We start from the raw sequence: 144,179 nt of genomic DNA on the forward strand, positions 1-144,179 counted from the left end.
TTTCCGGGAAAGGGTACTGAATAAATTGTCAAATTTTTATGCATCCACAGGTTTAAAATGGTATTTGCTGAAAATTGTGAGTTGAAAAAATTTGAGAAGTTTCTTAAATTATCACAATGTATTTGAAAATAACTTAACTGCTACAGTTCACGGAGCTAGTAGTTTTATCAAACCCAAACGTCAGAGGGGTGCTTATAATACTGCTATATTACAGGTTTTAGCATATGGAAATGTAATAAGTGGTCGAAAATAACATACGTTTAGAAATGTTGAGCACATTAATATTTCTTTTTAACATAACAAATACATAACAGAATCATGTAGGCCCTAGGCCTAATAAGTCAAGACCATCAAGAAGCACAGCTGATGTTTTTACATGCATGGCGAAATCGACCCATTGGCAAAACTGGATGAATCAACATTGTTTCCACGTAATTTAAAATCTATGCAATGATGAATCAACGTGAAACTGATTGGATTTGCAAAAAGTCAAGGTAAGGGCATATTTTTTCCCACACCCAACCTAAAACCAATGACATGGTGACATTTTATTTAAAGTTATATTCACATTATTTGACAACTCAACCAAATGTAAATCAAAACTAGACGAACTGACGTCTGTGCAGTGTGGAGGTATTATTTACATAAGCCCATGCATTTTAGCGTTTTACTATTTCATTGCATTTGTTTAGAATTATTCCAAAGCAGTTACATTGAGGCTTGATGATTTTCGGAAAACCATTAAATTATGGTCAATTAGGCATGTCAAATAGCAGAAACAGTGCTGGATGCTGATAAAATGATTTAGGCTAAAGTAGCCGAAAATCAATTAAAGGGAAGCAACAATTCCAAATGTATTTTTATTTATTTAAATGCTACATTTATAGTTGTATCTTTGGGATTGCACTAGTATGCAATATTCATTTCAATTTAAGCAGGCAGGAAAACGTTATAATTTACTATGACAATATAGTAGGACAAAGACAACCCAAATAGTGAAAATGAAAATTGTTTGAATGACACTGAATAAGATGCAAGTGCAACCAGAGACTGAAATAATGGCAAGCGAATAGCCTAGTAAACACAACATACGTTAACATGTGAATGTCATGTACTTTTAAGGCAAAATGCAAATCCTCAATGTTCATGATTCTACTAACAGTGCCTTGCAAAAGTATTCATCCCACTTGGCGTTTTTCCTATTTTGTTGAATTACAACCTGTAATTTAAATGGATTTTTATTTGGATTTCATGTAATGGACATACAGAAAATAGTCCAAATTGGTGAAGTGAAATGAAAAAAATAATTTAATTCAAAAAATTATACTAAATAAATAACGGAGAAGTGGTGCGTGCATATGTATTCACCCCCTTTGCTATGAAGCCCCTAAATAAGATCTGGTGCAACCAATTACCTTCAGAAGTCACATAATTAGTTAGATTGCACACAGGTGGACTTTTTTAAGTGTCACATGATCTCAGTATATATACACCTGTTCTGAAAGGCCCCAGAGTCTGCAACACCACTAAGCAAGCGGCACCATGAAGACCAAGGAGCTCTCCAAACAGGTCAGGGACAAAGTTGTGGAGAAGTAAAGATCAGGGTTGGGTTATAAAAAAATATCAGAAACTTTGAACATCCCATGGAGCACCGTTAAATCCATTAATAAAAAATGGAAAGATTATGGCACCACAACAAACCTGCCAAGAGAGGGCCGCCCACCAAAACTCACGGACCAGGCAAGGTGGGCATTAATCAGAGAGGCAACAAAGATACCAAAGATAACCCTGAATGAGCTGCAAAGCTCTACAGCAGAGATTGGAGTATCTGTCCACTTTAAGCCATACACTCCACAGAGCTGGGCTTTACGGAAGAGTGGCCAGAAAAAAAGCCATTGTTTAAAGAAAGAAATAAGCAAACACGTTTGGTGTTCGCCAAAAGGCATGTGGGAGACTCCCCAAACATATGGAAGAAGGTACTATGGTCAGATGAGACTAAAATTGGCGCAAACCCAACACCTCTCATCACCCCGAGAACACCTTCCCCACAGTGAAGCATGGTGGTGGCAGCGTCATGCTGTGGGGATGTTTTTCATCGGCAGGGACTGGGAAACTGGTCAGAATTGAAGGAATGATGGATGGCGCTAAATACAGGGAAATTCTTGAGAGAAACCTGTTTGTCTTCCAGAGAATTGAGACTGGGACGGAGGTTCACCTTCCAGCAGGACAATGACCCTAAGCATACTGCTAAAGCAGGTTGAAGGGGAAACATTTAAATGTCTTGGAATGGCCTAGTCAAAGCCCAGACCTCAATCCAATTGAGAATCTGTGGTATGACTTAAAGATTGCTGTACACCAGCGGAACCCATCCAACTTGAAGGAGCTGGAGCAGTTTTGCCTTGAAGAATAGGCAAAAATCCCAGTGGCTAGATGTGCCAAGCTTATAGAGACATACCCCAAGAGACTTGCAGCTGTAATTGCTGCAAAAGGTGGCTCTAAAAAGTACTGACTTTGGGGGGGGGTGAATAGTTATGCACTCTCAAGTTGTGCTTTTTTGTCTTATTTCTTGTTTGTTTCACCCCAAAAAATATTTTGCATCTTCAAAGTGGTAGGCATGTTGTGTAAATGAAATGATACAAACCCCCAAAAAATCAATTTTAATTTCAGGTTGTAAGGCAACAAAATAGGAAAAATGCCAAGTGGGATGAATACTTTCGCAAACCACTAAGTTCTGGCCACATTATTTCCACAGGAAAGGATGAATGATTCAGTGTATATTAGTGGTTTAAAGGTAATTTAAGTTTGCATTTCAACATGTTTAATGTCATGTAACAAGCTTGGTTGAAATCTTGTCACCATGTAAAGTACAGAATTAGCCTATTTCTTCCTCCATTCCTTAGCAGTGATTAGGCAAAAGTTGAGAAACGTTCCCAAAGTTCCAGGAATCAGCCAACCAGGATTTCTGGAGAACGTTTTCACTTAAGGACATTTTACGGAATCTTGCAACCCCTGAACATGAAGTGGCACTAATTAATTCCAAAACTTGGTAAAAAACATAAAACAAAATGTTACAAATATTTGAATGGATATGTTAAGGACTATGCCACACCTTACACTGGGAATTACTGATGGGTGACCGTTAAAACCAAATCCATAAGCATGGTTTTAGGTATGAATTAAGCAAACAAATTATTACACAACTGTACAGAAGTCAAACATTTTGTCCTTCAATGAAAATCATTGAAACAATCTAATTCCTGAAAATGTGGCTCACTGACTACAACAATCGATTCACTGACAGTGACATCCTCGTAGATTACTATTACATTAAAACAAGTTAATTATATTAACCAGTTCATTTTTTTCAATCAGTTTCTTCCAGTTTAGATAAATTCAATCACGTTAATACAGTTGTCCTAGAAGCGTAAGAGCACTTACACAATGGTTATTATTATACTGGACATAGGCAAAAATCAGTCTAGAGTCCATAGCACCGAGTAGAAAAATAAATAATGCATATATAAAAGATAAACGTCTATATTCGCTCAAAGAACAAATATGCGTTACAGCAAATCAAACACATAACAATCCAACTGAAATATGGCAACGCCACCTTTTCACTAGTAGTGGTGTATTGTCCATCATAGTGTCTTCAATATACCTTTTGTTTATATACCACTTGCACATTTTGCCAGTTTGTAAAATATACATTAACCAGAAGCCAAGAACACTTTCAAACAGGACCAATGCTTCTAGTAAATCTTTAACATCACCAATACATAACATCTAAGCCAGTCTATTACAAAGATGAGTAAAAAAACTAAAACATGATTTCAAATAAATAAAAAAACAAAGACCTAACCTAATATACATAAACTTTAAAAACTTCAACGGTTTTACGTTTCTCATTAATATACATCATCTCCTCATAACAACCAACGATTGACGACCTTCAGGAACACAACGGTCATTGTCAAGAAAAATACAAGCAAACAAACAACCAAGTTGTTTTTTTTTAAAAGAAAGTGAAAAATCTGTGACTAAGCCACTGACTTTTCCGTTTTCTTCCTTCACCATCGCACACACTCAGTGCAGCGCGGAGGAGGACGGCGTCTCCGATGGGATGCCCACCAGGGTGGGGGGTGGCTGGCTGGAGCCTGGGCACCCTGTGGAGGTGGGGGCTGAGGTCAGGGCAAGCGGCCGGGGATTGAGGCGCGGGGGTGGGGGGTTGGAGGGACGGATGAGTGGGGGGGGCTGGTTGAGCGTGGGCCGGGGCTGGAGGAAGCGGGCCTGCTGCTGGAGAGGGGGTGGCTGCCTGTGGAGGGCCGGGGTGGCCGGCAGAGAGGGCCGTAGGAGCGGGGGCGGCTGGTTGAGCGAAGTTGCCGACGACATCACCAGGGTCTGGGAGGTTGCAGAGGAAGTGGCAGCGGGAGAAGGGCCTGACGAGGGGGTCACCTGGCCCTGGAAGAGAGAGGCGTGAGTTGGGATTTCGGACCAAAACCGATGGGCAATACATTACAGCATATATACGGTTGCCCAACCCTCTTCCCGGAGAGCTACCCTCTTGCAGGCTTTCACTGCAACCCTTACCTAGGACAATCCTAGATTCACAGCTGAATCAGTTGTTACAAAAGAAATGGAGCAAAAGCCTGCATACCCAGTAAAGTAGCTCTCCAGGAGGAAGGATAGCCACTTGACTGGTCTTGACATTGAATGACATGTTGGAATACCAGATTTAAGATCAATTTAACAAATGTCATTAGCAGTCATAACGGATATCAGGTTATGAAAATAAGCCTGGCACCTGTTGTATTTTGTTTCCTACTTAGCTAATTGACAAGGTAGCCATGAAGGCATATACACTATATATACAAAACTATGTGGACACCCCTTCAAATAGGTGGATTTGGCTATTTCAGCCACACCCATTGCTGACAGGTGTATAAAATCCAGCACTCAGCCATGGAGGAGGAATAATGGTCTCTGGCTGTTTTTCATGGTTCGGACTAGGCCCCTTAGTTCCAGTGAAGGGAAATCTTAACACTACAACATACAATGACATTCTAGATGATTCTGTGCTTCCAACTTTGTGGCAACAGTTTGGGGAAGGCCCTTTCCTATTTCAGCATGACAATGCCCCTGTGCACAAAGTGAGGTCTATACAGAAATGGTTTGTCGAGATCGGTGTGGAAGAACTTGACTAGCCTGCACAGAGCCCTGACCTCAACCCCATCGAACACCTTTGGGATGAATTTGAACGCCGACAGCAAGACAGGCCTAATCGCCCAACATCAGTGCCCGGCCTCACTAATGCTCGTGGCTGAATAGAAGCAAGTCCTCGCAGCAATGTTCCAACATCTAATGGAAAGACTTTCCAGAAAAGTGGAGGCTGTTATAGCAGCAAAGGGGAGACCAACTCCATATCCATGCCCATGATTTTGGAATGAGATGTTCGACCAGCAGTTGTCCATACTTTTGGTCATGTAGTGTATTTGTTTGAAATATTAGTATTACATTATTTTCAATACTGTATAGCAAGGTCATCTACCACTGCTTATGATATCTGTTAAATAATACTTAAAGCTACACGTCATGCAAGGAGTAAAATACCATTAGTTGACATCAACCACATTCAGATATTTCTACAAGTTATCAAGTCAATGGGAAATTTGTAGAATAATAAATTACAAGTGTGTATTATACACATGTGAATTGGAAATTGAGTTTTTGCATATCCCCCCCAGGGTTAGAATGTCCACATGCAACTAACATTGTTAGGAACTTTGGCACATAATCATAACTGCTTATGACATCTTATGCCCTGCTTATAATGATGTTAAGACACCTTTATGAAGGAATGTAAATGAAACTGCAGTGTTAGAGATTTGTTGGAGCAAAAACCTGCATGCAGAGGGGGCTTGTGGGAGGCCAACTCCCATAACTAACTATAGCGAAATCACAGAAGGGGTTTCTGGGAAGGTTTAATTTGTTTTGTTTGAGGGGAATAAAGGAACGCTCCACCACCTCCTCCTCTTCTTCATCCGTACTCTTCCCAGAAGGGGTGTTGGAGCTGTTCTTCCCCTCTCGCCAGAGGTGGCAGTGTCACCGTTGGGGCACCAGTTCCCTGCTCCGCCTCCCACTCCTGCAGCACCTCCTCCAGGTTAAACCGGCGGCGGTAGTTCACAAAGAAGTTCTTTACCTGCCCTACCGTCTTATTACCGATAACGTCGGCAATGGCCTGGAAGTCTTTCCCGTACTTCCGGACACCTGGTGAAACAACAAATATTCTGAAATTGCACGAGGTAAACAGACTGCCGGGCCATGGACAAGAACTTGAACCAACTACAAACGCACAAAGAACGTAGGTTTACCTTGAACTGCCAGAAGCTGTTCATCTGTTGTCCAGCGGGCATTCACTTTTTGGTTGCACTAGAACAGACGAAAAATACCTGATATTATACACTGAACAAAAAAATTGTGCAACATGCAACAATTTCAAAGAGTTTACTGAGTTACAGTTCATAAGGAAATCAGTCAATTGAAATAAATAAATTAGGGCCTAATCTATGGATTTCACATGACTGGGAATACAGATATGTATCTGTTGGTCACAGATACCTTAAAAAAAAGGTATGGGCTTGGATCAGAAAACCAGTCAGTATCTGGTGTGACCACCAATTGCCTCATGCAACGCGACATCTCCGCATATAGTTGATCAGGCTATTGAATGTGGCCTGTGGAATGTTGTCCCACTCCTCTTCAATGGATGTGCGAAGTTGCTGGATATTGGCGGGAACTGGAACACGCTGTCGTACACGTCGATCCAGAGCATCCCAAACATGCTCAATGGGTGACGTCTGGTGAGTATGCAGGTTATGGAAGAACTGGGACATTTTCAGCTTCCAGGAATTGTGTAAAGATCTTTGTGACATGGGGCCGTGTATTATCATGCTGAAACATGAAGTGATAGTGGCGGATGAATAGCAAGACAATGGGCCTCAGGATCTCTTCACAGTATCACTGTGCATTCAAATTGCCATAGATAAAATGCAGTTGTCCGTAGCTTATGCCTGCCCATACAATAACCCCACCGCCACCATGGGGAACTGTTCACAACGTTGACATCAGCAAACCGCTCGCCCACATGACATCCATAAATGCTGTCTGCCATCTGCCCGGTACAGTTGAAACTGGGATTCATCCGTGAAGAGCACACTTCTCCAGTGTGCTGGCGGCCATCGAACGTGAGCATTTCCCCACTGAAGTCAGTTACGACGCCGAACTGCAGTCAGGTCAAGACCTTGGTGAGGACGACAAGTTTCATCAGCTGTCCGGGTGACTGGTCTGACATTCCCGCAGGTGAAGAAGCCGGATGTGGAGGTCCTGGCTTGGCGTGGTTACACAAGGTCTGCGGTTGAGGCCGGTTAGATTTACTGCCAAATTCTCTAAAACGACGTTGGAGGCTGCTTATGATAGAGAAATGAACATTAAATTACCTGGCAACAGCTCTGGTTGACATTCTTGCAGTCAGCATGCCAATTGCACACTCCCTCAACTTCAGACATCTGTGGCATTGTTCTGTGTTACAACTGCACATTTTAGAGTGGCCTTTTATTGTCCCCACCTGTGTAATGATCATGCTGTTTAATAAGCTTCTTGATATACCACAGCTGTCAGGTGGATGGATTATCTTGGCAAAGGAGAAATGCTCACTAACAGGGATAAAAATAAACTTGTGCACAACATTTGAGAGAAATATGCTTTTTGTGCGTATGAAACATTTCTGGGATCTTTTATTTCAACTCATGAAACATGGGACCAACACTTTACATGTTGCGTTTATATTTTTGTTCAGTGTAGAAGCTAAGTGGCAATAAATGTCAAGACAACAGGTCACTCACTTCATATAAGCAACCATAATAAAGAAACGTCCATAACTAATGACTTCATCTCTTGGTAGAACTTCATTTGTAAGGTCTTACATGCTGACCGCATCGCGTGCGTGAGCGTTGCAAAATAAATGTACACATACATGTTATTAAATTATTGCACCCACATTGCTCGTGAGCGTCTGCGTGGCCAGGCGCTAAAATAGAACTTGGTTCTATTTGTGACGCTCAACGCGCTGCAAGTCCTGCCAATCCCATCTCCTCATTGGTTTTTAGGAGCATCTACCCACGTGGGTGATTGAAAGATGAACTGATGTCTACGCTCCAGTCCAGTTGGTTGTGATAATGCACCATAAAGTTGGTTGCCAACCGCCATATAAAGTCCAAAGAAGAAGAAGCCTGAAGGAGGAGAGATTACTAGAAAACAAACTTTTACCGTTTTATCTGTGGATTAATTGTTGGAGTAGAGGACCTAGTGCATTTCAAGTAAAATAACAACCCAATGTTTATATCCCAGGGCGAATGAGCTAGCAACAGCAAACCAGCTAGCTAAATTGCCATAAATGCTTAATGCTTTTCGACCTGTCCTGAAATTAATATAATTGGTTCAGAGTTTGTTTTGATATTTCAACCTGCGTGTCCTGATCGCGTCTGGTGTGGGGTGGCAAAATCAACTTGCGCGTGATGGCGGACACACGAGCGTGTGCGGTCTGGGTAGCATGTTAGTGATGTGTATGTTATGACCACTTATGTCACATTGCTAGGTCCCTTTCTCACTGAAATCTAAACATTTGGCACATACCTCCGGCAGCCTGAAGTCATCAATGCCCGCTTCCATCCTGTGTTTCAGACCACTGTTCAGTTGCTTTGCATTTTGAACCTGTGGGATAAATTCCTAGTGCCTTCAGAAAGTACTCACATCCCTTTACTTTTTCCACATTTTGTTGTGTTACAGCCTGAATTTAAAATGGATTAAATTGAGATTTTTTGTCATTGGCCTACGCACAATACCCCATAATGTCAGTGTAATTATGTTTTTAGAAATGTTTACAAATTAATAAAAAATGAAAAGCTGAGGTGTCTTGAGTCTAAGTATTCAACCCCTTTTATGGCAAGCCTAAATAAGTTCAGAAATAAAATTAAGTGGCATAATAAGTTGCATGGACTCACTGTGTGCAATAAGTGTTTAACATGTTTTTTTAATGACTACCTCATCTCTGTACCCCACACATATACAATAATCTGTAAAGTCCCTCAGTCGAGCAGTGAATTTCAAACACAGATTCAACCACAAAGACCAGGGAGGTTTTCCAATGCTTCGCAAAGAAGGGCACCTATTGGTACATACAAAATAAAAATAAATAAAAGCTGTCCTTGAATATCCCTTTGAGCATGGTGAAGTAATTAATTACACTTTGGATGGTGTATCAATACATCCAGTCACTACAAAGATAAATGCGTCCTTCCTAACTCAGTTGCCAGAGAGGAAGAAAACCGCTCAGGGATTTCACCATGAGGCCAATGGTGACTTTAAAACAGTGACAGAGTTGAAGGGCTGTGATAGGAGAAAATTGAGGATGGATCAACAACCTTGTAGTTACTCCACAAAACTAACCTAAATGTCAGAGTAAGAAGGAAGTACAGAAAAAATATTCCAAAACATGCATCCAGTTTGCAATAAGGCACTAAAGTAAAACTGCTTTGTTCTGAATACAAAGCGCTATGCTTGGGGAAAATCCAACACAACACATCCACTGAGTACCACACTTCATATTTTCAAGCATGGTGGTGCCTGTCATCGGCAAGGACTCTTTTTTTTAGGATATAAAGAAACAGAATAGAGCTAAGTACAAGCAATATCCTAGATGAAAACCTGGTTCAGTCGGCTTTCCAACAGACACTGGGAGACAAATTCACCTTTCAGCAGGACAATAACCTAATACACAAAGCCAAATATACACTGGAGTTGCTTACCAAGACGATATTGAATGTTTCTGAGTGGTATAGTTACAGTTTTGACTTAAATCGGCTTGAAAATCTATGGCAAGACTTGAAAATGCCTCTCTAGCAATGTTCAACTACCAACTTGACAGAGCTTGAGGAATTTTAAAAAGAATGTGCAAATATTGTACAATCCAGGTGTGCAAAGGTCTTGGACTAATCCAGAAAGACTCACAGCTTTAATCGCTGCCAAAGGCGATTCGAACATGTATTGACTCAGGGGGTTGAATACATGTATTCAAGATAGAATTTATGAAGAATAAAACACTAACATTTGTAAAAAATTATTCTTTCACCTTGACATGAGTACTTTGTGTAAATCATTGACATAATGACAAATCCATTTTAATCCCACCTTGAAAACACAAAATATGGAAAAAGTCAAGGGGTGTGAATACTTTTTGAAGGCACCGTACATATGCTTAGAACAACACAATGCACTAAGTAGTGCTGATACACTACATTACCAAAAGTATGTGGACACCTTCTCGTCAAACATCTCATTCCAAAATAATGGGCATTAATATGGAGTTGGTCCCGCCTTTGCTGCTATAACAGCCTCCACTCTTCTGGGAAGGCTTTCAACTAGATGTTGGAACATTGCTGCGGGGACTGGCTTCTATTCAGCCACGAGAGCATTAGTGAGGTCGGGCACTGATGTTGGGCGATTAGGCCTGGCTTGCAGTCGGCGTTCCAATTCATCCTAAAGATGTTCGATGGGCTCAGTGCAGGCCAGTCAAGTTCTTCCACACCGATCTCAACAAAGCATTTATGTATGGACCTCGCTTTGTGCAAGGGGGCATTGTCATGCTGAAACAGGAAAGGGCCTTCCCCAAACTGTTGCCACAAAGTTAGAAGCACAGAATCATCTAGAATGTCATTGTATTGTTAAGATTTCCCTTCACTGGAACTAAGGGGCCTAGCCCGAACCATGAAAAACAACCCCAGACCATTACAGTTGGCACTATGCATTAGGGCAGGTAGCGTTCTCCTGGCATCCGCCAAGCCAAGATTCGACCATCGGACTGCCAGATGGTGATGCGTGATTAATCACTCCAGAGAACGCGTTTCCACTGCTCCAGAGACCAATCTTTACACCACTCCAGCCGACGCTTGGCATTGCGCATGGTGATCTTAGGCTTGTGTGTGGCTGCTCGGCCATGGAAACACATTTCTTGAAGGTCACAACGAATAGTTATTGTGCTGACGTTGCTTCCAGAGGCAGTTTGGAAAACAGTAGTGATGTTGCAACCGAGGACAGACGATTTTTACACGCTATGTGCTTCAGCACTCGGTGGTACCATTCTTTGAGCTTGTGTGGCCTACCATTTCGCGGCTGAACCGTTGTTGCTCCTAGACGTTTCCACTTCACAATAACAGCACTTACAGTTGACCGGGGCAGCTCTAGCAGGGCAGAAATTTGACGAACTGACTTGTTGGAAAGGTGGTATCCTATGACGGTGCCATGTTGAAAGTCACTGAGCTCTACGGTAAGGCCATTCTACAGCCAATGTTTGTCTATGGCGATTGCATGGCTGTGTGCTCGATTTTCTGCAGCGGTCAGCAATAGGTGTGGCTGAAATAGCTGAGTCCACTAATTTGAAGGGGTGTCCACATACTTTTGTGTGTATATACACTACTGTTCAAAAGTTTGGGGTCACTTAGAAATGTCCTTGTTTTCCATGAAAATATACATGAAATGAGTTTGAATAGGAAATATAGCAAAATGCATAGGAAATGTAGTCATTGACAAGGTTAGATATAATGATTTTTAATTGAAATAATAATTGTGTCCTTCAAACTTTGCTTTCGTCAAAGAATCCTCCATTTGCAGCAATTACAGCCTTGCAGACCTTTGGCATTCTTGTTGTCAATTTGTTGAGGTAATCTGAAGAGATTTCACCCCATGCTTCCTGAAGCACCTCCCACAAGTTGGGTTGGCTTAATGGGCACTTCTTACGTACCATACGGTCAAGCTGCTCCCACAACAGCTCAATAGGGTTGAGATCCGTTGACTGTGCTGGGCACTCCATTATAGACAGAATACCAGCTGACTGCTTCTTCCCCAAATAGTTCTTACATAGTTTGGAGCTGTGCTTTGGGTCATTGTCCTGTTGTAGGAGGAAATTGGCTCCAATCAAGCGCCGTCCACAGGGTATGGCATGGTGTTACAAAATGGAGTGATAGCCTTCCTTCTTCAAGATCCCTTTTACCCTGTACAAATCTCCCACTTTACCACCACCAAAGCACCCCCAGACCATCACATTGCCTCCACCATGCTTGACAGATGGCATCAACCACTCCTCCAGCATCTTTTCATTTGGTCTACGTCTCACAAATGTTCGTCTTTGTGATCCGAACACCTCAAACTTTGAATCGTCTGTCCATAACACTTTTTCCAATCTTCCTCTGTCCAGTGTCTGTGTTCTTTTGCCCATCTAAATCTTTTATTTTTATTGGCCAGTCTGAGATATGGCTTTTTCTTTGCAACTCCGCCTAGAACGTCAGCATCCCGGCGTCGCCTCTTCACTGTTGACGTTGAGACTGGTGTTTTGCGGGTACTATTTAATGACGCTGCCAGTTGAGGACCTGTGAGGCGCCTGTTTCTCAAACTAGACACAAATGAATTTGTCCTCTTACTCAGTTGTACACAGGAGCCTTCCACTCCTCTTTCTATTCTGGTTAGAGCCAGTTTGCGCTGTTCTGTGAAGGGAGTAGTACACAGCGTTGTACGAGATCTTCAGTTTCTTGGCAATTTCTCGCATGGAATAGCCTTAATTTCTCAGAACAAGAATAGACTGACGAGTTTCAGAAGAAAGTTATTTGTTTCTTGCCATTTTGAGCCTTTAATCGAACCCACAATTTCTGTTGCTCCAGATACTCAACTAGTCTCAAGAAGGCCAGTTTTATTGCTTCTTTAATCAGCACAACTGTCAATCTCCCTTGGCCTGGGGCTCCATGCAATGATCATGAGAACGGTGAGGAATCAGCCCAGAACTACACGGGAGGATCTTGTCAATGATCTCAAGGCAGCTGGGACCATAATCACCAAGAAAACAATTGGTAACACACTACGCCGTGAAGTACTGAAATCCTGCAGAGCCTGCAAGGTCCCCCTGCTCAAGAAAGGACATATCCATGCCCGTCTGAAGTTTGCCAATGAACATCTGAATGATTCAGAGGACAACTGGGTGAAAGTGTTGTGGTCAGATGAGACCAAAATGGAGCTCTTTGGCATCAACTCAACTCGCCGTGTTTGGAGGAGGAGGAATGCTGCCTATGACCCCAAGAACACCATCCCCACCGTCAAACATGGAGGTGGAAAATTATGCTTTTGGGGTGTTTTTCTGCTAAGGGGACAGGACAACTTCACCGCATCAAAGGGATGATGGACGGGGCCATGTACCGTCAAATCTTGGGTGAGAACCTCCTTCCCTCAGCCAGGGCATTGAAAATGGGTTGTGGATGGGAATTCCAGCATGACAATGACCCAAAACACACGGCCAAGGCAACAAAGGAGTGGCTCAAGAAGAAGCACATTAAGGTCCTGGAGTGGCCTAGCCAGTCTCCAGACCTTCATCCCATAGAAAATCTGTGGAGGGAGCTGAAGGTTCGAGTTGCCAAACGTCAGCCTCGAAACCTTAATGACTTGGAGAAGATCTGCAAAGAGGAGTGTGACAAAATCCCTCCTGAGATGTGTGCAAACCTGGTGGCCAACTACAAGAAACGTCTGACCTCTGTGATTGCCAACAAGGGTTTTACCACCAAGTACTAAGTCATGTTTTGCAGAGGGGTCAAATACTTATTTCCCTCATTAAAATGCAAATCAATTTATAACATTTTTGACATGCGTTTTTCTGGATTTTTTTGTTATTCTGTCTCTCACTGTTCAAATAAACCTACCATTAAAATTATAGACTGATCATTTCTTTGTCAGTGGGCAAACGTACAAAATCAGCAGGGGATCAAATACTTTTTTCCCTCACTGTATATATATATATATATATGTATATATACAGTGAAGGAAAAAAGTATTTGATCCCCTGCTGATTTTGTACGTTTGCCCACTGACAAAGAAATGATCAGTCTATAATTTTAATGGTAGGTTTATTTGAACATTTAATCCATTTTAGAATAAGGCTGGAAAGTAACAAAATGTGGAAAAAGGGAAGGGGTCTGAATACTTACCGAAAGCACTGTGTATGTATGTATGTATGTATATATATATATGTATATGTGTGTGTATATATATATATATATATATATATATATATATATATATACACATATATATATATACACATATATATATATATATATACACATATATATATATACACATATATATATATACATACACATATACATATATATATATACATACATACATACATACATACATACATACATACATACATACATACATACATACATACATACATACATACATACATACATACAGTGGGGAAAAAAAGTATTTAGTCAGCCACCAATTGTGCAAGTTCTCCCACTTAAAAAGATGAGAGAGGCCTGTAATTTTCATCATAGGTACACGTCAACTATGACAGACAAAATGAGAAAAAAAAATCCAGAAAATCACATTGTAGGATTTTTAATGAATTTATTTGCAAATTATGGTGGAAAATAAGTATTTGGTCAATAACAAAAGTTTCTCAATACTTTGTTATATACCCTTTGTTGGCAATGACACAGGTCAAACGTTTTCTGTAAGTCTTCACAAGGTTTTCACACACTGTTGCTGGTATTTTGGCCCATTCCTCCATGCAGATCTCCTCTAGAGCAGTGATGTTTTGGGGCTGTCGCTGGGCAACACAGACTTTCAACTCCCCTCCAAAGATTTTCTATGGGGTTGAGATCAGGAGACTGGCTAGGCCACTCCAGGACCTTGAAATGCTTCTTACGAAGCCACTCCTTCATTGCCCGGGCGGTGTGTTTGGGATCATTGTCATGCTGAAAGACCCAGCCACGTTTCATCTTCAATGCCCTTGCTGATGGAAGGAGGTTTTCACTCAAAATCTCACGATACATGGCCCCATTCATTCGTTCCTTTACACGGATCAGTCGTCCTGGTCCCTTTGCAGAAAAACAGCCCCAAAGCATGATGTTTCCACCCCCATGCTTCACAGTAGGTATGGTGTTCTTTGGATGCAACTCAGCATTCTTTGTCCTCCAAACACGACGAGTTGAGTTTTTACCAAAAAGTTCTATTTTGGTTTCATCTGACCATATGACATTCTCCCAATCCTCTTCTGGATCATCCAAATGCACTCTAGCAAACTTCAGACAGGCCTGGACATTTACTGGCTTAAGCAGGCGGACACGTCTTGCACTGCAGGATTTGAGTCCCTGGCGGCGTAGTGTGTTACTGATGGTAGGCTTTGTTACTTTGGTCCCAGCTCTCTGCAGGTCATTCACTAGGTCCCCCCGTGTGGTTCTGGGATTTTTGCTCACCGTTCTTGTGATCATTTTGACCCTCACGGGGTGAGATCTTGCGTGGAGCCCCAGATCGAGGGAGATTATCAGTGGTCTTGTATGTCTTCCATTTCCTAATAATTGCTCCCACAGTTGATTTCTTCAAACCAAGCTGCTTACCTATTGCAGATTCAGTCTTCCCAGCCTGGTGCAGGTCTACAATTTTGTTTCTGGTGTCCTTTGTCAGCTCTTTGGTCTTGGCCATAGTGGAGTTTGGAGTGTGACTGTTTGAGGTTGTGGACAGGTGTCTTTTATACTGATAACAAGTTCAAACAGATGCCATTAATACAGGTAACGAGTGGAGGACAGAGGAGCCTCTTAAAGAAGAAGTTACAGGTCTGTGAGAGCCAGAAATCTTGCTTGTTTGTAGGTGACCAAATACTTATTTTCCACCATAATTTGCAAAGAAATTCATAAAAAATCCTACAATGTGATTTTCTGGAATTTTTTTCCTCAATTTGTCTTTCATAGTTGACGTGTACCTATGATGAATATTACAGGCCTCTCTCATCTTTTTAAGTGGGAGAACTTGCACAAATAGTGGCTGACTAAATACTTTTTTGCCCCACTGTACATACATACATACATACATACACAGTGCATTCGGTAAGTATTCAGACCCCTTTTTCCACATTTTGTTACTTTCCAGCCTTATTCTAAAATGGATTAAATAAAAAAATCCTCATCAATCTACACACAATACCCAATAATGACAAAGCGAAAACAGGTTTAGACATTTTTGTAAATGTATAAAAAAGAAACGGGAATACCTTATTTACATAAGTATTCATACCCTTTGCTATGAGACTCAAAATTGTGCTCAGGTGAATCCTGTTTCCATTGATCATCCTTGAGATGTTTCTACAACTTGATTGGAGTCCACCTGTGGTAAATCCAATTGATTTGACATGATTTGGAAAGGCACACACCAGTCTATAAAAGGTCCCTCAGTTGACAGTGCATGTCAATGTCAGAGCAAAAGCCATGAGGTCGAAGTAATTGTCTGTAGAGCTCCGAGACAGGATTGTGTTGAAGCACAGATCTGGGGAAGGGTACCAAAAAATATCTGCAGCATTGAAGGTCCCCAAGAACACAGTGGCCTCCATCATTCTTAAATGGAAGTAGTTTGGAACCGCTAAGACTCTTCCTAGAGCTGGCCGCCCGGCCAAACTGAGCAATCGGAGGAAAAGGGCCTTGGTCAGGGAGGTGACCAAGAACCCGATGGTCACTCTGACAGAGCTCCAGAGTTCCTCTGGAGATGGGAGAAACTTCCAGAATGACAACCATCTCTGCAGCACTCCACCAATCAGGCCTTTATGGTAGAGTGGCCAGACGGAAGCCACTCCTCAGTAAAAGGCACATGACAGCCCGCTTGGAGTTTGCCAAAAGGCACCTAAAGGATTTTGACCATGAAAAACAAGATCCTCTGTTCTGATGAAACCAAGATTGAACTCTTTGGCCTGAATGCCAAGCTTCACGTCTGGAGGAAACCTGGCACCGTCCCTGCAGTGAAGCATGGTGGTGGCAGCATCATGCTGTAGGGATGTTTTTCAGTGGCAGGGACTGGGAGACTAGTCAGGATCGAGGGAAAGATGAACGGAGCAAAGTACATAGAGATCCTTGATGAAAACCTGCTTCGGGACAAGTCTCTGAATGTCCTTTAGTTGCCCAGCCAGATCCCGGACTTGAACCCGATCGAACATCTCTGGATACTGGTGTGCCAAGCTTGTAGCGTCATACCTAAGAAGACTCGAGACTGTAATCACTGCCAAAGGTGCTTCAACAAAGTACTGAGTAAAGGGTCTGAATACTTATGTAATTGTGATATTTCATTTAATTATTTTTATACATTTGCAAAAATCTCTAAAAATCTGTTTTTGCTTTGTCATTATGGGGTATTGTGTGTAGATTGATGAGGGGAAAAACTATTTAATCAATTTTAGGATAAGGCTGTCACGTAACAAAATGTGGAAAAAGTCAAAGGGTCTGAATACTTTCCGAATGCACTTGTATGTATGTATGTATGTATGTATGTATGTATGTATGTATGTATGTATGTATGTATGTATGTATGTATGTAAATTATATATAGTGTATTTATCTTTTACTTTCAGGATACAAGCAAAGATTCTCAAGCACTAAGGCGAAGGTAGCCTAGCGGATAAGAGTGTTTGGCCAGTTACCGAAAGTTCGCTGGTTCAAATCCCTGTGCAGACTAGGTGAAAATATGTGCCTTGAGCAAGGCACTTAACCTTAATTGCTCCTATAAGTCGCTCTGGATGAGAGCGTCTGCTAAATGACTAAAATGTACTGTGAAAAAGCCTCAACTCAAGCACCTTGAGGACCCAGGTTGCCCTGCTCACCTGTCTTTTGAGGGCCACCAGCTCCATGTCCAGCTGCCGAAGGACAGTGTTGGCAGCACTGGAGCTGCATGACACTGCCACCACATCCTCCTGGGTCAGGTACATGCCCTTGGGCGGCCGACACTTGGAACGCTGCGAGTGGTGCCGGTGCATGAGCGTCAGGTGCTCCCGTCGGCCGAGCCCAATCTTGGAGGAGCTCAGGGGCTGGGGCTCCGTGTGGCCCTGGAGAGGCACGGGTAAACTTTCTATTAGCTGTCATAACTGTTCGTAACATCTATTGTGTCATTGTTAGGACATAACTTTGTTGGACTAATGACAGCTGGAGGTACCAGAAAATAAGCAGAAGGAGAAAAATACAAAGTTTTTGTCAAATTCATCCAAAGTTGACGAGTTGGTCATAACAATGTTTTGAGAGGTATAATAAAACGGTAATGCTGCACACTGCTGTTCATGCTCCCAAGTGATTTTATTGATACGTTTCAACCCTTCATCAGGCATCCATGAAAAATCACCTTGGAGCATGAACAGCAGTGTGACGTTTTCCTTTTAATTGTTCATGAGTTCACCTATAACTCCAGCACCTGCAAAAAAGTACCTGGCTGTGCGTATGTTCTGAAGCTTTTGCACATTATAAGAAGTGTCATATTAAAGTGAGACTCAGCGATATGACGTTGCCACGAGCAGCACCACTGATATTCAGATGAGCACAATGCAAGACTTTGCTCTCACAGTCCCACAGAGTATCTGCACATGTGCATGGTAGAGTCCTGCATGGCTCCATTTTTTGGAGCCGAACTCGCCGGCCACATCAATTCAGAGCACCACCCGATATCAAGACAGATTTTCTCTGCAACCCGACCCACCAGCATAGAATTGTTCCAAGAGCCGATCTGTGACCCGCCAAATAACAATTTATTTAAAAAAAATTATGACCAGAGTATTAGGCTATTTCCCTTCCCTGCATGAAATAATTTGTCTGCATGTCTATTCAACATTTGGATAAAAGGAAACCATGCCATGAATTAAGAATGATAGGCTTATCTTATTTTCATAATGCGATGCGGCACACATTGACAATTCAAATCGCTTTGAAAAAAGCCTTCTAGTTAGCCTTCTTACCTAATGAAAGCCTATAAGCGACATAACAAAACAATACTTTTACATTCCTTATTGTTAAGATTATCAAATAGTTTAATTGAAACTTAAATAAACAACTCCCAGAATCGAATAAGCTATAGGATGCAAAAAGCATACATTTATTTAGTAGGTTTAGACTTTATATAGCCTGCGTATGGTCTAAATTAACAAAAGCTTGAATTCATGTAATAATTCATTGATAATTAACTGAATTATCGTAAACGAATACCTGCTTGCACTTTTGCAGGCTGTGTATCCATATACTGGGTTGTTGTCCTCCTTGTCCCCAATGACTACAAAATCCTTCCAAACCGGGGATTTCACTCACAGAGCACCTGTTTCCACGATGGTGCAATCCACCATCATAACCTTTCTTTCTATTTCTCCTGTTACGTTAGCCATTTTTGCGTGAGCTAGGAGTCAGGGAAAATAAACTTGCCAACGTATTGCCGCGTTGCAGAAGGAAACGTAAGCTCTGCACGTGGACAAATTAGGAACGTTTCAGCACCACACAAATAATGGACAGTTCCCTGCTCCACTCTAGCCTAGGCTATGTATGCCTCACTGCTCACATAATGGAATTTGCAACAATTCAACAATCTCCTGGGTTTGTAAAATAAATCTTGATTTAAAACGTCTGACCTGCAATATAATCGTTCAGAACCGCGATCTGACCCACGGGTTGAAATAATGTTTTCATTCCACCCGCCAGCTGATTCTTTTGCGGGTCAACCGTTGGTATCCAACCCGATGCAGGACTCCAGTGCATGGGTGCGCTTCCCACTGCTACAACGTGATAGCTATGGAACAAAAACTGTGTACAAGTTTAGCCTCGTGCTTCAAACGCTCTTAGTTGTTGCAGAAATCGGCCCTATGTTGCGGTTTACTTAATGCATCGTTTACTGTACCTTTTAAGTGTGACCTTTGTTACTAACCCAATAACTAGCCTACGGATATTGTTGCACTCGCTTTGTCTAGTGGTCCTAGGCCTAGTTACATGGTCTGTAACCTGAATGTGTGCATTTGTGAGAAATCAGCATTTGAGGACCATGTTGGATGTGCCCAAGGACACGGCAATCTTACCTTGGTCCAGGGCCAGCTCTGTCTCTCTTGACCTCTTGGTCATCCAAGTGGATTATTATTTGTTCAGATGGTGACGAAAGTTAATGTATACAAAAAGGAAACCACAAACAGGCATGACTAAACTAAAGATTCAAAACCAAACGAAAGGCCTCATGGCCAACAAACCTACTAGCAGCCTCACAGCTTGCAAGCTGGGACACTGACTGATGATCACCCTAATTGGCAGCACCTGATTTGCTTATCAAGCAGGCTCAACACCTGGATAAGGCTGCTGTCACCTGGGGATGGAGTGTGGAGGTGTATCCTGGGTAATGTGTTTTGTCTACTGTATGTCCTAACATTAACCTTCCCCCCACATCATAACTCTACTGCTCATTGTAAGTGAATGCTGGTCACCTGATTAAAAGTGTATCCGCTATTACTTTTTGATCTATCCCAACTGACATTCCATCAGTTTAAATTCTAAAGTTTAGATAACGTACCTCTTTTTTCGTCTCCTTGGTGGGGTCATAATCGCTATCGTTTGCTTCGATGGGGTTGGCCTCCTCCATTTCTTCATCACTAATGTCAAGAAAAGCCAATCATTATTGGAATCCGACCACTTGGAATTCACAGACAGTAATAAAAGCTGAGCTACAACTCTTACCTTTCATCTTGGGCGTTTCGGTTTGCTAGCTTTCTGGCCTGGCGGTCCATCAGGCTGGTTCTGGACCGGGTCTTCTTCCAAGAGTAGTAATACTTCACAAGACTGGATATGGATTTGTCTGGTAACTACAACAGATGAGAAAATGGTACCAAATGACAGTTTATACTTACATTAAAGCTGGGATTCAATCAAAGGAGCGTTGTCGACAAGTGCACTGCACTGTCGACAATGTGCCTTTTAAAGGCAATCACCCCAACGTTCGCAGAGATTGCATTCAAGGTGAATGCGGATGTTGGCTCAAGTGTAAATTACCTTAAAGACAACTGCAATATTCATCCAGACTGCTTGTGTACACTACTGGGCAAAAGTTTTAGAACACCTACTCATTCAAGGGTTTTTCTTTATTTTTACTATTTTCTACATTGTAGAATAATAGTGAAGACATCAAAACTATGAAATAACACATATGGAATCATGTAGTAACCAAAAAAGTGTTAAACAAATCAAAATATATTTTATATTTGAGATTCTTCAAATAGCCACCCTTTGCCTTGATGACGGCTTTGTACACTCTTTGCATTCTCTCAACCAGCTTCACCTGGAATGCTTTTCCAACAGTCTTGAAGGAGTTCCCACATGCTGCCGTCCGACTCATCCCAAACCATCTCAATTTGGTTGAGGTCGGGGGATTGTGGAGGCCAGGTCATCTGATGCAGCACTTCATCACTCTCCTTCTTGGTAAAATAGCCCTTACACAGCCTGTAGGTGTGTTGGGTCATTGACCTGTTGAAAAACAAATGATAGTCCCACTAAGCCCAAACCAGATGGGATGGCATATCGCTGCAGAATGCTGTTGTAGCCATGCTGGTTAAATGTGCCTTGAATTCTAAATAAATCACAGACAGTGTTGCAAGCAAAGCACCCCCACACCATAACACCTCCTCCTCCATGCTTTATAGTGGGAAATACACATGCAGAGATCATCCGTTCACCCACACCGCGTCTCACAAAGACACGGCAGTTGGAACCAAAAATCTCAAATTTGGACTCCAGACCAAAGGACAAATTTCCACCGGTCTAATGTCCATTGCTCGTGTTTCTTGGCCCAAGCAAGTCTCTTCTTCTTATTGGTGTCCTTTAGTAGTGGTTTCTTTGCAGCAATTCGACCATGAAGGCCTGATTCACACAGTCTCTTCTGAACAGTTGATGTTGAGATGTGTCTTTTACTTGAACTCTGTGAAGCATTTATTTGGGCTGCAATTTCTGAGGCTGGTAACTCTAATAAACTTATCCATTGCAGCAGAGATAACTCTGGGTCTTTCATTCCTGTGGCAGTCCTCATGAGAGCCAGTTTCATCATAGCGCTTGATGGTTTTTGCGACTGCACTTGAAGAAACTTTCAAAGTTCTTGAAATGTTCCGTATTGACTGACCTTCATGTCTTCAAGTAATAATGGGCTGTTGTTTCTCTTTGCTTATTTGAGCTGTTCTTGCCATAATATGGACTTGGTCTTTTACCAAATAGGGCTATCTTCTATATATCCCCCCCACCTTGTCACAACACAACTGATTGGCTCAAACACATTAAGAAGGAAAGAAATTCCACAAATTAACTTTTAAGAAGGCAAACCTGTTAATTGAAATGCATTCAAGGTGACTACCCCATGAAGCTGGTTGAGAGAATGCCAAGGCTGTGCAAAGCTGTCATCAAGGCAAAGGGTGGCTATTTGAAGAATCTCAAATATAAAATATATTTTGATTTGTTTATCACTTTTCTGGTTACTACATGATTCCATATGTGTTATTTCATAGTTTTGATGTCTTCACTATTATTCTACAATGTAGAAAATAGTAAAAAGAAAAGAAAAACCCTTGAATGAGTAGGTGTTCTAAAACTTTTGACCGGTAGTGTATGTTTGTATGAACAGTACACAGACACACATTAAAGTAAAAGATACTGTATATTAATGTATGTTACCATTTGTTGAATCCTGTGGAAGCTTTTTCCGTGGAAGCTGAAGGCTTGTTCGAACAGCACCTTATCCTCCACGGTCCACTCGTCGGGGAAGGGGGTAAAGTTGGGCAGGTCTGCCAGGGACTTCTCAATGTTGTGCTTGTGCCAGAACAGCATGCCCAATGCCTGTGGGGGACAACAACGAGTGGAGTCCACTGAGAATGGACACCAGGCAGGTCTATGGGGCTTCACTGAGCCAGTAATGCTTGAGCAACAGAACTAGAATAGGTAGAGTAGGTATTCCCCTAAATAACATTTGAATATGTTATTTTTAAGTATGTTGTGGTAGTTTATTAATACATTGTGGGTCAAATTTACTGAGCTTTCACACCGGGGTAAATTTTAGGCCTGTCCGGGGGGCATTGGAAAATGTAATATGAATGTTAAAATTGGGAATATGCTTCAATAGGGTTAAAACAATGGAAATTCTGTTTAAAGTTTTTCATATGATTTTGAAAAATAAGGTGGATTCTCTGCATTGGTGAAAAAGCTTAGTAAATGTGGCCCTATGTACCTGCCTAATAATCCTAAAAAGCAGACATACCTGCTCAACATTATATCCATGCTTCTCTTTTGCAATGGCAATATATTCATCCACTGTGGAGAAAAATCATAGTTTAATTAAACTACTTAAGAAATAGTTAAAAAATATTATAAATATTTTTGTAAAATCAACTGTTGGTTGCCTTTAGAAATAAGATGCTTGTGAAAACCAAACTGACTTACATTTTGGGTCGACAATGGTGTGGTATGGAGACCACACCAACATACCCCCACTATCTTTATCACTGTACTTGGTAGAACCTACAGAAAAATATATAAAAAATATATATATACTACATAATTAGAAAAAACACATAATTTTCATATAGTGTTATTTCATGTCATTTTAACAGCCTAATTAAAGCAATACATGCAGGACTAAAGAGACTGCTTTATTGTTGTTAAAATATTGTTTAGAAAGCAACAAAAAGCCAATTCAGTTGAAGGAAACCAATAGTAGCCTACGGTGGGCAAGTACAGCCTCGGAATAGAAATGTGTTTCAAAACGCTTCTATAAACCAAACATCGACAACATCTTTCAATGGGCCATAATTCTCTACACATCTGGCTCAATTGTCGAATAAAAGCCTGCTGACTATGGGTTGTAAAGTAAAAAGGTTAATGTAAATGTACTGTCATAACCTATACCGAGGCTACCACCAGAATACAGTCAGGTAGATCAAGCATAACCTTACCAGGATCAAATTCTGGTATATTGGCTTGATAATCGGATCCCACACGCATTCCGACATCTGCAATAAGGAAAAATGTGTATAACACATTAATAGACACATTTCTTTCTGTTTTTCGCGTTCAAAATAATACATACAGTGTGACATGCAAAACGGGTGTTCGAGGCTATACCGTGCTCGTCGTCACTGCCGCTCTCATCAGAAAAATGTCCATTCGATGCATTTGAAGGGCTTTTTGTTCCGTTTGAGCGTCCCTTTCCTAGATACTCCGACCCTTTATCCATCATTCCAGGCATTTTTACGTATCTTTGTGGGTTCTCCTTGGGAGAATACCTAATAAAACCATGCAATGTATATTTTTTCACAGCCTGTCTTTTTCAATAACTCCCACAGCTACGCAGCTGTGACACTGTGCCATAGTCCAGTATTAATCCACCATTTTTTGTATATTACGGTTTTACGCAGATGTATTAAAAATGATTTCCCCAAGCCTGTTCCTTAATCTGATATTGGTTGTTTTTAGTGTAATTCATGACTTGTATCTGTTCAGACATGCAGTAATTGAATATTCAAAATAAGAAGGAACTAATTCGTCTAGCGGAAGGACCTTTACGCACTTGGTTATATGAAGCCAAACTGCGGCTCTGCGTGCGCGGGTGAAAATGGAGTTGTTTACAGTCACGCTCGGTAGACGAATAGGCTACAACAAGAATATAATTTGTTACAATTTCTTACACATAATATATGCTACGTCTGTTTTGGATACATTGGATGCGTTTTGTAAATCCAATATAGAGCCTGAGGCTCTTTTTTAAAGCCTTTATTCACAGAAGCGTCAACACAGCATTTTTTACATTTCAACGTAGGCTATTTTTGACTTGAATGTTTTTCAAATATAAACAACTCTACCTTTGCAATTATGGCCCCATAGTAGGCTAATGAGAAGTAGAGGAATATAGCCCAACTGTACGAAATAAAAAGCGAAATAAAATAACCAGTCGTTTGGGTAGCCTCTCTTTATTCTGAATATTGTCCTTGGTTTGCCAGCAGATGGAGACAAAAGACAGCTAGCCTATTTCGAGAGATCCCACAATTAATTGTTCATTTGGTTTTCGAATGTAACTTATTGATTTTTAAGTATAGGCCTATTAACTGTTTACTAGGCCTATGTAACCTACTTATGTCCGTGTGAGTGATGAGCTGTGACTTTGAGAGAGTTTGGAGATGGTTTTGACCATTTAGGTGTCCAAAATGGGTATAAGGGCCTAATTAACTGAAAATGTCAGTAGGCTATCCCTCCCAATCCACATTGGTAGACCTCATTCCGTTATCCCTTGCCCAGTCTATGAACTAAACTATATATAAAACTATATATAAAAAACGAAGACCTTTAGATGGTCTAAAGGAGGCAAACTGGATATGAATAAAGATACGAATATGGATAAATAATTAAGAAATGTCAATTTTTTTCAACTTATTAGGCAGGCCACTGTAGTGTACCAAATATGAGCTGCATTTCGGTACAAAACGGTCTCGCTTACATATCAATTACTGTAATGTAGGCTTACATCTATTCAATGGCAAAAACATAATATTTTCTTCCAGGGGGATAAGTGCGCTATACCACCCTTGCCATAAGGGTGCAGACCTCTTGGCAGAGGTCTTAGTACAATCACATACAGAGAAACTGTTTACCCAAGATCAGGGGTCTTTTGTCACGTAACATAATATTTTATGTAATTTCGTCACGATACCTACGCTACAACTCTCTTCAATCTGAATAAGCCCTATAGAATGAGATAATCGATGGTGCCATATCGAACTTGGGGTAACCACTAGGACTATCTGCAACTATCCTCTCGCTCACTCTCTCTCTCTGTCTCTCTCGGAGTAACTGATTACATGTTACCAGCAAAACATATTGTAATCAGATTACAGATAAAAACTAGATGATTACTTTTAAATTCATAAAGGATGTTTGTGAGGTAAAAAAACACTGACACCTTTGTTGTCTCAATGACATTCAAGTCAGTATTGAAAAAAGTTTAAGTTTGTTCCACAAGTCAGAGACCACTATGATGACACACCAAATGCGTTTGATGGATCCTTTTAGTCTTCTTCTAAAACTCTTTCGGTATTTGTTTCATTAGTCCATTGTTGATATAGTCCCAAAATGTTTTGCATGTCAGCGATCAAGTTTTCAAGATATCTAACTTTCAAAATACAGAAATGCAGCCAGTATGATGCATTTTGCATGATGCAATTCATTTTGGGACTATATCAACAATGGACTAATAAAACAAATACCAAAATAGTTTTGGGGTGGCGTTTTCCTTTAAAGGGAAAGTAATCCAAGAGTAACTGAAAGTAATCAGATTATGTTAGAGTTTTGGTCATCCAAAAGTTACGTCACTGATTACAATTTTGGACAGGTAACTAGTAACTAACACATTACATTTAGAAAGTAGCCTAACCTACCCAACCCTGGTCTCTCTGTCTCTCTCTCTGTCTGTCTATATATGTGTGTGTGTGTGTGTGTGTGTTGCGTCCTTCTAATGTGTGGCGTCCTTGGGATGTCAGTCCTTGCACTTCTGAAGGCGGGCTACCTCCTCGAATTCCCCACAGTGACCTATTAGCTTTGTTCATGCATCATAAAAAAGGCGATGAGTACGCACAACCAACCAGTGTGAAGTGCAAGCTATAGCTGTGTTCTTTTCCCGGAATCCACTGCGCAAAAAAATCTAATTTCCAGTCAGTTTTCCATTTTTGTAATTCCTATTTCGTTTTTTTGGGTTTCAGTAGAAGGCCTAACGTGTGCTTCATTGCCTAAACGCAGGGCTGTTAGTAGCCTACTCCGTATTCGTTCACGCGATTGTGGGGGTGGGGGTACCCGTGTGGGGTACCCATGTGCAAAGATGCGAGACGAGAGACAGGTGATGCGCTCTCTGCATGCATCCCGTCTACAACAGGGGGAGCACAGCCACGGAACGAGCGGTCGAACAGCATGAGGTGAGAGATTCTTCCGCTCATCATATCTAAGCAGAAATGGGACCATGAAAGCAGAAGACAGGAGATTTGAGCAGCTGTATCATCCTACGGATACTTCAGGCATTCGTTCACTCTAAAAGCGTTCACTTCTTACCGACGTTGAATGACGAGGCGGAATGGCAGGTGGACGTCGAGGACTTGTGGCCCCACAAAACACTTTTCTCGAGAACATCGTCCGACGATCCAATGGTAGGAATGTGTTCGTTTTTATTTTGTAGGAAGAAACACTGTGGATGATAGCCTATAGGCCAATCATTGAACAACAATTATTGAATTAAAACCAAAACACTCAGGACAACTAACCGACTAATGACACTATTTGTATTTATTTTGATTAGCCTATTTGATTTATTTTGATTAGCCTATTTGATTTATACATTTATACAGCCAGCATGCTATGCAAAGAATGATTCAACAATTCAAACAAGAATGGTATTTAATGGATGTTGTCTTTACAACAAACAACTCGAATACATAGCTGTGTCTACCATTGGTATTCCTTACCAGGCAACTAACTATACTGCACCTAAAAATAAACCAAATCATCCACTGTATTCCACATGATTGGTGCATAACTAAATGAATAGATTAACATTTTCCTCTTGACATACTTATTTGATTCATGTTTTAAACCCAAATTAAAAGTGTTTTTCTGATAGTCTGGATTATATAATTAGTTGGTTTGTGGAGGCACCCAGACATGTTGGGCAAAAGGAATCCGTTGACTTATTCGGAAAGTGACATGCTTTTGTTTTGGTTAATTAATTTATATGTTTTTAACACTGTTTTTTGCCTCTTGCTTTAACCACTTTCCTTTTCAACTTTTCAGTTTGGACATTATCACATAGACAGACAGGTATAAACAATGTTTTGAAGTGGTGTCATGTCCCCTTTATGTTCCTCCCCCAATCATCCACCATAGACTTGTTTGTGTTCCTCTAGACCAATTTTTCTAATCCACTTTGTATCACATTGACCTCACATATAGTGAATAGCTTCACCCTCAAATATTCCATGCACTTGCATCCCCTGTTTTCATTCCTGATACTATCCTATGTGGGATATAGTTTATAAATAAGTTGATTAAGAATGATTACAGAAGCCATTTATTTGTAAGGTATATTATAGGTGAGAACTCTTAAAAATGTGAGAACTCTTAAATTGTGCACTTCAACCACAAAAATGTTAACCTTTGCTTCTGTAGTTGAAGTTGGATAGGTCACACGTCTTTGTTTTGGTTTAAAGGTAACGATGGATCGCCAGACTTGATGCAACTCTAGTAGATAAACTCCCTCCAGTTTCCCTACAACTCCCCATGTTTTCAAGGCGTTGTGTCAGTCTTGTGAAACATTATGTTTTGACATACCCAATGCCTGTGATGGTCTTGTGACGGTCTCATGTCGGTCTGTGTTGTCAAAATCTTTCCCATTGCAGTTAAACAACATAAATGTGTCAACTGTGAAGTTGATGAAGAATACATATTTTCTTAAGAGTAAGACTATACTGTAAATACAAAATAAATCAGTGTAGAATCAGCGTTTATTGCCTTTTAGATTACAATGAATAAGCTGACAGGGGGGACCTGATCCTAGATCAGCACTCCTGATCTGAAACGCTTGATACATACTAAGCGTGCAAGACGAGAGGAAAACATCTTATGCTCTCTCTCCCCCCAGGTATTGTATTAGTCATATCGGTTGGGCTGTAGCCATAATATAACTATCATTTTTAAGACAACAGTGAAAGTGTTGGATTTTGTGTCAGCATATTGATTTCACTGTTACGTTTTCCCTCTCCTCAACCTTGTTGCAGTAGCCTCGGATTCAATGTACACAACAAGTAAAACATCTTTGCCAATTTAATGTATCATCATGGAAAAATGTCAGATGCTTTCGTTCAACTGTTTCTATTGTGGAGTTCGACATGTACAGTGGGGAGAACAAGTATTTGATACACTGCCGATTTTGCAGGTTTTCCTACTTACAAAGCATGCAGAGGTCTGTAATTTCTTGAAATCAAAAATCAAGAAAATCACATTGTATGATTTTTAAGTAATTAATTTGCATTTTATTGCATGACATAAGTATTTGATCACCTACCAACCAGTAAGAATTCTGGCTCTCACAGACCAGTTAGTTGTTCTTTAAGAAGCCCTCCTGTTCTCCACTCATTACCTGTATTAACTGCACCTGTTTGAACTCGTTACCTGTATAAAAGACACCTGTCCACACACTCAATCAAACAGACTCCAACCTCTCCACAATGGCCAAGACCAGAGAGCTGTGTAAGGACATGTGTGCAAACCTGGTCAAGACCTACAGGAAACATATGATCTCTGTAATTGCAAACAAAGGTTTCTGTACCAAATATTAAGTTCTGCTTTTCTGATGTATCAAATACTTATGTCATGCAATAAAATGCAAATTAATTACTTAAAAATCATACAATGTGATTTTCTGGATTTTTGTTTTAGATTCCGTCTCTCACAGTTGAAGTGTACCTATGATAAAAATGACAGACCTCTACATGCTTTGTAAGTAGGAAAACCTGCAAAATCGGCAGTGTATCAAATACTTGTTCTCCCCACTGTATTTCATGTCCAATAAATTATACATTCACATACTGTAGTTGGCAGTACATATTTAGAAATATGGTAGTATATTAAGTATGCTTCAAACCTACTAAAATACCTCACAATTGTAATAGCTGTGTCCTCAACCATGTTTTCGGTTGCACTTTATTTTACAATGCGCTAATTAGGCTGCCTGATATTTATATTTATATTTATTAGATGGTAACAGTTAGTACTCAACAATATGCCGTAATGCTCAGTATTACAGTAATACTTGGTTTTACCTAACTATAACTTGTTAGCTGACTACACATTTTGATAATTTTTTTATTTTTATTTTAATTTATAGGGTACAATGTACATTAATCAACATCAATATTACAATAATGCAACATCCATGTAAATGTGCCGAGGTTAGCAAAAGCTAATTTGCACCCGTAGTCTCAGGGAAGGTAAGGGCAGTTACACAGCCACAATACAAATACTCACTAAAACAATACAAAATACAAATACATTACATCCAATATATAATTCTAACAACAACAACTTATTCGTAATAAAAACACTATCATCAACTGTCATCTTATATACGAGGAACCACAGATAACTTATGTGTACAGGTTTGGATATATTTGAGCCATGTTTAATCATTAATGAAATAAAGACAAGTAGGCCTACATCCAGTTACCTTATAACTTCCAAGTAAAAATAATGAGTTACAGACAGTTAATAGTGCTGTAGTAGTTTCTATCAGTTCTTTCTGAACCAGGTTTCATGTTGTTTTCCCTCCCTGGGCAGATACCAACTTTGTTCTGGGCAATGCCCAGATTGTGGACTGGCCCATTGTGTACAGCAACGACGGCTTCTGCAAGCTCTCCGGTTACCACCGTGCTGAGGTCATGCAGAAGAGTAGCACCTGCAGGTACTTACGTTGCTACTTATGACTGCATTATGGTGCCACTGATTTTGTGGGTCAGCATTTTGTTTCATTGACAGCAATACTATACAGTAGAGTATAAATACAGTATATCTACATTAACATATAAAGATATCGGGCTGGTTTCCTGGACCCAGATTTAAAGGGGCAATCTGCGTTTGCTACATCCATTTTTTGATTTAAATTATTATAATATATACCCATTGATTCTTAAAGAATATAACTTAAAGATGCCTCATTAGCTGTTCAACTGTCATACCGCATCAGAACCCAAAATAAAAGCTTGTTTTACTCCTTTGTTTGTAAAGATTGTAAACAAACACTGTATAGCCTCAAAACATGGTTAAAACTATCATTTTGATATCGCGGATGGTCAATCCTTGTATGCATAGCGCTGTCCATGAATTTGAGAGTGGTAACATTTCTCCAGCCCCACCCCACAGCTTGTTTACCAAAAACAGTGGCAGGGTAAAAGCTTTGTTATGGTTTGAACTGCAGATTGCCCGATTTAAAGGTATACTCAATGGAAAATATCTAATAAAAGTGGTTTTTAGTCCAGGAATAGGCTTAATCTGGGTTCGGGAGACAAAATTTATAAACATACAGTATAATCTATACATTAGTAATCCTATTATTACTCCAATACAAATAAGACATAAGTTGACAATGTTTGTTCCATGCAAATTTGGGTTATTTCAGTCTACAGCAGTCAAGTGTTTTGGAATGGGAGAAAACAATATAGGTACTAAGGAATTCAAATGTGCCTCTGAAGTAGCACACATACTTTGTATTTATGTCAATTCAACATGACATTCGCTGTGACCAGTGCTTATACAGATGGCTTAACTATGTTATTTGTGAGCCGGCAGTGTTTTTAGTGAGGCCTTTGTAGCTGGGATAATTAGTTTCAAGAACAGTGTCATATCTGCCTAAATTCTGGTAGAATCTGAATGTATTATCCAGTTTTATTTGTTTTGTATGTAAATTAGCACCAACAATGCAATTTTCAGTTTCATGTATGGGGAGCTTACAGACAAGGAGACGGGTGAGAAAGTGCAACAGACCTTTGAGAATTATGAGATGAATTCGTTCGAAATTCTCATGTATAAGAAGAATCGTAAGTGTTTCTTTGATCTCTGTTGATTGAATCATATCAAATTCAATTGTTAAATCAATTACTTATGCGATACATTAGAATATGAAGAGATATCATAACATCATTTTGTGTTTCCTGCAGGGATGCCGGTGTGGTTCTTTGTGAAGATCGCTCCTATCAGGAATGAGCAGGACAAGGTGGTGTTGTTTCTGTGCACCTTCAGTGACATCACTGCATTCAAACAGCCCATTGAGGATGACTCTGTGAAAGGTTGGCGTGACACTGAATTTCAGATAATCTAAAGAAGATTCTGTTTTAATGAGGACAGGATCAAGCTGAGGATAGTAGATACAATTGATTTTGGACAGCTACAAATATGGGTTGCTGACATTATTGAGAGAAATACCACAGTGCAGCATTTCACATTACAACTTACATTTTTGTCTGATCATTTGAACCAGTAATGTTGGACTTTCTCAGAATTCCAAATCCAAGCACTTGTCTTTAGGCAGTTCATGTAGATCTGAAAGGAATGGATAGGTATAAGCATATGGTAATAGTTCCATTTGCCATCTAATAAGCTATGAAGAATTTCCGCAATATTAAATACACCTATCAAATATTTTCAGTTCTACAGAGTAGGGAGTAGGAGCCTGAAAATTCAGACTGAATTTAGCTCAGTATCACATTTGTTTAAATGCAGCATGATTCAGTCTTGATTTCAAGGCTAAAGGGAGTGGATATGGGTTGATTTGGTATTCCACATTTCTTTGACTCTGTCATTCAGGATGGGGTAAATTTGCTCGGCTCACCCGGGCCCTGACGAGCAGTCGGGGAGTGTTGCAGCAGCTGGCGCCCACCGTCCAGAAGGGCGAGAACGTCCACAAGCACTCTCGTCTGGCTGAGGTAGAGTGTGTGCGTCTGTCCCTGTTGATACGCACTCATCTGCCTAAGAGTGTCTGGAAGGAGCAACCCTCTTGTGTTTCCAAGCCCACTTCTGTTTAGCTTCAGATGAAAAGCCTAATCCTGTCCCCATACTCACTCGCTACTTCTGTGCTAAATGAAGTGTGTCTTTCCGTTCCCAAAGCAGTAGACTGCAAACCCTTGGCCACCTGGGCAGCTGTAACTCTGCAGACAGACACAACTCTAATATGAATGATCACTCTATATATAGTCCTGACCATAAACCCTTATGGCAGAAGTCCCCAATTACATTCAGCCGTGGGCCAGTTCTTTCTTGAGCGCATTGTCGGGGGGCAGGAACATAATTATAAATAATTTGTACACTGCAAATTGACCGCAAGAAGCCAAAACAGATCTAGTATTTGACAAATAATTTGGCCCGTGGGCCGCCCATTGGGGAACCCTGCCCTATGACCTGTGCTGTGGAGTAGTGTAACCTAAATGCACATTTACATTACTCATTTAGCAGACTCTCTCATCTAGAGTGACTTATAATCAGTGAACTCACTTATAATCAGTGCGTAAAAGGACCGAGGACTTGTTTATGGACTTGATTACACTTTTTTTACTCTGAATAATGGAGCCGTCTATGCTACAGTCTACAGTGTATATACCATGCTGTAATGCTGGTTTGATTGAATAGTCCTTAGGCCTCTGAAATCCCAAGGGGACTGACTGTTTGGGTAGATATCTCCTCTGACATCTTCTGGGACTAGTCCAAGATGTCTTACCACCACCATCTTCTAGCAACATCCTGTTTCTTGAAAAATGGTGGAAAAGCTAATTGTGTTTAGATGGTCAGATAAGGTGCTCTGTTTACTAATGGGAAGATGTGCTTGATAGCTTAGGTAAAATAAAACAAAATGGCTACCGTTTGTTTATTTGTTGATCCTGGAAAGTTCCATCAATTTATACAAAAAATATATAAAGGGAGAGAGGAATTCCACTCTTATTTTATATTTTGTATTGATTGGGATAAAGAGATACTGAGCGATGAAATCAAGGCAACACTGAACTGTCTTTGTGTGGTCCAAAAGACTACAGAATGCAGTCATTAGATTGTCATTACTTACAATTTTATATTATGAGTGTTATGTCAAAGTTATTGCTCTCATACAATAAGATACACTGTCATAACAAACTAAAATGGTGTCATTTTTGTGTAAACTAAGTAAAAACGCACACCTGAAATGGTGAATAGCAGGAGAAACAAGTGACACACTGGTCCAATTCAAGGTTAGCCTTGTGGAACCAGCCTGATCGCGGTTACCATTCTACGCAGCGATCAGGCTGGTTCCACAAGGCTAACCTTGAATTGGACCAGTGTGTCTAATTCAAGGTAGCTAGCTGCCAAAACACGGACTCATTCATGACTCGTTGCCAACCATTTCTTAACCAAACTTAGGTCCTCCAGTTGGGCTCAGACATCCTCCCACAGTACAAGCAGGAGACGCCTAAAACTCCTCCCCACATCATCCTCCACTACTGCGCCTTCAAGACCACCTGGGACTGGGTCATCCTCATCCTGACCTTCTACACAGCCATCATGGTGCCCTACAACGTCTCATTCAAGGTCTAAATTCTATTCAACTACCCACTAACCCTAACCTTAACCCTTACTCTAAACCCCAAACCGAACCTTAGCAAGCTGTTTTTTTTGTATTTTTACTCTGTTTGTGTGTACTTTTATTGACTATGTAACAGCTGTAAAGTAAATTGCCACTCAGGGATAACTTATATTCATTCTCTACTCTACTACTTAAGTAATAAAGATTCTCTACTCTACTCCTCCAGACCAAGCAGAACAACGTCACCTGGCTGGTGGTGGACAGCATCGTGGATGTCATCTTTCTGGTGGACATCGTGCTCAACTTCCATACCACATTTGTGGGGCCAGCCGGAGAGGTCATCTCGGACCCCAAGCTGATCCGGATGAACTACGTCAAGACGTGGTTCGTCATCGACCTGCTCTCCTGCCTGCCGTATGACGTCATCAACGCCTTCGAGAACGTTGACGAGGTCAGTGGTTTGTTTGTTAACTGGGGTCTGTGTGTTTGTGGATGGATGGATATTGATGAAGACAGACACATAGACACACAGACCGACACAGACACACACACACACACACACACACACACACATTGTTTAATGGATCTGGAAAGCTTACCACATCGTTGTAGCATAATAGACACTGACTGTGGAATTGACTATGACCGCTATTCACAACTAGTTTTGGTTTTGGTTCAACAACCCAACCCCAGTCATTTAACCAATCCCCCCCATTTCACTTCAAATGTGTCTCCTCAGCTTACTGAAGCGAACCGCCTCTCCTCAGATAAATCAACTGAAGCGTAAATCTTAATTTACAGCAGACTTCAAGAGTGGTTTCAGCAGAGGGAATCTTCATCTGCACTGATGAAAACTCACATAGGAAGAGTCACTTTGAGTCAGTTTGAATTACTTGTGACTTGAAATGTCTCTAGAGATTTCACATCCATCCATAGGGACTGCGGGCGTTTTCGGCCAAGCTTTCTAGTGATAGTGGGACTAAATGCTCTGTCACGCTACCAGATTCTTTACAAATGGCTTCTTGGCTATAGAGCCTGGATTCAAATAATCCCAGATAAATCCACATTGTTTTCAGAGGCTTTTTTTTTTACACATTGTCAGTTGAAATCCCAGACTGGTTTTGGGTACTGTCAAAACATACTATTACTTTGAATTATGTTGTTAATCTCTGTAAGCAGGAAGTCGCCTCACTGTGTATGATGAAATCATATTGCTGATTATACCTTTAACCTCTGTTCACCATTAAGCACTCTACAATACAGTCCTACCCACAGCCAGCTGAGTCATATCAAATTGAAACAGAAAATAGATATGGCTGAATAACACTACAAATGTGCATGTGATTTGGATGACTCTGCTTTCTGTTGGTTATTCTAACACAAATTCTCAGCAGTAGAAATGCCATCCCCTGCAGTTGCCTAATGGTTGCCTTAGAGTTGCCAGATAGTCAAATATTTAAACACCATCAGACAACAGGGTTGCTGGGGAATACTGTGAATAGAGGCTAAAAAGTCAGAGAAGATCCCTCTAACATATTAAAAAGAACACAGGAATTGGAGGCTGGTAAAACAGCACATTTTTCTGATGCCTCTTCGAGACATTCTGTTGTAAAACACACTGGATGCAAACTTGGCACAATGCCATTGTAGGATGGTCCAGATCATCTTGATTCATGCGCTAGTCTTGATAACCTTAAAGTAATTAATAGATGCTGCAAGTGATACCATTCTAACCTACGCACAAGTACAGTATTATCAGCATTAAAATAACTCTGTACTACAGAAAGCACAGATAAAGGTCAATATTACATTTAAATAATGAATAAACCAGAGCTTCAAAGGTCAAACAACAAACATTGTTAGCCAGTAATAGCTTAATTAACAAGTCAAAACACTGCTCTTGGCCTTAAACTTTGGGCATTGTAACTTAGAACCAAAACAAGTCCAGACATCACCATATTTCCTCTCCACATCTCCAGTGTTATGTACTGTTCTGTTGTCTGCCTGTTGTTGTATGAAGGGTGGTGTGACGAAAGATTATAGCACCCCCACAGTGAGCTCACACAAAGCCTGTGGGCACTGCCTGTGCCTTTGCTGAACTTGTCAACGGCAGTTATCCTGCCTTTTCATTCGGTGCTGTGCCTCTCAGATTCAAGCAATGTGCAGCTAGCATCCATTCTGCTCCTCTGAAGCGAAGGCTTTCAGCACAGTGACCTTGTTTGTATTCATGACAATGACAATTGTAATGAGACATTCAAGTTGCCGTAGGGACACATTTGAGCTTTTTGTTTTTCCTTGGCTTAGACCGAAGCAGAGCTTCTTCTCTCCCTTTGATTGAGGAGATTTGTTTATTGTAGTTGAATGTAATTGCATTATGAATGTGTCCCTGGTGAACTGAAAATTGCTTGATGCAGTAGGTTCGCACACGTCGTGGAGGCAGATGCGAGCAGAGGCTAGTGGGATTACATAAACCACACTGCATTATGTGTTTGCCTTAAGTACTGAATGTAGATTTGACCTTTCGGGAAGCGCCAGGCCCATGCATTTTGCATCTCAGCCTCTCTGTACAGTATGCCACACTAATAAGTCTTAAATGTTTTAGGGAATCTAAATTCGATGAGCAGTTGATTTCACATCACATTGAAAAGTGAACACATTTTGGCATTTGAAGACACTAAGAGCTTGATTCAAATTGAATATTCAAAAGAGGGTAATGGGATTTTTGATAAAGCCACATACGAGTGACTCATTCAAATGCTGGAATTAAATGTGTAATCTCCAAATGGATCAGAAACCCGTCCTCCCTAGTACTCATTCACATACCATTATCGGAGTAAGATCCTGGAACATTAATTTTGGATGCCTGCTCCGTGCCCATCTATGAAAACAAAAGTAATACTGGGCTAAATTAATTCTGAAACTGTACTTTCCAGTGGTTGGTCCAGGAGCCAAATAACCGTTATTCTGTCACACGGCAGTGTGGAGTTCTTCAGTAAACAAGCTACTGTAGCAAAGTGATGTTTTGTAGAAGTAGCATACCCTCCAGCTATTATATTATTTTATAGCTAATGGCATTGTATTCATTATCATTAACACAACAGGGAACTGCACTATGGTACCAAATCCATATGCAGGATAATAATAATGATAATAATATGCCATTTAGCTGACACTTTTATCCAAAGCGACTTACAGTCATGCGTGCATACATTTTTGTGTATGGGTGGTCCCGGGGATCGAACCCACTACCCTGGCATTACAAGCGCCGTGCTCTACCAGCTGAGCTACAGAGGACCACAGAATATACTGTACAGTGCTTTAGGGAGTGGAGTTCCACAGGGTTCACTGTTGGGACCCTTCCAGTTTATCTTTAATCAATGCATGAACGGTTAGTAAAATAGTTAGAACCATGAACAATGGATAATTGGCTTGTTAGTAAAATGACCTCAATGAGCCATCTTATCGAGGCTCTACTTTTCATTCTCTCTCTAAACATACCCTTCTTCTTTTCTTTTCTACCCATCAGGGCATCAGCAGTCTCTTCAGCTCCCTCAAAGTAGTCCGTCTGCTCCGCTTGGGCCGGGTGGCCCGTAAACTGGACCACTACATTGAGTACGGTGCCGCTGTCCTGGTCTTGCTGGTGTGCGTCTTTGGCCTGGCCGCCCACTGGTTGGCCTGCATCTGGTACAGTATCGGCGACTACGAGGTCATCGACGAGAACACCAACAGCGTGAGGATGGACAGCTGGCTCTACATATTGAGCGAATCGGTGGGGACGCCATACCGCTTCAACGCCAGTGGCTCCGGGAGGTGGGAGGGCGGGCCTAGCAAGGACTCGGTCTACATCACTTCCCTCTACTTCACCATGACCAGCCTGACCAGCATCGGCTTCGGCAACATCGCCCCCACCACCGATGGAGAAAAGCTCTTCGCCGTGGCAATGATGATGATCGGATGTGAGTGAGAACCCTACCCATGAAATTTCACACTGCCATCAAAGGAGACTGGTAGGTCGGAGACATAGGAGGATGGGTTCATTGTAACGGCTGGAATGGAATAAATTGAACCTTATCAAAACCATGTTTGATACCTTGTCACCGATTCCATTCCAGCCATTACGATTATATCTCCTCCGCCCACCAGCCTCCTCTGACTGCCGTATTATCTTTATGAAAAACACAATCTACGTTTCATTAAGAAATACCATGCCAGATGTGTCCCTTGTTTCTTCAAGGAGAAGTACTGTTAACAGGCCAGTATGTCTCTGAATCCTTGATGAATTGCTTCAGTAGAAGATAGCATGCTGTTTAATGTACTTACTATCAAACTCAATCACAGCTAAATTTACCATTAAGTTATTACAGATAAATGCTTGATTTAAGCATTTATGAACATTGTGACGGTTCTAATCAGTTTAGAAAAGTCACAGGTGGCGAATTTCACATGGTGCTTAAGATTTATTATGAATATGCCCATTTGTTTAATTTTGTGCTGTGAAGATTGTACATATCTAAAGAGGATTTTCAAATGCTTTCATCCATTTTGAGCTGGCAACTGAGCGATTCATCAAGTGCCCATGGTTACAGGATTACTCCTTCTACTGGAGATGTGATTGACACAGTTTTGTCCCGGTCCTATTGTGGGACATTGCATTGGGTTTTTATAGAACTCTGTTGTGATTTTAAATTGCATTCCCAATTGCAACGCAGGCCTCAAGATTGGGGAATATGATGGATTGCATAAAGAGTTCTGTTTTATCTTTTTAGGTCAAGTTGAGACCTTCATTATCTACCTGGAAATAGACATAAAATGTGATAGGACTGGGCCAACTGTGGCAGGCATCATCAGTTTGCATGCTAGTGTCATGCATGAACTTTGCCAGTATAAAAAAGTTTGGTTCACATGACTATGGATAGACCAGTTTTATTTTTTAATTTTTTTATTTCACCTTTATTTAACCAGGTAAGCCAGTTGAGAACAGGTTCTCATTTACAACTGCGACCTGGCCAAGATAAAGCAAAGCAGTACAATAAAAACAACACAGAGTTACATATGGGGTAAAAAACATAAAGTCAAAAATACAACAGAAAATATATATACAGTGTGTGCAAATGTAGCAAGTTATGGAGGTAAGGCAATAAATAGGCTATAGTGCAAAATAATTACAATAGTATTAACACTGGAATGCTAGATGTGCAAGAGATTATGTGCAAATAGAGATACTGGGGTGCAAAAGAGCAAAATAAATAACAATATAGGGATGAGGTAGTTGGGTGGGCTAATTTCAGATGGGCTGTGTACAGGTGCAGTGATCGGTAAGGTGCTCTGACAACTGATGCTTAAAGTTATTGAGGGAGATAAGAGTCTCCAGCTTCAGGGATTTTTGGATAGACCAGTACACTTCAACATCCCTGTGACATATTACATTTTACATTTACATTTACGTCATTTAGCAGACGCTCTTATCCAGAGCGACTTACAGTTAATGCATACATTATTCTTTTTTATTTTCATACTGGCCCCCCTGTGGGAATCGAACCCACAACCCTGGCGTTGCAAACACCATGCTCTACCAACTGAGCTACCTCCCTGCCAGCCATTCCCTCCCCTACCCTGGACGACGCTGGGCCAATTGTGCGCCGCCCCATTGGTCTCCCGGTTGCGGCCGGCTACAGCAGTTGCTGAATAATGAAGCAAGAGTGATCTGCACCTTTCAACTACTATTCCATCCCAGAATGCATTGCTGACCATCCAGGGCTGAGCCGATGCCAGTGCCCAGAGAGGAAAAGTCATTTAGCATACATTATGATCCATACTGACTTGGTACCAATTTCTGAGTGTGAATCAAAACCACAAGCCTGGTGTTCGAAGCATCACACCCCAACCAACAAAACCTCATCTTATTATCTTCAATCTTTTAATACATACTGTACACTGTAAGGGGGGGAAGTTATCCAGCTTAGGAACTCAGGAAATCAATTTGAGTAAAAACAACGCAATGTTATGAAGTTAAATTATAAGATACATGGTACAACTTGAATAAATCACACGTGAAGAAGTAAAAAATATATATATATTCACATCACACATATGCAGCATTGTTGTGTTGGTGTTGCAGCAGCAGATGAGGGGGAGTATAAAGAGGTTTGCTCAGCACCTCGGGGAGAGACTGGCACTGCCCAGGGGTGACAGTGATGCAGGGTGGCAGGTGATAGGGGAAGTGAGAGTGACAGGGGGGCGTGGGGGGGGGGGTGGGAAGACAGTCTGCCACCCACAGCCTGGAAGCTGGACAGAAGCTTAGTCATGCAATATGTTGGCAGTTGAGTCATCTGCCATGTGTGTGTGTGTGTGTGTGTGTGTGTGTGTGTGTGTGTCCTGGGATGGATTTTGTTTGTGTCTTGGTCTGTTTGTGAGGGAGTATGTAGTATATGTGTGTTTGAATATGTGTGCTTGTTTAGGTCTTGATAAATACATTAGTCACTATTCTGCAGATCTTATTCCCAACAAGAGCGGTCATAATTGTGTAAACTGTAGCCGTAAAACATGGAGCTCACCCCGTTGCATTTTGGTGGTGTCCAGAGCTTATTACACCACAGTCTCTGTGGTGGTGTGACAAGTTGTTCCTGGCTGTCACGGTGGTCTTGTCTCAGTGCAGCCAGCCGTATCATACCCTTCTGTGTCCCCATACGCACACCAACCCTACTCTCCCGCTCCTCTCTCTCTCCCACAAGGCTTGTTAACTGTTTATATACACTGAGTATACAAAACATTAAGAACACCTGCGCTTTCCATGACAGACTGACCAGGTGATCCAGGTGAAAGCTATGATCCCTTATTGATGTAATTTGTTAAATCCACTTCAATCAGTGTAGATGAAGAAGAGGAGACAGGTTAAAGGAGGATTTTTAAGCCAAGAGACAATTGCGACATGGATTGTGTATGTGTGCCATTCAGAGTGTGAATGGGCAAGACAAAATATTGAAAGAAAAATGCATCATACAGGGATGATTTCTGTATTTTGAAAGTTACATATCTTGAAAACCTGACTAACAGTGGACTAATGAAACAAATACCAAAATATAGTTTTGGGGTGGAATTTGAACAGGGTATCGTAGTAGGTGCCAGGCGTACCGGTTTGTGTCAAGAACTGCAACGCAGCTGAGTTTTTCACACTCAACAGTTTCCCGTGTGTATCAAGAATGGTCCACCACCCAAAGGACATCCAGCCAACTTGACACAACTGTTGGCGGCATTGGCATCAAGATGGGCCAGCATCCCTGTGGAACGAGTCCATGCCCCGACGAATTGAGGCTGTTCTGAGGGCAAAAGGGGGGGGAAGGTGTTCCTAATGTTTGGTATACTCAGTGTATTTATAAAGCCTGTCACCCCGTAACTGCCAACAGGCAGAGGGTCATCTGCCATGATTTACAATCCAAAGCACACTGATGGAGAGGGGTGTTCTTTTCTACAGGTGGATGTACTGGACTGTACGTTGACGCAATACGCTTCTTTGTTGAAATATAGTAGCAGTGGTAGTCTTTTTGTGAATTTGAACTGCTTTAGTAACTCTGGTTCTAGGATGTCTTTAAAAGGAAATGGCTCTGTCATTTCACGTAAGCCGAGAGTTAGCTAATACTAATAATTTCTCCTTTTCGAGTTGATAAAGTCATGTTCTCTTTTGGGCCAGTAATGATGACTTGCTTGAACACAAACTAGAAATAGCAGTTGTCATCCTCAGTGTTGTGCCAAATACATTATGGAAATGTTCTCAAAAGAGGAATTGACTAAAATGAGCAAAGTCACTTCATATACATTTGAAGTATCATGCTTTCAAACGGTTCCCTATTGTATATGCAGATGCTGCCAGGTATTTGTCTTTTCAAAATGTCAACCAATTGCTTTGCATGCGAATAGTAAACTGCCTATTTTGTCATAGTACACATTTTCCCTTCTTTGACTCATTGCTCGCTCAGTGGGAGCTGTCACTTCTGTGATGCGCCCAAGGGGGGAGTACAGGACTCAACCCATTCTGAAAAGAAATATGAGCTGAATCAGGTAGACTTGGCTAAAGACCATGGGTAGTATGCATCAGCATAATGATGCCAATGTAGTGCATTGAAAGACATGTTATGAGCCCATATGATCCCCTGATAAAATTATAGTGCCAGTTTATACTGATCCTGAGTTGTCAGCAATTTTGAGTCAGTTGAGAAATTGGCAAGTAGAAAGTTTGTTCTGGCGCTTGGCACCCAGGGCCGGTACAGGATGACATGGGACCACTTAGGTAGGTTGAGTGACATCCTGCCTACCCCTAAAAAGAAGATTCAATGGAGATTCTGGTTCATGCAACTGCCAAAATAGGCACTAGTGACCTTGTCAAGAGGTTTGGACCTCTTGGTGTAAGTCGCAAGGTAGCTGGTTCAAGCCTAACACAGGATCCTGGTGAATATACGATCACAGGGGGTGTTTTGGACTCGTATTGTCTCACGCAACCAGCAGACACATTCGGTGTCAATGATCTGGAACAAAAGCTCTGGGCAACAGATCTGCAGCTAAAGCCCAGCTTGCTGTCTTATCCAAGTGTCACCAAAGAGAGACCCTGTGCTTGATGGCAAGCCCTAATGGTGATCACTCCCCATGAGGCAACATTTGGAGTTGAGAGGTAGTGAGAGTTTGTGCCTTTAGGGCTCGGCGATTACATTCTGAGGAATGACTGTGTGCGAGCCAGCCTGGACAAAGCCCCAGACATGAGCTAAGTGGCTTGTCAGCTAGCTCTGGGTTTAATTTAGATTTAGGAGTCACACTTAGTGTTAGGGTCACTGCATGGCACTAGATTTGTGGGAACTCATTGCCATGGCAACCGACGTCCAGGTAGACCATTTTTAGCTCATTAGCGTAGTAATTTGTGAATGTCTTAACAATCTAAAATTACTCTAATCTGCTGTGCCTTATTACTTGGACTGATCTTTTTATTGCTGCACTGAGTACCTGAGACTACTTCTTCTCGAGTCGGCTCAAGAATCCAATGGTAAAAATAGATGATCCAGTTCCCTATGAAAGCACCTGGTTCGGCAGACCACACACAGCATAGTTTCACTACCCCCATTCTCCTAGCCCCAAAACCTGGATACATTTCCACTCATTAACGTGACGAATGTCACATGTAGAGGGTTCCACTACTATAAAATAAGAACTCGAATCGACCTCAGAATCTCAGATCCTCAGTCAGACCAATGCCTGCTTTAATTTTCCAATATAGGTTCACACGAGGACAGCCAAATGGGGGTAACATGTCATGTGAAGAATCCTATCAGCTCTATATACATACACTGGAGACCCCCACCGGAGACTGGGGTTCAATCCCCGTATCCAACCCATGTGATAGAAAATGAAAGACTTTCAAAGACTTAAAATGCCTACTTCTTCATTGACAAGTTAACACACTTCTTTTTTTCCTGAGGGATAGATAGAGAGTGTGAGGGTGGACCACACTATTCTTTAACGCACAGAGTAAAGGATTGGTAGAATCATTGAATCAAGGCAATTTGGTCATTATTGAAGTTCTCAAGTGGACCTATCCTCACATACAGCCGCTTAATTTCTAAAACACCTTCTAAAGCTTATCCCTTACAATGGGAGAATATTGGATTATGTACAGTTTACCTATTCTAAACTGACTCAAGTCTGGTAAGACATCTGCATTCTGCATACCAGTAATCAGACTTCCACACAAAAGACAGATTGGTGTTGGAGAGAGAAAACAAGGGGTTGAATCAGGATTGCTTCAGTTGGACGTGGTGTGAAGACAAACCGAGTCCATTTCAGAGGATTGCTCTCCGCAATTACATTTCCACCTCAAACCAATCACCCAAGTCCCAAAATGAGGTTATAGCGTAACGATTTCTATCCCCAGGACAAGAACAATGATTTGAAATGGATAGTCAAAAGTTTGGACACACCTACTCATTCAAGGGTTTTTCTTTATTTTAACTATTTTCTACATTGTAGAATTATAGTGAAGACATCAAAACTATGAAATAATACATATGAAATCATGTAGTAAGTAAAAAAGTGTTAAACAAATCTAAATATATTTTATATTTGAGATTCTTCAAATAGCCACCCATTGCCTTGATGACAGCTTTGCACACGCTTGGCATTCTCTAAAGCAGCTTCATGAGGTAGTCACCTGGAATGCATTTCAATTAACAGGTGTGCCCTCTTAAAAGTTAATTTGTGGAATTTATTTCCTTCTTAATGCGTTTGAGACAATCAGTTGTGGCAAGGTGGGGGGGTTTACAGAAGATGGCTCTATTTGGTAAAAGACAAAGGCCATATAATGGCAAGAACAGCTGAAATAAGCAAAGAGAAACGACATTCCATCATGACTTGAAGACATGAAGGTCAGTCAATACGGAAAATTTCAAGAACTTTGAACGTTTCTTCAAGTGCAGTCGCAAAAACTATCAAGCGCTATGATGAAACTGGCTCTCATGAGGACCACCGCAGGAATGGAAGACCCAGAGTTACCTCAGCTGCAGAGGATAAGTTCATTAGAGTTACCAGCCTCAGAAATTGCAGCCCAAATAAATGCTTCACAGAGTTCAAGACACAGACACATCTCAACATCAACTGTTCAGAGGGGACTGTGTGAATCAGGCCTTCATGGTCGAATTGCTGCAAAGAAACCACTACTAAAGGACACCAATAAGAAGAAGAGACCTGCTTGGGCGAAGAAACATGAGCAATGGATATTAGACTGGTGGAAATGTGTCCTTTGGTCTGGAGTCCAAATTGGAGATTTTTGATTCCAACAGCTATGTCTTTGTGAGACGCGGTGTGGGTGAACGGATGATCTCCGCATGTGTAGTTCCCACCGTAAAGCATGGAGGAGGAGGTGTTATGGTGTGGGGGTGCTTTGCTGGTGACACTGTCTGTGATTTATTTAGAATTCAAGGCGCACTTAACCAGCATGGCTACAACAGCATTCTGAAGCGATACGCCATCCCATCTGGTTTGGGCTTAGTGGGACTATAATTTGTTTTTCAACAGGACAATGACCCAACACACCTCCAGGCTGTGTAAGGGCTATTTTACCAAAAAGGATAGTGATGGAGTGCTGCATCAGATGACCTACCCTCCACAATCCCCCGACCTCAAACCTCAACCAAATTGAGAGGGTTTGGGATGAGTCGGACGGCAGAGTGAAGGAAAAGCAGCCAACAAGTGCTAAGCATATGTGGGAACTCCTTCAAGACTGTTGGAAAAGCATTCCAGGTGAAGCTGGTTGAGATATGATTACTTTATCCTATCCCAAGTATTCCTTAAAGAGGTGGGGTTTCAAATGTCTCCGGAAGGTGGTGAGTGACTCCGCTGTCCTGGCGTCGTGAGGGAGCTTGTTCCACCATTGGGGTGCCAGAGCTGCGAACAGTTTTGACTGGGCTGAGCGGGAACTATGCTTCCGCAGAGGTAGGGGAGCCAGCAGGCCAGAGGTGGATGAACGCAGTGCCCTCGTTTGGGTGTAGGGACTGATCAGAGCCTGAAGGTACGGAGGTGCCGTTCCCCTCACAGCTCCGTAGGCAAGCACCATGGTCTTGTAGCAGATGCAAGCTTCAACTGGGAGCCAGTGGAGTGTGCGGAGGAGCGGGGTGACGTGAGAGAACTTGGGAAGGTTGAACACCAGACGGGCTGCGGCATTCTGGATGAGTTGTAGGGGTTTAATGGCACAGGCAGGGAGCCCAGCCAACAGCGAGTTGCAGTAATCCAGACGGGAGATGACAAGTGCCTGGATTAGGACCTGTGCCGCTTCCTGTGTAAGGCAGGGTCGTACTCTCCGAATGTTGTAGAGCAGGGTTCTTCAATTCCGGTCCTGGAGGGCCGAAACACTTCTGTTTTTTATTTCTACCTGGCAGTTAATTGCACTCACCTGGTGTCCCAGGTCTGAATTAGCCCCTGATTAGAAGGAGAGGATGAAAAACAGAGGTGTTTCGGCCCTCCGGGACCGGAATTGAAGAACCCTGTTGTAGAGCATGAACCTACAGGATCGGGTCACCGCCTTGATGTTAGCGGAGAACGACAGGGTGTTGTCCAGGGTCACGCCAAGGCTCTTCGCACTCTGGGAGGAGGACACAACGGAGTTGTCAATCGTGATGGCGAGATCATGGAACGGGCAGTCCTTCCCCGGGAGGAAGAGCAGCTCCGTCTTGCCGAGGTTCAGCTTGAGGTGGTGATCCGTCATCCATACTGATATGTCTGCCAGACATGCAGAGATGCGATTCGCCACCTGGTTATCAGAAGGGGGAAAGGGAGAAGATTAGTTGTGTGTCGTCAGCGTAGCAATGATAGGAGAGGCCATGTGAGGATATGACAGTGCCAAGTGACTTGGTGTATAGCGAGAATAGGAGAGGGCCTAGAACTGAGCCCTGGGGGACACCAGTGGTGAGAGCACGTGGTGCGGAGACAGCTTCTCGCCACGCCACTTGGTAGGAGCGACCGGTCAGGTAGGACGCAATCCAAGAGTGAGCCGCGCCGGAGATGCCCAGCTCGGAGAGGGTGGAGAGGAGGATCTGATGGTTCACAGTATCAAAGGCAGCAGACAGGTCTAGAAGGACAAGAGCAGAGGAGAGAGAGTTAGCTTTAGCAGTGCGGAGAGCCTCCGTGACACAGAGAAGAGCAGTCTGTTGAATGACCAGTCTTGAAACCTGACTGGTTTGGATCAAGAAGTTCATTCTGAGAGAGATAGCAAGAGAGTTGGCTAAAGACGGCACGCTCAATAGTTTTGGAGAGAAAAGAAAGAAGGGATACTGGTCTGTAGTTGTTGACATCAGAGGGATCGAGTGTTGGTTTTTTGAGAAGGGGTGCAACTCTCGCTCTCTTGAAGACGGAAGGGACATAGCCAGCGGTCAAGGATGAGTTGATCAGCGAGGTGAGGTAAGGGAGAAGGTCACCGGAGATGGTCTGGAGAAGAGAGGAGGGGATAGGGTCAAGCGGGCAGGTTGTTGGGCGGCCTGCCGTCACAAGTCGCAAGATTTTATCTGGAGAGAGAGGGAGAAAGAAGTCAAAGCATAGGGTAGGGCAGTGTGAGCAGGACCAGCAGTGTCATTTGACTTAACAAATGAGGATCGGATGTCGTCAACCTTCTTTTCAAAATGGTTGACGAAGTCATCCACAGAGAGGGAGGAGGGGGGGGGGATACTGTATGTATACTGTACATACATACAGTGCATTCGGAAAGTATTCAGACCCCTTCCCTTTTACCACATTCTGTTACGTTACAGCTTTTTTCTAAAATTGATTAAATTATTATTTTTTCTCATCAATCTACACACAATACCCCATAATGACAAAGCGAAAACAGGTTTTTCGATTTTTTAAATTTTTTATTAAAAATAAAAAACAGATACCTTAGTTACATAAGTATTCAGACCCTTTGCTATGAGACTCGAAATTGGGCTCAGGTGCATCCTGTTTCCATTGATCATCCTTGAGATGTTTCTACAACTTGATTGGAGTCCACCTGTGGTAAATTCAATGTACTGGACATACAGTGAGGGGAAAAAGTATTTGATCCCCTGCTGAGTTTGTACGTTTGCTCACTGACAAAGAAATGATCAGTCTATAATTTTAATGGTAAGTTTATTTGAACAGTGAAAGACAGAATAACAACAAAAAAAATCCAGAAAAACGCATGTCAAAAATTTTATAAATTGATTTGAATTTTAATGAGGGAAATAAGTATTTGACCCCTCTGCAAAACATGACTAAGTACTTGGTGGCAAAACTCTTGTTGGCAATCACAGAGGTCAGACGTTTCTTTTAGTTGGCCACCAGGTTTGCACACATCTCAGGAGGGATTTTGTCCCACTCCTCTTTGCAGATCTTCTCCAAATCATTAAAGTTTTGAGCTGACGTTTGGCAACTCAAACCTTCAGCTCCCTCCACAGATGTTCTATGGGATTAAGGGCTGGAGACTGGCTAGGCCACTCCAGGACCTTAATGTGCTTCTTCTTGAGCCACTCCTTTGTTGCCTTGGCCGTGTGTTTTGGGTCATTGTCATGCTGGAATACCCATCCACAACCCATTTTCAATGCCCTGGCTGAGGGAAGGAGGTTCTCTCCCAAGATTTGACGGTACATGGCCCCGTCCATCGTCCCTTTGATGCGGTGAAGTTGCCCTGTCCCCTTAGCAGAAAAATACCCCCAAAGCATAATGTTTCCACCTCCTCCAAACACGGCGGGTTGAGTTGATGCCAAATAGCTCAATTTTGGTCTCATCTGACCAAAACACTTTCACCCAGTTCTCCTCTGAATCATTCAGATGTTCATTGGCAAACTTCAGACGGGCATGTATATGTGCTTTCTTGAGCAGGGGGACCTTGCGGGCGCTGCAGGATTTCAGTCCTTCATGGCGTAGTGTGTTACCAATTGTTTTCTTGGTGACTATGGTCCCAGCTGCCTTGAGTTCATTGATAAGATCCTCCCGTGCAGTTCTGGGCTGATTCCTCACCGTTCTCATGATCATTGCAACTCCACGAGGTGAGATCTTGCATGGAGCCCCAGGCCGAGGGAGATTGACAGTTCTTTTGTGTTTCTTCCATTTGCGAATAATCGCACTAACTGTTGTCACCTTCTCACCAAGCTGCTTGGCGATGGTCTTGTAGCCCATTCCAGTCTTGCTTAGGTCTACAATCTTGTCCCTGACATCCTTGGACAGCTCTTTGGTCTTGGCCATGGTGGAGAGTTTGGAATATGATTGATTGATTGCTTCTGTGGACAGGTGTCTTTTATACAGGTAACAAACTGAGATTAGGAGCACTCCCTTTAAGAGTGTGCCCCTAATCTCAGCTCGTTACCTGTATAAAAGACACCTGGGAGCCAGAAATCTTTCTGATTGAGAGGGGGTCAAATACTTATTTCCCTCATTAAAATGCAAATCAATTTATAACATTTTTGACATGCGTTTTTCTGGATTTTTTTGTTGTTATTCTGTCTCTCACTGTTCAAATAAACCTACCATTAAAATTATAGACTGATCATTTCTTTGTCAGTGGGCAAACGTACAAAATCAGCAGGGGATCAAATACTTTTTTCCCTCACTGTAATTTGGAAAGGCACACACCTGTTTATATAAGGTCCCACAGTTGACAGTGCATGTCAGAGCAAAAACCAAGCCATGAGGTCGAAGGAATTGTCCGTAGAGCTCAGAGACAGGATTGTGTCGATGCACAGATACTGTGAAGGGTACCAAAAAATATCTGCAGCATTGAAGGTCCCCAAGAACACAGTGGCCTCCATCATCCTTAAATGGAAGAAGTTTGGAACCACCATGACTCTTCCTAGAGCTGGCCGCCCGGCCAAACTGAGCAATCGGGGGAGAAGGGCCTTGGTCAGGGAGGTGACCAAGATCCCGATTGTCACTCTGACAGAGCTCCAGAGATCCTCTGTGGAGATGGGAGAAACTTCCAGAAGGACAACCATCTCTGCAGCACTCCACCAATCAGGCCTTTCTGGGAGAGTTGCCAGATGGAAGCCCCTCCTCAGTAAAAGGCACATGACAGCCCGCTTGGCGTTTGCCAAAAGGCACCTAAAGGACTCTCAGACCACGAGAAAGCATCACGTCTGGATGAAACCAGGCACTGCTCATCACCTGGCCAATACCATCCCTACGGTGAAGCATGGTGGTGGCAGCATCATGCTGTGGGGATGTTTTTCAGCGGCAGGGACTGGGAGAATAGTCAGGATTGAGGGAAAGATAAACAGAGCAAAGTACAGAGAGATCCTTGATGAAAACCTGCTCCAGAGCGCTCAGGCCCTCAGACTGGTGCGAAGGTTCACCTTCCAACAGGACAACGACCCTAAGCACACAGCCAAGACAACGCAGGAGTGCCTTCGGGACAAGTCTCTGATGAATCCAGTTACAATTAAATTACTTTAATAACACCCTTAAATTGCTTCTGATAACTGAATGATCCAGCTTAGTGTACGTTGTCAAGACCGTCCCAAGCTGTTGCATTTAACAGGAGTCAACAGTATACTGTTGCATTTTTATCCTAGGCGGCTACCCATAATTCAGTTGTGTGGCTTGATCAGGCAGGCCTATTTGGCCGGTCACTCATCACTGCTGCGGTGGAAAAATTACATAGACATTTTTAGCCCAGCCTAATGCCTCTGAGTGTCACCCCATTGTGTATCTGACAGGCCCTCTCTCGTCTCCCTTACTGTTTACCTGTTGTGCTCGCTCGTCCGCCTCTGCAAGGATTGATTGCGTCAACAACAACACCGCAGTTTCAATCATATAGTCAAATCATCCACTTTCTAAAACGTAATTTGGCAAGGTTGCACAATATCTCCTATAACGATTATGATGACCCCTTGGTTATAATAAAGCCAGCGATTTCAGCTTATGGCGTGCCACCTGAACGAATGAAAACGAGCACTATGATTCACTTCCCTTGAAAATGGATGCCACCAGTGTCATTACTAATGGTTGACAGGACCTCTATCGATTTCTCTGACCCTGCTGTGGAGGAGTGGGACACTTGAAGGGGAATAGGGGTGACACATTCTCAGGCAAAGTGCTGACTTGGGTATGAATTGTGAGAGCCGATATTGATTTGCTAGCCGTGGGATTGAGAGACAGAATGAGCGATGGCTGATTGGTTAGCAGTCAGTGGGAAGTGAGAGAGAGCGTGACATCATTTGTCTTTACAGACCATCTCCCAAAGCCCATTATGACCAATGAAGGGAGATTGTCCATGGAGAACAAGATATGATACATGCCACTATTGTTTTGCTACACACATCGCTGCATTTGCAAGGGCGCATAATGATGTTTCCAAGTTATGACTGTGAATATGGGGATTTTACATTTTACATTTAAGTCATTTAGCAGACGCTCTTATCCAGAGCGACTTACAGGAACAATTAGGGTTAAGTGCCTTGCTCAAGGTCACATCGACAGATTTTTCACCTAGTCGGCTCGGGGATTAAAACCAGCGACCTTTCGGTTACTGGCACAACGCTCTCAACCACTAAGATACCTGCCGGCCCAGATTTACAGACTGTTGTCTGCCAAGAGAAAACATCAAGAATGGTTCCTTTGGGTCTCTAGTGTTCTGTTCTTTCGCTATTTATAATACACTGAACAGTCTTGTCAGTGGAGAAATGCTAATAAACTCAAAACTATTATTCTCATTAGCTCATAATTTTAAGGGTCCCTTGGAGCGTTTACTAGAATCCTTTAGTTGACACATCTACAGTATGCCATATTTGCCAGCAGATTGACCACACTCTTTCTTTGTCTTTTCCAGCGCTCCTGTATGCCACCATCTTCGGTAATGTGACCACCATCTTTCAGCAGATGTACGCCAACACTAACCGCTACCACGAGATGCTTAACAGCGTCCGCGACTTTCTCAAGCTTTACCAGGTGCCCAAGGGCCTCAGCGAACGCGTCATGGACTACATTGTCTCCACATGGTCCATGTCTAGAGGCATCGATACAGACAAGGTAACACAAACGTTGCTCAAACCTTCTATACCATTTTGTTACCATCTCACAGTATGCATCTTTATTTCATGGCTAAATTGGTCTGTGAGAGGAAGCAAAAATGACACATCACCATGGATATTACTGGTATGTGTTGGTGGTATTATGTTATCATTGTTATACCATTATTATTAATTTATGATCATAATTATTATATTGATACAATTTATTAGGGATGTAACGATTTACCGATACTCATCGGCCCCGATTCAAATGTTTAAGATATGACTGCATTAGTCCTCGGACCCCAAACCGATCCAAATGTAACATGCATTGGTCAGAAAATCGATTCAAACTTTACAAATCACCGATTCACAAAACAGAAATCTGATATTACTTTCTTTCTGCCTTCCAAAAATACCTAATATTTTGTGACAACTGATGTGTTCTCTCCTTCAGTGTCAAACTAAAAGCATGTAACTGTTGACAGTCATTGATCTACAAGTCATTTTTCATGCCGAACAACCCTAGGGAATATCAGTAGTGTAGTCAAACTGAACACTGTGCCCAGCTTCGCGCGCTGACCGAAGCGAGGTAGGTGGCCTGTTCCTGATCTTGCACATCTGTGTTCAAATGCTAAAATGGCTTGCGCGATATTAGGGTTTATTAGTTGTGACAACCTATGTAATTCGCTAGGTTATTGTTATCAATGCGCTGTTGAAAATTGTGTTTTACCGGAATAAATGTAAGCTACCGGAAACACAACACTCATCTAGATATACCCGCTGAACGGGGTTTACAATATATTTTATTTAGATTGTTCGGCAATAGTTTTGCTGAGAAAAACCCATCAGCAATAGTTTGGGTAGTTTTACTTTAAACAATCAGTGTATATGGTCATTTTTAGACATATAGGCAGTGGCGGCTCCTGAAAAAATTCTCAGGGGGGGCAATTTTTCTGATGATTTAGGTCACCTACACACATTTTAAAAAAGATATGTCCAGCAACAACATGAAGACAGGGGCAGCATATAAGTCAATACTGATATACACATTACTTGCTTCAAAAAGGCCTCATGGTTGAATTGGAAATATGTGCACCTGAGCATAATTCACAACAAGCAAGCAGGAGCTTTTGATAGAGGCTACTGAAAACATTGATGCAAGTTATTGGTAATAAGACATTTTTATAGACTTCCATATTCTGCCCTCTTGTATAGATTTGTGAAAATGAACAGTGATAGACATTTTGCCTGAAAACAGAATTTGAAAATAATTTCTAGAAAAGGTAAACACAGCTATCTGTATGGCTTTGTAAAAATGAACAACCATATTCTGGCCAATTGTATAGATTTGTAAATATGAACAACCATATTCTGGCCAATTGTATAGATTTGTAAAAATGAACATGAACAGATTTTTTATTTTTTTAAACTTTTTTTAAAATGAAAAATAACTATTTTAAACAACATCAACTGTGAACTGATTTGGGCGTGTGTGTGTTAAAGAGACAGACAGGGAGGGACAAAGAGAGAGAGAGGCTACATTACTTGTACTGAAACTGTTCTAGCTTGCTGCATGATCAAATTCAGCTGATGCGCATAGCAATGCACGTAATGGGCATTCTTGAAATGCTTACGCACCTTTTGCTGCACACCAGCCTTCTCTCCCCTCACACTGGCTCCATCGTAAGCTTGCGCAATGAGTTTGACTTTCTCGTCGTCGGCAAAAAGACCGTTCAGTCTCTCCAAAAGCACACTGGCGATTGAGACTGAGGTTGATTCCGAGATGGGAAGGAACTCAAAAAGCGCTCCTGCACTTTGTGGTTGCTATCTATGTACCTCAGCACAAGCACCAGCTGTGTCTGTGTAGAAACGTCCGTGGTCTCGTCAGCTTGGATAGCTACGAAGTTCGCCGACTTCACCTCCTCCACAATATGTTCCCTCATGACCGCTAGCATACACTCCAGTAGCTCGTTTTGAATGGTCTTTGATGTGCCCTTGAAAACTTTTGCATTTTTAAGATGGTCATCAAACACCTCATCTAATTGTGCCACAAAGTTGACAAGTCCAAGAAAAATACCAGGGTTGGTGGAGCCCTCAGTTTCATCTTTGCCTCGCAAAGCTAGCCATCTTGACAGTTGTACGTGAATTGATTGACGCTGCTACCCGCTCTTTTCTTAGTTATGTTCATGGTTACTTATGTTACGTATGACGAAAGCGCGTAAGTGCAAGCCCTCCGGAACCCATAGAGATTGTTTTGAAAGCTCTGATATTTGAAAAAAAAAAATATTTTACATGATAGTCTATGAGAGACTCCTGGGCGATTTTCAACCTGACTGAAATCGCCCCAAAAGGGGTGGGGCCATTTGAAGCACGACTTTAGCCTGATTGGACATTTAGTGGCAGATCAGACGTCTAGATTAGAACACTGAAAACTACTGTTGCCGTGATATAATTGATTAGAAAAAAAATCCCTTCCTTTTCCCGTTTGGCAGTGCGTCGCCCATATCGCCCTAATGAACACACCGCCCCTGCATATAGGGTAAAGTTAATCATTTCAAAACGAGGAATCACTTTTGCGAGGCGCACTGCATGGCTAAAGCAAGAGGAGAAAATAAACTCACTACACTTCCAAACGGTCAAAACCATTTGATTTTGAGATGGGTGTCAAATACAAAATTGTGCTATATATTTATTGGCTGTGTCATAGCTAATTTGTTAACGATAAATATCGATACATGTACATTACTAGGTCAAACACTTAATCTGCAATCTGATAGTGGGGTGGTAGATGCCTAGTCTCCTTTATGGCTCAGATTAGGTGCCAACATAGTATACACCATAGACATGCATAATTTACACACACACGTACACATCAACTCAGACAGATCCAGCTCAGAGAGGCCCAGCTCATGAGCTCCATCAGCAGCAGTTTTTAATGTAGAATGGAAAATGAATATGTTTATGCAACAAATGTTAGTGCATCGAATCGTATCGCATCGATTAATTCTCTAATTCAACCGAATCGCACTAAATCGTTTCAAACTAAAACGTCTCATTCCTGTATCGTATCGGAGCCCATGTCCCTAGATACGCATAGAATCGTCTTGAAAGGGAATGATGCACATCCCTACAATTTATTATTATTATGGTATTATTCTATTATGTCAAAAGGGAATAGATTCATACTGAACTACAAATACAATCTGATGTGCTGTCATCTACTGTCATTTTTCAACATTACAGGTCCTATTTGTATTCTGGCTCATACTAAATTAGAATGATTCATAAATTAGTGGTCCTCTGTAGCTCAGCTGGTAGAGCACGGCGCTTGTAACGCCAAGGTAGTGGGTTCGAACCCCGGGACCACCCATACACCAAAAAATGTATGCACGCATGACTGTAAGTCGCTTTGGATAAAAGCATAATGGCATATTATTATTTATTATTATTACTTACCTGGTCCTGCAAAATCCTGTTGGGTATGACCTTTTAACATTTAACACAATAGGAGGTGCAGAGGTAATCATGTGCAATAGGCCCTCTATTCCCAGAACAGGGAGAGACTGACATTTGCAAAGATTCACCTTTTTGAAGTTGATGTTAAAGGGATAATTATTTTGGGGGGAGGTTTTAGCTTATTTTCAACTTGTTGTCATTTCATTCAAGCCTTTTCTAAACGCCCACACCAGTAGAAATCAACTTTTTCGAGCTAAAAGACTATAGCCAGAGCTTACCCATGATGTTGCACAACAATTTAAGTTAATAAGTCATCGTTTTAGTCGAAGTATGATATATTTGGGCTTGAAGTGACAAATCCGAACTGCCCACTTCATGCAAATCCGTGTGAATGCGGTGTCTTTTCCCATGATATGACATACAAATTCTTTTCAGCCTACATTTCAGGGCTGTTTTTAAAAAAATGTTACCACCCATCAGGATGGCATTGTTTATTAATCAGAAACCAAAGTTATTACTCTTCTCTACTGCGATGAGCCAAACAGCCTTGTGGCCACTTGGCTGCCTGAGCCATGCAGCAAATTAAAATAGGGGGTGCAAACTTGTGTTATTTGCACCGCCACTTTGTCACATTTCACTTATTTTCTTTATTAAAAATATATACATGTGACCATTTTATAAAACGGTATAATTGAATGATACTGTATGATAGTATTTTGCAAACTCGCTCCCCCCGTCGCCCCAAGATGAATGGTTTTGACCGCTAAAGTTTTGCTTCACTACACGCTCCACTGCTTTGATTGGTGTAACGTTAGCTAGAAACCACAAGTGTCTATCCAGATAATGAAAAGGCACCCGCGAAAGAAAATTCAAGGAACTTAAAGTTACATGTCGTTGCGGCGTGCATGATCATGAGCAAAGTCATTGTAGGCTATCATTTCACATCCTCTGTGAGCACAGGCTGACTTTACTGTACCGCAGGCGAAACCTGCTAGCAACCTACCTACTAATGGTTTACCGTGTCCATTACAATGTAGAAAAACTCATATTACCTATCTTTCAATAGTTACTGTATGTAGCTTTCGTCTCCCGCAGGTGTTGCAGATCTGCCCCAAGGACATGCGGGCGGACATTTGTGTCCATCTTAACAGAAAGGTGTTCAAGGAGCACCCAGCCTTCCGACTGGCGAGCGATGGGTGCCTACGGGCCCTGGCCATGGAGTTCCAGACCACCCACAGCGCCCCCGGGGACCTCATCTACCACGCGGGCGAAAGCGTAGACAGCCTCTGCTTCGTGGTATCCGGATCCTTGGAGGTCATCCAGGACGATGAGGTTGTGGCCATATTAGGTGAGGGTTTATTTTTTCTTAATCCTTAAACCTTCATTTATCCAGGAAGTGCCATTGAGGGCAAAAGACCAGTGGGAGACATGGCCAAGAGGCCATCTTTGGTATCTGTATGTATAGTCAATAACATCTGACATTCGAAAACATTTGTATACTAAAATTGTGTGTTTTCGTGTCGATATTAGGCATAGTGACCTTTAAATGTATAGAGCATTGATGGACCTGGCTTATTGCTCATTTGATGAAGTTGAGTTTGGAGTGAAGTGGATTGCGCTGAAAAACACATGTTTCCTGTTTGTGTAAGGTATTGCATCACATTAGTATTCAAGGAGACACTAGAGACTCTGATTGCTGAGATCCACCCCTTGATGTGGGTTCAGGTCTGCTGCTTTAAAGCGTAAGCCAGCCTCAAAATAGCAAATGACATCTGTGCTTCTTTTTAATGAAAAGTGAATAAAAGCGTCTCTATTCCCTATACAATCTGTTCAAGAAGTATGCTCAAGGGTCAACATTGAGCAAACTCTATTTTTATGCATAAAGTAGTTTTTTTTATAGTCAGGTGCTTTTTACTTTCATAAGCGCTGTGACAATATCTGTGCAACCCCTTAGAGCGATTCTCATGAAGCCATTATTCTTCAGAAATGAATGTTGTGAAAACAGTAGTAGTCTTAACTGTAATAAACAAAATCAGCTTTGTGTGAATCTCTGTGGAGTTGACTTACAGATGTAGGATCTTAATTTGAGCCAGTTTGCTACAGAAGGAAAATAATACTGCAGCAACAGGAAATGTGAATTATTTTGTATTTGTATTTATTATGGATCCCCCTTATTTTCCTGGGGTCCAGCAAAATTAAGGCAGTTATACATTATAATACATTCACAACAGATTTCACAACATATTAAGTGTGTGCCCTCAGGCCCATACTCTACTACCACATATCCACAACACAAAATCCATGTGTACGTGTGTGTATAGTGCATATGTTATCGTGTGTTTGTATGCATGTGTCTGTGCTTATATTTGTGTTGCTTCACAGTCCCCGCTGTTCCATAAGGTGTAGATGGATTTTGTTTTTGTAGGGGTTGATACAAATCCAGTCTGAAAATCGAGTCTGTAATTTCAAAGTGGAAATTACAAACTTCAGAAGCCTTTTTTAAACCTCATACACTACAAGTTTAAAATGTCCGCATTGCAGGAAAGTTTTCCTGCAACAGGGTGGTCAAACAGGGCGGCAGGTAGCCTAGTGTAGATCGTTGGGCCAGTAACCAAAAAGTAAAAAAAAACTGTTGATGTGCCCTTGAGCAATGCACTTAACCATAATTTGCTCCAGGGGCGCCGTACTACTATGGCTGACCCTGTAAAAACAACTCATTTCACTGCACCTATCCGGTGTACAGTATGTGACAATAAAAAAATCATACAAATTAAGATCCTACATCTGTTGTGTTCAACCACATGAGAAGAGGACACTTTCTGAAATGCTACTTTGAGAGTATTACTGAAGCTCTGTTATCTGTGACCTGATGTGAAGAGAACTTGGTCACACTTTTATTTAAAAGGCATTGTAGGTCTACAGCAGGCGTCTCCAACCTTTTCTAGCACGAGAGCTACTTTAAAAAAATGAAACATACAACATTTACAGTGGGGGAAAAAAAGTATTTAGTCAGTGCAAGTTCTCCCACTTAAAAAGATGAGAGAGGCCTGTAATTTTCATCATAGGTACACGTCAACTATGACAGACAAAATGAGTAGAGAAATTCCAGAAAATCACATTGTAGGATTTTTAATGAATTTATTTGCAAATTATGGTGGAAAATAAGTATTTGGTCAATAACAAAAGTTTCTCAATACTTTGTTATATACCCTTTGTTGGCAATGACACAGGTCAAACGTTTTCTGTAAGTCTTCACAAGGTTTTCACACACTGTTGCTGGTATTTTGGCCCATTCCTCCATGCAGATCTCCTCTAGAGCAGTGATGTTTTGGGGCTGTCGCTGAGCAACACGGACTTTCAACTCCCTCCAAAGATTTTCTATGGGGTTGAGATCTGGAGACTGGCTAGGCCACTCCAGGACCTTGAAATGCTTCTTACGAAGCCACTCCTTCGTTGCCCGGGCAGTGTGTTTGGGATCATTGTCATGCTGAAAGACCCAGCCACGTTTCATCTTCAATGCCCTTGCTGATGGAAGGAGGTTTTCACTCAAAATCTCACGATACATGGCCCCATTCATTCTTTCCTTTACACGGATCAGTCGTCCTGGTCCCTTTGCAGAAAAACAGCCCCAAAGCATGATGTTTCCACCCCCATGCTTCACAGTAGGTATGGTGTTCTTTGGATGCAACTCAGCATTCTTTGTCCTCCAAACACGACGAGTTGAGTTTTTACCAAAAAGTTATATTTTGGTTTCATCTGACCATATGACATTCTCCCATTCCTCTTCTGGATCATCCAAATGCACTCTAACAAACATCAGACGGGTCTGGACATGTACTGGCTTAAGCAGGGGGACACGTCTGGCACTGCAGGATTTGAGTCCCTGGCGGCCTAGTGTGTTACTGATGGTAGGCTTTGTTACTTTGGTCCCAGCTCTCTGCAGCTCATTCACTAGGTCCTCCCGTGTGGTTCTGGGATTTTTGCTCACCGTTCTTGTGATCATTTTGACCCCACGGGGTGAGATCTTGCGTGGAGCCCCAGATCGAGGGAGATTATCAGTGGTCTTGTATGTCTTCCATTTCCTAATAATTGCTCCCACAGTTGATTTCTTCATACCAAGCTGCTTACCTATTGCAGATTCAGTCTTCCCAGCCTGGTGCAGGTCTACAATTTTGTTTCTGGTGTCCTTTGACAGCTCTTTGGTCTTGGCCATAGTGGAGTTTGGAATGTGACTGTTTGAGGTTGTGGACAGGTGTCTTTTATACTGATAACAAGTTCAAACAGGTGCCATTAATACAGGTAACGAGTGGAGGACAGAGGAGCCTCTTAAAGAAGAAGTTACAGGTCTGTGAGAGCCAGAAATCTTGCTTGTTTGTAGGTGACCAAATACTTATTTTCCACCATAATTTGCAAATAAATTCATAAAAAATCCTACAATGTGATTTTCTGGATTTTTTTCCTCAATTTGTCTGTCATAGTTGATGTGTACCTATGATGAAAATTACAGGCATCTCTCATCTTTTTAAGTGGGAGAACTTGCACAATTGGTGGCTGACTAAATACTTTGTTTCCCCACTGTATATAAATGTAAAATCAACATCGTAATGTTGCGCCACCTTAATATTTTGCCTTACAATATTACATTGGACAAAAATGGATTACATAATAGCTATATTAACCATCATTTTCTCATCTGAATTTAATAGGAATGTTTTTCACAATTTTCACAATTGTTTAAAAATGTTTATACCTACCAATCAGGTGCGCTCCAGCAATCCTTGTCATGCGCGCTCCTTGTGTCTTGATAGAATAAACATATTTATTCTCTTCACAAACCGCAAATCCATCATGCTTATCACATTTCCATGGCTTGACATAAGGTAATTGATCACCAGAATCATAAAGATATTTTTAACCACTATTGAGAAAAGCTTATGTGAGAAGCTGATCCATCAAGTCAATTGATTAAGGCATAATTCTAATTGAGTCACTAGATGGGTTAAGAAAATGACATATGTTTGAACCTTAAACAACTAAACACAACTCTACAACTGAAAAACACTTCCAGGTTTGTTTTTTAAACTTTTAACTTACATCGCTCAAAACCACTTTTTGTTGATAACTCGGCAAAACAATCATATCTTTCTGTCAGGTAAGTCTACTTTGCAGTAAACATTTAATTGAGAAGGTTTTTGTGGAAAATCTTTCTGCTCCCCACAAGACAGTTATCAATACTAGCATCACTAACTGGCTACAAAGCCTATGGAGTGATAGACAAATGCGCGCACCAAACAGACACGGGCAATATTGCTGGAAATTAATTGGCAGATATTGTGCTACATTTGGTCTTTTAAGTAATAGTGGCTAACCAGGGGTGGGATAATGTCAATGTGGCTTTGATTGGATAGTAGCTGGAAGCTTTATGTTTATGATAGTTTGCGATGGAACTCATTGCACTCATAACGGGCAGCTTTGTCTCAGTAATCTCTCTTCTGCTAGATCTACCTGTTGGAGACGCCTGGTCTAAAGTAAGCACCTCCATAGGCTATGCCTAATACCTTCAGAAGCAATGCACAGGCACTCGTAACAGGCAGCTTTGTCTCAGTAACCTCTCTTCCTATAAAACGTGGGCTTTCAATTCAGCTACTGGGGCCATCCCAGACTGGCTACACAGGTTTTGTTCTAGGCCAACACTATTGCACCAAATCCCAACCACAAGGGCTTGATGATTAGTTGATTAGGTAAATCAGGTGTTATAGTGTTGGGCTAGGAAAAATACTTTCAGTTTAGGGAGGTTCCGGGACCAGAATTGAAACACCTGCTCTATTACAAGTGAGTCAAAGTTTTTCTCCTTAGCCGCCCCACTGTATTGGAACAAACATGCCATATTTGTGTCAACCTGTAGTGGTTGATATTATTTTCAAATGCTTGTGTGATATAAGCATTTGAAAAATAGAAATTGCTTTTGCAGGTATTATGCTGTGTTCATGTAGTGTCTTCCAAATAGATTTACAACACAGAGAACCTTTTTCTTGGTTCCTTCAGACGAATTGGGGGAGGAGAAGGGGCACTCTTGAGTCAGCCCTCTGCCACATGCATGATGGTCTGATAACTCATCCTCACAGAGATTAGCTGTGTCACTGTGACAAAAAAACGCTGGTAGGAAGTGGGATGATGAATTTACAATACTCTAGGGCTGCTCTCTGCATCCTTTCGGGGATTGTTTTTTCCTTCAAATCGTCAAGCGAAAAGACTGGTTATCACGATGGAGCGTGTATTTACACGAGGGATAAATATTTGGATTGCGCTCTCCCTCTAGCAGGGACTTAACCTTTAAGAAATGAGCAGGGGACTATCCCGCACTAAGAGGGTCTTCACACTTACTAGACTTTTTGCAGTAATACCCTCGGTTACACATATACTGGGACGTAAACTTGCGAGCTTGTCACGTTTCGACTGCTACCTCCGGCAGTAGCACATGACACTCTCCCAACAGTTGCCCCCCTGTAAGCAGTGTAATGTAAACAGAATTATCATTTTCAGTCGCAATTTGCTTTTACCTCATATAGGTGGTGGGCTGCAGCAAGCTATGCTTTAGTTTTCGAGATGATCGATCTCTGTCGAAGGAGGAGCTGGTTTTTACATATTGTGTATATATATTTATTCTGAACACATTTCCGTTGGTTGGTAATGTCAATTCTTGCACATGTTTTTTGTAAATACTAACTTTTTATGTTCACTAGCTGGACAGGCAAACATCGGCGAGTACTAAACAGTGAACAAATCAAAACTTGTGTACTATCCATGGTACTATCTCTGCTGATCACGTCTGCCAATCACGTTGTCCATATCTAAAGGTAGTAAACAGCTGGTGAAACCTCGACAGAGATCGCAGTCTGACACACTGCTATCAGGTAAAGTGTTTTTTGTATTTTTTGTAATCTAACTATTGAGTTATAGAAACATGATACCATCAATGCAAGCTGTAAAATTACCCCCAATTTAGAACACAGCAACATTGGTAATGTAGCTAGCTTGCTAGTTAGCTAGCTAGTTACAACAAGTAGATATGTTGCTAGCTAGCAGAAGCAGATAGCTTTATCATTAGCTAGCATGTCATTCTGAGCCAAGGAGCGTTTAGCTATCAGTTTATTTCAAGTAATAATTTAAGACTACAAAAATCTATAGGACAGTAGTGTAAATCTAATACAGTCATCAAGGCAGGACCAACTCATTTCATTCATACTGACTAATAAGAAATGCCACATTATCCCTGTCAATAGTTGGAGTAGGACGATTGCAGAGCACCCTGCCTCAGACTGTCAGGATGTTCATTTTCTAGCTCACAAACTACATTCCTTTGCTATGATTTGTTTGATCAATTCTTGTCTATCACTTTTGTCTCACATGATCTATTCAGCTCTCCTGTGTCCTGCTCCAAGAGATCAACCAAGTGCCATTCACCATGCATGGGCTGATTCACTCACCTGTGAGGAGAACTATCTTACTGCAGTTTGAACTAGCCCTGCCGTCACTATTTAGACATTGAGACCACATATGCATTTGTCTGTTGTCTTTTCTTTGTGGGTTTTGTCTTACACAGTGTAGTGCATTTCAGAGTTAAAGAACACCAACTACAGATACACATGCTTGTTTGAGTATCTCAGTTTAGATTCAGTTTAACAGGTGACAAATAGATTATTATTGTAACATGCAGTAGGGAGAATTCTATTGCCTCCGTCAGGAGCCCAGGCTTTCACCATAGATGGTAGAGTTCTCGTCTCTGGACTACACAAGCTTTAGATTGCATTCTGCTAAGGCACTTGTCCTGCTCTACATCGGTCAGCTATATTGGTGACCACGGTGGGATCCTTTCGATATGCCTATGGGGCCTGGGCACACAAATGCTCCTAGAGAGAAGGGGGAATACTGAAGCATGCCATGATGACAGTTGTACAGTCTCCATCAGAGGCCCAGGCTTTTGGCATAGATGCTAAAGCTTTCATTTCTGGACTGCAACATTGTAAGATTGTTCCCTCCACGGCACTTGATATACATTGATTGGTAGGTTACACTATATTACTTCAAATACTGCCCGAGACACCTTTGCTATTTGTCTCCGTACTCAATAAATGGTGAAACACTATTTGTAATGGTGGTCTTTGTTCATATGTACAGTATATGCATGAAACTTAGATTATGGAAAACATGTCTCACACTCAGTCATAGTTAGTAGAATAATGAATGGATTGGCATGTTTTGGCACCGTCAACTTTTAGAAGGTGTGTAGGAAAGTGAATCATTTAAACCACCTAAATATACTCGCATTCACTGAACATTTTAGTATTTTAAACAAATATTAATTTCCCAACTGCTTTTTCTATAAGCCTACAGGATCTTTATCATTGTTCATACCTTATATTACAATGCATCCAACATTATGCATGCCCACCATGGTATTGGGCAGCTGCTATTTGAGAACTCGTCTGGTTTAGAAATCTTATTGCAGAGCACATTGTACAACTGTTTTTTAGAGAAGATTGTATTGCAAGGTATGCTATATGTGTAGGCTATGCTATATGTAGCTGTCCTTAAAAAAAAAACATTCTAGCATACATGACACACATCTTTCTATCTACATGCTTTTATTTGGGTTTCTACGCACAGTATATGATTGAATGTTTCTTTAAGCCTGCAGCTAGTTACATGAAATTATACATATAATCAGGCCAAAACATGATTCAAAAATTGAATATACTGACAGAGATATCTAATGAAACACAAATTGACATTTACAGTAGCTGGATAGGCTAGTCAAACTAACATTGGCTAGCTTTCAATAAATTGGCTAAATGGTCAACGGAGTTACCTCTTCATACGATCAAGACAATTCGTATTGCATTTTGCATATTTGAAGTGCACTTAAACAGATATTTTTCTTATTTCGGTCTTTGGGAGCTAGCTATATTCCTATTCATCAGACAGCAGCTCGTGTTTTCACCAGAGGCTCTGTTTACATCGTAGATAGATGCAGGCCATTGGCTGCGGTCATCACAAGGGGTATGTACGGGAGTTCTGATTTGGTTCCAAGTTGAGCATTTGGGCAAATTTGCATGAGCAGACAGAGTGGTGAAATATACTTCTTAAGAGAACATGTGCAAGAATTGAAGGTGCCAACAAATGTTATAGCAACAAATGTTATAGTCATCATAAGAATGTGTTATAGTCATAATAATAATGTTTTACGGTCATATACAAAAAATCAGATCCTCCCTCGACGTCTTTCGGCTTCGGCCAACCACCTAAAATAATGACTTCCATGATATTGATCAAATTAAGCCTGGATTGTTCTAAGGTAACTTTAATATGGTAGCTAGTGTTGGGTTCTATTTTCTAATAATTGGATTGATGGGATGACTAACTTAGAAAGAATGCATTCTTGACTGGGCTAATGTAGGTTGTGACACCTGGCAAGCTGTGATTGATGTGAAGAGCTGTTTTAGGGGGTAAAGTGAGATAGGGATTTGTGTCTCCAGATGCTGGAATATACTGGTTCTTTGTGATCTGTGAACCTTCCTTGGACGTAGGAATGGTGTCTAAGGGAGCTGGCTCTTCTCACTATGACAGGTTGTTATGATATGGACTTATGCCTGGCAACAGGAGTGCATCAACGGATTGACTGAGTAAGTCTAAACCACGCTCAAGTCTCTACTCTAATTGGTCAGCAGAGAGGTGGGAAATTCTCTCTGTCAGAGTATTTGAGCAAGAACCCAGAACAATGGGTTAGTTCTCTGGGGTGCCCTGCGAGGTATCTCAGAGAGCCCGTATACGAAACATCATATTTACCATTGAAGGTTTTTGCATTAATTAAAATAACTAGTATATCTTAGAAGTCGTGTTGACCCCTTTTGTTCCTAATACCAGATTTGAATTGACGCGACTTTGACAATAGTGTAAGCCTAAGAGCTTCTATCTAGCTATGGTTCAGCTAAACGTCAGCATTCCGCTACAGCCAGCACGGTTGTAAGAATGCAGAAATTATTTTGTTTACCTAGCTAATGTTACCTAGCTGTGTAGCCTATATTATAATATGAATGACACGTATGATAACGTTACTTTACATTTATATTCGTATGGGAGGGGTAAACTTTCATTATTTATATGCTAACGTTACTTGTTCATGATGCATATTAATGTTAGCTAGCAGGAGTTAGCTGTGTGTTGTCAGCTAATTTAATGTGTACGGATGAGAAAATAAGTCCTTTGTCTGCATATGCTTGTGGATTGTTGCATTATTCAAGAGTGTAATATGGTTTGGTTTCATTATTCAATATTGTAGTATGTTTTAGAAGAAAAGTTGCTTGGATTGTTAAATAGTTTGTGCTTACTGGCTAATGGCTACTGTGATATTTATGGTAAATTTGAGCTGCGGACCAAGAATGTCACATTGCCAGCCACAACGAAAGGTAAGGCAAGGATGTAATGTGAATTGAAAAGTGTATATCTTTCGCCAATCTGCTCCTCAGACTCTCCATCTCTCGTAGTGGGAATAGGGCCTAAGCCTGTGTTAATATTCACAGTGTCAATAAGACTATGTAAATATCCTCTTCCCATTGGGTTAGTATGGGTAACATGTCATTAAAGCAATTTGTGCCAGATGTGGCTTGAGTCCATTCAATTTGACTTGTCATACCCATTTTTCACATATCATCTCAAGTATCATCCAAGGGCAGAAAGAGTCTCCCAAAAAGCAAGCCATGGTGACACAATGACAAGCTGTTTGTCTGTTAATTAATCTAAAAGGGACATTAATTTCACTTTCAAATCCAAGGTTGTCAAATGTTTTCAGACCTCTAAAGTCCATATGTCAAGATGAAACCACGTGACAACGTCGGGTGTGTAGGTCCAGCTGTATTCCTCCACCCCAAATGAATGAAAAGTCAAGCACTGAAAGAAACCAGGAAATTAGACATTGCTTATCTTTTCCATTAGTTTGGGAGGTATCTACACAACCGATGTTGTGGGAGGTTATTTCATCTTGACATTACTCTACTTTCTAGGCCTGAAAACAGCTGACAACTTTCATTTCTGAGTGAAATGTCCCTTTAATGGGACAATCAGCAGCTGCTACATCCAGTTTTTGACTTATAAATCAATTATATGTACCCATTTATTCTTGAACAATATAACTTTTATAAATGCCTCATGAGCTTAGTTCAACTGTCGTACCCCATCAGATCCCAAAATATAAGCTTGTTTAAGTTCAATGTTTGTAAAATAAGTAAATCCAAACAAACACTATATAGCCTCAAAACATGGTTAAAACTATAATTGTTATATCATGGATGGTCAGTCCTTGCATCCATAGCTTGTCTATGAATTTGAGAGCGGTAACATTTCTCCAGCCCCATCCCTCAGCTTTTTACCGAAACAGGGGCGGGGAATAACTTTGTTATTTTTTCTACTGCTGATTGACGCTTTAACTCTTGGATGTAAACTCCCCTAAAGTTGGGAGTAGCGTGGTTCTGGTTCTGCATTCCGACTGTCATTTTCAATAATAAATGTGTCTGTAGACACCGTACACTCGGCTAAAGCCCTGCTTCTTACGGTTGCGGGAGTATAAGTGCCGTGCCAATGTAAAATTTGACACCACTTGAAGCTGTGAAGTCCCACTACACCTTCATTCGCTGGTTGGACTGTCCATCAATTGTGGTGGAAGGACACGTTGCACTCTGACATGCCTTATACCACTGGAGAGCTAAGAAGCTTCTGTGCTGAAAGAAAGTATTCCCATTGCTCTACGATAAACACAAATTGTTTTATTACGAGTTTAATTTTAAAAAACGAACATTATTTGTAGATGTGAAACATAACTGCTTTGTGTTCATCACAGACAGACTCAATCTTAAAGCTGAAGTTGTAACGATTCGGCTGATGTGTGAATGGCGTCTCTGCGTCACTCAGAGGACGCAGGGCAGAACATTTTCTGTCGCCAGTTCTATGAAACGGTGCCAAATGGTGTCACTAAATATCATATCTATTTTACAGTTATAAGGTGAACTCTTCTTAGTCGTTTTCTAAATTGGTTGTTACTATATTAAGAAAGCATGTAAGTCATTTCAAGCCCTATTCATTAAGTTTTGTTGAATAGGAACTAAATCATATATTTCATATTTCATATAATTGAGCTTGTGTCTTCAAAAGTGAGTACAGCTCAGCAATACATTTTTACTAGAAAAGGTGAGATTTTTTATATTTCTTGGAGTATGTAGCGTTCTACTTATTGCTTATGGCCGTCTCATGATGGACGTACCCAAAAGTAATTATTTATTTAGGTGGATATCTACATACATCTAACAGTCATTATGCAACATTTCCACATGCAAATAACCCTTAATGCTGTATACAGTTGTTTGTTTGTGGTGAGGGACTGGTTGATCCAAAACAGTAAACTTCAATCATAAATGTCATGTTTTTAAAATAAAGAGTACTCCCCCATCTATACTGAATATAAATGCAACATGCAACAATTTCAATGATTTTTACTGAGTTAGTTACTATAAAGAAATCAGTCAATTGAAATAAATAAATTAGGCCCAAATCTATGGATTTCACATGACTGGGCAGGGGCACAGCCATGGGTGAGCCTGGGAGTGCATAGGCCCACCCACTTGGGAGCCAGGCCCAGCCTTTTTCCCCACAAAAGGGCTTTATTACAGACAGAAATACTCCTCAGTTTCATCAGCTGTCCGGTTTGCTAGTCTCAGATGATCCCGCAGGTGAAGAAGCCGGATGTGGAGGTCCTGGGCTGGCGTGGTTACATGTGGTCTGCAGTTGTGAGGCTAGTTGAATGTACTGCCAAATTCTCTAAAACGATGTTGGAGGCAGCTTATGGTAGAGAAATTAACATTCAATTATCTGGCAACAGCTCTGGTGGACATCCCTGCAGTCAGCATGCAAATTGCACACTCCCTCAAAACTTGAGACATTTGTGGCATTGTGTTGTGTGACAAAACTGCACATTTTATAGTGGCCTTTTATTGTCCCCAACACAAGCTGCACCTGTGTAATGATCATGCTGTTTAATTAGCTTCTTGATATGCCACACCTGTTTGGTGGATGGAGTATTTTGGCAAAGGAGAAATGCTCACTAACAGAGATGAAAACAAATTTGTGCACAATATTTGAGAGAAATAAGCTTTTTGTGTGTATGGAACATTTCTGGGATCTTTTATTTCAGCTTATGATTTACATGTTGCATTTATATTTTTGATCAGTATATTTTTTTCCTCCAGTATATTTAATTCACAAAGCTATATTTATCCAGTCACTCAAAGCTGTACTGTACTGTACTGTAATGCCAAACGCTCCCCTAAGCTGTCTGATGCATTTCATCAATCCAATTTGGACACTGGAAAGGGACAGATTTGCATTTTCATGTGTGAAAACCAAAAAGTCTGCATATGTGTTAATAACCATGGCTTATGGAGTCTGTTTCCAGAAAAGTAGGAGCTCGGTGAAGTGAGGGATGCAGCTTTTCATTAGTAAGCGCTGCAATATGTTGTTTACAATTCAGTACATTGTCTGTTTGCCTTGTAGGCGACAAGGCTTCTACAATTGGTATCACAAATGCACTGTGTATCATTTTCCCCCGTTGGTCTCAAACTAGATATTTTTTAAATACCAGTTACGTAACCCACTCTTTTTTTTAATGGTCTGTTTTTCTGTGTGTTCACATTGTACAGGCAGTTTGCGTTGAAGAACATTTCAGCATAGAAGTATGACCTTGGGCTTTTGCCTTTCTATTACCATGAAAGGCTGCAAGATTAGCTTCATGGCAGTTAGATTCATATCACTGTGGATGGATGGGGATTCCCTTGTTGTCATTCACCTCACTATTTATCTCTCTCCTTTATATCCCCCGTTTTTTCTCTTCACAGGAAAGGGGGACGTGTTTGGGGACATCTTCTGGAAGGAGGTGACCCTAGCCCAGGCTTGCGCCAACGTTCGGGCCTTGACCTACTGCGACCTCCACGTCATCAAGCGTGACGCTCTGCAGAAAGTTCTGGAGTTCTACATGGCCTTCTCCAACCACTTCTCCCGCAACCTGCTGCTCACCTATAACCTCAGAAAGAGGGTAAGCTGCCCGGGGGCATTGCTCTCTCTCTGACTGTGTCTGAATAGTCTCCAATAACTTATTGATTGGCAAAATGATTGGATAGACTCCGAAGTTATTCCTTTCCAAACAGTGGTCTGGAGGGAAACGAGAACTGATGTCATTGCTGAGTCTACCTTCATCATGCCGAGTCAGTGTCTCACACTTAATTTGTGACTGGCCTTGCTGTTTCACCATAGTTAATCTTGTTCCCAGACACAGCCGCCCAATGCTCTCAATAGCTGGGGACGGGGTTACACCATAATTGATTCTCTGTGAAATGTGTCTTAAAAATACTTTCCCGGTCTTTGTATTGCGTAGTGCAATATTTCCTTTCAGGGGACATGTAATTGCACAAAGTGATATTTGACAAATGCTGAATAATTACTCAATAATGGATTCACCTTGTCCTCCATTTTTATCAAAATGTCCTTGTTTCTCTTTTGTTTGTCTGTAATTTTGACCTGTTACTGGCTTGTTCCTTACCTGTAAAAAGATAAGGTCTGTAAACAAAATATAAACTCCACTATGCACCCTCAGCCTTTGTCAAAATATTATAGAACCCAGGTCGCTTGTGTTAAAGACACTCTACGCATTGCTCCAACAGGGTTAACTCACTTGGGGGGAATGGTAAGGTGGGCTCATTAGCGAGGATCGTTACATTTTACATTACATTTTAGTCATTTAGCAGACGCTCTTATCCAGAGCGACTTACAGTTAGTGAGTGCATACATAATTTCTTATACTGGCCCCCCATGGGAATTGAACCCACAACCCTGGCGTTGCAAACGCCATGCTCTACCAACTGAGCTACATCCCCCAATATGACAATCATCATGGTCTTTGAATAGTATATTATAAATGCATAATTGGACAGATTATTATTAATGATGCAGTTTTATTGATGGTTTTATGATTTTATAAATGTTCCATTTTTTAACAATCGGCCCGCAACGTCTTATTGATCTGAATATCAGTGCTGTAAACTTCTAGCCATTAACCATGGTTGTGATGAGCGCGTTTCTTCATTGACTCTTTAAACCCACTCAAACACTCAGAGCCTTAATACAGACAAGAAATTGATAACTTGTAAACCGAGAACATCACTGAAAACCCACAGCATTTTCCATAAAACATCAAGTACTGAAATTGATTAAATTTTGCTGAAGAAAACACAGCGTCATCAGGAGGACATAGCTTATTCATCAGAAGGTGCTGTTGCTTCATCAAGATGCAATCCTCTGTCCTTGTCGTCATCATGCAATTCAACTTGAGTATATGTTAGTCAATAGAGGTCATGTTGACTAATACGATGACTCACTTTTACCGCATATCCTATTATGGTTAGTCACGATCTGCAACGTTTCTCGCTGTCATCAAGGTTATTGCTTTGTTTAGTCTACAAAAGCTTTCAGGTGCATAAGCCTCTTTAGGCAGCCACTGATCCACCGTACATTTTAGGTTAGGTAAGCAGAGGGGTTGATTTGGCTAATGCTAGAACCTGCTGTGAGGTATGATACAGGTCCGTGATCATTAGGCACCAAATTGAAGAAAACTAACTGACACAGGGAGGGACTACCTGGACCTGTCCAATTAGAAACGCTCATTGTTGTTTTCTATCGTGTGCCCTAATGAACACGACCCTGGTTCATTCATAGGGTCGTGGTGCCCCTTTCTGTAGGTTATGCCCATGGAAATCAGTAACACACCAGTTGATGGGCCAATTCTGGAGGCCCATCATAATAGCTTTTGATGTCTGTCGACAACCACCATCTTTCATAGACCTTTGCATTAACACGAGCTGATTAGGCATTTAGACAGTGAATGTCGATAAGGTCAAATATTGATGAGTATAATAAGTCATATTGATTTCAGAAATAAATGTATTGCATAATTGACACAGTAGCTAGGTCCACCAAACTGACTTGTGCGTGATGACGTAGTGCACACAATGTACATCTTCGCTTAAGTTTTCATGTAACGAATACAAATATTTAAGTCGTAGTGGGAGGTCCACACACCATGTCATCGCGACTCCAAGTTTACTGCATAAAGGCATTTCCACTGCCATTTCGCGCATAATTAATTTTATTGACACAAAAAGATCCCACCATGTCAAACGAACAAATGATCTGTCAGCAATTATAAAATTGTATTGAAACTTCCTGTTTCCATCACAGCTGTCGCGATTTTTTTTATACGGTATGACTTTACTCGCATAAAAACTATGGTTGGAAACGTGGTTTATGTTACGTAAGTTTAATGAATGAACCATACACTCTGGAGAGACGGGACCAGATTCACCAACAAGGATTGAAGTAGCTTCCTATTTGTGTAGTTTATTTTTGTTGGGTGGTTTACTCAGATCGGTTGTGAAAAGGGAATAATTAGGGACACATCCATTGTGGATCTATCTTTACAAAATGAAATTAGCTATTAGCAGAGATACTGGGATATGCAGACTGGATTTATTTTGGAAACTTAATTTCATGCCAGTTGATAAACCAAATTAATGACACATGATCAAAAGTCTCCAAAGCTGTCGATTACTAGTTTAAATAAGTAAATTTCAATGCAACTATTGACATTGCAGCATAATCTGAGGTGAGAGAAGTGAAAATGCATAATATATATAAATATGCCACTTAGCAGACGCTTTTATCCAAAGCGCCTTACAGTGGCTTGCGAAAGTATTCACATCCCTTGGCATTTTTCCTATTTTGTTGCCTTACAACCTGGAATTAAAATGGATTTTTTGGGGGAGGTTGTATCATTTCATTTACTCAACATGCCTACCACTTTGAAGATGCAAAATATTTTTTTTGTGTGAAACAAACAAGAAATTAGACCAAAAAAAAAAGAAAACTTGAGTGTGCATAACTATTCACCCCCCCACCCAAGTCAATACTTTGTAGAGCCACCTTTTGCAGCAATTACAGCTGCAAGTCTCTTGGGGTATGTCTCTATAAGCTTGGCACATTTAGCCACTGGGATTTTTGCCCATTCTTCAAGGCAAAACTGCTCCAGCTCCTTCAAGTTGGATGGGTTCCGTTGGTGTACAGCAATCGTTAAGTCATACCACAGATTCTCAATTGGATTGAGGTCTGGGCTTTGACTAGGCCATTCCAATACATTTAAATGTTTCCCCTTAAACCAGTCGAGTGTTGCTTTAGCAGGATGCTTAGGGTCATTGTCCTGCTGGAAGGTGAACCTCCGACCCAGATTTCCCCTCAAGAATTTCCCTGTATTTAGCGCCATTCATCATTCCTTCAATTCTGACCAGTTTCCCAGTCCCTGCCGATTTAAAAACATCCCTACAGCATGATGCTGCCACCACCATGCTTCACTGTGGGGATGGTGTTCTCGGGGTGATGAGAGGTGTTGGGTTTGCGCCAGACATAGCATTTTCCTTGATGGCCAAAAAGCTCAATTTTAGTCTCATCTGACCAGAGTACCTTCTTCCATATGTTTGGGGAGTCTCCCACATGGCTTTTGGCGAACACCAAACGTGTTTGCTTATTTTTTTCTTTAAGCAATGGCTTTTTTCTGGCCACTCTTCCGTAAAGCCCAGCTCTGTGGAGTGTACGGCTTAAAGTGGTCCTATGGACAGATACTCCAATCTCCGCTGTGGAGCTTTGCAGCTCCTTCAGGGTTATCTTTGGTCTCTTTGTTGCCTCTCTGATTAATGACCTCCTTTCCTTGTCCGTGAGTTTTGGTGGGCGGCCCTCTCTTGGCAGGTTTGTTGTGGTGCCACATTCTTTCAATTTTTTAAATAATGGATTTAAAGGTGCTCCTTGGGATGTTCAAAGTTTCGGATATTATTTTATAACCCAACCCTGATCTGTACTTCTCCACAACTTTGTCCCTGACCTGTTTGGAGAGCTCCTTGGTCTTCATGGTGTCGCTTGCTTGGTGGTGCCCCTTGCTTAGTGGTAATGCAGACTCTGGGGCCTTTCAGAACAGGTGTATATATACTGAGATAATGTGACAGATCATGTGACACTTAGATTGCACACAGGTGGACTTTATTTAACTTATTATGTGACTTCTGAAGGTAATTGGTTGCACCAGATCTTATTTAGGGGCTTCATAGCAAAGGGGGTGAATACATATGCACGCACCACTTTTCCGTGATGTATTTTTTAGAATTTTTTGAAACAAGTTATTTTTTTATTTCACTTCACCAATTTTGACTATTTTGTGTATGTTCATTACATGGAATCCCAAAAACAATCCATTAAATTACAGGTTGTAATGCAACAAAATAGGAAAAACGCCAAGGGGGATGAATACTTTTGCAAGGCACTGTCCAGTACAGCGAGTGCATACATTTGCTACATTATAATATAAACATTTGAAGAGAGAGCTGCTTTCAACTTCTTGTCTTATAGTGCCTGCAAGATGGATGTCAAATATGCATGAATCTTTAATATCACATTTATTTAACTGTTACATCATATGAATTAAATAGTTATGCATGACTCATTCAACCTCACTCCTCACCCCTGTAACTTTACGCAGTTCTATCAATTGACCTAGTAAAAGAAGGTTTACAATTCATAAATGCTTTATCTAGATAGTTGGGGCCCCATTCCAAGTTGAGAAAAGCATGCATTACTTTCACGTGAATCATTCATTGATGTCAATGGGAGACTTGCATGAAAATGTTTGTCAAACCCACAGATCTAAAGTTAGAAATACTGCCCCTTAGTGCTGTTAATTGTGTCCAAATCATGTTGCACAAACCAAGGCCCTTGAGATTTGCATAAAGTAAAAAAAAAAAAACATGACATTTCAGAAGGGGAAGTAACCTAGGTGGTGAGTGGGGGAACTCCTTCAGGGCTATGGTCAGATCCTCTTCTCGGTTCTGCTTTACCATGAAACAGATTTTTTTTTTTTATCCCTTCTGTACCAGAAATCAAAAGGTCAAGGTGAGAAACAGGAAGTGTGAAAGACCTCCAGTATTGCAGTTTTGAGTGCAGCAGCAAGGGGCTTTGCACAAAAAGTGTTTAATAGATTAACACACGAGCTCTGGGAATATATTGTTACAACAGAGAGACATTAGTCACTCGTTCGATCACTGTCCATGCGCCAAGAATTTCAATTCGTAATCAGTCATTCAATCAATACATTTTCATGTGTATATCACTTTTTACAAATGAAGTGGTCGAAAAAAAAGCATGGGCCTCAAATCCACAAAGAGCAAAGGCGACTGGAGTAAAGAAAAACCTTGAGAAGAACTAGACCCTAGAGAGGTAAACCCATACTTCTCTGACTGGCTGATCAGATAGTTCAGGGTTCATAATATTGACCACCAATGCCAGACAGTTGTCCTTTAAAGGCAAAGTCAAAGCAGAGCCTGGCAATGTTGCCACCACATCATGGTGGAAGCCAGCCAACAGAGATAAAACACACTACAATCATATTCCCTCACAATCATATTGGGCAATACTTGACTTCTACAATACAGTACCTACTACCACATACTTACTACCACTTCCATGTTGTGCTACGATGACTACTACTGCTTCTACAGCTACAGAGTACATAACTATTAACAAGATAAGTAACACCAACTTTTTGATCAAAAGACAAATCCTATCACAGGAGGTTGGTGGCACCTTATTTTGGGAGGACGGGCTCGTGGTAATCGCTGGAGCGGAATCAGTGGAATAGTATCAAACACATGGTTTGATGCCATTCCATTCACTCCATTCCAGCCAATAATATGAGCCGTCCTCCCCTCAGCAGCCTCCACTGAATCCCTAGGCTGATTAAACACCAGGTGGGTATTGTCTACCATCACCAGTCTCTCTCTCCATCTTCTTCCCATTCTCTTTTTCTCCTCTTTATTTCCCTTTCGTTGTCTCTCCACCCCTCTCACGGCCTCTCCCTTCCCCTGATCGATCTGAAACCCAGCCCTGCTGCATGGGACCCGTTCTGCCACACTGTGCAATAATTATCTCCTGTGTGAGAAATGACCCTGACTCGCTTGAGTAGGCACAGCGCTGGTCTTCCACCTGCAATACTCCATACTGCATCCTCTGCTGTCGCTTCACAGGACAGATCTTTTTACATTACACATCAGGATTTAAAAAATAAATCCCCCTGCTCTATAAGGTTTGTATGTATTTTTCACCAATCAAAGATCTAAATCTAATACAATAATCTGATGAACTACAGTATTTGTGCTGTATTTCCTAATAACACAGTGATCTACATGATTTCTACTTAAGGCACCAGCTGTTTCATATAACATTAAACAACAAGCAACAATAATCCACTCTACAAAGCATGATGTACTAACTACTCTCTTGTTCTTCATCTCTGTTTTATTATAAGACTACCAAGACCTTTTAAATTCCCCTGACCCATACATTATTCCATTGTCACGATTCAATTTGACTCAAGAATAGAACGTTTGAAGCGTAGCATAAAGTAACCAGTCCATCCAGTATGCATAATAATACAGTCCACACTCAAAGGCAATTACTGTTATTTGTTTAATTTTGGAGTATAGGTTAGACCAATTATGCACCAAAGACATCTTAAAATCTGTTTTTATGTTGTTGTGCGTAATATGCGGTAGGCTATGTATTGTGTAACGGCACAGTCATTATTTTAATTCAGGTTTTTTTTTTTCGGTCTTGGGCTCATACTGTACATACTGTAGGCCTATGCATATACATAGGCTCTAATATGCATATGGGTGTTTTCAATTAATCATCATAGAAAGCGCTGTCCATTTCATTGTTAGGCTTTGAAACAACATCCATAATAACCACTCAGTTTCAACCTGTTGTTGAACTTCCTTCTTCAAATTGATCTATCACGGTGAGGTGAATTTTAAAAGCACGATACTGTTTTGATGATGTTGAAGTGTTCGATGTGATTTTGATGTGGTTAGAGGGACAATAGAGCACTGAGTACCAGGGCCAGGTTGCATAAAATGTCTCAAGTTAATTTCCCCCTTATCTTTTCCCTTAAAGTTTCCTTTAATTTAAGTCTGTTGCACAAAACATTTTAAGGTGAATTTCCCCCTTAAAATAAGTGAAAAAGTTAAGTGCCCATGAGGTCCCTTAACTGATCATTCAGTATGGATATCAATGTAAACAGCATTTGTGGAGGTGAATGTTGCTTTCATCTGCTCTGGTTACAAAATGAAAACATTAAGCAGCTAGCTACTTAGCTAAACAATGGAAGGTGCACAATCCATGGCTACAAAGCTAGCTGGCTAGTTAGCTATAGCTACTCTGTAAGCTAGCTTGACCTACTAGAAAGTAATATAAACAAGTTGAGAAAAAAGTAACTAGAAGAAATGTGGTTTATTATCTGCTGAAGAATTTGGTTATCCTGTCTTGATTGTAGAACTTCTATTTTGCTATCTCATAAAATGGAGACTTCAGTGAATCAGGAAGTCTCCATGGTAACCAGATACTCTTTCTGTCATACATGCCTTCAAACTACCGTAAAACCCCTTAAGTATGCCCTTACCCAAGGAAATATTTGAGCGGCTCTATGCAACGCCCTTAAACAATTCACTTAGGTAAGGGAAAAGTATTCCTTAAGGGAAACACTTAAGATGTTTTATGCAACCGGGCCCACGCCATTAGCGACCTGATGGTCCCCTTATGAAAAAAAGATTGCAGTCAGAGTGCATTATAACTGCAGTATGCTGAAAATACTGCGTCCAAAATAACAGGGTTTTTTTCTGCAGTACTTTTGCAGTGTACCTGCAGTGAGAGTGCATTATAACTGTAGTTCAACTGCAATACACCACAGTTATTCTGCAATTACTGCATCCAAAATACCACAGTTGACTGCAGTTACTGCACTTTTACTGCAGTTTCAAAACTGTAATCTTTTTTTTTAAGGGTCGTTAGCGAGTTGGTACACTCACAATGGCTGCCTGGTATTGTGATGCAATAATTTCCGTGGTAATGTAGAATGTTCATTCAAATTATGTTAACTGATGTGGCTCATGCAATGGAATGTTTTTATTTAATTTTTTATGTCAGTTGAGTCAACAAATCACAGCACATATTGATGGGTGCACTTCCTGCTTTTACTTCCTGCTTTGCTCCTATGGATACACTCGCAATGGCCGCCAGTCCACCCAGCATGCCATCGTTGACTTGAATGGAGATTCTAATCATTCTATTTCTATAGCAGCATATGCATTGAGAAGCAGAGAGGAGAAAATTCACCCTCGTTCCATTTTTAGGCACCCACCACTTGCATTCGTTTTTTAGTAGTTCTGAGCGATTAGTGCTTTTTGAGGTCGGTTTTGTTTCGGTTCAATTATTTAAAATAATCACGGTTTTTGGTTTCGATTATTTGGGTTGAATGCTGTAACAGAATAAAACGATTTAATAAAAGTCTCATGATGGTAGTGACTGCCCAATACTGCTTCTCACTTATTAACCATCATTTATTCATATTACTTGACTTTACACTAAAAATATTTTATTATATTACATTTGTTTTATTTGATGACTATTTAATTCCAAGTCATCATCTCTATAGAGCTTCTGCATATGCTGTCTGACAAAATCACTATTTTCTAGTTCTTCTAAGTAAATAAGGCATACTTTTATGACTACGAATACCAACTGTCAATCACTTAGAACATGTATTTTAGGTACAGACACCTCGCGAAGCAACAGCTGTTCTCTATATCCCCTCATGACCATGCATTCTTCTGCCGCTTCCTTAGAAGGCATAAAAGAAACACAGACCGGACAAGTAGATGCACAATGGATTACTGTCATTGTAGTTAAATACCACGTTTTATGCACTAAACTATGTAGAATATTGGCCTGTTGGAAACTTCAACTCCCTACTACATCACACAGTTCAGGCTGGATATGATTTTATCTCTAGAGAAACTGTGCAATGTGCGCATTGAGCTCACAGAAAAAAACTGAACAAAATGGAATTAAAATAATTGTACCGACATTGGTTAATCACTCAGCACTACTTTTTAGCCCTTCCTCAGGTCAAGGAGTTATCATCACAGCTCTCTGCTCTGCCAAAAATACAAGATATCTGATTGGCTGTTCAGGGGATTGTGCTTCATGAATACACAAATGTAATTTGCACTGTGGGATAGTCTATGCCTTTTGGAGAAGCCTCTGGAGAAGAGTCTGAATGTGTATTAGTCATAGACGGCCTCTGTTTGACCGGACAGCTAAAACTGCATTTGCAGTTTGAAATATCTGAAATATCTGATGTGACGAGATAACCAATTAATTTAAGTTACTTGTTTAGACTAATACAATTTCAAGGTTTCAAATAAATGCTTCCAAAACCATACTTGTGCTCATAGCTGCAGGAATTAAGCTTCTCTTTAAAAATATGATAACCTGAATGTATCTTAGGTTAAAGAGATGGTATGAAAACAGTATGTACCAGATGTATGCAAAGGTACTTAATTAATCTCCAAGAGAGCAAAGTATTTTGGTTCTTTGCACAAATAGCATTCGGAAAGTATTCAGACCCCTTGACTTTTTCCACATTTTGTTACGTTACAGCCTTATTCTAAATGGATTAAATTGCTTTTTTCCCCTCATCAATCTACACACTATACCCATTTTACATTTTAGTCATTTAGCAGATGCTCTGATCCAGAGCGACTTACAGTTAGTGAGTGCATACATTTTTGATACTGCCCCCCCGTGGGAATCGAACCCACAACCCTGGCGTTGCAAGCGCCATGCTCTACCAACTGAGCTACAGGAGGCTGTAGCTCATAATGACGAAGCAAAATCAGGTTTTGATAAAGTTTAGCATATTTACATAAGGATTCAGACCCTTTATTTAATACTTTGTTGAAGCACCTTTGGCAGCGATTATAGCCTCGAGTCTTCTTGGGTATGACGCTACAAGCTTGACACACCTGTATTTGGGGAGCGTCGCTGCACAGCTATTTTCAGGTCTCTCCAGAGATGTTCGATCAGGTTCAAGTCTGGGATCTGGCTGGGCCACTCAAGGACATTCAGAGACTTGTCCCGAAGCCACTCCTGTGTTGTCTTGGCTGTGTGCTTAGGGTTGTTGTCCTGTTGGAAGGTGAACCTTCACCCTAGTCTGAGGTCCTGAGCGCTCTGGAGCAGGTTTTTATCAAGGATCTTCCTGTACTTTGCTCCGTTCATCTTTGCCTCGATCCTGACTAGTCTCACAGTCCCTGCCGCTGAAAGACATCCCCACAGCATGATGCTGCCACCACCATGATTCACCGTAGGGATGTTGCCAGGTTTCCTCCAGACGTGACACTTGGCATTCAGGCCAAAGACTTCAATCTTGGTTTCATCAGATCAGAGAATCTTGTTTCTCATGATCTGTGAGTCTTTAGGTGCCTTTCGGCAAACTCCAAGCGGGCTGAGGAGTGGCTTCCGTCTGGCCACTCTACCATAAAGGCCTGATTGGTGGAGTGCTGCAGAGATGGTTGTCCTTCTGGAAGGTTCTCCCATCTCCACAGAGGAACTCTGGAGCTCTATCAGAGTGACCATCGGGTTCTTGGTCACCTCCCTCACCAAGGCCTTTCTCCCCTGATTGCTCAGTTTGGCCGGGCAGCCAGCTCTAGGAAGAGTCTCTGTAGTTTCAAACCTCTTCCGTTTAAGAATGATGGAGGCCACTGTGTTCTAGGTGACCTTCAATGCTGCAGAAATGTTTTGGTACCCTTCCCCAGATCTGTGCCTTGACACAATCCTGTCTCAGAGCTCTACGGACAATTCCTTCAACCTCATGGCTTGGTTTTTGCTCTAACATGCACTGTCAACTGTGGGACCTTATATAGAAAGGTGAACTCCAATCAAGTTGTAGAAACATCTCCAGGATCATCAATGGAAACAGGATGAACCTGAGCTCAATTTCGAGTCTCATAGCAAAGGGTCTGAATACTTATGTAAATAAGGTATTTCTGTTTTTTATTTTTTATAAATTTGCAAAACATTCTAAAAACCTGTTTTCACTTAGTCATTATGGGGTATTGTGTGTAGACTGATGAGAAGAAAAAAAAATCATTTGTAGAATAAGGCTGTAATGTAACAAAATGTGGAAAAAGTCAACAGGTCTGAATACTTTCCGAATGCAATGCATAAGGGAATTTGAAGCTGGGGGATTCATATGCCTTTAAGGAATTCATTCAATTAAAGTTAACCAAGTGCATTCGTATGTCTTTACACAATTAGCTCATTGTATATTCGCCAACTGAGTGTGTGGTCTGAAAAATTATAAATATTAGCTGTGCAAGTGTAAAATCCCTTTATTGATATAGTACCGTAGCCAACAATGGTCTTTTGATTACGTTTCCTATCCCCATACATTACTTATTTATTTGTGTATTGTTTTGTGTCACCTGCCATGATTTCAATGTGGTTCAATACATTTATCCATTTTAAAAGGGGCCACACTTTGCATTTCCACTGCCTCAATAAATAACTATGGTGAGCGGAAGCTGCTTTACTTTTTGCCACTACTGCTTTGTGTTTGTGTAGCTAAATAAAGACCACTGTGTTACTAAATAAAGACCACTGTGTTACATAAACACAATGCAGACTTCTTGTTCCCGTGAGCTTCCAGCTGGCCATTCAAAATGAAATAAATAAATAAATGAAATGAATGAGACAAACAAAAACCACACTGATATGTTTAGGGCATTAAGCGTTTGTGTCCTCATAGTAGTAGCCTACTAGTCGATGCTAACGTGCCAGTTCCACATGTTTATAGTAATGATGTTGCACAATATTACCTTTACATTTTATCTAATTAAACATTACCACTTCCAAACTCTCTACGATTGAGCTTTGAATTACAGTCAAACCTGGTTAGTCAGTGCCAACTTCCCCTATGAGGCATGAACTACAGTGAGGGAAAAAAGTATTTGATCCCCTGCTGATTTTGTACGTTTGCCCACTGACAAAGAAATGATCAGTCTATAATTTTAATGGTAGGTTTATTTGAACAGTGAGAGAAAGAATAACAACAAAAAAATCCAGAAAAACCCATGTCAAAAATGTTATGAATTGATTTGCATTTTAATGAGGGAAATAAGTATTTGACCCCTCTGCAAAACATGACTTAGTACTTGGTGGCAAAACCCTTGTTGGCAATCACAGAGGTCAGACATTTCTTGTAGTTGGCCACCAGGTTTGCACACATCTCAGGAGGGATTTTGTCCCACTCCTCTTTGCAGATCTTCTCCAAGTCATTAAGGTTTCGAGGCTGATGTTTGGCAACTCGAACCTTCAGCTCCCTCCACAGATTTTCTATGGGATTAAGGTCTGGAGACTGGCTAGGCCACTCCAGGACCTTAATGTGCTTCTTCTTGAGCCACTCCTTTGTTGCCTTGGCCGTGTGTTTTGGGTCATTGTCATGCTGGAATACCAATTTTCAATGCCCTGGCTGAGGGAAGGAAGTTCTCACCCAAGATTTGACGGTACATGGCCCTGTCCATCATCCCTTTGATGCGGTGAAGTTGGCCTGTCCCCTTAGCAGAAAAACACCCCCAAAGCATAATGTTTCCACCTCCATGTTTGACGGTGGGGATGGTGTTCTTGGGGTCATAGGCAGCATTCCTCCTCCTCCAAACACGGCGAGTTGAGTTGATGCCAAAGAACTCAATTTTGGTCTCATCTGACCACAACACTTTCACCCAGTTCTCCTCTGAATCATTCAGATGTTCATTGGCAAACTTCGGACGGGCATGTATATGTGCTTTCTTGAGCAGGGGGACCTTGCAGGCGCTGCAGGATTTCAGTCCTTCACGGCGTAGTGTATTACCAATTGTTTTCTTGGTGACTATGGTCCCAGCTGTCTTGAGATCATTGACAAGATCCTCCCGTGTAGTTCTGGGTTGATTCCTCACCGTTCTCATGATCATTTCAACTCCACGAGGTGAGATCTTGCATGGAGCCCCAGGCCGAGGGAGATTGACAGTTCTTTTGTGTTTCTTACATTTGCAAATAATCGCACCAACTGTTGTCACCTTCTCACCAAGCCCATTCCAGCCTTTTGTAGGTCTACAATCTTGTCCCTGACATCCTTGGAGAGCTCTTTGGTCTTGGCCATGGTGGAGAGTTTGGAATCTGATTGATTGATTGCTTCTGTGGACAGGTGTCTTTTATACAGGTAACAAGCTGAGATTAGGAGAACTCCCTTTAAGAGTATGCTTCTAATCTCAGCTCGGTACCTGTATAAAAGACACCTGGGAGCCAGAAATCTTTCTGATTGAGAGGGGGTCAAATACTTATTTCCCTCATTAAAATGCAAATCAATTTATAACATTTTTGACATACGTTTTTCTGGAATTATTTTTTTGTTATTCTGTCTCTCACTGTTCAAATAAACCTACCATCATTTCTTTGTCAGTGGGCAAACGTACAAAATCAGCAGGGGATCAAATACTTTTTTCCCTCACTGTATTCCCAAATGCCAACACTTTATTGTTCCCACGCTTTTGCTTCATGAAAGAATTACAGTACCTCTTTCTTAGGACATCACCACCATCTGACCTTCCATGTCGAAAAACATCATAGAAAAATGGGGGCTGTTTTTCATGGTTCGGGGTAGGCCCTTTAGTTTCAGTGAAGGGAAATCTTAACACTACAGCATACAATGACATTCTAGACGATTCTGTGCTTCCAACTTTGTGGCAACAGTTTGGGGAAGGCCCTTTCCTGTTTCAGCATGACAATGCCCCTGTTTACAAAGCGAGGTGCATACAGAAATGGTTTGTTTAGATCGGTGTGGAAGAACTTGACTGGCCTGCACAGAGCCCTGACCTCAACCCCATCGAACACCTTTGCAATTAATTGGACCGCCAACTACGAGCCAGGCCTAATCGTCCAACAGCAGTGCCCGACCTCACTAATGCTCTTGTGGCTGAATGGAAGCAAGTCCCCGCTGCAATGTTCCAACATCTAGCGGAAAGCCTTCCCAGAAGAGTGGATGCTGTTGTAGCAGCAAAGGAGGGACCAACTCCATAATAATGCCCATGATTTTGGAATGAGATGTTTGACGAACAGGTCTCCACATACTTTTGGTCATGTAGTGTATGTTTGGAGGCTGAGGGACATTATGCTCTTATCCTTCAGTTTAGAAACGTTTAAGTGTCCAAATTAATACTTCAAGTTAAAGTTAAAATACTTCAAGGGTAACCCATTGAGTAGATGTAATGCAGCAAATGTCATTTTGGACCCAATAGATTTAAGATGGGCTTGATCCCAACCTGATGTTCTGTTTTCTTGTTACAGATAGTGTTCCGGAAGATCAGTGATGTGAAACGCGAGGAAGAGGAGATGCTCAAGAGGAATAACGAGGCCCCTCTGAACCTTCCTCCGGACCACCCCGTCCGTCGCCTCTTCCATCGCTTCCGGCAGCAGAGGGAGGCGCGACTGGCAGCGGAGCGAGCCAGTCAGGGGGAGCCACCGGACGTGGAGAAGGGCATCGTCCAACTAGAGCAAACCAAGGTCCAGGAGGTCCTCGCCTCTACCAGCATCATCATGGTGACCGAGAGCCCTGCCACTCCCACAGCTTCGTCCACATCGTCGTCTTTGTCCTCCAGGCCTTCTAGCCGAGTCATGCTTCATGCCCCTGCCGTCCAAAACGGCAACCTTGTAGGCTGCAAGTCCGCAGAGCCTCCGCCAAAGTACAAAAAGGGCTGGGGTCGTTTCAAGGAGTCTGTTGTGAAAGCAGAGTCGTGGAGCAGCGTTTCAAAGGCCGAGTCCATGGAGACCTTGCCGGACAGGACAAAGTCCCATAACGAGATGTCTCTCAAGAAGACAGACTCTTGTGACAGCGGTATTACTAAGAGCGACCTGCGCTTAGATAACGTGGGTGACGCCCGCACTCCACAGGACCAGAGCCCTGTGCAGTCAGAAGGGAAGCTGGTTGTTTGTCCTATACCCGTACAGACCATGCACGCCTCTTTCCTGGAGCTGAAGCAGCAACTTAGGGGAGACATCAGGTCTCTTAATGGCCGCATGGCGGTGGTGGAGGCACAGCTGGCCGAGATGCTTCAACTGCTCAAATCGAAAAAGACCTCTGGTTCGAGAAAGGCCTCTCGCTCATCCAGTTTCTTTGAGATGTCACGACCGGCATCCCCCGATTCCGATAAGGACAACAGCTTCTCACAATCTTGACACTGCATGTTTTGTCAGTCTATGCAGTGTTTCCCAACTCCAGTCCCCGAGTAACCCCAACAGTACACATTTTTGTTGTAGCCCCAGACAAGCACACCTGATTCAACTAATTATCAAGCCCTCAATGAGTTGAATCAAGTGAGTTTGTCCAGTGCTACACCAAAAATGTGTGCTGTTGGGGGTACTCTACTGGAGTTGGGAAACATTGGTCTATGGGACATGAAGTGAATACATCCTAGAGTTCATCCAGGAGCTGGCTGCGGTGTCTCAAAAATGTGAGAAAGGTTTTGTGAAGACTTGGGCAGTAAGATGTTCCCAGATTAGTATAGATGAATATGAGGGATTTTCTTACCCTTCTTTTATTATTATTAGATATAGGGGTAATCTGGATAAAAAATGCACATCTGGATTATCTCTGCACCTTGAGGTACATACTGTGCGATATTCCATGGATCTACTTTTGTAGGGGTTGTTTTAGTTTTAAGAATAACCTGGTCACATATTTCTCGTGGTAAAATGACTAACCCCTTATGGAGGTTTGTGCACTCATAATTGAAATTAGGAATAATATTTTATTGCGTTTATATAGAGTTTTTCACCGGGTCTCAAAGCACTTCACTTTGCAGGGGGTGATGTGACCATGATAACATGAGCAGTGTGGAGCAACAGCGAAGACTCACATATCTAAAATGGCATTGTCCATGAATGGATTTGCTTTCATTATAGTTTGTCAAAGGTTAATGCATTATTGGGATAAAATACAATCTTGTAAATAATGATGGATTGTTATGTTGGATATCCATCACTGCCCAATGGCAGCGGGTACATGTACGTGAGCACAGTTGCACAATATATGAAAGCATACCATGTGTGGTAGAATTTCAGGGGGAAAGCTGGATATTTTGGATTTTGTTGTGTGTTAAATGTCCTCACATGATAACGGGATTGGTCATTATAATACTGTATGTTGCTAAATTAAAGTTACACCAAAAATACATGTTAGAGCCATTTTTAAAGTACACGTTTTCACCCCATCCAACCGTTATGTTATTTGGTTTTGTCCAGTCAACAACCAAACAAATGTTGCTATGCTAGTTAACTGTAAACTTGTGTAGTAAAGCAACTTTTGCACAAAAATACCTTGAAAGCATTGTGGCTTGTTATTTACACCATTGCTCTCTCCTTGTGGTATTAAAATGAAAGAAAAATCATGATTGTGAACTTTCAATGTATGGTGGAAACCATGGCATCTTTTCAACCATATTTTGTGAGTTTCTAGTAAACATCCATCTTAAATTGTCATGGGAAGAAATCAATATGAATGTCTCGAATATGAAACCTTTGTGCATTTCTGGTCATCACTGTTGATATAATATGCAAAGTATTGCCATCTACAGTATATTGTGTCTAGCATTTGTATTGCAATGTTAAAGGAGTAAAAGGAGATACAGGTACATAATTATTGGAACCCTTGATAAAGATTAGCAAATAAGACTGTGTATAAAATAAATAATACAAATACTGAGCTATATTGTATGCCAAATAAATTGGGGAAATTATATTTTATACTAATACAATTGCTCAGAGAAAGAGATTTTGTTTAACAAGTAATAATTGTTTTCTCAAAAAAAAGATAGGGGTCAATTATTGGTACCCCTGTTTTTAATAATCCGGCACCCTCCCCCTTGCGAGAATAACAGGCACTGAGCCTTTTTCTGAAATGTTTTCTGAGATTGGAGAACACATTGGGAGGGATCTTAGACTATTCCTCCATACAGAATCTTTCCAGATCCTTGATATCCTTTGTCTGCGCTATATGGACTGCCCTCTTTAATTCAAACCACAGGTTTTCAATGGGGTTCAAGTCCGTAGACAGATGGCCATTGCAAAATGTTGATTTTGTGGTCAATTAGCGATTTCTTTGTGGATTTTGATTTGTACTTGGGATTATTGTCTTGCTGGAAGAGCCACTTGCGGCCAAGTTTCATCCTCCTGACAGAGGCAACCAGGTTTTTGGCTAAAATGCTCTGGTACTTGCTAAAGTTCATGATGCCGTTGACCTTAGCAAGGGCCCCAGGACCGGTGGAAGCAAAATAGGCCATAATATAAAAGATCCACCACCATAATTTACAGTAGGTATGAGGTTTTCTGCATATGCATTCTTCTTTTGACGCCAAACCCACCACTGCTGTGCGTGGCCAAAGAGCTCTATTTTCATGCCATCTGACCATAGCACAGGTTCCAATCCAAGTGCCAATGCAAACTCCAGACGTTTCCATTGTGGGTTGCTCTCAAATAGTGTTTTTTTTCTGGCTACCCTTCCAAAGAGCCTATTGGCATGGAGGTGGCGTTTAATTATAGATTTAAAGACTCGGTGACCTGAAGACGCCACCAAGTTCTGTAATTCTCCAACTTTGGCCCTTTGATGTTTCTTTACATCCCGAACCATCTTCCTTACTGTGGGTGGGGACAAGATACACATGCGTCCAATACCAGGCAAGTTTACCACTATTCCAGTGGTTTTAAACCTCTTAATTGTTGCCCTAATAGTGGTAAGTGGTATATTTGTTTTTTAAAGCAATTTTTTGTACCCGTTGCCTGATTTATGAAGGTCAACAAACATTTGTCTCTTTTCGTTTTTGAGTTCTTTGCCTTTTCCCGTGGTGATGGATGTCAAAGGGATTTTACATGAGTGTTACCTCATTTTTATACCCCAGTGAAACAGGAAGCCATGGAAGACCACAATACAGTTATTTAAACTGAGATTAATTTAAAAAAAGTAGAATGTTAATGCAGATTTAATTGTTTTTATTTATAAGAATCTTTAGGGGTGGCAATAATTTTGACCACTATCTTTTTGAGATACATTTGTTCTCTGAGCAATTGTATTAATTTTAAATAATATAATAAAACAAAAAATTGGAGCATACAATATAGCTCAGTATTTATATTAATTTCATACAGTCTTTTTTGATTATCTTTATCAAGGGTGCCAATAGTTTTGGACCTGAGTGTATGTGTCATTTACAGATAATGTACAAGGAAATTCTCACAGTTGCACTTTTGTAATTTAAAGAAACGTAGTCAATGCATGAGAACTGCATCTGCATTTGTATTTTCTTTGACCAATTATAAAAGACATTGAAAAGGAATCAGTATCTCCCAAAGCTGGCCCTTGACACTTTCCCTTTCTATTCTTTTTATTAACTGACCAACTTTACCTTGGGTCGCCTTGCGTACCTTGAGTACACTTTTCTTATTCATGGAATAACGCCAAGAATTACAATTAGTGAACAAATTATTGGATTCAACCCCGTCTTTGCATCTTCTATGTCTCTCCTGCAGCCTTGTTTGTTGTGCGCATGATTGCACCACAATGTTTGTACTTGACCTTAAAACTGTTAGATTATCATGTATGCACTGTTCTGGAATTTCAGATTTTGAGGAATACTAATAATGAATTGTAAGGACTAATAATGAATAGTAAGGAAAGTATTCACACCCCTTGCCTTTTTCCACATTTGTTGTGTTACAGCCTGAATTTAAAATGGATTAAATGTAGATTTGTTGGTCACTGGCCTAAACACAATACCCCATAATGTCAAAGTGGAATTATGTTTCTATAAATGTTTACAAAAATGAAAAGCTGAAATGTCTTAAGTCAATAAGTATTCAACCCCTTTGTTATGGCAAGGCTAAATAAGTTCAGGAGTAAAAATGTCACTGTGTTCAATAATAGTTTTTAACATGATTTTTGAAGGACTGCCTCCTCTCTGTACCCCACACATACAATTATCTGTAAGGTCCTTCAGTCGAAGCAGTGAATTTCAAACACAGATTCAACCACAAAAACAGGGAGGTTTTCCAATGCCTCACAAAGAAGGGCACCTATTGGTAGATGGGTAAAAAAACAAAAAAAAAAACAGACATGGAATATCCCTTTGAGCATGGTGAAGTTATTAATTACATTTTGTTTGGTGTATCAATACACCCAGTCACCACAAAGATACAGGCGTCCTTCCTAGCTCAGTTGCCAGAGAGGAAGGAAACCACTCAGGGATTTCACCATGAGGCCAATGGTGACTTTAAAACAGTTAGAGTTTAATAGCTGTGATAGGAGAAAACAACTAAGGATGGATCAACAACATTGTCGATTAGGTTATTACTGTGGAATAACTACAGAGTGAAAAGACGAAAGCCTGTACAGTGTTATATTTGGGGCAAATCCAATACAACCGCAGGTAGCCTAGAGATTAAGAGAGTTGGGCCATTAACTGAAAGTTCACTGGTTCGATTTTCCCGAGCCGACTAGGTGAAAAATCTGTCAATGTGCCCTTGAGCAAGGCACTTAACCCTAATTGCTCCTGTAAGTCGCTCCAGAGCGTCTGCTAAATGAATATTATTTTTTTTAAACATTACTGAGTACCACTCTCCATATTTTCAAGCATAGTGGTGGCTGCATCATGTTATGGGTATGCTTGTAATCGGTAAGGACTGGGGAGTTTTTCAGAACAAAAAATAAATGGAATGGAGCTAAGCACAGGCAAAATCCTAGAGGAAAACCTAGTTTAGTCTGCTTTCCACCAGACACTGGGAGATGAATTCACCTTTCAGCAGGACAATAACCTAAAACACAGTTTTGACTTAAATCTGCTTTAAAATCTATGGCAAGACCTGAAAATGGTTGTCTAGCAATGATCAACAACCAATTTGACAGAGCTTGAAGAATTTTGAAAATAATAATGGGAAATTGTTGCACAATCCAGATGTGGACAGCTCTGAGAGATTTACCCAGAAAGACTCACAGCTGTAATCTCTGCCAAAATTGTGATTCTAACATGTATTGAATCAGGGGGTTGAATACTTATCTAATGAAGATATATTAGTGTTTCATTTTTATTTACAAATGTTAGAATTTTTCTTATACTAGTATTTTCTGAATATCGTTGACAATGAAATCCACTTTGTAACAACAAAATGTGGAAGAATTATAGGGGTAGGAATACTTTCTGAAGGCACTGTACATGCTATTCTTGTCACAAAGATGCATATTTGTAAAATGTGTAAAACGTTCACATTAAATTATTTTGTACTTTGGATTAATTTTTGAATTTGGTAGGACTTGTAAATACATTCAACCACAAGTAGAAAATGATTTCCCTTTACAGTAACTTCCCTAGATAACCTTGTAAACACTAGATTATCATTTATTTCAAGTCTTGTTCATTACTGTGAGCACCAAGGAGGTCTTGCAAAAGGTTTGCTACTGAAATTAGCTCTTATAAGGCCTATAGCTCTTATATAGCACCAGAAATAACCAGGCAAATATTTGGTCACTTACAAGTACTTGTAAATTACCAAATATTTACCTGGTTATTTCTGGTACTTTATAGTGCTATAGGCCAAATCTTGATCTGTACCCATAAATGTTGACTTTTGCCCAAATATGCATTGATATCAATGGGAGATAAAAAATTATAAAAATAAAGTATTAGATTACATTATTTCAAATGGAAGTACTACGTTTTAGCAATTATTAACGGAAAGGGAAATTCTATTTTTTTCATGTAAGTGTAAGCAACTTCATGTAAGTGCTATAGTAATCTATATTTAATTCTAAATTTGCCATGTACTATAGATAATCTTTACTGAACAGTTGCCTAATATACACAGTGTACAAAAACTGTGTATAAAACATCAGGAACACCTGCTTCCATAAGACTGACCAAGTGAAATCTATGATCCCTTATTGATGTCACTTGTTAAATCCACTTCAATCTGTGTAGATGAAGGGGGAGGAGACAAGTTAACTAAGGATGTTTAACCCTTGAGACAATTGAGACATGGATTGTGTATGTGTGCCATTCAGAGGGTGAGGTAAGTGCCTTTGAAAGGGGTATGATAGTAGGTGCCAGGCACACCGATTTGAGTGTGTCAAGATCTGCAATGCTGCTGGGTTTTTCACGCTCAACAGTTTCCCGTGTGTATCAAGAATGGTCCATCACCCAAAGGACATCCAGCCAACTTGACACAACTGTGAAAAGCATTGGAGTCAACATGGGCCAGCATCCCTGTGGAACGCTTGACACCTTTTAGAGTCCATGCCCTGACAAATTGAGGCTATTCTGAGGGCAAAAGGGGGTGCAACTCAATATTAGGAAGGTGTTCCTGTTTTGTACACAGTGTATAATATACTGTATATAGCTATAGTAAGTTATATGTAACTATAGGCTAGATCCACTCTAAATATCCACCCAAACAAGTCTTAGGGCTCAGACACACCAAAAGCATTTGCTGGCACCTCTGAACGTAATTTGCGAACCGAGTGCGCACCGGTTTTACATGTAGAATCGGCAGTCTGAGGTCTACTGCAGATGATCCCTAAAACAGCGCGCTGAACGATCTGCAGATCAATACTAGATCCACATTCGGTGCGATGTGTGCAAGCCTTTAGTTGAAAAGTGACACAGCAAAGATTGTGGTTTGTGAATCTGCTACCTGTGTGGACCGAACCAACTATGAATACCAGGAAAGCCAGGTGCCACAGCACACTCAGTATGGTGCAAGGGGGGCTTCGAGTCGCCTTGAACCATGGTCATTAGATTGGTTTGTTTTCTCTGATAGCCTCTCTAATCTGATTAGATCTGTAGAGATATTATGGTCCTTTGGGCACTCTACATCAGATACTTGATTAGTCTGAGTCATTCAACTACAACAGCAGAGCAAAAGTAACAAACCTACACTATACAGTACATTCGGAAAGTATTTAGACCCCTTGACTTTTTCCACATTTTGTTACGTTACAGCCTTATTCTAAAATGGATTTAAAAATACATTTTCCTCATCAATCTACACACAATACCCCATAATGACAAAGCAAAAACAGTTATTAGAAATTTTTGAAATAACACATTTACATAAGTATTCAGACCCTTTACTCATTACTTTGATGAATACATTTGGCAGCGATTACAACCATGAGTCTTCTTGCGTATGACGCTACAAGCTTGGCACACGTGTATTTGGGGAGTTTCTCCCATTCTTCTCTGCAGATCCTCTCAAGCTCTGTCAGGTTGGATGGCGACTGTCTCTGCACAGCTATTTTCAGGTCTCTCCAGAGATGTTCGATCGGGTTCAAGTCCGGGCTCTGGCTGGGCCACTCAAGGACATACAGAGACTTGTCCCGAAGTCTCTCTTGCGTTGTCTTCACTGTGTGCTTAGGGTCATTGTCCTGTTGGAAGGTGAACATTCGCTCCAGTCTGAGGTCTTGAATGCTCTAGAGCAGGTTTTCATCAAGGATCTGTCTGTACTTTGCTCCGTTCATTTTTCCCTAGATCTTGACTAGTCTCCCAGTCCCTGCCACTGAAAAACATCCCCACAGCATGATGCTGCCACCACCATGTTTCACTGTAGGGATGGTGCCAGGTTTCCTCCAGACGAGACGCTTGGCATTCAGGCCAAAGAGTTCAATCTTGGTTTCATCAGACCTCTTGTTTCTCATGGTCTGAGAGTCTTTAGGTGTCTTTTGGCAAACTTCAAGCGGGCTGTCATGTGCCTTTTACTGAGGAGTGGCTTCTGTCTGGCCACTCTACCATAAAGGCCTGATTGGTGGAGTGCTGCAGAGATGGTTGTCCTTCTGGTTGTTCTTCTCCACAGAGGAACTCTGTCAAAGTGACCATGGGGTTCTTGGTCACCTCCCTGACCAAGGCCCTTCTCCCCCGATTGCTCAGTTTGGCCGGGCAGCCAGCTATAGGAAGAGTCAACTGTGGGACCTAATATAGACAGGTGTGTGCCTTTCCAAATCATGTCCAATCAATTGAATTTACCACAGGTGGACTCCAATGAAGTTGTAGAAACATCTCAAGGATGATTAATGGAAAGAAGATGCACCTGAGCTCAATTGTGAGTCTCATAACAAAGGGTCTGAATAATTATGTAAATAAGGTATTTGTTTTTTATTTTTAATACATTTGCACACAAAAAAACTGTTTTGGCTTTGTTATTATGGGGTATTGTGTGTAGATTGAGGATTTTTATTTATTTAATCCATTTTAGAATAAGGCTGTAATGTAACAAAATGTGGAAAAAGTCAAGAGGTCTGAATATTTTCCGAATGCACTGAATAAAGGCGTCACATTTTACTTAACCAGGTGTGAAGTGTATAATAATCAGAATGCATGGTTCTCAAGCAACCAAGCAGTCAAGGTTCCATTATAATCAAGGTAATTTCACTGGATAATTGTGGGGAAATTATTCAATCAAAGATCACTACAAATAATAAGATTCAATTAATTGTAATATTAAAACAAATTGAAATGCATACCCTAACACACTAAACTGCAGTGAGTAAGAGGAGCCATTAGACTGGCATATTTGATATTCTGCAGACTTTCAACAGGGAATCCCACAGCATCCCTCTGGAAATCCCAGCTCTCCCTCCCTACCTCCCTCTCATTTGACCATCTGCAATGCAGTGCCTTCCAACCTCCTCCTCCCCTTTTTTCCTCATGGGCAATATCTGCAGTGCCCAAACAGGCTATCTTGAGCTGTGCATACTGGCAACTAAGCATGCCATTACAATCCTACTCCTCCCACTCCTGCCTGGGCTGAGGACACATTTCCTGCAACCTTAAGTATTGGCTGAAGCCACAGCTCCCTCTAGAGAGCATTATGTAGCCACTACAATTACAGTGGTTTCTATTACAAAATGCACAAGGTCTACTACCAAGGTGTCATCACTGATAGTGAGTGTATGATTGGAAAAGGATACATTTCTGAGCATGATGGGTTCTAAATATGCTGTGTCTGTTCAAGTTTTTGTGTCGCTTCTGAGCCAGTAGAGAACATTTTAGTCAAATATTTCCCCCGGGTAAAAGAATGTAGTGAAATTGCAAGGCACAGCATAATAAAGGTATTGGACATTAATGGGCAGATATTCTTCCACCAGAAAAGCAAAGATTGGGGATATAAGTGAACTTAAGTTAGAGGATCCAACTATGTGCCCACTTATTGTGGGGATATGACAGTTTGGCTGACCTCTTTCTACATTGTCCAAAAGGTTGTGCTTTTTATATTGGTCAAGTACCTGATGTCATGGCAACGGGGCAAGTCGACCCCCTGATTGGCTGGCTGGCCGGGATCATCCGTTGCTGTTTGCAGTGAGAAGTGCTGAGTGGACCCTCCTTTTTAAAGCCCCCTCCATGCCTCCCACATGGAGTTCATGGCCTCCTATTATTTAGCAGATTTGTTTTTGCATCCTGGTTGAACCTTCTAGTGTCAGGGGAAAAAACTCTATCAGGATCATATATGTGCCTTTGCAGGGACGTGGGGGGCATAACCTAACAAATGTGTGGGGTCAATTGGTAAGGACTGCTTTCCGTTTGTTATTCCTCCAGAGGTAGGGACTTTAGACGAGTACTGTAAGTCCTGTGCCGAAAGAAGAGTGGAAGTTGACTGTGTGGCTTTAAAGAGGGGTAGCTTGGGTGTGGATATACTAATGGCAGCAATTGGAGTTCCTCACCTCCATTTTGATAGTTGAACTCAACTATTGGTTAGGAGTAAGACCCTTTCAACTCCTGATGTATTTAAGGCAAGTGCTAATAACTTGTAAGAAAGTAATTGTGGAATATTGGTAGGTTTCATGCCAAACACAGACTATGGTATTTTCTGAGGATGTAGTTCTACTTTGAAAACGTATTCTCAATGGATATTTTAGGGCAACTATTTGGCTTTAACTGTATTTGAACTCTTATCAGTGTTTGGAATTGAAAAATTAAGCCACTTGTTGATAATCATTTTTGGATGAATGGTTCTTTAGCTACCATTGAGGAACATTTTTAATGCTATTGAATAATATTTGCTAAGCGTGACAGTGTATGCCTGGTTGGTGATTAGGTAAATGCCTTAAGATTTGCACAGATACTAAGAGTAAGCTCTTCTTGCTAGTTGCTACAGGGCGGACAGGAGAAAATAATGTATGTTATCTGGCTCACCTGACTCAAGGGACATTGGCAACTGGTCAGTAACAAAATGGCAAGGTTTCAGCTCTCAGGTTGGGGGGTGGAATTGTAAACTGCATAATAGCAATCTCCTCACACTTGCAAGTTGAGAGAGGGCACTATCAGAGCAGAAAAGGACAACCTGGATGTATAATGTGGAAATACAACGGTGTGGAAATATCCATTATCAACAAGGAATGTTCTAAGTGAAGAAATTCATGGAAGAGGAATATATTTGTCACACTTTTTGGTGAAATGTTTTGGATCTCCAACACTTTGAGCAAGGACTATGACATATATTTATTGGGCAACTACTTGAAACGAACAGGGACACTTACTTTAACCAGAAAATCAAAATGAAGCAATATGGATGATCTAGAGGTCATGAAGAGGTTAACAAGAGGTCAAGAAGAATTCAGAGGGTTCACGCTTAGGCTTCAATCAAACAATGATATTTGAAGAGGCTCATAAAGCTTTAGGATGCGGATTTAGGTATAAAATTAAACAACTAATTGTTTGTTGAAGACACCCCATCTCCTGACCTTGTACCACTTGACAGGACAGAGAAAGGGGAAATCTATCCTGACCTCTTTCTATAAAGCTAATGAAAAGTGATGGCGAGGGGGAAGAGGGAGCGGGGATGGTGCACTGAACAAACAATGTTGCCCTTGGTACATTTAACATCAAGCCCACAGAGGGACAACAATGGCTTCAGCAAGGCCGTACCACATCTAAACATTGCTAGATTTCTCTCTGGCCAGTTTAGCCCCGCTCAACCAGCAAAAGTCGAACAATTGAAGGTTTTATATTTTCCATCGTGCTCAGCAGTCAGAACTCGGTGGGGCTGCGAGAGGTCGGACATATATAAGGGCTAAAAATGCACGCCCATGGTGCAGACTGTGCTAACATCTGCCGCTGTGCAATAGCAAAGATTGTGAGCTCAGTGTAAGGTTGCTATGGTGCTTCGGTGAGGAGTGTTACTGGTTGAGGTACTGTTCTGGTTTCTTTTTCAGGCTTACTTTATGGAAGAGGGCCACAAGTGAATGCAATTTAGATGCCATTTGATTAGGTGTGATTTGAAAGCTATTTCTGTTTAGTGTAATCCACTGTCTTGGACTAGTTGTTGTTTGAGATATCCTCATGCAACAGAGTGTGCGGCAATGTGGATGAAGTTTATTCAGTAGTTTGACGCATATAGGTTAGGGTGGAAATTGCAGCCATAAATTTTTAAGATACATGCAGAATGTGTACAAAATGTACTTGTGTCTCTAAGTAGCGTGTGGCTGTTTGCCCTTGTCAGCAACCATAGTAACAAATTATGTTTCCTCCAAGTATTCAGGTGTTTAAACTGTGCATTTTTTAAGGATAAGCAAGGAAATAATATTGTATTAGTCTAAAATTCATACAGATAAAAGGCTGGTGATATAGGTTTCAGAGGAGATGAGATTGATGTGTGTGCATAGGCAGTCCATAACTTTATGGTAAACCCAAGAGTGTTGGTCACATATAAAGGTCAATAGTTCAGGTTACGGCAGCCACATTGTGTATAGTATGTTCTTTGCATATACACATGCACAGACAAGTTCATTGGGGGCAATTAAACAAGTACAACACAGAATTGGGCAAGGGACACCCAAACTTTGCAGCCTAGCAAATGCCTTTTGTGGTTATGTAATATTATATATATATATATATATATATATATATATATATATATATATATATATATATATATATATATATATATACACACACACACAGTGGGGGAAAAAAGTATTTAGTCAGCCACCAATTGTGCAAGTTCTCCCACTTAAAAAGATGAGAGAGGCCTGTAATTTTCATCATAGGTACACGTCAACTATGACAGACAAATTGAGAGAAAAAAATCCATAAAATCACATTGTAGGATTTTTAATGAATTTATTTGCAAATTATGGTGGAAAATAAGTATTTGGTCACCTACAAACAAGCAAGATTTCTGGTTCTCACAGACCTGTAACTTCTTCTTTAAGAGGCTCCTCTGTCCTCCACTCGTTACCTGTATTAATGGCACCTGTTTGAACTTGTTATCAGTATAAAAGACACCTGTCCACAACCTCAAACAGTCACACTCCAAACTCCACTATGGCCAAGACCAAAGAGCTGTCAAAGGACACCAGAAACAAAATTGTAGACCTGCACCAGGCTGGGAAGACTGAATCTGCAATAGGTAAGCAGCTTGGTTTGAAGAAATCAACTGTGGGAGCAATTATTAGGAAATGGAAGACATACAAGACCACTGATAATCTCCCTCTATCTGGGGCTCCACACAAGATCTCACCCCGTGGGGTCAAAATGATCACAAGAACGGTGAGCAAAAATCCCAGAACCACACGGGGGGACCTAGTGAATGACCTGCAGAGAGCTGGGACCAAAGTAACAAAGCCTACCATCAGTAACACACTATGCCGCCAGGGACTCAAATCCTGCAGTGCCAGACGTGTCCCCCTGCTTAAGCCAGTACATGTCCAGGCTCGTCTGAAGTTTGCTAGAGTGCATTTGGATTATCCAGAAGAGGATTGGGAGAATGTCATATGGTCAGATGAAACCAAAATATAACTTTTTGGTAAAAACTCAACTCGTCGTGTTTGGAGGACAAAGAATGCTGAGTTGCATCCAAAGAACACCATACCTACTGTGAAGCATGGGGGTGGAAACATCATGCTTTGGGGCTGTTTTTCTGCAAAGGGACCAGGACGACTGATCCGTGTAAAGGAAAGAATGAATGGGGCCATGTATCGTGAGATTTTGAGTGAAAACCTCCTTCCATCAGCAAGGGCATTGAAGATGAAACGTGGCTGGGTCTTTCAGCATGACAATGATGTGGCTTCGTAAGAAGCATTTCAAGGTCCTGGAGTGGCCTAGCCAGTCTCCAGATCTCAACCCCATAGAAAATCTTTGGAGGGAGTTGAAAGTCTGTGTTGCCCAGCGACATCCCCAAAACATCACTGCTCTAGAGGAGATCTGCATGGAGGAATGGGCCAAAACACCAGCAACAGTGTGTGAAAACCTTGTGAAGACTTACAGAAAACGTTTGACCTGTGTCATTGCCAACAAAGGGTATATAACAAAGTATTGAGAAACTTTTGTTATTGACCAAATAGTTATTTTCCACCATAATTTGCAAATAAATTCATTAAAAATCCTACAATGTAATTTTCTGGATTTTTTTTCCTCATTTTGTCTGTCATAGTTGACGTGTACCTATGATGAAAATTACAGGCCTCTCTCATCTTTTTAAGTGGGAGAACTTACACAATTGGTGGCTGACTAAATACTTTTTTCCCCCACTGTATATATATATATATATATATATATATATATATATATATATATATACAGTACCAGTCAAAAGTTTGGACACACCTACTCATTCCAGGGTTTTTCTATATTTTTACTATTTTCTACATTGTAGAATAATAGTGAAGACATCAAAACTATGAAATAACACATATGGAATCATGTAGTAACCAAAAAACTGTTAAACAAATCAAAATATATTTTATATTTGAGATTCTTCAAATAGCCACCCTTTGCCTTGATGACAGCTTTGCACACTCTTGGCATTCTCTCAACCAGCTTCATGAGGTAGTCACCTGGGATGCATTTCAATTAACAGGTGTGCCTTCTTAAAAGTTAATTTGTGGAATTTGTTTCCTTCTTAATGCGTTTGAGACAATCAGTTGTGTTGTGACAAGGTAGAGAGGGTATACAGAAAATGGACGTTAGACCGGTGGAAATGTGTCCTTTGGTCTGGAGTCCAAATTTCAGATTTTTGGTTCCAACCGACGTGTCTTTGTGAGACGCGGTGTGGGTGAACGGATGATCTCCGCATGTTTATTTCCCACCGTAAAGCATGGAGGAGGAGGTGTTATGGTTTGGGGGTGCTTTGCTGGGGACACTGTCTGTGATTTATTTAGAATTCAAGGCACACTTAACCAGCATGGCTACAACAGCATTCTACAGCAATACGCCATCCCATCTGGTTTGGGCTTAGTGGGACTATAATTTGTTTTTCAACAGGAAAATGACCCAACACACATCCAGGCTGTGTAAGGGCTATTTTACCAAGAAGGAGAGTGATGGAGTGCTGCATCAGATGACCTGGCCTCCACAATTCCCCGACCTCAACCAAATTGACATGGTTTGGGATGAGTCGGACCGCAGAGTGAAGGAAAAGCAGCCAACAAGTGCTCAGCATATGTGGGAACTCCTTTAAGACTGTTGGAAAAGCATTCCAGGTGAAGCTGGTTGAGAGAATGCCAAGAGTGTGTAACGCTGTCATCAAGGCAAAGGGTGGCTGTTTGAAGAATCTCAAATATTAAATATATTTTGATTTGTTTAACACTTTATTTTTACTACATGATTCCATATGTGTTATTTCATAGTTTTGATGTCTTCACTGTTATTCTACAATGTAAAAAATAGTAAAAATAAAGAAAAGCCCTTGAATGAGTAGGTGTGTCCAAACTTTTGACCAGTAGTGTGTATATATATATATATATATATATATATATATATATATATATATATATATACACTACGGTCAAAAGAAGATAGCCCTATTTGGTAAAAGACCAAGTACATATTATGGCAAGAACAGCTCAAATAAGCAAAGAGAAACGACAGTCCATCATTAATTTAACACATGAAGGTCAGTCAATACGGAACATTTCAAGAACTTTGAAAGTTTCTTCAAGTGCAGTCGCAAAAACCATCAAGCGCTATGATGAAACTGGCTCTCATGAGGACCGCCACAGGAAAGGACGACCCAGAGTTACCTCTGCTGCAGAGGATAAGTTCATTCGAGTTACCAGCCGCAGAAACTACTACTAAAGGACACCAATAAGAAGAAGATACCTGCTTGGGCCAAGAAACATGAGCAATGGACATTAGACCGGTGGAAATTTGTCCTTTGGTCTGGAGTCCAAATTGGAGATTTTTGGTTCCAACAGCCATGTCTTTGTGAGACGCGTGTTGGTGAACGGATGATCTCCGCGTGTGTATTTCCCACCGTAAAGCATGGAGGAGAAGGTGTTTTGGTGTGGGGTGTTTTGCTGTTGACACTGTCTGTGATTTATTTAGAATTCAAGGCACACTTAACCAGCATGGCAAAGGGTGGCTATTTGAAAAATCTCAAATATATTTTGATTTGTTTAACACTTTTTTGGTTACTACATGATTCCATATGTGTTATTTCATAGTTTTGATGTCTTCACTATTATTCTACAATGTAGAAAATAGTACAAATAAATAAAAACCCTTGAATGAGTAGGTGTTCTAAAACTTTTGGCCGGTAGTGTATATAGTTAAATCACACTAACAGTATATTTGGCTTGAGATCAGAGCTTGTTGATCAAAATACAAGTTAGCTGCTTGCTGTACAGTCTCACCTGAAGGGCTTCAGGTAATTGACAAAGTGGTGTTACATATCCTCAACATTAGTGAGTTTTCAGGACAGCAATATGATTGTGAAAGCCGATCCAATAGTGGTAATTTCAAATCCATTAACTGGCAGCAGGGCCTTTACTCAGGATGAATGATTACGTAAATATCGTATTTGATTGCAAAATTGGGTCCAATTTATTATTGACATCTGTACTTATGAATGATTGCGCATTTCATCTGTGCAATTATCTAGGTCGATACTGCCTAAAAGAAAGAAAACAAGTATTTCACCTTCAAGCCTAAAAGAGTATTGACCATCTCTTTCCATGTATTGACCTGATGTTAAATTTGGAACCAGTAATAGTTGATGAGATATGAGTTAACATGGTGAGACACAAGCTTCCAAGATAAATCCTCAACTGAGAGAAATTACATGCATGACTGTATGAGATTATTTTTTCTCTTCTTTATATGGCATTACTAAAACAATTGACAACCTGTAGTGCAGATAGTCAGTCATGCAGTCAGTAACACTCAAGAAGTTAGCGGTCATATCATGTACACCATGCTTATATAATGGTGCTGTATGAACTAGTGGATTAAGCTGTTGCCATTCTCCCAGGTTTCCCAAGGGGACGCTACTGAGAAGCTGGCTCACCAAGTCCCGGCCGAGACTGCTGCTGCTCATCGCGGGGTTGAAAAGGCCTCAGGTGACCCTCATGCGGAGGAAAAGGATGAAGCGCACAAAAGTAGCAAAGGCCACGTAAGCGGTAAATATGGCTAGTGTTGCATGTAAGAATAAACTCCCTTCCCTCCCATCAACACTGATTATTCTTAATAATTATACCCGTCACACAAGATACCCAACCCCAACAGTTGAGGTTGAGGAAATGAGAGTGTGTTGTGTGTGGTCTTCCAACACTTAATAGAAACCGTAAATACTAATCATAAATGAATAATGTCTAAAGGGATAAACAGTAACACTTTATTTCAAGCTGACAGTGAAAATGATTTATAACTTGTTATAAGCATGTAGGAGCCTTTGAGATGTCTTATGATAAGGCTTGTAATATGTCTAATTATGTATCAGATCTTCAAGTGACAACATTTTGTCAGGATCATTACTAGATTATATAAGACATAAGGAGGCCAAACATGCTTCTGAGAAGTTTTGCATAATGTGTTATACCTGTTGATGCAAAGTGTAACTGGATAAAACATTTTTTTAACTGTACACTAAAGTAGATAGTTAATATTCAGCTTAATAATTAGAGTTCTGTGATGCCTACCTGTCAGGTTTCAAAGCCAGTCAAGGAGAAGAGGAAGAACTCAAGAGCAATTGCGCACAGCACACTTTCCTGTCCTCGAAATTCAGTACAATGATTACCCAGCAGAGGTTCCAATCTTACCCCAACGACAGACCACAGTTTACTGTAATTAACTAATATGCCATTAGCTCAGTCAACTGGTGTACCACAGGGGTCAGTCTTGGGGCCAACCCTGTTTTCTATTTATCAGATCATGCATCGGCCACTTGGACACTGAAAAACTGGTCCATGCTATCATTTTATGTAGGCTGGACTACTGTAAAGTTATCCTCACTGGCTATCATGATGAAACCATCAACAAACTAAGGTCAGTCCAGAATGCAGCAGATCATGTCAATTAACTAATGGCACTCAACATGACCATAGGCTATGTTCGGAATGGGATACTACATGCTAAATACTTGCATACTACATGAGCATGCACATTGTACTAAACATACTACATACCGTAGTGAATATGGGGATGTAGTCCGGCTGGGAATTCCAAATGCTACTGTTAGTCCAACACCTAGAGGTCTGAAACTCTTGACAAGGTTGCTGTTGTTCTAAAATCACTAGAGTATTATTTTGAATATTGTCGTTTTACTGTAGAGTTATCTTGAGTTAGTACCTTGCTAGTAGGCTAGCTTGGGCTACAGCTAGCTTCCCATTCTCATGACAGTTTGATTTCAAACATCAGAATACTATTGCATCACTCATTAAGGATAAGTGTTGGCTGCTAAATATGTCAATCAGATCTGAGACAAATAGGGGCATATCTTTGGTGTTAGCTACAACCCCTTCCTCCAGTAATGCCTTCTGGGATATAAATAAACACTCATGTGATAGTGTACAGTGTTCTCATACAATAAATAGCCACTTTGATTTAGCCATAACATGAGAAACTTGGTTTTGCTCCATTGTACCCCATTCAGTTTTCCACTCGTTTGATGTGTGTCCCCCCAGTGGCAAGTTTTACAACATACAATGTGAATAGACAGATACATGGCTAAATCTAAACATTGTTACAGTGTTATATCTACATTTGAGGCCTGGTTGCCATAAACATTTTTACTTAACTTTGTAAGCTCTTCCAAAAACTTTAATTGGAGAATCCATTGATCCCCATATTCATCCTGTACTCTTGATGTGCGCCCTCTGCTGCTAGTCTCTGGTACTGCACTCATCTCTGCAACCTCAGTGGTAGAAAATATATCTAATTTTGAGAGCTGCAATTCTTACATAATCAGATATCCCTTGCTCTTATTCAATTTTGGGGCGATTGTTGTATGACATCGTGGTCTGTCAACCCTACTTAAATAAACATACTATCCTGCATACTTCGTACACTGCAGCCACACATACTTTCACACTATGTTGTAGGCATAGCGAGTATGTCATTCTGAATACAGCCATAGTCTCTAGGATAGGATAACACTACATCCACTTGTATAGTGATGATAAGATGGGGTGAAGTAAATCAATTTGAAGGCTTCAAAAGGTCAGCACCAATTATGATCCAATTGAAAACACATGTTCTTTGTCTTACAGAACCTGCAATCGAATGCCGCATTTCACTTGAGGCCTTGGCAAAGAGGATCTCCCCACCTGAGTTAGATATGAAAGACGAAGACATGGAAGAACTACGTTTTGAATCTTTGTCAAAGCAACGAACTAAAAGCCAAAGCAAACAGAAATGGGGTTTAGCGTCTTTTGTGAAAACAAGAGATCTGCAACAGAGATCTAGACCCCCTGATTAATCGAGATCTTCTCCTACATTTGTACATCTCTTCAAATACACATTTGTTATGGTTCATTATAGTACAATGAGTGTGACTTGTACATTATTTACATCCAGTGGCATACATTTAGTTGAACAGAACTGACTATCGCTGTGTTCTTAGGATATCTATTTTCCAGTCAGAGAATGATTTGTTTCACATATCAAATTTGTGTTTGAGTGGGTGAATAAGAAAATAGTGCCTCTCCATGGCTAGCAGGTGTAAATATCTAAACCACAGTTGGCACACACGATTAATGCAACTCTGGGCCAATGACAGAGTCACCATTAACAATCTGACCCATCAATTTTCCTTATTCTACATAAACCATCCAAGTTACTTGAAAGGAAAATTAGGTAAAACCTTGAGGTAAATATTCAAAAATCTAATTTAATTGGTCACATACACGTATTTAGCAGATGTTATTGCGGGTGTAGCGAAATGCTTGTATTCCTTTACAAATAGGTAACAACAATTCGAGGCAACACTTTATTACACTCAAATCATAAAGCCTACTTTACAATGCCATGGACAGGTCATAGAAAATATGTTTGGCAATTAACATTTATTTTGTTAACTACATTATCTGATAATGCCTATTGTATTTAAGTGAATGGCAAGCTTTCACAAATCATGTATCATGAAATAACATAAACCGCTTTAAAAAAAATCAGATGCCCTGCTCATGACACTGCAATGTAGTCTTTACTGGTAAGATTTCAAGTAAAGCAAGTTAATATTTTGGTAAAGTTTATTTTACCAACCCAAGTAATACACTTTTTAAAATCAGAAATCATTTATTACATAAACATTACAATTACTTAACCTGGCTAGGAAAAAAAAGTTTGCACCATTTGAAAGTTATAGTTAACACAATTTGTAGATTTGTTTGTCTTCATTTTGTAATCATATTGTCATTTTTGCTACCATGAGATGGGAAGCACAATGTCTCATCATACAAAAATGTAAGTATCCGTTTTTGACATTGATAGCAATCTTTTAATATTTTACATTATTGTATTAATTTATCATCTTTATACTAAGTTGTCACATTTCACATGTAAATACATTAACTTTCGTTCCACAATCTTCACAAAGGACAAAATTGGAATAGTCAAAATTATAGTAGAGAATTACTAAACTCTGATTCAAGCTCAACTTTGGTTTGAACCATACACATTTAAAATTCATTCAACAATGTGTCACTCAGAGGAACATCAGCTTTGTTACTCATATTTACTCATGCTGTAACAAATGATTTCTTAAAACAATAAACTGCCAACTTAATATAAAGTGTGACCGGATACATTCTCATGGATTGATGCGGTAGCTTTGTTTCAATGTGTATTTGTTCTAAACTGTACTTAAGTGATTCATATTTTTACAATTTTTCATAATTGATTTTATGCAAATGATCTACAGGGTGAAAGAAGGGGAAACTCTGCACCAACCAGTGTTACCCAAAACAGTCTACAACTTCTTATTATGCTGGTTTTCCATCAAACCATTGTTTTCATTTGAACTGTTGATGGCTTGGCTGGGTCTATTGTTGCTCAAACAAGTCTCTGAAAGGATGGCTTGTAAAAGAAACCAGCATTCAAAATAGTTCAGGTTGGGGAAGCATTGGAATAATAAACCACTCAGATCTGGAACATTCTGCTGAAATGCAAGACTCAGTAAGAGACAACTTTGCAATTAATGGGCTTAATTGGACAACATATGGCTAGTAACTAACAGCAGCTAGTAAGGAACAGCAGCAGTGTCACTTTGAGGATATAGAAAAGTGATGTCCCAACTTTACTCCTAGAGGGCCATGGACATACTTGTTTTCATTTGAACAACTTACATATGCATTTGCTGCTGCCATTAACACTGCCAAATTCTGATGCTTAAGCTCAATTCAGAAACTAGTGATTGCAATTTGAACAGTCAACGTAAGGTTTGTGCTGCATATTTGTAAACTGTACAAATGTGGTCCACATCCAATATTGTGCATTAATTAGGTTGAGAGCTAGTTTGGTCCCTTGGACTTAATGACACCACTCATTAGTGCAGAGAAAAAAGTAGCAGCCCTCGAGGAAGAGAATTTCACACCCCAGTTTTTGCAGAGCCTACACTCTTGAGGAATACACCCTTGTGGTAGAGGATTGTGGGTAACGTAGTGCATGCAGAAGAGAATAGCTTAGCCCCATGCTTGGGCGGCACTAGTCTTGAGTGGCTTGGTTATTTTGTGGTGAGTTTCTGCTGAATTAGTTTATATTTGAGCAGCTCTTGTTCGGAGACGGACGGTTTGAGGCAATCCAATGCTTGGTTAAAGTCTTCGGCAGACAGCATGAGAGGAGTATCCTCTGTGTCCAGACCTGAGAGGGAGTGAGAGAAATGGAGGGGCAGAGGAAACATTCAAAAGAGAGAATATATGAGTAGAAGGGGGTTGGGAGAGAAAGGAGAGTGTGAAAGAGATAAATAAGTCCCTATTGCGCTTGTTACTGATGCTTGAGGTTGTCATAGGGCTCTAGGAACTGAGACGGTCATCTCTTAAAATGCTATTAACAGTACATATGACATGTGTATGACATGGGTATTTAGAAAGGATGATATGAAAGAATGGTATTTTATATATTTTCCAGTACATCATTTATAATGGTTTAAGTTTTTGTGGAATGAAAAATTCATAGAGAAACATAATTGCCACAAATTTTGCGCTGCAGTAAAAAATTCTGAAAATGACTGAATTATCTCTTAATTTGTGTCCATGTGTTGCTAAAATAAGATACATTCATGTTATGGTTTGTTTCTACATGATATGAGGGGTTGTAGGGAAAGGACAAATGCAAGAATGCAGTAGATTCTGGGTTTATAGCAATGAGACTATAGATTTGATAGGCACATTATTTGGGTACAGTATATTGTCCACATAGATTTTCTTTTAAAAAGTATGTTTTTCAATAAATGGACAAGATAAAGATAGCATTGTAGAGCATGACGGTTGACCATTCTATTTAAATGTAAATATCAAAAGAGGAACTGTTGTATTTTCAATTGATTAGACCGTTTGTATAGCCCACTAATGTGAACTGAGGTATTGAGACAATCGTACATCACAGTTTTCCATGCTTCGGTTTCAGGCAGGCTTTCAAATTTCTGTGTTTAAGCCAACAATTATAGTTTTTACATCTTAAGGAGGATTTTTAACAGACCTTTACAAGGAAAACATACACGTCTCAATTTGTGAGGGCCAAACGTACCGTCAGTGACACATGCAATCTTCCTCTTAATGGCAGACATCATGGCGTCGGAGCAGAGAGCATACATGTCCGCCCCTGTGAGCTGAGGAGGGCAGCGCTCCACCACATCCTGGAGACTGACACTGGGGTCTACCTTGAACCTGACAGCACAGAAACACATTGCAATTAACATATAGCACAAATATCATACAGTGCATTCGGAAAGTATTCAGACCCCTTGACTTTTTCCACATTTTGTTACGTTACAGCCTTATTCTAAAATTGATTCAACTGTTGTTTTTTTTCTCTTCCTCAATCTACACTCAATAACCCATCATGATCAAGTAAAAACTGGTTTTTAGAAATGTTTGCAAATGTATAAAAAAAAAAAAACGGTAATATCACATTAACAGTGGGGAGAACAAGTATTTGATACACTGCCGATTTTGCAGGTTTTCCTACTTACAAAGCATGTAGAGGTCTGTAATTTTTATTATAGGTACACTTCAACTGTGAGAGACGGAATCTAAAACAAAAATCCAGAAAATCACATTGTATGATTTTTAAGTAATTAATTTGCATTTTATTGCATGACATAAGTATTTGATACATCAGAAAAGCATAACTTAATATTTGGTACAGAAACCTGTGTTTGCAATTACAGAGATCATACGTTTCCTGTAGGTCTTGACCAGGTTTGCACACACTGCAGTAGGGATTTTGGCCCACTCCTCCATACAGACCTTCTCCAGATCCTTCAGGTTTCGGGGCTGTCGCTGGGCAATACGGACTTTCAGCTCCCCCCAAAGATGTTCTATTGGGTTCAGGTCTGGAGACTGGCTAGGCCACTCCAGGACCTTGAGATGCTTCTTACGGAGCCACTCCTTAGTTGCCCTGGCTGTGTGTTTCGGGTCGTTGTCATGCTGGAAGACCCAGCCACGACCCATCTTCAATGCTCTTACTGAGGGAAGGAGGTTGTTGGCCAAGATCTCACGATACATGGCCCCATCCATCCTCCCCTCAATACGGTGCAGTCGTCCTGTCCCCTTTGCAGAAAAGCATCCCCAAAGAATGATGTTTCCACCTCCACGCTTCACGGTTGGGATGGTGTTCTTGGGGTTGTACTCCTCCTTCTTCTTCCTCCAAACACGGCGAGTGGAGTTTAGACCAAAAAGCTCTATTTTTGTCTCATCAGACCACATGACCTTCTCCCATTCCTCCTCTGGATCATCCAGATAGTCATTGGCAAACTTCAGACGGGCCTGGACATGCGCTGGCTTGAGCAGGGGGACCTTGCGTGCGCTGCAGCATTTTAATCCATGACGGCGTAGTGTGTTACTAATGGTTTTCTTTGAGACTGTGGTCCCAGCTCTCTTCAGGTCATTGACCAGGTCCTGCCGTGTAGTTCTGGGCTGATCCCTCACCTTCCTCATGATCATTGATGCCCCACGAGGTGAGATCTTGCATGGAGCCCCAGACCGAGGTTGATTGACCGTCATCTTGAACTTCTTCCATTTTATAATAATTGCGCCAACAGTTGTTGCCTTCTCACCAAGCTGCTTGCCTATTGTCCTGTAGCCCATCCCAGGCTTGTGCAGGTCTACAATTTTATCCCTGATGTCCTTACACAGCTCTCTGGTCTTGGCCATTGTGGAGAGGTTGGAGTCTGTTTGATTGAGTGTGCGGACAGGTGTCTTTTATACAGGTAACAAGTTCAAACAGGTGCAGTTAATACAGGTAATGAGTGGAGAACAGGAGGGCTTCTTAAAGAAAAACTAACAGGTCTGTGAGAACCGGAATTCTTACTGGTTGGTAGGTGATCAAATACTTATGTCATGCAATAAAATGCAAATTAATTACTTAAAAATCATACAATGTGATTTTCTGGATTTTTGTTTTAGATTCCGTCTCTCACAGTTGAAGTGTACCTATGATAAAAATTACAGACCTCTACATGCTTTGTAAGTAGGAAAACCTGCAAAATCGGCAGTGTATCAAATACTTGTTCTCCCCACTGTACATAAGTATTCAGACCCTTTACTCAGTACTTTATTGAAGCACCTTTGGCAGCGATTACAGCCTCGAATCTTCTTGGGTATGACCCTAAAATCTTGGCACACCTGTATTTGGGGAGTTTCTCACTTCTCTGCAGATCCTCTCAAGCTCTGTCAGGTTGGATGGGGAGAGTCGCTTCACAGCTATTTTCAGGTCTCTCCAGAGATGTTCGATCGGGTTCAAGTCCAGGCCCTGGCTGGGCCACTCAAGGACATTCACAGACTTGTCCCGAAGCCACTCCTGCATTGTCTTAGCTGTGTGCTTAGGGTCGTTGTCCTGTTGGAAGGTGAACCTTAACCCCAGTCTGAGGTCCTGAGCGCTCTGGAGCAGGTTTTCATAAAGTATCTCTCTGTACTTTGCTCCATTAATCTTTCCCTCAATCCTGACTAGTCTCCCAATCCCTGCCGCTGAAAAACATCCCCACAGCATGATGCTGCCACCACCATGCTTCACCGTAGGGATGGTATTGGCAAGGTGATGAGCGGTGCCTGGTTTCCTCCAGACGTGATGCTTGACATTCAGGCCAAAGAGTTCAATCTTGGTTTCATCAGATCAGAGAATCTTGTTTCTCATGGTCAGAGTCCTTTAGGTGCCTTTTGGCAAACTCCAAGCGGCCTGTCATGTACATTTTACTGAGGAGTGGCTTCCGTCTGGCCACTTTACCATAAAAGGTATCTCCCATCTCCACAGAGGAACTCTGTCAGAGTGACCATCGGGTTCTTGGTCACCTCCCTGACCAAGGCCCTTTTTCCCCCGATTGCTCAGTTTGGCCGGGCGGCCAGTTCTAGGAAGAGTCTTGGTGGTTTCAAACTTCTTCCATTTAAGAATGATGGAGGCCACTGTTCTTGGGACCTTCAATGCTGCTGAAAATGTTTTGTACCCTTCCCCAGATCTGTGCCTCGACACAATCCTGTCTCGGAGCTCTACGGACAATTCCGTCAACCTCATGGCTTGGTTTTTGTGCTGACATGCACTGTCAACTGTGGGACCTTATATAGACAAGTGTGTGCCTTTCCAAACCATGTCCAATCAATTTAATTTACCACAGGTGGAATCCAATCAAGTTGTAGAAATATCTCAAGGATGATCAATGGAAACAGGATGCACCTGAGCTCAATTTCGAGTCTCATAACAAATGGTCTGAATACTTATGTAAATAAGGTATCTGTTTATATTTAATACATTTGCAAAATATTCTAAAAACCTTTGTCATTATGGGTTATCGTGTGTAGATTGATGGGGGGGGAAATGTATTTAATCCATTTTAGAATAAGGCTGTAACGTAACAAAATGTGGAAAAAGTCAAGGGGTCTGAATACTTTCCGAATGCACTGTATGTTTGCAGCACATTTCTGCACTTTAACCTTGATTCTGTGAGGATAACGATTGAAAAAAACACCTGTAGTGTTACCAGCTTTTTGTTGTTCATGTTTGACAATAAATTATAATCAGGCAGGACACACTTACTTTCTGACTATGGCCTTCAAAACTTGCAGCTGAGACTCTTTGTCTTCATTGATCCCAACATACACCAATTTGTCAAACCTGAAAGAGCAGCAGAGGAAACCATAAGGTCAAAAACATTATGGAAAATACAAAAAAAAGTATTTTAGAACAATAAAGTATAGCCATTTGGTGGCTTGTCCAACATCTAAATGTTGACCTTTTCAAAAGGTACATGTCTGTAGGAGTTTACTGCATAAACATCTGCTTTGTGAGGAGACTCACACTGATTGGCTCTACAAACCGCCATTTGAATCTCACCTGCCAGGTCTGAGCAATGATTGATCGAGCAGGTCTGGCCGGTTGGTGGCTCCAATCACAAACACGTCCCCAGAGGAGTGAAGTCCGTCGAGCTCAGCCAGGAGCTGAGAGACCACCCTACAGTTAACAGAGATCAGGTTCAAACAAGGAAGAAGATGAAGTTGTACTTAGCCACTGATCTATGGTCAGTTTTCTGTTTCCCCCAATGGTTAAGGTCAGAATTTGGGGAGGATAAACTGATCCTATACAAATGAGAGAAGCAGGGATTTACAAGAAAAGACAGTTGCTGGCAAGCACTGAAAATCTTCAGAATACGCAAAACACCTTCATAATATTTTAATGCTCCACAAAATAACATTGTGTCAGTACTAAGACTATTCAATATCCACACACTTTCATTGGCCTCATTGAGAGAATAGGAATGTAAAAGGCCCAGTTTCCACTATTAAAAATGTTTGTCAAACAAGGGTGACTCTAGACCTGTGTTTAGTTAACCTGTGTTTAGTTGCATTATATTTTACATGACGTGATCTAACTGCTTTGATAATGATAATTTTCAGTGGTGAATCCTCCAAAGATCAATCCCACCCACCTGTCCATGACTCCACCTGAGTCTCCACTGCGCCCTCTGTTGGGCGCTAGAGAGTCCAGCTCGTCAAAGAAGATGATACAGGGGGCCGCCGCTCGAGCTTTGGAGAACACTGAATAACAGAGAGGAAGACCCATTTTATTGGATATCATACGTACAGGACAGTCACATCATAGGCCATTGGCTCTCACAAAATGTAAAAATGTATATGTAGACCTCTGGTCTTCACTAGGATGTTTTCAGACAATGCAACAGGAGCATGAAGAACAAGAAGCACAAGGCAGTACAAAATAAGTAGTGAGCTTGGATGCTCCGCAAACAATTTGTTGGATATCACACCGACGTGTCGGTCAATAGACCTTCATCTGGGTTTTACAGAGAGGTGTAAACTGCTCTGCTTTTGAAATGCACAACGCATACAGTTGATTGCATCTATTCAACTAGGGCCCGATTTAGAGTTGAGATAAGCGCGTGCAACGCAGGAAGGTCACTTTGACTAAAGCTTACTGGCAAGCCATGCGCCCAGCCCAGGGGAGTTGAACAAACAGCCATATTCAGGTCAAACAGTAATCTAATCCCACTACTACACTCACCCTCTCTTACGTTCTCCTCGCTTTGACCCACGTACATGTTGATGAGTTCCGGGCCTTTGACACTAAACGAAGGGGAAGACAAAGCCATCAGGATTCAAGCACAATCATTCAGCTGAATGTGTGAAACAAATATGGATGATATGCTTATTCACCACAAGACGCTCATTACCCGGTGTCGGGCTCGAGGGGGGTGCAACATTACAGAACAATCGGATATACATATATTATGTAGAACAGACACACTTCTCCGTCACTTAGAATAGGGAATGTTGGCTCTATATAAAAAATATCTATCTGCAACATTCCATGACATTTCTCCAGCTTTCTCATCTCTTTTACCTGACACCAGGGACGTGTCCATTCGGGAGAAAACTTTTGAGGGAAACAGGGAGGTGCTATCTGAACACTTTTTTCCGTTGCAACTGTTTCGCTACAGTGTGCCCTACTGAACTTGACCCAGTCTTCCAGTCTCCTCTGCTTGTCTCCTACCTGAGGAAGGTCATGGAGCACTCGGTAGCCACGGCCTTGGCCAGCAGGGTTTTGCCCGTGCCGGGGGGCCCGTAGAGGAGCAGCCCGGCGCGGCGCAGGCCCAGGGACAGCAGTTCGGGCCTCTCCAGGGGCAGCTGCACCGTGTCCAGGATCTCCCGCTTCACCTGCTGCAGGCCGCCAACGTCCTGCCAGCGCACACTGGGGATCTGACCACACACACAGGAATGTTACACTTTCCCTCCATAAGCAGTTGATCAGTGTCCGTCTCCTCTGAGCCAGTGAAACATGGGCTACAGTCCAATTCTCTTCCCATCTCGTGAAGTGTGCACTCGTACACTTCCCCTCATTTAAAAAGGAATGGACTGGTGTGAAGAATATGGTGGAACCTCCCTCCAGCCATGCTTGCACCAATCCAATGCTTTTTAAATGCATGAGGGGGAGTGAACGAGTGCACACTTCTGGAGAAGGGTAGGGAATCGTACCAGAGCCATGGGTTTCATCCAAAATGCTAAAAAAAATCTATTCTCTCCTCGTCTCTCCTTTATCTGCACTGACAGGAAAACAATATGGTGGAAGGTCATCATTAGGCTGGCTTTCACCTGGTCAGTTCTTTCAGACCAATGCAATGTAGGAGAGGAAAGGGACGATTATTTAGATGATTGAGAAATAGCCACGCGCCCCATTTTCAGGGTGTACCTTTGGGGCTCCGATGGCCTGAGAGTGGGCATCTTGGAGGGTCTCCAATGCATTGGTGAAGTCCTGGGCCAGGACGGTTACCCCACAGGCACAGAGGTCCTCTTCCTCCTGCACACTGGCCCCCTCTGGGAAACTGAACACAAATGCCTGCTTCAGTCATTCTGTAGTGGTATGATGTCCTTTTGATATAATTCCTCTAGCAGTAGTCGTAGTAGCAGTAGAAAACTTGGTTATGAAATTGGCTTTGCAGCAGAATTATATTCATAAAATCAACAGAGAATCACAAGGAATAGGACACAATATACAACATAACAAGAAGAACACATTGCGTATAGTTGCTAGAGTTCAGCGGATATTCAGTGGGGAAGAGCAATTGCGGGAGGAAAACTCACCAGGATTGGAGTATCCTTCTGTGGGCGGCTTTACCAGCCTGAGTCAGCAGTGCACTGAGGTCCCCCAATAGAAAGCCCTGGGAGTCGAGAGAGGGAGGTAGAGAGAGAAATATAAAAAGAGGACAGAGGTGGAGGTGTTAGAAGGATCATCAAAAGTCACTGTCCTTCTGAATCAAATGTGTCTCTTCCACAAAAATAAACTCACTCTCAATTGGTCTCTAAACCAATCTGGTGCCTTTTAAATCCTTGAAGGGAGATGTGAACAAGTGAACACATCAGAAATACTGGGGAGAATCAGAATTGGGCTGGTGTCTATGAAGTATGAATCTAATGGCTAAACCCGTGCTAAGGATCTCACCGCAGTGTGCTTGGCCAGCCTGGACAGGTTGACGTCCCTCCCCAGGGGCAAGCCCTCGCTGAGGCTGGCCAGCATAGCTTGGCGCTGCTCCTCACTGGGGCTCTCTATCGACACCTGGTGGATAAAGGCTGCCATCACGTCAGACGACAGCTCCCGGGGCTTACTCACCGCCGCCACCACGACCACGCTAAGAGGGAGAGAGAGAGGACAGTGACGGAGGTTACACACGTAGCCGTTCCTTCTGTATGTGCGTGCAGGCAGTAGCTTACAGTAGTAGTAACAAAGGCACCGCATACATCGATTGAATTCTAGCCTTGGTTAAGATGGATGGGCTACCTGGAAGGGGTGTGGGCAATGAACTGGCACAGTGCGGCCATGACCCTGGCATCCTCCTCGGTGCCATCCCTGGGCTGGCCCAGCAGCTGCAGGTTCCTGAGCAGCAGGATGCACGGCCGGTGGGCCTCAGCTCGCTGGAAGACAGACTTCATCTTGGCCTCACAGGCGGCGGCCGCGTCAGCGCAGAGGGTCACGCAGTCCACCTGCACAGGGGGCAGAGAGTGAGAGGGAAAATTTGAACATTTCCAAACATTTGACATAAGCAACTTGAAGAGCCACTGAACACGCCGATTGGCACGTGAGTTTTCCTGTGGCTCATTAGAAAAACGAGATTTCAGTCGGAGTGTTTCCTGACCAGTTCTGCATTTAATTATGTTTGTCCCCCATGAGACACTGTAGCCTATTTCACTTCCTCAAAATCTCCAGAATGAATCTAAGATAACTCAAGAAATCTGTAATTATTTTGACGTTTTTGCAGATTATGTTTTAGTTGTGCAATTTTACATCTAACTAAGGTTTTTAGTGCAGTATTTCTCAAGTCCAAAAAATGTGCAAGCTGTTGTCTTATGTAAACAAAGTCGGAGCTGCTGTGCAGTCTGTCTCACTGTCTATGCTATTGGATAGAGAGCAATCACCGCAGCGGTTCACCCCATGTTAGTGGGCAAATGGACATCTTCAAATCAAAACCCAACCTTAATTATCCGTTGTGACGCATTGATGTGCCAAACTCAGTTTAAGACGAGAGTGACTTAATTACCAAAATTATCCTATTTACACTTTGTAGTCAATTTTGACACTAGAATAAATGTTTCTAAATCCTATCAATGCCACATAGGCCATTTTCAAAGGGATTAGTTGCTTTTTAAAGGTAGTCACTCTTTAAGACTAAAGTAAAGTCCCATAACGACAGATCTCCGTCTCAGTGCTGGAACTGACTCAATGTAAGCTTTGTTTTCGTCACATATCTATTAGGAGCCTTGGGAGAAAAAGTGTGTACTTTGTGTATTGACTTACAAAGAAAAGTGGGTGGATAGCCTTAGAGATTTGATCCGCTCACAGACTGTATTTGACACTAAATTAAATCTGACTAAAAATAAAAACTACTACTTTAATGTCCCAAACTTGTAGCGCGTGCCTCAATTCGAATGGCTATAGAGCCAGTAACCCCAGAAAAACAAATACATGTACATTTGTATTTGAATTCAAATCTTGTAATAAGCCAGTTGTGTGATCCTGAAGGATACCTTCACTAAGTGTAGATGGAGTCTACGGCATGCAGCTCTGACTGAGGTGAATTTGCCACTTCCACTCAGTCCCAGGAGGAGGATGGTGCATCCGCTCGTCAGAGCAGCAGAGCTTTAGAAAAAGATATATATATATACAGATAAGTCAGCATAGACATCCAAAGGAGTGTGGATAACAGTTCTTCTACATACAGTATCCTGTTATTTGGCTCGGACTAAATCTTGTTCACTTACACTTTACATATTGTTTACCGTGTTGCCCTGGGTCTGCGGTATCAGCTGACATATACAAGCCAATCATGGTAAACGTGATGATTTGAATTGCATTTATGTCCGTGTCCGTTTTCAGGAAGATGCCCAGGGTCGTATTTACTAGACACCAAACAGAAAACTAACGAAAACGGGGAAGAACTACCTGAACTTCCAATAAGATGTCAGATAAGAAACTCTTGTTTCTGTTGCAAAGCATTTTCCATTGCAAAACTTTTTGCTACGGTTTGCACTAATGAATACGGCCCAGTTGTGTAAAATGATGTAATCCTGCTGAGTTAACACTGACCTGTCATTCATGTGAGGCTGGATGATAGTGGAGAATTGGTCTACAGTGCTGGAGAGCCCAGGAGGAGACAGGCTAGTCCAGAGGGAAGGCTCCTCGCCAACAAGGGAACAGGGAGCCAGGCTATTGGTGGAGCCACCCTAAAAGGACAAGTAATATGCATGGAAGGTGTCACAATTGCAAAAAGTAAACAACTGCAGAAACCTCGTCATTTTTGGAGACAGGTGTTTGAAGCAGCAGCGGATCATCTTGGCCAACTGTGGGGTGAAACAATTCTCTTATTTATCGTTAATTAGCCACCACAAATGGCTTTGCTAGCAATTTTGGAGACGGCATCACATTTGCAAGGGGTTTCCCGTCATGTTTACTTTGACATCTCTACTTTTAGGCTAGTAGCCAATCCTCAAAAAGGGCTTTAGTTTTTGAGATACCCCAACCCAGGTAGAACATGTTTTTCCATATCTCTAAGGTCTCCCATATATTAAATGGATGGTTGTATAACATTTTTGTACTGCAAAAGTGGTTAAATTGATAGATATTGTGGCACACCCCCTTAACGCAAACAGTGCAGAATAATGCCTGGCTGGAGGAGGGGGCGTGGTCCACATAAGCACATGTCAGTTGTATGCCCTACAAACACAAAGAAACAACAGTAGGATATCTTAATGCATCTGGGAAATATAGAACTGTAAACACACAGATACAATAGTCGGAAATATCAACTATGAATATTTATGATTAATGTAAACGTAATCTTTTGGTAGCTGTTCAATAGACGACTTTCCAAGTTAAATTCTCTCTCATTCAGTGCTGTATGGTCCTGCCTGACAAAAATGCACAGTGACACGTTTTGGGGCTCAGACACCGAAAACTGTCATTTCTTTTTCCAGTCAAAGGTTCCTGGGTGGATTGGATATGTTTAGCCCCTACTCTTGCAACTACATTAGGGGGCCCCCTAGATTTGACTCCAAATTAAATATGGTGTCCAAAATCCAATATGGCTGCCACATTACCATTAAATGGTGTTTAAATCACCTGTATATGTTCACATTTTAAGAGATACATTTTTCAGATTTGTGTACTGTACTTCATCTATGTTAGAAATCCAATATGCCCACCATATACACTCAAACACCTTTGTCTGGATATATAAAAAGGCAGCAAACTGCATGGCATGGCAGCACCAAGTATTCCAAGTCACAAGCCTCTTTGACAGTCAATGAGGCAACTGGGAGGCTCCAACAAAAGGAAAGAGAATCCAACCCTGGGCTCTGACACCCTCTCCCTAGCTCTACAACTTTCCCCCACTGTGGTATAACTTGCCCCTCCAGGATTGGGCTCTTAAGTCACCTCCTTATAATTTAGAAGTGAGCTTTGATTCATTGCTAGTCCAATTCGTCTGCCTGAATCAAACATGACCTTCCACTGGCTCACTGCATTTGTGATGCACATTGGGATGTTCCGTTGCACTTTTATCCTGTTCGGGTTGAGCTGGCACATTACTTATTCCAGACAAACATGCCCACCATCCTGGCTGTCTGCCCTGGTGTTAACTTGGTGACAGTTATGGTGTATGGGGAGAATGCAACTACACATCACAAGCGCATAAGGCAGGTATTCACTAGAATGAACCAACACAACCTGACACTCATTGACAAGAAATGCCATCAACTTCGTGGGCCTTCACATGACATAGGAATTGCACCTCTCCAATGTCAATACCATCCTGAATCTCCCAGAACAGTCCTTGATAAGCCCACTCCATCAGTCCTTCCCTCAGGCACTACTAGAGACACCATGGAACTGGACTGCCACATGTCAGGCCATTCACAGCCAAAACGCCATCTGGAAAATGCTGGTGTGCATTGCCCTCATACGTACCCCATTTTGCTACCAACCTGAACTGGACTCGCATGTGAAGAATTCGCTTTCACACTCCTCTGCAACCCTTTTACTGTCCATCAAAGCCCAGGGATCATCTTCAAATGTTTGTGTGTGGAGCTGTGCTACCTCCCTTACAGCCAACGCTTCTTAGTCTATGACCTAGCTACACTAGCTAACCTCAGGTCACCCTCACAGGTTCTATCACGTTCCACATCTTCTGCTGGGCGTGCCCCAGTCCGTTATCAATGCCAACCACCCACAGTTAACATCAGACAAATTATCATCCTAACTGACTTCCAAAGGAATATAAAAAGATATGTAGAAAAGTATGTTTGTGACTGCCCTTTCACAGACTCTCCTTACAACCAACCAGTATCCCCAGCATCATTCAGGCTGGGATAACATTCCAGTTAGTCAATGGGTCTCTTTGGTATGCAAGCTGCATCTGATGACTGACTATATCAAACTGTAGCAATGGAATCACCCCACAGCCCCAATACCCCGTCAGTCATACAGGAAGGATACTGCCCTTGTCGCTGCAGCTTGCCAAGAATGATCAGTTAACGGTACAAGCACATCAGGCCCCAGAACTACAACCACCACTGGCTAATTTGTCTTCTCACCCTGTTAGGACACACTCATGTCCTGGTCACCTCAAAGACTTTGAATCAACCTTGCACACTTCGTTTTAGTGGGGAAAAGAGGGCTGTACATATACACTACTAGAGTAGCTGACTGTTGTATTACGGTTGCGGTGTGCTTGCTGTTACGCTACTGTGTGCTTATGTCGTGAAAGAGAAAGGGGGGATACCTAGTCAGTTGCACAACTGAATGCATTCAACCGAAATGTGTCTTCCGTATTTAACCCAACCCGTCTGAATCAGAGAGGTGCGGGGGGCTGCCTTAATCGACATCCACGTCATCAGCGTCCGGGAGCAGTTGTTGTTGGGGGTTAATAGCCACATCATCAAAAGACATGTAACTGTATGCATTTCTGTCAGGCAGGACCATACAGCACTGAATGAGAGAAAATGTAACTTGGAAAGTTGTCTATTGAACAGCTACCAAAAAGTGAAGTTTACATTCATCATAAATATTCATAGTTGATATTTCCCGACTATTGTATCTGTGTGTTTACAGGTCTATATTTCCAAGATGCATTAAGATATCCTAATGCTGTTTGTTTGTGTATGTAGGGCAGACAGCTGACTACTTGTATTTAACATTTTCGCAATATCAGAGCTTGCAATATTGGGTTACATGAGCTTATGTGGCCCACCCCCTCCAGCCAGGCATGATTCTGCACTTTCTGAGTTAAGGGGGTGTGTCACAATATCTATCAATTTAACCACTTTTGCAGTAATATATTTTTACACAACCATCCATTTCATATATGGGAGACCTTAAAGATATGTGAAAACATGGTTGTGTTTTGTTATACCTCAGGTAGGGGTATCTCAACATTTTGGGGGCCTTGCCACTAGCCTATTTCCAAGCGTAGTCCTATGGAAATACATACTTCACCACTCAAAAGAGCATGACATAACTAGCATTGAACGTTCACTTATGCATGCAGTCTTAAAACCGTCTGGATCTGGCTACCGATGTGACATTTTATGTCAAAAGTTCAAACGTACCATGTATAGAGATGTGTGGACAGTGTCTGCCAGGTAAGGACCTTGGTCTTCCTCCTCCTCTGTAGAGCCACAAACCTTTTTCACTTTGAAATACACGACCGGCCACCTAACGAAAGTTCAGAGTTCCAAGTAAGAAGAGTGTAATTGAATACCCAATCATGTGCTCATGTAGATTTGACGTAAAGAAGCAAGATATGGTGGCACGTCATATTATCTGACCACACACACACACTAGTATAGGAGAAACATTTGTTAAAACATTTGTTAAATCATTATGGTCAACCTCCCTCTGTTGTTCTGAGTGTAAATGTATAAATAAGTTAGTCTGCTTGACGCGTGGACCTTGTGATTCCCTCAGAGTTGCTCTCCAAGACTTCAGGATGCCCTTCAGATGGGATTCCCAAAACATCCCCCAGCCGCACAAGTCTGGGAGAGAAGGAACAAAGGTCAAAGATAAAAGGTCAAGTACAGCATGGTGCGTGCAAAACAAATCCTACAGGGAAGATGCAACAAACCAATAACAGTGGGGAAACAGTATGAAGCACAAACCAAGGCCAGGGTCATATTCATTAGTGCACACAATAGCAAAATGTTTTGCAACAAACGGAAAACGGGAGTTTCTTATAGGCCAAATTCAGGTAGTCCCTCCCCAATTTCGGTCCATTCGATTCCGTTTGGTTACTAATGAATACAATCTTTTAAAATAATTAGTACAGATAGAACGGAATAGTATTTCACTAACCTTGGTATGGTAAAGTGCCCACAGAGGATACTGTCAAAGGGACCATGAGAACTGTATTCTGGGGAGATGACAGCATCAAGGTGGAGTTCTTTGGCAAATAGCGGTGATGCTGTTCGAGAGAGGCTCTCAGAAAGCTGAGGACCTGACTGAGAAAGGACCCGGTTCCATCTCTGAGAGAATTCAAAGAAATACAGCAAAGAATTCAGCATAATTATCATTATTATATCTAGACAAATCTGTGTCCCACATTGTCAGTTGCTTGGATGTTCCAGAATTTGAGAATGGGTGTATATGGGCATGCAGATCCCTTTCATATTAAACTTTCCCTTGAACCTATTCAAATTGATTTAGGAGAAAATAGTTGCAATGACAACCTGCATGCAAATGAGAATGGAGGACTTCGCACAACACTTAACTTTCAACTAAAATGTAAGAACAAATATGTACAAATATTTACTCACCTTTATCTTCACAGCTCTGCTACTGACTGGCACTGGCTCTCCATTTGACAAGTTGAACCAATGAGTCGCCGATATGAAGCCAACGTTGTCTTGAAGATCCAACTCGGCACACTTGCTGAAATCTGCCACAACAACCGAGCCGAGGTGGACCCTTTCGGCTCCCTTGGATGGCTCTTTGTCAGGTGCGTTCTCATCGGCTTGCCCGGGAATTCGCAGGTATTCGCCTCTGTAGGACGTCTTTGTCATTTCAGATGAGCAGTTAAAAGTAGACACCACTACCCACTCACGGTTGAATAACCCGAGTTTGAGCAGCAACTGTTTGCTTACGACAACAGCACTGTCGAAATCGATTTCAGCCTCGCGCTTGTCCACTAGTACAATTCTCCCTTGACGGTACAAGCGAGGCATATCCACGATTCTGACATCCAGCCTACACTCCAGCGCTTGCAAAAAAGCGGAGAAACTCGAGTCCCATACTTGCCTGTTGTCAAGTAATGAGCTTCCCCCGCCAAGACTATTCGCGTAGTGTGCAAAATCAGAGACAAATAGCGAGGTCAAAGTTCTAGTTGCTAAAGCATTAGAGGTTTCCAGTGCGCCACGTTGCGCGATGTCTCTGCAGTCGGTGACCACCACTGTTGTGTTGCTTGTTATCATCCCCTGCGTTATAGGTGTACACTCCAACACAACTAAGTCGAACAGATATTGTTGAACTTGAGATATATCATCTCCAAGTAGAGGGTGATAGGGAAGTGATAGCGAGTCCCCTTGTCGTGCCAATAGTAGTTGCCCTTGGCACGAAGCCAGTATGAGAAGTCCATTGGAAAACGTATCCGAGCTTGCCCACTTGAAACTCTGTCTTGTTCGTGCCCCTATAACAACCTTTCTAAGGGCAAACGGTGACAGTGAGCGTACAACCCCCCTTATATCATCCTGAAGACCATAGTGTTTGAGAAAGAGCTTACTTGTGTACAGTTTTAAAGTTGTGTTGTTTCCATCCGCCGTACAGTCTGGCGTCTCCTCCTCTGTCGAGTGCGCGCAGAGCAAAACACCAGTTTTCCCGAGTGTTTGACGTATCCGTGAGGTAAATAAAAGGGTCGAAGTAGGCTCATTGCAACTTGGAAACGCATATCTAAATTGTGACTTGAAAACAAGCACGTGCAAAGGATTTAAGTGCGTTGGAAATGTATCTAAACATGACAGTTCTACCTGAGCTGCCATGTTCGAAAAAAATTATTGCGCAATATTTTGTCCGGAAGTGAAAGCAGCTCGGGTGAAACAAGTCTTTCCCAAACGTTCCTTTGAAGGCTGAATAAAACATTCACTTTTGCAATTTATAGATAGACCTACAAAAAGTATCTGTAAATAAGAAAAATGCACTCTCTGAATAATGAAATAAGAAAAATGCACGCTCACAGCATATTGCATAGGGCTTACTCAGTACAAAATGCACAGCATGTTTACGCCTCGATCACACCGACAGTGCAATGCATTTTGGTACACCAGAAGTAAATTCATTTACAATGGAAAGCTGCGTTTGTCTTACAGCATTGAGTTGCAGAGGCAGTTAAGCCTCGATCCCACCGACAGTGTTTATGCGCAAAATAGTTCGCAGCGTCATCTGGATATGTGTGCAACAAAAGTTCAACATTGACCTTCTGCTAGCATTTCTGTCAAGCCCTCTACGCATACAGTTAGATAAATTCAACGCTTGCACCACACAGAACGCACTGCAACTGCCTCTGCAACACAATGCTGCAAGGCAAACACAGCGTTCCATTGGAAATGTACTTCTGGTGTACCAAAATGCAATGACACTGTCCTGTGATCGAGGCATTACTGTACGTTCTGTGTGGTTCATACATTGGATTGATTTATCGAATGTAGCCTATGCATCAAACATGGTTGCCATGTTCTCCGAATATGTAAGGGATGGGCTAATCAACGAGGGTCTATGCGTTCTATGGAAAATAATGAACAACCTGGATAGTGTGTTCCACCATGTGCTAGTGGAGTGGGACTAACCTTCCACAGAGTTGCATTATTTTCCAGAGAATGCATAGAGCCCCGAGTTGATTATCCATTTTATACCATGACTTTAACATGTTGGCGCTAGACATTTTCTCATTTGCTGGTAGAAATGTGTTCAACATCCACTGAAGTAGCTAGCAAGTTTACTAAATTGCTACAGTAGTTGCCTTGCTAACCAAACCATCAGTCCTAGCTTGCTATTATGAAAATCGAATTCAACAATTACAACAATGTTTTCAATTCGACTTTTGCTTTCAAAAGCAGCTCAAACATAGAACATGTAAGAATGAACTATAGCCATTGAATTCTACCGTGCTGATATACCGTGCATTATAGGGAATTATAAACGGTGGTTCAAGCCCTGAATGCTGATTGGCTGACTGGCGTGGTATATCAGAACGTATACCACGGGTATGACAAAACATTTATTTTTACTGCTCTAATTACGTTGGTAACCAGTTTATAATAGCAATAAGGCACCTCGGGCCAGTCGAAATCATGAATCAGCTGGCATCATTTTATGGATATATAAAAATAAATGTAAATTGAAAAAAGGTAAAACGAAACGAAGTGCAGCTAGGTTGCAGTCTTTCCAGCTTCAGTTTGAAGTTATTGTGTTAGCTGTGTTGTTGGTTGTTGGCTGTGTTGTCAGTGTCCTGACAAGAGAGCACATTTTCTATGCCAGGCGAAATCGCGCCTCATTAGCTCATTGTTATGGATGTGTCCAAATAAATGTCACTAGAAAACAGCTTAAACAAATGCAAATGCAGCTACTTTGTTGTTATACTGACTGCACTGTTTGACGTGACTGTAAGTTAGCCGTAGTTGGCTAGCTAGCAAGCAAGGGATAAGAACGTTGCCAGCTAGGGCCTTCCGAGTGGGGCAGCGGTCTAAGGCACTGCATCGCAGTGCTAGAGGCGTCACTACAGACCCGGGTTTGATCCCGGGCTGTATCACAACCCGCCGTGATCGGGAGTTCCATAAGCGGCGAACAATTGGCCCAGCGTCGTCCGGGTTAGGGGAGGGTTTGGCCGGGGAGGCTTTACTTGGCTCATCGCGCTCTAGCGACTCCTTGTGGCGGGCCGGGCGCCTGCAGGCTGACCTCGATCGTCAGGTGAATGGTATTTCCTCCGACACATTAGTGCGGCTGGCTTCCGTGTTAAGCGGGCGGGTGTTAAGAAGCGTGGTTTGGCGGGTCATGTTTCGGAGGACACATGACTTGACCTTCGCCTCCCGAGCCCGTTGGGGAGTTGCAGCGATGAGACAAGATCGAAATTGGGAAGAGAAATACAAAAAAAATTAATAATAATAAATAAATACAAAATTGCGTTGCCAGCCAGTATGGCAATGGAACACTTAGAACGAACGACTGGGTCACATCCATAGATACAGAACCAGAAGACTGAACGACTGAGTCGTGTCTCTGGCAACCGAACCGATAGAACGAACGACCAGCCGGCTTGGGTAGCAACCCTAGATTTGTGTCGGGACTATATCTTGTGGAAGGATGAAATAGTATGAATAAGTTAATCAAAATAAAGTTTAAATGAAAATATGTCAACCATTATTTGAATATGTTGGTAACCTGTTCTATAAAAGTGATAATGCCCTCGAAGCTGGTGTTTGGAGGATATATTGACATGGTTTGCTTAACAACACCCATGCCAATATATCCTCCAAACATCGGCTTCTCTGGCATTATCACTTAAATAATGCACACTCTACAATCCCATTCAAGCCAATCAAAAACAACTATTCAACAATGCCATGGTATAAACAATATTAATGTTCTAGACACGTTTCATGTGACGTTGCAAGAAAGTTAATGTTTCCAGTTTTCTGAGGGTTAGGAGAATATTCCATCAGCGTCCCACCAAACATACACATGACATGGTTGCCATGTTCTCAGAATACAATATATTAATGTTCTAGACACGTTTCATGAGAACGTTGCAAGAACATTCCTGTATCCAGTTTTCTGAGCGTTAGGAGAATATTCCATCAACGTCCCATCAAACATACACAGAACATGGTTGTTCTCAGAATGTAAGATACTAATGTTCTAGACACGTTTCATGGGAACGTGTTCTGTGTATGTTTGGTTGGACGTTGATGGAATATTCTGCTAACCCACAGAAAACTGGACACGAATGTTCTAACAACGTTCCCATGAAACGTGTCTAGAACATTCATATCTTAAGTTCTGAGAACATGGTAACCATGTTCTGGGTAAGTTCTATTTGACATTAAGGGAATGGTCTCCTGGAAACATTCCTTGCAAATCACGGGAACATTCCAATGAAAACATTGGTTAATGACATAATGAGACTCTTATGGGAATGTTTGTTGTTAGTTGGGGAGCTGGAGGGAGGAGAAAGGAGGTAAAAATGTCAGACAGAATTATTTCCTTTAGACCCTCTATAGTTTGAGAGAGGAGAATGAGAAAAAAGCCTATTTTATTTATTTCTTTACCTTTATTTAACTAAGCAAGTCAACAAATTCTTATTTACAATGACGGCCTACACCGGCCAAACCCGGACGACACTGGGCCAATTGTGCGCCGCCCTATGGGACTCCCAATCACGGCCGGTTGTGATACAGCCTGGAATCGAACCAGGGGGTCTGTAGTGATGCCTCAAGCACTGAGATGCTGTGCCTTAGACCGCTGCGCCACTTTTTATTTATTTTTATTTCACCTTAAGCCAGTTGAGAACAAGTTCTCATTTACAACTGCGACCTGGCCAAGATAAAGCAAAGCAGTGCGATAAAAACAACAACACGGAGTTACATATGGGGTAAACAAAACATAAAGTCAAAAATACAACAGAAAATATATATACAGTGTGTGCAAATGTAGCAAGTTATGGAGGTAAGGCAATAAATAGGCCATAGTGCAAAGTAATTACAATTTAGTATTAACACTGGAATGATAGAAGTGCAAGAGATGGTGTGCAAATAGAGATACTGGGGTGCAAATGAGCAAAATAAATAACAATATGGGGATGAGGTAGTTGGGTGGGCTAACTCTCTCTCCTCTGCTCTTGTCCTTCTAGACCTGTCTGCTGCCTTTGATACAGTGAACCATCAGATCCTCCTCTCCACCCTCTCCGAGCTGGGCATCTCCGGCGCGGCTCACTCCTGGATTGCGTCCTACCTGACCGGTCGCTCCTACCAAGTGGCGTGGCGAGAAGCTGTCTCCGCACCACGTGCTCTCACCACTGGTGTCCCCCAGGGCTCAGTTCTTGGCCCTCTCCTTTTCTCCCTATACACCAAGTCACTTGGCTCTGTCATATCCTCACATGGCCTCTCCTAAATCAAATCAAATCAAATTTTATTGGTCACATGCGCCCGAATACAACAGGTGCAGACATTACAGTGAAATGCTTACTTACAGCCCTTAACCAACAGTGCATTTATTTTAAACAAAAAAGTAAGAATAAAACAACAACAAAAAAGTGTTGAGAAAAAAGAGCAGAAGTAAAAAATAAAGTGACAGTAGGGAGGCTATATATACAATAGAATAAAGTGACAGTAGGGAGGCTATATATACAGGGGGTACCGTTGCATAGTCAATGTGCGGGGGCACCGGCTAGTTGAGGTAATATGTACATGTGGGTAGAGTTAAAGTGTCTATGCATAAATACTTAACAGAGTAGCAGCAGCGTAAAAGGGATGGGGTGGGGGGGGCAGTGCAAATAGTCCGGGTAGCCATGATTAGCTGTTCAGGAGTCTTATGGCTTGGGGGTAGAAGCTGTTGAGAAGTCTTTTGGACCTAGACTTGGCACTCCGGTACCGCTTGCCGTGCGGTAGCAGAGAGAACAGTCTATGACTAGGGTGACTGGAGTCTTTGACAATTTTGAGGGCCTTCCTCTGACACCGCCTGGTATAGAGGTCCTGGATGGCAGGGAGCTTTGCCCCAGTGATGTACTGGGCCGTACGCACTACCCTCTGTAGTGCCTTGCGGTCAGAGGCCAAGCAGTTGCCATACCAGGCGGTGATGCAACCAGTCAGGATGCTCTCGATGGTGCAGCTGTAGAATTTTTTTGAGGATCTGAGGACCCATGCCAAATCTTTTTAGTCTCCTGAGGGGGAATAGGCTTTGTCGTGCCCTCTTCACGACTGTCTTGGTGTGTTTGGACCATGATAGTTCGTTGGTGATGTGGACACCAAGGAACTTGAAGCTCTCAACCTGTTCCACTACAGCCCCGTCGATGAGAATGGGGGCGTGCTCAGTCCTCTTTTTTTTCCTGTAGTCCACAATCATCTCCTTTGTCTTGGTCACGTTGAGGGAGAGGTTGTTGTCCTGGCACCACACGGCCAGATCTCTGACCTCCTCCCTATAGGCTGTCTCATCGTTGTCGGTGATCAGGCCTACCACTGTTGTGTCGTCGGCAAACTTAATGATGGTGTTGGAGTCGTGCCTGGCCATGCAGTCATGGGTGAACAGAGAGTACAGGAGGGGGACTGAGCACGCACCCCTGAGGGCCCCCGTGTTGAGGATCAGTGTGGCAGATGTGTTGTTACCTACCCTTACCACCTGGGGGGCGGCCCGTCAGGAAGTCCAGGATCCAGTTGCAGAGGGAGGTGTTTAGTCCCAGGATCCTTAGCTTAGTGATGAGCTTTGAGGGCACTATGGTGTTGAATGCTGAGCTGTAGTCAATGAATAGCATTCTCACGTAGGTGTTCCTCTTGTCCAGGTGGGAAAGGGCAGTGTGGAGTGCGATAGAGATTGCATCATCTGTGGATCTGTTGGGGCGGTATGCAAATTGGAGTGGGTCTAGGGTTTCTGGGATTATGCTGTTGATGTGAGCCATGACCAGTCTTTCAAAGCACTTCATGGCTACAGACGTCAGTGCCACGGGTCGGTAGTCATTTAGGCAGGTTATCTTAGAGTTCTTGGGCACGGGGACTATGGTGGTCTGCTTGAAACATGTTGGTATTACAGACTCAGTCAGGGACATGTTGAAAATGTCAGTGAAGACACTTGCCAGTTGGTCAGCACATGCTCGGAGTACACGTCCTGGTAATCCGTCTGGCCCTGCGGCCTTGTGAATGTTGACCTGCTTAAAAGTCTTACTCACATCGGCTACGGAGAGCGTGATCACATAGTCGTCCGGAACAGCTGGTGCTCTCATGCATGCTTCAGTGTTGCTTGCCTCGAAGCGAGCATAGAAGTGGTTTAGCTCGTCTGGTAGGCTTGTGTCACTGGGCAGCTCGCGGCTGTGCTTCCCTTTGTAGTCTGTAATAGTTTTCAAGCCCTGCCACATCCGACGAGCGTCAGAGCCAGTGTAGTATGATTCAATCTTAGACCTGTATTGACTCTTTGCCTGTTTGATGGTTCGTCGGAGGTCATAGCGGGATTTCTTATAAGCGTCCGGGTTAGAGTCCCGTTCCTTGAAAGCGGCAGCTCTACCCTTTAGCTCAGTGCGGATGTTTCCTGTAATCCATGGCTTCTGGTTGGGGTATGTACGTACGGTCACTGTGGGGGACGACATCATCGATGCACTTATTGATGAAGCCAGTGACTGATGTGGTGTACTCCTCAATGCTGTCTGAAGAATCCCTGAACATGTTCCAGTCTGTGCTAGCAAAACAGTCCTGTAGCTTAGCATCTGCGTCATCTGACCACTTTTTTATTAGCCGAGTCACTGGTGCTTCCTGCTTCAGTTTTTGCTTATAAGCAGGAATCAGGAGGATAGAGTTATGGTCAGATTTGCCAAATGGAGGGCGAGGGAGAGCTTTGTATGCGTCTCTGTGTGTGGAGTAAAGGTGGTCTAGAGTTTTTTCCCCTCTGGTTGCACATTTAACATGCTGGTAGAAATGAGGTAGAACGGATTTAAGTTTCCCTGCATTAAAGTCCCCTGCTACTAGGAGCGCTGCATCTGGATGAGCGTTTTCCTGTTGATTAATGGCCTTGTACAACTCATTCAGTGCAATCTTAATGCCAGCATTGGTTTGTGGTGGTAAATAGACAGCTATGAAAAGTATAGATGAAAACTCTCTTGGTAAATAGTGTGGTCTACAGCTTATCATAAGATACTCTACCTCAGGCGAGCAAAACCTTGAGACTTCCTTAGTATTTGATTTTGTGCACCAGCTGTTGTTTACAAAAATACAGAGACCGCCACCCCTCGTCTTACCCGAGTCTGCCGTTCTGTCCTGCCGATGTAGCGTATAGCCTGCTAGCTGAATGTTGTCATTGTTGTCATTCAGCCACGACTCCGTGAAACATAAGATATTACAGTTTTTAATGTCCCGTTGGTAGGATAACCGTAATCTTAAATCGTCCATTTTATTATCCAAAGCTTGAACGTTGGCTAATAGGATTGATGGGAGAGGCAGTTTACTCGTTCGCCGCCGGATCTTTACAAGGCACCCCGACCTACGTCCACGGTATCTCCGTCTCTTCCTCACGCGAATGACGGGGATCTGGGCCTTGTCTGGAGTCTGTAGAATATCCTTCGCGAACGCCTCGTTGAAGAAAAAGTGTTCGTCAACGCGAGGTGAGTAATCGCTGTCCTGATATCCAGAAGCTCTCTTTGGTTATAAGAGACGATGGCATAAACATTATGTACAAAATAAATTACAAATAACGCGGAAAAACACACATAATAGTACAATTGGTTAGAGGGCTGTAAAACGGCAGCCATCTTCTTCCGGCGCTGTTCAACAAAAAATCATTGCTACGCTGACGATACACAATTAATCTTCTCCTTTCCCCCTTCTGATAACCAGGTGGCGAATCGCATCTCTGCATGTCTGGCCGACATATCAGTATGGATGACGGATCACCACCTCAAGCTGAACCCTGGCAAGACGGAGCTGCTCTTCCTCCCAGGGAAGGACTGCCCGTTCCATGATCTCGCCATCACGGTTGACAACTCCGTTGTGTCCTCCTCCCAGAGTGCGAAGAGCCTTGGCGTGACCCTGGACAACACCCTGTCGTTCTCCGCTAACATCAAGGCGGTGACCCGATCCTGCAGGTTCATGCTCTACAACATCCGGAGAGTACGACCCTGCCTTACACAGGAAGCGGCACAGGTCCTAATCCAGGCACTTGTCATCTCCCGTCTGGATTACTGCAACTCGCTGTTGGCTGGGCTCCCTGCCTGTGCCATTAAACCCCTACAACTCATCCAGAATGCCGCAGCCCGTCTGGTGTTCAACCTTCCCAAGTTCTCTCACGTCACCCCCCTCCTCCGCACACTCCACTGGCTTCCAGTTGAAGCTCGCATCCGTTACAAGACCATGGTGCTTGCCTATGGAGCAGTGAGGGGAACGGCACCTCCGTACCTTCAGGCTCTGATCAGTCCCTACACCCAAACGAGGGCATTGCGTTCATCCACCTCTGGCCTGCTGGCTCCCCTTCCTCTGCGGAAGCATAGTTCCCGCTCAGCCCAGTCAAAACTGTTCGCTGCTCTGGCACCCCAATGGTGGAACAAGCTCCCTCACGACGCCAGGACAGCGGAGTCACTCACCACCTTCCGGAGACATTTGAAACCCCACCTCTTTAAGGAACACCTGGGATAGGATAAAGTAATCCTTCTACCCCCCCCAAAAAAAATTTGTAAAGTGGTTATCCCACTGGCTATAGGGTGAATGCACCAATTTGTGAGTCGCTCTGTTTGGATAAGAGCGTCTGCTAAATGACGTAAATGTGCCCTTGAGCAAGGCACTTAACCCTAATTGCTCCTGTAAGTCGCTCGTGATAAGAGCGTCTGCTAAATGACTAAAATGTAAATGTAAATGAGTGGGAAAGCGTATGTGCGTTTGGACAATTCATAGACACTGCAATAAATAAAACCTAATAAAAACATCTGTCTCCTCCAGGACCAGAGTCTATGCAGACCGGTGCGCCATAGCCAATCAAAACTACAGTAAGCCTTCATGCAAATAAGCTATTTTCCACACTGCCATCTTTCACTTTAAAATAGAATAAAATGTTATTGGTCGCATATACATGTTTAGCAGATGTTATTGCGGGTATAGCGAAATGCTTGCGAAATGCTTGTGTTCCTAGCGCCAACAATACACACAAATCTAAAAGTAAAAGAATGTATGTGTCTTGGAGGGCGGGTAGTTTGCGTTCGGCAGACCGCACCACCCTCTGGAGAGCCCTGCGGTTGTGGGCGGTGCAGTTGCCGTACCAGGTGGTGATACAGCCCAACAGGATGCTCTCAATTGTGCATCTGTAAAAGTTTGTGAGGGTTTTAGGTGATAAGCCAAATTTATTCAGCCTCCTGAGGTTGAAGAGGCTCTGTTGCGCCTTCTTCACCACACTGTCTGCGTGGGTGGACCATTTCAGTTTGTCGGTGATGTGTACGCCAAGGAACTTTAAGCTTTCCACCTTCTCCACTGCAGTCCCGTCGATGTGGATAGGGGTGTGCACCCTCTGCTGTTTCCTGAAGTCCACGATCATCTCCTTTGTTTTGTTGATGTTGAGTGAGAGGTTATTTTCCTGGCACCACACTCCCAGAGCCCTCACCTCCTCCCTGTAGGCAGTCTCGTCATTGTTGGTAATCAAGCCTACTACTGTTGTGTCGTCTGCAAACTTGATGATTGAGTTGGAGGCGTGCTTGGACACACAGTCATGGGTGAACAGGGAGTACAGGAGGGGGCTGAGCACGCACCCTTGTGGGGCCCCAGTGTTAAGGATCAGCGAAGTGGAGATGTTGTTTCCTACCTTCACCACCTGGGGGCAGTCCATCAGGAAGTCCAGGACCCAGTTGCACAGGGCGGGGTTCAGACCCAGGGCCTCGAGCTTAATGATGAGCTTGGAAGGTACTATGGTGTTGAATGCTGAGCTATAGTCAATGAACAGCATTCATACATAGGTATTCCTCTTGTCTAGATGGGATAGGGCAGTGTGCAGTGTGATGGCAATTGCATCGTCTGTGGATCTATTGGGGCAGTAAGCAAATTGAAGTGGGTCTAGGGTGACAGGTAAGGTAGAGGTGATATGTCTCTCAAAGCACTTCATGATGACAGAGGTGAGTGCTACAGGGCGATAGTCATTTAGTTTAGTTACCTTTGCTTTCTTGGGTACAGGAACAATGGTGGCCATCTTGAAGCATGTGGGAACAGAAGACTGGGAAAGGGAGAGATTGAATATGTCCATGAACACACCAGCCAGCTGGTCTGCGCATGCTCTGAGGACGCGGCTAGGGATGCTGTCTGGGGGTTAACATGCTTAAATATCTTAATCACGTCGGCCATGGAGAAGGAGAGGCCACAGTCCTTGGTAGTGGGCCTCGTCAGTGGCACTGTGTTATCCTCAAAGCGGGCGAAGAAGGTGTTTAGCTTGTCTGGAAGCGAGATGTCGGTGTCGGCGACGTGGCTGGTTTTCTTTTTGTAGTCCGTGATTGTCTGTAGACCCTGCTACATCCGTCTTGTGTCTGAGCCGTTGAATTGCGACTCCACTTTGTCTCTATACTGATGTTTTGCCAGTTTAATTGCCATGCGGAATGAGTACCTACACTGTTTGTATTCTGCCATATTCCCAGTCACCTAGCCATGGTTGAATGCGGTGGTTCGCACTTTCAGATTTGCTCGAATGCTGCTGTCTATCCACGGTTTCTGGTTAGGGTAGGTTTTAATAGTCACAGTGGGCACAACATCACCTATACACTTCCTGATAAACTCAGTCACTGTTTCAGTGTATATGTCTAAATTATTTTCGGAAGCTACCCGGAACATATCCCAGTCCGCGTGATCAAAACAATCTTAAAGCGTGGATTCCGATTGGTCAGACCAGCGTTGAATAGTCCTTAGCACGGGTACTTCCTGTTTGAGTTTCTGCCTATAGGAAGGGAGAAGCAAAATGGAGTCGTGGTCAGATTTGCCGAAAGGAGGGCGGGGGAGGGCCTTATAACCATCCCGGAAGTTTCAATAGCAATGGTCAAGGATTTTAGCGGCGCGAGTACAACAGTCGATATGTTGATAGAACTTCGGCAGCCTAGACCTCAAATTTGCTTTGTTAAAATCCCTGGCTACAATAAATGCAGGATAAACCTCAGGATATGTGGTTTCCAGTTTGCATAAGGTCCAGTGAAGTTCTTTGAGGGCCGTCGTGATATCGGCTTGAGGGGGGATATACACGGCCGTGACTATAACCTAATAAAATTATCTTGGGAGATAATACGGTCGGCATTTGATTGTGAGATATTCTAGGTCGGGTGAACAGAAGGACTCAAGTTCCTTTATGTTACTACAATTACACCATGAGTCGTTAATCATGAAACACACACCTACGCCCTTCTGCTTCCCGGAGAGATATTTATTCCTGTCGCGATGAACTGAGAACCCCTCTGGCTGGACCGATTCCGACAGAATATCCCAAGAGAGCCATGTTTCCGTGAAACAGAGTATGTTACAGGCCTTGATGTCTCTCTGGAAAGAAATCTTGCCCGTAGTTCGTCGACTTTGTTAACTAAAGATTGAACATTAGCGAGTAGAATACTTGGAAGCGGTGTGCGCCTCCTAAGTCGGACCACAGGCCGCTCCGAGTGCCTCTCCTCCGCCGGCGATGTTTTGGGTCAGCCGCTCTGATATCCAATAGTTTTTCCCAGCTGTATGTAATGATGCAAAACACTTTCTGAGCTAATAATGTAAAAAAGAATACATAAAAAACTAAATACTGCAAAGTTTCCTAAGAGCAAATCCCTCTACACGAAGAGAGTAGCAAGCTGACTACTTTCATCACCCCTTTTGGGAGATACTGCTTCAAACGTCTCCCGGTCGGGATAACTAGTGGCCCCGACACTTTTCAAAGGAAAATGACGTTAACTCTGCAAGGGCTCGAGGGTGTGGCTATATACATGGATGATGTACTAATCTATGCCAACTCTGAGCAGGAACATGACGAGCGTCATTCAAAGTCATTGAATCAACAGGCCTCAAGCTCAACAAGGACAAGTGTAAGTTCAAACAAAGCCAGCTTCTCTTCCTGGGGCACATCATTGACGCAAACGGCGTCAGGCCATACCCGGAAAAGGTCACGGGGATAAGCAACTTCCCCCAGCCCCAGAACTTCAGCGAGCTGAAGCGTTTCCTCGGGATGGTTCAGTATCTGGGGAAATGCATTCCGGAGCTATCCACTGTGGGGCAGCCACTCTACAAGCTCCTCAAAACAAAGGTAGAGTGGGCCTGGGGACCCACACAGGAGGAAGCATTTCAGAGACTTAAACACTCACTAACCACTGCTCCAGTGTTCACTTATTATGATTTTAGGAAGCCTACAGCAGTATCAGCTGATGCCAGCAGCTACGGAGTAGGAGGCATCCTCTGTAACTCAATTGGTAGAGCATGGCGTTTCTAACGCCAGGGTAGTGGGTTCGATCCCTGGGACCACCCATACGTAAAAATGTATGCACGCATGACTGTAAGTCGCTTTGGATAAAAGCGTCTGCTAAATGGCATAATATTATTATTATTATTATTATTACTTCAACAGCATGGTGAGGACTGGAAACCAGTCGCCTACTGCAGCAGGCATCTGAGTGATGCAGAGACAAGGTATGCTCAGATTAAAAAAGAGTGTTTAGCAAGCGCGTGGGCTTGCGAACGCTTTGAGAAGTAACTCTATGGACTAGACAGCTTCAGGCTGGTCACCGACCACAAACCCCTTTTGACCCTCATTAACAGCAAGGACTTGGACAATGTTTCTATCAGGTGTCAAAGACTGTTGATGAGGTTGATGCGTTACAGTGGAATCGTAGAGTACGCACCAGGAAAGACACTTGCCGTAGCTGATGCTCTGTCCAAGGGTCCACTGAGAAACCACGAGGGTGCAGCAGACTCCCACAGCGACGTGACCGCGTATGTCGCATCAGTTGTAAGTAATCTATCTGCTTCTCCACAGAAAATGGAGGACATCAGACTGAACACAGAATCTGACCCACAGCTGCAGTCAGTGCTGTGGTTCATCAGAAATGGGTGGCCTGAGTACTTAGAGAAAACCCCTGAATCGATAAGATACTTTTGTCAGGTGAGAGGGGAACTATCAGAGACACATGGACTAGTGATCAGGGGAAACCGCATAGTCATTCCTACATGCACGAGGAAAGAAATCCTACATAGGATTCATGATGGACACCAAGCGCTGGTTAAGTGCAGGGAGAGAGCTAACCAGCCAGTGTGGTGGCCTAAAATCTCACAGGAGATAATCACAGAGGTGCAAATGTGTGCATTTTGCTGTGAAACTAGGAGCACACAGAGAAAAGAGCCTTTAATGTCTAGTGAGCTTCCCTCCAGACCATGGCAGAAAATACCAATAGATCTGTGTGAGTACAAAAAGCAAAACCTAGTAGCAGTGGTGTAAAATACTTAAGTAAAAATACTTTAAAGTACTACATAAGTAGATTTTTGGGGTATCTGTACTTTACTATTTATAGTTTTGACTACTTTTACTTTTACTTCACTACATTTTCCCTGTCAACCCAAAGTACTTGTTACATTTTGAATGCTTAGCAGGACAGGAAAATTGTGAAATTCACACACTTATCAAGAGAACACGTGGTCATCCCTACTGCCTATGGTCTGGCAGACTCACTAAACACAAATGCATATTTTGTAAATTATGTCTGAGTGTTGGAGTGTGCCCCTAGCTATCTGTTAATTTTAAAAATAAGAAAATGGTGCCGTCTGCTTTGCTTAATATAAGGAATTTGAAATGATTTATACGTTTACTTCTACTTTTATATATTTTAGCAATTATATTTACTTTTGATAATTAAGTATATTTAAAACCAAATACTTTTTGACTTTTACTCAAGTAGTATTTTACTGGGTGACTTTCAGTTTTACTTGAGTAACTTTCTATTAAGGTATCTATATTTTTACTCAAGTATGACAGTTGGGTACTTTTTCCACCACTGCCTAGTAGTGTCAGACTACTATTCTAGATTCCTAGAAATCCTCCACCTCCCAACCACGACCAGTAGCCAGGTCATAGCCAAGCTAGAGTCCCTGAGATCCTGGTTAGCAATAATGGCCCACAGTTGGCAAGTACAGAGCTAAAATAACTCAGTAAGGAGTATGACTTCATACATGTGACAAGCAGCCCCCACTTCCCACAGAGTAATGGACATGTGGAGAGGGCTGTACAGACAGCCAAGTGGATACTCAAGCAGACAGACCCTCTGCTCGCTCTGATGACATACAGAACCACCCCCTCAATATCCACAGGTTTCAGCCCGGCTGAAGAGAATCTGAAACCAAACTGTCCTGACCAGGAGAAGGTCAGACAGGTAGACGCTGCTGCAAAGCGGAAGCAGGTGTTTTACTAATATCGCAGGAATGGAGTCAGAAACCTTCCATCACTGAGCTCTAGGGACACAGTGCTCATGAAACTTGATGGACAAAAACACTGGACGACACAAGCTGTTGTTCAAGGCCCCAGCTCATACCGGGTGGAAACTTCCCAAGGGGGGCAGTTCAGAAGGAACAGGCGCCATCTACAGCTAGTGCCAAGCACAATGACACCAGACCAGGTCACAGAGACTGTGCCCATGACCTCTGAGGTGTCTAGTGAGTCAGGGGAGACACAAACTGTTTCTCCTCACAGGGACGTGACTCTTCCACAAACAGGAATAGGGACTAATGTCGCACGTTCAGGATGAGTGAGAAAGCCAGTTGAGAGTCTGGACCTGTAAAACTTTGAAAAGAAAGAGCACCTCTCCTATAAAAAAATATTTTAAAAATGGTTAAAAAAGACATTGAATTATGTTTATTTTGTTTATGAGCTTACTTGTTGTTAGCCAAACACATAACAGTTACATTTAAGATGAAACTGTGGTGTTTAACGTTATAGTTACAGGTATAGATTTGAGAAGATCAGAAGTTACTTTATGGGTTATGCTCACAGTAAATGTTCACTTGTGATTGTAAATTGTCATCTTCATAGCTACATTATGTAAGAACAGTAGACGGTTTGAATGTAAACATACCGTTGATAAAAAAAAAAAAAGTTATTTAACTAGGCAAGTCAGTTAAAAACAAATTCTCCCCTAACCCTGGGCCAATTGTGCGCCGCCCTATGGGACTCCCGATCACAGCCGGTTGTGATACAGCCCAGGATTGAACACGGGTCTGTAGTGACGCCTCTAGCACTGCGATGCAGTGCCTTGGACCGCTGCGCCACTCGGTCCTATTAGAGGGTGGAGATGTGATGAATGGGTTAATTCATATTGTTACTTGTGCGCATGCGCTAGAGCATGAGGGCAGTTGGAAACATGGCTACTTAGCATGACAGTGTGACGGTCGACAGAGAGAGGAAGAGGCAAAGCGAGAGAGCGCTGAACTTTTCGGACGGGTTAGCCAAGAACAAGCTAAGAAAAGTCCCCTGGTGCGAACCAGGAGTACGGTGGAAGTAACTTTAGACAAAGATTCTGTTGGAGAGCCTCGTAAATGGCGTCCCTTGAGAAAGCAAGAACAAGATGTATGTCAGGAGAAGTGCAGTATTATAATAAGGAGACGTCTACTTGGAATACGGAGGAGGGATGGAGGGAAAAAGAGAGGCAGAGGAGGTCTAAGAGAGAGAGGGAGGAAGATTGTGAGCTTAAGACGGTTAAAGATGGCGGGGAAAAGGGAGAAGGTCTGTTAAAGAAGAATGGTAGAACATGTAAGCAGAGTGAGCTGAAGACAGGAGGAGAAATGGAAGTGAATGAGGGTGAAGTATCGGAGGTGGTAGGTGTGGTAAAGTTCTCTGAGCCCGAGGCTTGCACCGAGGGTCAGGATAAAGATGAGTCTGTGACAGTAGGAGTGAAGTTTTTGGAAAAAGTGGACCATTGCCTTTTGGCTGATCCATTTGTGCTTTCAGGGTGGGTGAAAACAGAGTTGGGTACAGTGGAATCGGTGAGGGTAACCAGAAGTGGTCTAGTGATAATTGTTTGTGTTTCTGCAGGTCAGAGGGACAAGGCGCTCAGAGTTAAACAAATTGGGGCAAGAAATGTGAATTGTTTCGCTCTCAAGAAAAGGGCGCCATTGAAAGGAGTTCAATTACTGGGGTAGCAGTAAATGTAAAAGTTGACCAACTGAAGGGGAAGATTCCGGGTGTTTGTGATGCTCGTCATTTGGTGCGACGCAAACAGGGTGGCGAGAGTGGGGAAACAGAAGAGTCATTGTCTGTTCTTTTGAGTTTTGAAGTTGAGTCTTTGCCCGACAATGTGAAGTTAGGATATATAAGTTATCCTGTACAAGTTTATGTGCCGAATACATTACGTTGTTACAGGTGTCAAACTTATGGGCATGTGGCAGCAGTGTGTAGGAGGGAGGTTCCAAGGTGTGAGAAGTGTGCAGAAGGGCATGAGACAAAGGAGTGTGTAGCATTGGGGAAAGTAGTGGTATGTGCTAATTGTTGGGGTGCCGATGGTGATGGGGATCAGAAATGTCCTGTGCGAGAGAGGCAGGTTGACGTTTCCAAGGTAAGAGTAGTGCAGAAGTTGTCATATGCTGAGGCAGTGAAGAAAGTAGAGGAAGATGGGTCAAGGGGGAGGAGTGGTGAGAGTAGTAGATCTGTACCAGTACAGAGGGATAGGCCAACAAGTGATATATGTTTCAGTAAGATTGGATTTTTAGCATTTATAGCAATGGTTATTAATTGTACTGCAGGGATGGAACGTAAGTCAAAGAAAATTGAGGTTGTGGTGGCAGCTGCAGAAAGGTATTTGGGTGTGCGAGACTTGACATCAGAAGAGTTACAGGGTGTGTTAAGTGGTGATGTCCCATCCTTTCAGGTTGAGGGCATGAGGTAGGAATAAAGATATTTAAATAGTGGTGTAGGGTGGTGTTAATTTTATTTTATAATTTTTTTGAATTTGTGAGTGTAGTGTTAGATGGTAGGGTATTTTTTATTTTTTGTTATATATTTTTTTCAAGCAAAATATAAGGTAGTTGTCTAGTAGGTGGCGGTAATGCAACCTATTGGATGCCAACCGCCGTTAAACCTCATCGAAAAAGAAGAAGCTACTTAGCATACAGTTGCATGTCGTTTGTTACTTGGCATTTATGTTATTAAATGTGGTAACATTGAAAATAACCTACGGATAAAAGTCTCTTATATTTAGCTATAACCAAGGCCATTACAGTAAATTCATCAGATATTCTGCACTCTGGCACACAGACGAGACTGCTCTGAAATCGGAGTGAGTAAGATAGCCAGAGCGAATTTACGAATGCAAGAGATATGCTAACTGGATTGCTAAAGCAATTCACATTTCTTGCTAGCTAACCAAATGACGCCGGCATCGCTAGCTGTGTAGCCACCGAAAAAATTTATGAGTGGAAAAAGTCACTCACTCACCACTCCTCCAAATGACATGACATCCCCCTACATAATACGCTAGCCTATTACCCACGCTATGACGGACTTGTGATCATTGCCCTTGCCTTGCTAGTTTGATTATATTGACATTCCCAGCCTTAGTTACATTCTTCCGTTTTTGTCCAAATATTGAGTAATTGAAACTGAAACAGTGCATTCCGAATGGAGGCAGCAAACAATGTACCAGGCCAGGAGTGATTTACAACCTGATAGCAATATTTTTTGGACTACCAAGAAATGTATAGGTGAATTATATTAATCATGCATTGAACTGCATCCATCTATTCTGCCAACAATGCCTGGAATTTTGAGTCAAATAGAACCTATTTTTAAAAACTCTTATAAAGTGGGTTTTGTAGCATAAACTGGGAATTTGATATTTCTGACTGATATTATGATTGTCTGTTTGTTTTATATCTGCAAAGTAGTTGAAATGCTGTCACTTCTACATGAAGGAAATGTGCCCCAGGAGGGGTAGTGACACACTGAGCCAGAGAACATCTATATTTTGTCTAGATAGGCCAAAACATGCAACATGTCACTGCATGTCACTACCTGTGCTCTTAAAGTCGTACTGCCTTAGTTAGCGACCAGAATCACACATACGCCTATGGAGTCGAAAGGTACGACCTTAAACGTTTTGGTGATTTATTTTCAGTTTGTTTCTAAACAGTCCAGAGACACAGGGCGCTTCATCTGCACAGGCGTTGCTAACGCATGCCAAATCTTACAACGCCTGGGTCGATATTTTACGTATCAGCTAACCACATCATATGCTATAGCAATCTGGTGCCTGACGGTACATTCGATGACATGGCACGCAACCATTGATGCATGCAACGTCTGAGCAGGGGAATGCAACCATAAAAACATATCCAGAACTGGTCCAAAACCCACATCACTCCCTGAATTGGGTTCTAAAGCATAACAATTATGCCAAAAGTAGTATGTATGAGTAAAAGTAGTATGTATGATTAAATAGTTAGTTTGACTATCCTATTTGGCTACTTGTACATTTGACCCCTTAAAAATAACATTACAGTTTGAAAATCAATGGGCCAGAAAGTCGGATTCTTAGGTAAAGTTCTCCTCTTTCAGTGGGGTCTCAGGCAGTTTTCTACTACAGTTTTCTATAGGCAGGGTATACTCTACATCATCTGAGAATGGTCCTTGGTGGCACTACAGACCACAACTGTAGCTGAAAAACATTTCCATATTTTCTGTATATTTGCATGTCTTAAAGAGTACTATACCATGGCCTTATTGAATACTTGTTTCTGATTGGCTTGAAGGGCATACTAGAGCATGCATTATTTCCCTATAACACACAGTATAATTGCACAGTATAATTCAATGCCTATGAAGTTCATTCTTACATGTTCTATTTTTGAGCTGCTTTTGAAAGCAAAAGTCGAATTGAAAACATTCTTGTCATTGTTGAATTAGATTTTCATAATAGCAAGCTAGGATGATGGTTTGGTTACCAAGGCAACTATTTTAGCTATCTAGCTAGCTAGTAAACTTGCTAGCTACTTCAGTGGATGTTGTCACATTTCTACTGGCAAATGAATCAATTCTAGTAGAAAATATGTTAATTTATAGCCATGGTATAAAAGGGATAATTTACATTTTAGCAGACGCTCTTATCCAGAGCGATTTACAGGAGCAATTAGGGTTAAGTGCCTTGCTCAAGGGCACATTGACAGATTTTTCACCTAGTCGGCTCGGGGATTAGAACCTGCGACCTTTCGGTTACTGGCACAACGCTCTTAACCACTAAACTACCCTAACTCAGGGCTCTATGCTTTCTCTGGAAAATTGGCATTAAAACCCAATTTTATGTGACATCCGGCCTACATTTGTGTATCACTCCATCATTATTTGATCTAGCATGGATGACAGCCATGCTAGATCAACAAGCAAAAAAAAAAATCAAGCACTTTTTCCAGGTTGGGTGGTTGACAAAGTGTAATTGAAGAGAACTGCAACTATTTAAATATGGTTTTAATTTGGTGGGTGGAAACCACCAATGCCACCCTCTGAGAAATACAAAAAGACAAATATTTGCGAATATTATATTTTTGATACAGAGTAAAATAAATGGTTGGATTACATCATGACCAAGTATAATGGTCTGTTATAAAGGCATGACAGTGGGGAGAACAAGTATTTGATACACTGCCGATTTTGCAGGTTTTCCTACTTACAAAGCATGTAGAGGTCTGTAATTTTTATCATAGGTACACTTCAACTGTGAGAGACGGAATCTAAAACAAAAATCCAGAAAATCATATTGTGTGATTTTTAAGTAATTAATTTGCATAAGTATTTGATCACCTACCAACCAGTAAGAATTCCGGCTCTCACAGACCTGTTAGTTTTTCTTTAAGAAGCCCTCCTGTTCTCCACTCATTACCTGTATTAACTGCACCTGTTTGAACTCGTTACCTGTACAAAAGACACCTGTCCACACACTCAATCAAACAGACTCCAACCTCTCCACAATGGCCAAGACCAGAGAGCTGTGTAAGTACATCAGGGATAAAATTGTAGACCTGCACAAGGCTGGGATGGGCTACAGGACAATAGGCAAGCAGCTTGGTGAGAAGGCAACAACTGTTGGCGCAATTATTAGAAAATGGAAGAAGTTCAAGATGACGGTCAATCACCCTCGGTCTGGGGCTCCATGCAAGATCTCACCTCGTGGGGCATCAATGATCATGAGGAAGGTGAGGGATCAGCCCAGAACTACACGGCAGGACCTGGTCAATGACCTGAAGAGAGCTGGGACCACAGTCTCAAAGAAAACCATTAGTAACACACTACGCCGTCATGGATTAAAATCCTGCAGCGCACGCAAGGTCCCCCTGCTCAAGCCAGCGCATGTCCAGGCCCGTCTGAAGTTTGCCAATGACCATCTGGATGATCCAGAGGAGGAATGGGAGAAGGTCATGTGGTCTGATGAGACAAAAATAGAGCTTTTTGGTCTAAACTCCACTCACCGTGTTTGGAGGAAGAAGAAGGATGAGTACAACCCCAAGAACACCATCCCAACCGTGAAGCATGGAAGTGGAAACATCATTCTTTGGGGATGCTTTTCTGCAAAGGGGACAGGACGACTGCACCGTATTGAGGGGAGGATGGATGGGGCCATGTATCGCGAGATCTTGGCCAACAACCTCCTTCCCTCAGTAAGAGCATTGAAGATGGGTTGTGGCTGGGTCTTCCAGCATGACAACGACCCGAAACACACAGCCAGGGCAACTAAGGAGTGGCTCCGAAAGAAGCATCTCAAGGTCCTGGAGTGGCCTAGCCAGTCTCCAGACCTGAACCCAATAGAAAATCTTTGGAGGGAGCTGAAAGTCCGTATTGCCCAGCGACAGCCCCAAAACCTGAAGGATCTGGAGAAGGTCTGTATAGAGGAGCGGGCCAAAATCCCTGCTGCAGTGTGTGCAAACCTGGTCAAGACCTACAGGAAACGTATGATCTCTGTAATTGCAAACAAAGGTTTCTGTACCAAATATTAAGTTCTGCTTTTCTGATGTATCAAATACTTATGTCATGCAATAAAATGCAAATGAATTACTTAAAAATCATACAATGTGATTTTATGGATTTTTGTTTTAGATTCTGTCTCTCACAGTTGAAGTGTACCTATGATAAAAATTACAGACCTCTACATGCTTTGTAAGTAGGAAAACCTGCAAAATTGGCAGTGTATCAAATACTTGTTCTCCCCACTGTAAATGACTTACACAACTAATTAATATAAACAATACAATAGTGACATATACAATAGTGACATGCATCATATATGATATAGTGGAAAATATCCATCATACTAACGTTTGTAGGATATGACAATTGTTGGAAATAATTTCCCCAATTCAGCAGTTGGGGGAGCTTTCAGGTCAGGACTTTCAGGTCAGGTCATGACCAGCAGCAGCCTTAGGAGTTGTCATCTCATGCTGAAGCTACCGGTAGTGAGTCTATTTCATTCAACTCAACCATGGCATCATTTCTAGATGTGCACTTATGCCTACCAAAAAAAGGAAAAAGGAAAAACAATTAGACACCTGACCTCATCATATTAACATGAAAAAGTGTTACAGTAGCTAACAAAGACAGCAGCAATGGTTGCCAACTATCGTCTAGCCTACATTTTCAAAGAAAATTAGCTAGCAAGTTTGACAAGAATCTGTCAAATTTTTCAATTGTTTATCCCAGCCTGTACTTACGGACTGAAAACGAGAGCTTATTGTGCAGAGTGTGTTTCACAGTACCTTCCCTCCTCTATGTCCAGGATGTTTTCCGGAAGACGCACATTCAGGGTCTCGGGCAGCAGGAAGACCACACATCCGCTGCCAATGGCGGTGGCGGCGAAGATAAGTGGGGGCGTGAACACCCAATAGTCCTCCAGCAGCATGACCATGGGGACCAGGGAGCCCCCCATACGCCCCATGAAGGAGGTGTAACCTAAACCACACTGTCTGTACGAGGAGGGGAGTGCAAAGGGCGTGTTACCACAGTCTATCCTGGGGTCTCATTTAGAAAAGTTGCCTAGTTTCTTAGCTACATTTCACAGTCAACTCTTAAAATGTGAGGAAACAAATGTATCCATAGTGGACAAAGTAGACTGTCAACCAGAATTGGGAACCGCACAAGACTAAGAATGACAAAAGTTTGAGAATGACCAATCAGACAATTCAACCATCATCAAAGAAAGTAAGGTGATTTAGGAGTAGTGTGCATATACACGTAAGTTACTGCGCTAGTTTCACAGTTGCTCTTACCTGACAACGGTGGGATAGAGCTCAGCTGTGTAGAGAAAAGCTGTAGTGAAAGCAGCTTCTGAGAAACCCTTCCCCACCACAGCTATGCAAGTGCGAAGCAGGGCATTTTCTGGATGAAGAAAAAACAAGGATAGGATAAGAACAAGGGTGTCGTGATCCCCAAAAATCTGAGGGGCCACAAAGTATGTGAGGATGGCTGGGGTGTAAGTTGGGAGAATTTTGCATTTTTCACCTGAAACAGCTTTTTCCAGAAATCTAGAGCCACAATCATTATGCTTAATTCTATGTAAAAAAAAAAATGTATATTTTCCTATATATCTAAGCATACCTCTTGAGCTGGCTGTATCCTCCTGACTGCTGGTTCTTTTTTAAAGAAACTAAATATGCTTCTCTGCATCTCTGCTAAAATCTGGGTAAAATATTGAAAGGAATGTGAGTCTTATTTAGTACATTTAGTTATTACTTGCTTTTCTAAAGTCTACCAACCTTACCAGCAGGCATGCCAGCTAAGATAGTTAGGCAAGCTAGCTACTCTAAAAGGCTCTGCATGGTCAATCCGACATCTGAAGTGGCCGTACAGCTGCGATGCAGCCTCTGCAGATGTCAGGACTTTCATACTTTTTGCGCTTAGCAGAGCAGAGCACAGCTATTGTGAAGGAAGTTGTCAAGGAAGTGAGTTTGTGTTTATACAGGACGTACGGCCCCCACCTACCGTCAACCAATCATGTCAATGCGGAGCTATACGGAGCCCTCCACATTGTTACAAACTTTGAGAGGCGCACAGCAATGCGGTACGGAGCTTGATTTGGCCTCTGCATGCCTCCAGAGGCTCTGCAATTGCATCACACCCTCCATACGAAGCCTCCGACCACATTTTCGAATCAAGCATAAATTGGCTTTGACTTGATCGATAGCCTGAAATAGGTTCTTGATAGCAAGTTATGAGGAATGTCCACATACTTTTGTACATAGTGTATCTGGGCTAGCTAAAGCCAACTTTACAAAATTGCTAGGTGGCTAGTAGTATTAAATTGTAGTAAATCTGACTAAATTACTCACCCAAGTATAATATATTATACTTCTAAATATTATTTACATATCAATGTTTAAAAAATAATCCAGGACAATATTCAGAAAGTATTTCAAAACCCACACAAGGTAGGCTATTTCATTGACAACGATTCTTACTTCTGTAACAATAAAAAAATGCAAACAAC

General features: G+C 41.8%; 5 protein-coding genes across 7 annotated transcripts in view; 1 reads left to right on the plus strand and 4 right to left on the minus strand.

The window, feature by feature from the left end:
* The window catches only part of traf5 (Tnf receptor-associated factor 5), an 11,365-nt gene extending 11,291 nt beyond the window's left edge, over nucleotides 1–74 (minus strand). Inside the window, exon 1 of the mRNA XM_045205553.1 lies at nucleotides 1–74. This exon is cut by the window's left edge and continues 277 nt beyond it. The gene's annotated coding sequence lies outside the window, so the exon portion shown is untranslated.
* Nucleotides 75–2,648: 2,574 nt separating this feature from the next.
* Nucleotides 2,649–24,438, minus strand: LOC121572364 (REST corepressor 3). Its single transcript, XM_045205556.1, is given in 14 exon segments — nucleotides 2,649–4,461; nucleotides 6,025–6,080; nucleotides 6,083–6,112; nucleotides 6,115–6,267; nucleotides 6,372–6,429; nucleotides 8,692–8,769; nucleotides 17,747–17,968; nucleotides 20,449–20,527; nucleotides 20,613–20,737; nucleotides 22,590–22,751; nucleotides 23,170–23,222; nucleotides 23,352–23,429; nucleotides 23,864–23,920; nucleotides 24,033–24,438. Coding segments are annotated over 14 exon segments (1,650 nt in total). The 5' UTR covers nucleotides 24,157–24,438; the 3' UTR covers nucleotides 2,649–4,086.
* Nucleotides 24,439–26,521: 2,083 nt separating this feature from the next.
* On the plus strand, nucleotides 26,522–104,096 carry LOC121572363 (potassium voltage-gated channel subfamily H member 1). Of its 3 annotated transcripts, XM_045205560.1 has the most exons (14): nucleotides 26,534–27,097; nucleotides 30,279–30,402; nucleotides 31,428–31,534; nucleotides 31,655–31,783; nucleotides 32,301–32,419; nucleotides 33,882–34,049; nucleotides 34,271–34,495; nucleotides 37,571–38,000; nucleotides 51,353–51,552; nucleotides 56,088–56,340; nucleotides 68,933–69,129; nucleotides 100,335–100,482; nucleotides 101,231–101,347; nucleotides 102,571–102,657. In XM_045205560.1, the coding sequence occupies exons 1-13, from the start codon at nucleotides 27,025–27,027 to the stop codon at nucleotides 101,344–101,346; spliced, it is 2,289 nt and encodes a 762-aa protein (XP_045061495.1). In that variant the 5' UTR covers nucleotides 26,534–27,024; the 3' UTR covers nucleotide 101,347; nucleotides 102,571–102,657. The 3 variants fall into 3 exon arrangements, with proteins under 3 accessions (XP_045061493.1, XP_045061495.1, XP_045061494.1); XM_045205559.1 differs by lacking the exon at nucleotides 101,231–101,347 and having other exon boundaries at nucleotides 26,542–27,097; nucleotides 102,571–104,096; XM_045205558.1 differs by lacking the exons at nucleotides 100,335–100,482; nucleotides 101,231–101,347; nucleotides 102,571–102,657 and adding an exon at nucleotides 83,400–84,376 and having other exon boundaries at nucleotides 26,522–27,097.
* On the minus strand, nucleotides 103,538–121,067 carry LOC123481436 (peroxisome assembly factor 2-like). The gene is made up of 17 exons (XM_045205557.1): nucleotides 119,821–121,067; nucleotides 119,360–119,529; nucleotides 118,960–119,043; nucleotides 118,618–118,723; nucleotides 115,100–115,236; nucleotides 114,541–114,652; nucleotides 113,297–113,499; nucleotides 112,961–113,147; nucleotides 112,603–112,679; nucleotides 112,211–112,343; nucleotides 111,515–111,720; nucleotides 111,026–111,087; nucleotides 110,436–110,544; nucleotides 109,844–109,960; nucleotides 109,547–109,624; nucleotides 106,046–106,185; nucleotides 103,538–105,160 (listed from the first exon to the last, which is right to left on the minus strand). The coding sequence occupies exons 1-17, from the start codon at nucleotides 121,036–121,038 to the stop codon at nucleotides 105,024–105,026; spliced, it is 3,276 nt and encodes a 1,091-aa protein (XP_045061492.1). The 5' UTR covers nucleotides 121,039–121,067; the 3' UTR covers nucleotides 103,538–105,023.
* Nucleotides 121,068–141,867: 20,800 nt separating this feature from the next.
* slc22a7a (solute carrier family 22 member 7a) overlaps nucleotides 141,868–144,179 on the minus strand; it is a 14,324-nt gene continuing 12,012 nt past the window's right edge. The window contains exons 8-10 of the mRNA XM_045205804.1: nucleotides 142,963–143,071; nucleotides 142,453–142,659; nucleotides 141,868–142,208 (exon numbers count right to left, since the gene is read on the minus strand). Of these exons, the coding sequence (XP_045061739.1) occupies nucleotides 142,133–142,208; nucleotides 142,453–142,659; nucleotides 142,963–143,071 (392 nt within the window). The 3' untranslated portion in view covers nucleotides 141,868–142,132. The remainder of the gene's footprint in view (nucleotides 142,209–142,452; nucleotides 142,660–142,962; nucleotides 143,072–144,179) is intronic.

The sequence above is a fragment of the Coregonus clupeaformis genome, chromosome 20 (genome assembly GCF_020615455.1).
Source record: "Coregonus clupeaformis isolate EN_2021a chromosome 20, ASM2061545v1, whole genome shotgun sequence".
NCBI classification, from domain to species: Eukaryota; Metazoa; Chordata; class Actinopteri; order Salmoniformes; family Salmonidae; genus Coregonus; species Coregonus clupeaformis.

Excerpts from the sequence above, each read along its gene's own strand:
- LOC121572363 (XM_045205558.1), top strand. The coding sequence starts at position 27,025 with ATGGCAGGTGGACGTCGAGGACTTGTGGCCCCACAAAACACTTTTCTC. Across the intron at positions 34,496-37,570 it reads CCTTCGAGAACGTTGACGAG|GGCATCAGCAGTCTCTTCAG; the intron begins GTCAGTGGTTTG and ends TCTACCCATCAG. Across the intron at positions 51,553-56,087 it reads GAGGCATCGATACAGACAAG|GTGTTGCAGATCTGCCCCAA; the intron begins GTAACACAAACG and ends CGTCTCCCGCAG.
- LOC123481436 (XM_045205557.1), bottom strand. The coding sequence starts at position 121,038 with ATGGCAGCTCAGGTAGAACTGTCATGTTTAGATACATTTCCAACGCAC. Across the intron at positions 109,961-110,435 it reads TCAGGTGGAGTCATGGACAG|GGTGGTCTCTCAGCTCCTGG; the intron begins GTGGGTGGGATT and ends TGTTAACTGTAG. Across the intron at positions 105,161-106,045 it reads GATTGCATGTGTCACTGACG|GTCTGGACACAGAGGATACT; the intron begins GTACGTTTGGCC and ends ACTCCCTCTCAG.